The sequence below is a fragment of the Thermobia domestica genome, chromosome 3 (genome assembly GCF_964235325.1).
Source record: "Thermobia domestica chromosome 3, izTheDome1.hap1.1, whole genome shotgun sequence".
In the NCBI taxonomy this organism is placed as follows: Eukaryota; Metazoa; Arthropoda; class Insecta; order Zygentoma; family Lepismatidae; genus Thermobia; species Thermobia domestica.
This window is the reverse complement of record NC_137456.1, coordinates 2,506,854-2,651,032: the sequence shown is the minus strand read 5'-3', so window position 1 is coordinate 2,651,032 and position 144,179 is coordinate 2,506,854. Positions and strand designations below refer to the sequence as shown.

At 35.7% G+C, this 144,179-nt stretch overlaps 1 protein-coding gene across 1 annotated transcript; it reads right to left on the bottom strand.

Annotated features, from left to right (window-relative positions):
- Positions 1-56,690: 56,690 nt before the first annotated feature.
- LOC145682376 (serine/threonine-protein kinase meng-po) lies at positions 56,691-138,744 on the bottom strand. The gene is made up of 3 exons (XM_081753966.1): positions 138,358-138,744; positions 131,908-132,001; positions 56,691-60,997 (listed from the first exon to the last, which is right to left on the bottom strand). Exons 2-3 carry the CDS (start codon positions 131,974-131,976, stop codon positions 59,822-59,824), a joined length of 1,245 nt encoding a protein of 414 aa, XP_081610092.1. The 5' UTR covers positions 131,977-132,001; positions 138,358-138,744; the 3' UTR covers positions 56,691-59,821.
- Positions 138,745-144,179: the final 5,435 nt, after the last annotated feature.

Below are 144,179 nucleotides of genomic sequence, written 5' to 3'. Positions count from 1 at the left end.
GAGGAAGAAATGACGCATTTTTTGCGTTTCCGGCTAAGTTTGTTCTACATCTTTCCTAATACAGTGCATAGCTATTTCTATTCAACATGACAACGTGTCGGCGGCTCTTGGCATTTACAACATGGAAAGGAATACAATGAGGTATTTCTTCTCTAATAAGAATATAAATTTAATTATACAAAAAGAAAAAACTTTGCTAATTTCTAATTCACAACAGAATAGTTTCTTAATTCCAATGCTTAAATGCTTTTTATTTTGCTTTAATGCATATTTCTCGTTTATAACCATAAAACGAAAAAGGTAACAGATAGCAACAAGTTTTTTTTTTTTTTTTTTTTTTTTTGCAAATGATTCAGTGTCACAAGTCAACATACCACGACTATCATGAACACTCTACCAAAACCAAAAGTGGTTCAAATTTAATATAACTTCCGGTTTCAATACGGTATGGGAATAACGGTAAAAGATATCGAGACGCGTTTTTTTGCAATCGATTCAGCGTTGCAAGGGTAGGTACAATCTTCTTCATTATGTCTGTATTTAAAAACTGCAAGTGGTTGAAATTAGCCATTTTCGATTTCAGCGTTGATTCCATACAGTACCTATATTCAAACCGGAAACGGTAGAAATCAACCATTTCCGGTTTCAACATTGATCCAAATAGAACATAAACGGTAATATTTATCGACTCTTGTAATCGATTTAGTGCCTCAACAGAGCATACTATCACCATCCACAACACTACGGAAACCGGAAGTGGTTGAAATTAATCATTCTCCCTTTCAACATAAGACTATATAAGATAACGACAAGTGGTTTCTTGCAGTTGATTCAGCGTTCCAAAGGAAAGTTTCCATCTCCTCCGTTAAATATCTATCCAGACCGAAACTGGTGGAAATCAATCATTTCCGGTGTCCACGTTTATTGACAAAGAACACGAATGATAATAAAAACGAGAAGCAGTTTCTAACAATCGATGGAATGTCTTAAAGGAACATACCATCACCACCAGGAATGATTTGCCACAACCGGAAGTAGTTTAAATTTACTAGTATTTCTGGATTTTATTACTTATTTCCATAGAGCGAAACGAGTAAGAGATTTAGAAAAACAAGCGTTTATTGTTTTACACGGATTCAGTATCCCTCGAATGAGTTTTGTCTCGACTGTTGAAACCACAAGTTGTGAAAATTACCATTTTTCGAGTAGAACATTGATTCCGTAATGGACCAAACAGAAGTAGATAAGGACAACCAGTTTTTATATGGATTCAATATGGCAAAAATATGTTTCACCTCTAATTTTATTCTTCTATGGCAACAGAAAGTGATAAAAATCGATTAACACTTCCGAACGAATAATGGCTTTTTAATGTGGATTCAGCGTTCGAAGAATGGGTTCTTTCTTTGATCTTATTGTTCTATTGCATCTATTGTATGGGTGTTTTACTTGTAGTTCGGATATTGAATTCACATAGTTATGTAGTGTAAATCTACCATAGTTTCACACTGTGAGACGAAACTCAATTGTTTCTTTATAAAGTATTATGACTCTATGTTTGAATTAGTGATAGTAATAAGTTCCTTATTAATTATGCTCTACTTCGCTTTCCTCTCTAGTTTATTGGCTAACGCGCACGCCTTTTGTCCACATGGTCCCAAGTTTAATTCCTGGTGAGATCTCCCTCGTGGCTATAGGAATAGCGTACACGTCTCTGACGTGGGAGATGCAGATTCGATTCCAGCGGGAACTCATGTGATTTGCATCTCTCTTGAAAATATAGGTCTTATATAGCCTCTCTGCTGAAAAGGACGCTAAACTCAAATCAAAAATCTATTGTTGGTGAGAAAACATTGAAATTTCTACGCATAACAATGGTTCGAATTTCATCTTTAACTACAGGTAATCAATGATGACATCGCAAATGGTCTAAATATTCATCAACCTCGGTTATGTGAAACTCATGTTACTTGGTTGATTAATTTTTTACCATATTTTCAGTAAAGTATTTTCCTAGAATGTTAAAAGAATTACTTTTTCGAATAATTAATTCATATTAATTTTTAAATATTTTATTCATAAGAATTCTGCTGAGAGCTATATTGAAATATGATAACTAGTTTTTGATATAGTCGCAGATATGCCTGCATATAAACATACATACATACAGATTAAACTTAGAAGCACCTTTCTTTGAAGTTAGTTAAAAATAAGTGCACGTGAAAAATTTCACAACTTGATCAGCATTAATTTAGCAGAAAAATATATTTAAAACTTCCTCCCTTTACAAGTTCTTTTTCTGATAAAATTGTGCGTGTTTACTTAGACGATTATAAGTCAAACCCTAATTAGGATTTCTCATATGCATTCTACTTGGAGTACAGGTACGACCTATCTCGTTTAAATTGTACTTAAGTAGTTTTTATTTTGTTATAAGTACAACTAAGAGAAATACCAAAAACAAGGAAATAACAGAGGTGCGTTGAAGGAAATAATAGGAAGAGGAAGGAACAGTGAAAATTGGGAAATGCTTGTTTTCCAACGAAGATATTCGTTTTCTGATTTTATTCGCTTATAACTTGAGTTCTATTTAATACGTGTACTAACTGAATCTGCACTGTATCCATTGCACATCATTCTAATAGGTGCAAGAATATCCTTCCCTCTTCCACACTATACTTGTCCTTTTACAGGACGACTGAAGGACACGAGGACTCTATTGCTATAGGCAAACATATAAACGTGCATTTTAATATATAGATGTTAGGGCCAGTTTATGACAAAATTGTAGAACTGATAAGTGGTGTCAAATGGACATATTTTTTTCTTGTAAATCCATTTTCCACATTACGGATCTACAGTTTCATGTTTCCACTATGAGTTTGCAATTAAGATCAAAGTAAAGCGCCTGCAATATCTGTCAACCAGCAACCAGAAGGTGTTCTCCTGGTTGCCTAATGCAAGGAGTTTCAGTTTTTGAGAAAGAGCTAGGATGTGAGAACGATTTACTTCATACACTAATGCATGAATCGAAAATAGTGTTATTGTTTCATGTGCCTCCAAAATGCCGAAGAGAATGTATATTCTCACTGAGAGCCTAAGGACTAAATAGCCTTTTATTATACTACATAATGGTTATGAAAAAGTATTCTGTATTATTCAAATCGAAAATGTTCCACATATATCAAATAGACAAAACCTATCTGTGCTTTGGTTGAACCATTCTTCCTTTTGATGGTTGAACACGTGCTCTATGTGTTTTCTTCAGCCCATTGTTTATACTAAGAAGTCATCTTCTTTCTTCGAAATCAACATTGGTTTTAATTCTTTAATTTGGAAGACTAGGGTTCGTTTTCCCGTAAGACCCTGGAGCTCATGTGGTTCAGATTCCACATTAACGTGTAGGTCAACGTCTCATATAGCCTCGCGTCTAAAAGGGACGCTAAACTCAAAATCAAATCAAATCAAATTCTTTAATTTTACTAATGTCGCTTGAAGTCGTTTTAAATGCCCTTTACTTCGTGAACATGTATAGCCGTATTAAACAGTTAATAATATTTAAATTAAATTTGATTTATTACAAGTGGAAGAGGTCCGCGGTGGCTCAGTGGTAGAGCGTTCATCTTTGGTGCTTGGGGTTCCGGGTTCGATCCCAGCCTCCACCAAGTGAACTTTGTGGTGGACAAACACCGTGTGCGTGGGTTTTCTCCCGTTTCCTCTCACTTTCTTCATTCCACTATTCTACTTATTTCTCATCATCACCGTCTCCTTTAGCCTAGCAGGCATAAGCGTGGGACGTAAAACTCAAAGATTTCATTTCATTTTTTTTACAAGCAATTGCAATTTTTTCTCAATTAATGTTGAAACTAAGAGAGGTAGTTGATTTCTATTATTTCTGATTTTAGTAGAAATTTATGGATGGACGTGAAATGTATTTTAAGGCATTTAATCAACTGCAGGAAACCCTTTCTCGCTATCTATTGCCGTTTTCTTTTTTCTTTTTTTTATCGTGATCCAAGTTATTATGGCCAAAATTGATTGAGAAAAATCCGTTTTCCGGACAGCGGTAGATTATATAAATATATGGAATCCTTATATTTACTACAGAAATCTGTACACAACATATATTATGCGTGTGGTACATACGTACTTCCTTTTTTCCAGTTACATCGTATCGCTGCTGGATACCTGACACCTAACAGTCTTCCATATATTACGTTCCTATGTATACATATTTTACATACGTTAACTATATGTTATATACTACGTCCATCTGTTTGTGATATCCTGATCGCCAATATAGTTCTTTCTTTCATATGGGAAGTACATGTAGATGGAACAGTTATACGGGAAGTATTAGAAAACATACCTTTTCAGTTATACGATTTGCTCAAGGACGTTACATATAGTGATACGTTAAGTCTAAAAACTACAGGATTCACGCATGTAACATACGTTTTTACATACGCCACACACGTTTTTTTTTTCTCTCTGCAGTCTCCGGGACGAACAGACAAAGTAAATATATAAAGTAGGTTTCGTAAAACAAAATACCTTAAAACAAGAAGAAGAAGAATACTTTTCTGTATAAACTAATCAACTGAGAAACTAAGATGGCGCAGGTATTCGACAGGCTTAAATAATTGACAGAAGGATACCTAGAGTAGAAGTATGTAACTTTTGATGGCTACTATATATGAGATCAAGCAGTTAGAAAGTCGACATCTTCAGTTTGCAACAGCCCTGACATCTGTTGGGAGCGATTTGTATTACGAATGCTTTGTCGTGATCAAACCGGCCACCGGATAGTGTTGATATCTCGATACGATGTGTGTTGTTTGTTATTTGGCGTTACTTTAAAAAAACTAAAATGTTATTTAGTTTGTGTTAAAAAGAAAGAAAGCAAAACAAACGTACTGAGAAGCTTTATAATGTAGTTCATTTGCGATGTGAAGCTCCAACAGTTTCCGTTGACGTTTAGTAAAACAGGTGTTGCACGAAAGAAAAAGAAAGAAAAAACAGTAGTGCGATACGGTATTTCCAATAGGTTGAAACCCCAAACAAGTGAAATTCCTTTCACATTTTGAAACTATAATAGACTTCAAAACTATATGATTTCAATATTGAAACTTGAAGCATTAGATCTGAAAAATTCTGTTGCAATTAAAATTCAACCATTTCCGGTTACAAACAGAGAAAGAATTGGAGGTAGAATCTATTCTTGCGGAACCGAAAACTACTTGTCGCTATGTATTACAGTTTCGTTGGAATTGAAAGTCATAGTTTCTTACCACTTCCGATTTTAATAGACAGGAAAGGGTCACGATATTACTTACTATTAGGAATCAGCAACCAAAGTTGACGATTGACTATATTTATTTTCGAATAGTTTTCGAAACTTTCAAAAATATTAGGCATTTTAATAATCCTAATTTTAAATATGTTCTCTTTACCTAAAAGTGAACAGATGTTGAAAGTTCATTACTACTTTTGAATACATATTTTTTTCTTATTAAGTTAACAATTAAGGTAAGCTCATTAATATTGAGGGAAGTTATTTATTTCATTCCAAATACTGCTTAGTTGCTCATAATGCAAAGAATACCTGCCTATTCTCTTTAAAATAGAAGTAACTTTAAATTAATACGAACCAAAGAAGACACAAAATCTCAATGTGATGTCAGATTACGAGATTTGTGGAGTTCAAAGCACAAAGGAATAAAGTTCAATTCCCAAAGTTCTGACGCAAGGAGGCATAAAATTTGTACGGCCTCAGTTATTTTTACATGAGAATTATTTACAATATCTTGATATTTTAAACTGTAAATAGACTTTAAGACAGAGATCTTAAAGATGAATTGCGGAGAAAATCACCAAAACTGCACTGAGGAAAAAAATGTATGTAGTATACGTAAACATGTAGGTTACATATGTAAATCCTGTAGTTTTTGCACTTAACGTACAGCAAACGTATAACTAAAGAAATTTATTTTATACACGTATGTTCCGTATAAGTGTTTCGAATAATTGCACTTTCCGTAAGAACGAAAGAACTGTATATAGGCGATCAGCATCTCACGTATGAACGTACGTAACATATAGCTGACGTATGTGACATTCGTATATGTATGTAATGTACGGAAGACTGTTAGGTGTCAGACATTTTGCAACGGCATGATGTAATATCTAAGAGCAGTGCATATGTTGGATATGGATAGCGTATGCTCCTTACTCATCCAATCACCGTTGACAACTTCTATTATGATTGGCTGAGTCCGTTCTGACCAGCCAATCAGTGTTTAGAACTAGTTTCTATTATCTTTTTATATTTATGCGCAATTCCCTCTTGTTGTTACAGTGTCTGAGAAAGCCAATATGTTCAGTTAGTTAGCGAAACTGTTACACAGTTATTATTTTAAAATAAAAATAAATGTTGCTTTGTTCTGTGATTTCTATTTCTAGTTTAAGTTAAAAGATGGGTCGATCTCCTTAGGAAAATGACAGTATGCAATTTCCAAGATTTAAAACAGGTTAGAAAAATAAACACACTGCTCAACAAGACTGCACTTATTTAATATAAAAACACATTTACACGTGACGTTTCGATCTTCTAGCCAAGATCCTCATCAGACGTACACTCTTGTTCAGCAGTGTGTTTATTTTTCTGATTTTATGCGCAAGACGTTGACTATGAGTGTGTGTCAGTTTAAAACAGGTTAATTAAACAATCTTATTGGATTAAAATATTATTGCGGTACTATCATTTTTAATACTTTGATTTATTGGCGAAAATACACTAGAAATGTATTCGGGATACACGTACTTTGTAATAAAAAATTTTACCATTAAAATTATTTTTTTTATTGCAATAACCCCCAAAATAAACTAAATTGGTGAAAAAATAAAAATCAAAAAGTGTTAACGTAACAAAGGGAGGAGAGGTTCGGCCTTGAGTTACGAAGTGTCACAAGGGAAGGGAGAGGTAAAAATTGGTCAAAAATAGTGTTTCGTAATATGTGGACAGCCCCTTAGCAGAATTAAACTCGCAATTAATATAGGTAACGAACAACATTCCTTTTAGGACCATGAAAATTATTTCTCCTTGATTTTGTCGAAAACTACGCATGGGAATTCAACCTGAAATATATCATTTTGTTCAGGTTGGTGTTGTTATCGGCTGATATATTTATGAAGTTTATTGAAAGAAAAATTAATGTTTGAGAACTAATGATAATCTTGAGCTACTCCCATTAACCATTCTCATATACTGTTATCTTCCAACCACCTAATGAACAGAGTCTTTATCATCACCTGATATGGTTCTGGTACAGTATTATTTTTTTAGGTTTACAAACAAATTCGTTTTTCTTCAATTCAATTCAAAAAATACACATCAGATTTCTCATCCATAATATTCTGTTCAGATCAATCAAATCTATAAATTGTTGTGTGTCATCTTTAGACATTTTTTGTTAAACTAATAATACTTTCTGTAGGTTTAAATGTCTAAATAAGAAGCTACGGTTGTAGTTTAAAAAAATACAATGCATAAGAATGTGTACTTAAATTTGCATTAAGTGAGAAGAAATTACGAATAGTCTAAGACAGGGTTTCTCAACCTTTTTTCCTTTGAGACACACCAAAATACGTTTCAAACTTTTGTGACACCCTGCATGTGATTTTCTTCCTAGATGCAAAAGAGCAAACACATAAAATTACATACAACACATTTTTTTAAATTATGGAACGACTATGAGATACAAATCTCACAAGCAAATTACTTAAGACTCTTGAATAGAAACATATTAACATAAAAGAAACTTATGACTCTTAAGCAGGAATATGAGAAAGAAATATTACCTTCACAAATATATAAGAAGACATCAAACTTGAAACTAGTGAGGTACTTGTCCCTAGCGATTTTTGCAAAGCATATCAATGCGTGGACGAACTTTTGACAGATGCCCAGTGTTTCTTTCCAAATAAAAATGAACGCATTAATAGCAAACTTTCCAGTTTTAAACTTGCAAGACAAGTGTGAAATCAAATCGATTGGCGATAAATGTTTATTTTCTTTTAAAGAAAATTTGTTTGCTTAGAAGATATTAAAAATCTCGTGTCGCAACACAGCGGCTGAGAAACGCTGGCCTAAGAGATCATTTTCTTCTTACGAGAACCACTATTCCCATAAGAGAGCCACCATTCCCTGCGCAGTATTTGGTATATTAATTAATCCAGCTACTAAGGACATAATGTATGCATTTAATTGAGTGTGCAACTATCTTGTATGACATATGCATTAAGTCAATTAATCCATTGCTATACACTATTGTATCCTATGCCTATTGTACGAAGAAGAGGAAATTGCATTATGTTGACTTTGTGCTGTATCAATAATGGTCTTCCAATTGTAAATAATATGAACATATCAAGAATACGCATTAATTATACATTGGAGAATTACAATTAAAAATCCAGTACTTCGAGGGTAACTGAAACTAGGGTCACCATAATTTTAACAGCACAGAAGGGATACTTTATGAATAAAAGTTACAGTAAAAGCCTATTTTAGACAAGATATCAAAAGAGTACCACAAAATGAAAATGCGAAACAAAACAGTCGTTATCGTGTAGTTAAAGGCATAATAAATCAGTGTTAGACCTACATAAGGAACACACGATCATGTTTTAATGCAATTCAATTATGTTGTTTATTTATTTTATTTATTTATTTACTTATTTATTTATTTAACAATCACCAGAAGGTGCATTTCGCCAGCCCCCCACCTTGGAGTTTCGAAAAAAAAACCTATGCCAATCGTTTGTGCTACGTTTGTGCCGGAATGTACCGCAAAAATTTTCGTTTGTACCACTTCCGGTACGAAGTTATAATAGTTTTAAAGTGGGGGGGCTGGGGAAACGGCAGCCCCCCCACCTAGGAATTTCGAAACAAAACCTATGGCAATCGTTTGTGCTACGTTTGTGCCGGAATGTACCGAAAAAAAATTCCGTTTGTACCACTTCCGGTACGAAGTTATAAGGGTTTTAAAGTGGGGGGGCTGGAGAAACGGCAGTCTCCAAACTTGGAATTTCGAAACAAAACCTATGACAATCGTTTGTACTACGTTTGTGCCGGAATGTACCGAAAAAATTTTCGTTTGTACTACTTCCGGTACGAAGTTATAAGGGTTTTAAAGTGGGGGGCTGGAGAAACGGCAGCCTCCAAACTTGGAATTTCGAAACAAAACCTATGGTAATCGTTTGTGCTACGTTTGTGCCGGAATGTACCGCAAAAATTTTCGTTTGTATCACTTCCGGTACGAAGTTATAAGGGTTTTAAAGTGGAGGGGCTGGGGAAACGGTAGCCCCCACCTAGGAATTTCGAAACGAAACCTGTGCCAATTGTTTGTGCTACGTTTGTGCCGGAATGTACCGCAAAAATTTTCGTTTGTACCACTTCCGGTACGAAGTTATAAGGGTTTTAAAGTGGGGGCTGGGGAAACGGCAGCCCCCCACCTAGGAATTTCGAAACAAAACCTATGGCAATCGTTTGTGCTACGTTTGTGCCGGAATGTACCGAAAAAATTTCCGTTTGTACCACTTCCGATACGAAGTTATAAGGGTTTTAAAGTGGAGGGGCTGGGGAAACGGTAGCCCCCACCTAGGAATTTCGAAACGAAACCTGTGCCAATCGTTTGTGCTACGTTTGTGCCGGAATGTACCGCAAAAATTTTCTTTTGTACCACTTCCGGTACGAAGTTATAAGGGATTTGAAGTGGGGGGCTGGGGAAACGGCAGCCCCCAACAAAAATTGTAAAACAAAACATATGCCAATCGTTTGTACTACGTTTGTGTCGGAATGTACCGCAAAAATTTTCGTTTGTACCACTTCCGGTACGAAGTTATAAGGGTTTTAAAGTGTGGGGGCTGGAGAAACGGCAGTCTCCAAACTTGGAATTTCGAAACAAAACCTATGACAATCGTTTGTACTACGTTTGTGCCGGAATGTACCGAAAAAATTTTCGTTTGTACTACTTCCGGTACGAAGTTATAAGGGTTTCAAAGTGGGGGGCAGGAGAAACGGCAGCCTCCAAACTTGGAATTTCGAAACAAAACCTATGGCAATCGTTTGTGCTACGTTTGTGCCGGAATGTACCAGAAAAATTTTCGTTTGTACCACTTCCGGTACGAAGTTATAAGGGTTTTATTGTGGGGGGCTGGAGAAACGGCAGTCTCCAAACTTGGAATTTCGAAACAAAACCTATGACAATCGTTTGTACTACGTTTGTGCCGGAATGTACCGGAAAAATTTTCGTTTGTACTACTTCCGATACGAAGTTATAAGGGTTTTAAAGTGGGGGGCTGGGGAAACGGCAGCCTCCAAACTTGGAATTTCGAAACAAAACCTATGGTAATCGTTTGTGCTACGTTTGTGCCGGAATGTACCGGAAAAATTTTCGTTTGTATCACTTCCGGTACGAAGTTATAAGGGTTTTAAAGTGGAGGGGCTGGGGAAACGGTAGCCCCCACCTAGGAATTTCGAAACGAAACCTGTGCCAATTGTTTGTGCTACGTTTGTGCCGGAATGTACCGCAAAAATTTTCGTTTGTACCACTTCCGGTACGAAGTTATAAGGGTTTTAAAGTGGGGGCTGGGGAAACGGCAGCCCCCCACCTAGGAATTTCGAAACAAAACCTATGGCAATCGTTTGTGCTACGTTTGTGCCGGAATGTACCGAAAAAATTTCCGTTTGTACCACTTCCGATACGAAGTTATAAGGGTTTTAAAGTGGAGGGGCTGGGGAAACGGTAGCCCCCACCTAGGAATTTCGAAACGAAACCTGTGCCAATCGTTTGTGCTACGTTTGTGCCGGAATGTACCGCAAAAATTTTCTTTTGTACCACTTCCGGTACGAAGTTATAAGGGATTTGAAGTGGGGGGCTGGGGAAACGGCAGCCCCCAACAAAAATTGTAAAACAAAACATATGCCAATCGTTTGTACTACGTTTGTGTCGGAATGTACCGCAAAAATTTTCCTTTGTACAACTCCGGTACGAAGTTAAAAGGGTTTTGAAGTGGAGGGCTGGGGAAACGGCAGCCCCCCCACTTAAAAATTTCAAAACAAAACCTATGCCAATCGTTTGTACTACGTTTGTGCCGGAATGTACCGGAAAAATTTTCGTTTGTACTACTTCCGGTACGAAGTTATAAGGGTTTTAAAGTGGGGGGCTGGAGAAACGGCAGCCTCCAAACTTGGAATTTCGAAACAAAACCTATGGTAATCGTTTGTGCTACGTTTGTGCCGGAATGTACCGGAAAAATTTTCGTTTGTATCACTTCCGGTACGAAGTTATAAGGGTTTTAAAGTGGAGGGGCTGGGGAAACGGTAGCCCCCACCTAGGAATTTCGAAACGAAACCTGTGCCAATTGTTTGTGCTACGTTTGTGCCGGAATGTACCGCAAAAATTTTCGTTTGTACCACTTCCGGTACGAAGTTATAAGGGTTTTAAAGTGGGGGCTGGGGAAACGGCAGCCCCCCACCTAGGAATTTCGAAACAAAACCTATGGCAATCGTTTGTGCTACGTTTGTGCCGGAATGTACCGAAAAAATTTCCGTTTGTACCACTTCCGATACGAAGTTATAAGGGTTTTAAAGTGGAGGGGCTGGGGAAACGGTAGCCCCCACCTAGGAATTTCGAAACGAAACCTGTGCCAATCGTTTGTGCTACGTTTGTGCCGGAATGTACCGCAAAAATTTTCTTTTGTACCACTTCCGGTACGAAGTTATAAGGGATTTGAAGTGGGGGGCTGGGGAAACGGCAGCCCCCAACAAAAATTGTAAAACAAAACATATGCCAATCGTTTGTACTACGTTTGTGTCGGAATGTACCGCAAAAATTTTCGTTTGTACCACTTCCGGTACGAAGTTATAAGGGTTTTAAAGTGTGGGGGCTGGAGAAACGGCAGTCTCCAAACTTGGAATTTCGAAACAAAACCTATGACAATCGTTTGTACTACGTTTGTGCCGGAATGTACCGAAAAAATTTTCGTTTGTACTACTTCCGGTACGAAGTTATAAGGGTTTCAAAGTGGGGGGCAGGAGAAACGGCAGCCTCCAAACTTGGAATTTCGAAACAAAACCTATGGCAATCGTTTGTGCTACGTTTGTGCCGGAATGTACCAGAAAAATTTTCGTTTGTACCACTTCCGGTACGAAGTTATAAGGGTTTTAAAGTGGGGGGCTGGGGAAACGGCAGCCTCCAAACTTGGAATTTCGAAACAAAACCTATGGCAATCGTTTGTGCTACGTTTGTGCCGGAATGTACCGGAAAAATTTTCGTTTGTACCACTTCCGGTACGAAGTTATAAGGGTTTTAAAGTGGGGGGCTGGGGAAACGGCAGGCCCCCACCTAGGAATTTCGAAACGAAACCTGTGCCAATCGTTTGTGCCGGAATGTACAGCAAAAATTTTCGTTTGTACCACTTCCGATACGAAGTTAAAAGGGTTTTAAAGTGGAGGGGCTGGGGAAACGGTAGCCCCCACCTAGGAATTTCGAAACGAAACCTGTGCCAATCGTTTGTGCTACGTTTGTGCCGGAATGTACCGCAAAAATTTTCTTTTGTACCACTTCCGGTACGAAGTTATAAGGGATTTGAAGTGGGGGCTGGGGAAACGGCAGCCCCCAACAAAAATTGTAAAACAAAACATATGCCAATCGTTTGTACTACGTTTGTGTCGGAATGTACCGCAAAAATTTTCGTTTCTACCACTTCCGGTACGAAGTTATAAGGGTTTTAAAGTGTGGGGGCTGGAGAAACGGCAGTCTCCAAACTTGGAATTTCGAAACAAAACCTATGACAATCGTTTGTACTACGTTTGTGCCGGAATGTACCGAAAAAATTTTCGTTTGTACTACTTCCGGTACGAAGTTATAAGGGTTTTAAAGTGGGGGGCTGGAGAAACGGCAGCCTCCAAACTTGGAATTTCGAAACAAAACCTATGGCAATCGTTTGTGCTACGTTTGTGCCGGAATGTACCAGAAAAATTTTCGTTTGTACCACTTCCGGTACGAAGTTAAAAGGGTTTTAAAGTGGGGGGCTGGGGAAACGGCAGCCCCCCACCTAGGAATTTCGAAACGAAACCTGTGCCAATCGTTTGTGCTACGTTTGTGCCGGAATGTACAGCAAAAATTTTCGTTTGTACCACTTCCGATACGAAGTTATAAGGGTTTTAAAGTGGAGGGGCTGGGGAAACGGTAGCCCCCACCTAGGAATTTCGAAACGAAACCTGTGCCAATTGTTTGTGCTACGTTTGTGCCGGAATGTACCGCAAAAATTTTCGTTTGTACCACTTCCGGTACGAAGTTATAAGGGTTTTAAAGTGGGGGGCTGGGGAAACGGCAGCCCCCCACCTAGGAATTTCGAAACAAAACCTATGGCAATCGTTTGTGCTACGTTTGTGCCGGAATGTACCGATAAAATTTCCGTTTGTACCACTTCCGGTACGAATTTATAAGGGTTTTATTGTGGGGGGCTGGAGAAACGGCAGTCTCCAAACTTGGAATTTCGAAACAAAACCTATGACAATCGTTTGTACTACGTTTGTGCCGGAATGTACCGAAAAAATTTTCGTTTGTACTACTTCCGGTACGAAGTTATAAGGGTTTTAAAGTGGGGGGCTGGAGAAACGGCAGCCTCCAAACTTGGAATTTCGAAACAAAACCTATGGCAATCGTTTGTGCTACGTTTGTGCCGGAATGTACCGGAAAAATTTTCGTTTGTACCACTTCCGGTACGAAGTTATAAGGGTTTTAAAGTGGGGGCTGGGGAAACGGCAGCCCCCCACCTAGGAATTTCGAAACGAAATCTGTGCCAATCGTTTGTGCTACGTTTGTGCCGGAATGTACAGCAAAAATTTTCGTTTGTACCACTTCCGATACGAAGTTATAAGGGTTTTAAAGTGGAGGGGCTGGGGAAACGGTAGCCCCCACCTAGGAATTTCGAAACAAAACCTGTGCCAATCGTTTGTGCTACGTTTGTGCCGGAATGTACCGCAACAATTTTCTTTTGTACCACTTCCGGTACGAAGTTATAAGGGATTTGAAGTGGGGGGTTGGAGAAACGGCAGCCTCCAAACTTGGAATTTCGAAACAAAACCTATGGTAATCGTTTGTGCTACGTTTGTGCCGGAATGTACCGCAACAATTTTCTTTTGTACCACTTCCGGTACGAAGTTATAAGGGTTTTAAAGTTGGGGGCTGGAGAAATGGCAGCCTCCAAACTTGGAATTTCGAAACAAAACCTATGGCAATCGTTTGTGCAACATTTGTGCCGGAATGTACCGCAAAAATTTTTGTACCACTTCCGGTACGAAGTTATAAGGGTTTTGATGTAGGAGCTGGGGAAACGGCAGCCCCCACCTAGGAATTTTAAAAAAAAAACCTATGCCAATCGTTTGTTCTACGTTTGTGCCGGAATGTACCGCAAAAATGTTCGTTTGTACCACTTCCGGTACGAAGTTAAAAGGGTTTTGAAGTGGGGAGCTGGGGAAACGGCAGCCCCCACCTAAAAATTTCAAAACAAAACCTATGCCAATCGCTTGTGCTACGTTTGTGCCGGAATGTTCCGCAAAAATTTTCGTTTGTACCACTTGCGGTACGAAGTTATAAGGGTTTTAAGGTGGGGGGCTGGAGAAACGGAAACCACCAAAAGTGAAATTTCGAAACAAAACCTATGCCAATCGTTTGTGCTACGTTTCTGCCGGAATGTACCGCAAAAATTTTCCTTTGTACAACTCCGGTACGAAGTTAAAAGGGTTTTGAAGTGGAGGGCTGGGGAAACGGCAGCCCCCCCACTTAAAAATTTCAAAACAAAACCTATGCCAATCGTTTGTGCTGCGTTTGTGCCGGAATGTACCGCAAAAATTTTCGTTTGTACCACTTCCGGTACGAAGTTATAAGGGTTTTAAAGTGGGGGCTGGAGAAACGGCAGCCTCCAACCTTGAAATTTCGAAACAAAACCTATGCCAATCGTTTGTGCTATGTTTGTGCCGGAATGTACCGCAAAAATTTTCGTTTGTACCACTTCCGGTACGAAGTTAAATAGTTTTAAAGTGGGGGCAAACTTCAGAAACACCAAATTCTATACAAATAGAGATAGAAACTTTGAGTTAACGGCAATCGTTAGTGCACTTAAAAGGACTAAGCACTAACGTTAGTGCTATCATATTTTGGGATTTATTCAAGATTTTTGGTGGGGGAGCCAACTTCAGAAATATCAAATTCTATACAAATAAAGGTAGAAACATAGTGTTAACGGCAATCATTAGTGCATCATTAGTGCACTTAAACGCACTAAGCACTAACGTTAGTGCTACTATATTTTGAGATTTATTCAAAAAATTGGTGGGGTGGTCAACTTCAGAAATATCAAATTCTATACAAATAGGGATGAAACATGGGGTTAATGGCAAACGTTAGTGCATCGTTAGATCACTTAAACGTACTAAGCACTATCGTTGGTGCTACCATATTTTGTAATTCATTCAAGATTTTCGGTGGGATGGGCAACTTCAGTAATTTCAAATTCTATACAAATAGAGATAGGAACATAGAGTTAACGGCAATCGTTAGTGCATCGTTAGTGCACTTAAAATACTAAACACTGACGTTAGTGCTACAATATTTTGGGATTTATTCAAGATTTTAGATGGGGGCCAACTTCAGAAATATCAAATTCTATAGGGGAACGTGGGGCATAATGGGGAAGCTAAGATATTTGCCTTTCTAAATTGGTAGCCAATATCTCAATTGCAGTAATTTTTCTGCGGTAGACACGTTGGACATTTATTGTGATATTTCAACCAGCAAATCCTTTCAAAAATATTGTTTTGGATCTTTTTGCTTAGCTTATTCCAAAAATGGCTTTTTTCCCCATTATGCCCCCTACGTGGGGCATAATGGAACATTGGATTTCAGTCAACCCCATTATGCCCCTACCCCATACTGCCCCGTACACTATTACATCTATAATATCCAGCTCTAATATAGACTTATCATAAATCAACAATATATGATAACTATTATATAACACAACTTGAATTTTATGAAATATTTATTAGACTCAATAATCAAATATAACAAAAGATGAGTACTCTTTTTTTTTTATGTTGATAATTACTTCAAAAGGTACATTCTGAATTAGTCATTATTAAGAAAAAGAAAGAATGTGATCATTGGGAATTGTACTACAAAGTTTATGCAGATTACATCGGATTATTGTCAGTTAAATCTTAATATTTCCTGACATCAAATCAACATAACCAAATATTGAAAATTCAGCATGAAAAACTTAAACAAAACTGCGCAAATGCAATCCCAGCATTAACAAGAAATGTTTCGAGCTGGATAGTAAACTACACAATCGATACTCTTACGGGGCATAATGGGGTAATGGGGCAATATGGGGTGATTGCAATACCGTTTTGCCCCACCCCGTTTTGCCCCAGATGAGTTGTAGTGTTAAATCAACGAGTATCTCTGTTATAACCTACAATCCGTAAACTTCAAAAAAACACACAACAAATACAGAAGAAATATTCTTTCAACATATCAATAGTTTAAAAGTGTGTAATAAATAACTTGCCTTAACTTGACTGAAGTAAAATCCCAATCGTTATATGCCATAGGACGAAAACAAAGAATTGACACACAGCACTGTTCCTTTTCAACTGATAAGAACGCTGCTCAAGCGCAACAGCCCTTCGTCCTTGAGAATCTTGTTTAGGTACTTATCGCTAGATTGCAGTTAATTACAGTTCAAAAAATACCGATACCCCGTTATGCCCCCCTTCCCCGTTATGCCCCACGTTCCCCTACAAATAGAGGTAGAAACATGCAGTTAAAGACAATCGTTATTGCATCTTTTATTCACTTAAATGCACTAAGCATTAAGGTTAGCATTACCATATTTTGGGATTTATTCAAGATTTTTGGTGGGGCCAACTTCAGAAATATCAAATTCCATACAAACATTTAGTGCTTTCTAGAAGCACTTACGATATACTAATGAATGGCTTTAATTTTTTGTTAGTGCTTGAAGTTGACGCAAGTTCACCGTGCCCTCCAAAGATATTGTACCTGTAGCACCTACACTAATGAAGTACTAACGTTAGGGGTTGGTGCACTAAGAACCACTAACAATTGCACTAGAAGATATCATTAGTGCTTTTCAATATGGCGGAAATTTGATGCAATTAAAAATTCCCAATAAATGTCTTATAGGAGTTTAGTGACATGTAATTGTCCATAACTACACTAATATTGAAGGACAAACAAAACTGTTAGTGTTTTCTAGAAGCACTAACGATGCACTAACGATTGCACTAGAATAGATCATTAGTGCTCTTGAATTTGACGGAAATTTGATGCAATGAAAAATTTCCCATAAATTTATTATGTGTTTCGTTACATGTAATTGGCCATAACTAAACTAATATAGAAGTTCTAACTAAATTGTTAGTGTTTTCCAGAAGCACTACCAATGCACTAACGAATGGCACTAAGTTTTTAGTTAGTGCTTGAAGTGGGGGCGCTATGTTCACTCTGGCCTCAAAAGGTATTTTAATTGTAGCACATTTACTAATGAAGCACTAACCTTAAGTGTAGATGCGCTAAGAAGCACTAACAATGCACTAACGATCGCTCTAGAAGAGATCATTAGTGATTTTGAATTTGGCGGAAATTTGATTCAATGAAAAATTTGCCTAAATTTCTTGTGAGTCTCGTGATATGTAATTGGCCATAACTACACTAATAGTGAAGCACTAACGAAATTATTAGAGCTTTATAGAAGCACTAACGAAATTATTAGTGCTTTATAGAAGCACTAACGAATTGGACTTTCTTTTCGTCAGTGCTTAAAGTGTCTGTGCGAAATTCACACTGACTTCCCCATAGTTTTTTTTCTACTTGTAACACCTACACTAATAAAGCACTAACGTTAGGTGTTTGTGCTCTAAGAAGCAATTACGATGCACTAACAATTGCACTAACAGAGGTAATTAGTGCTTTTGAATGCGATGGGAATTTGATACAATGAATAATTCCCCATGTGTTTCTTATGAGAGTTTTGAGACTTATAATTGGCCATTTCTACACTAATGGTGAAACACTAACGAAACTACTTGTATCTTCTAGAAGTATTAACAATGCACTAACGTATAAAACTAATTTTTTCGTTAGTGCTTGTAGTGGGGGCTAAGTTCACGATAATTTCGAAAGTTTTCTTTCCTTGTAACATTAGTGCTTCCTAGTGCACCAACACCTAAGTTTCGTGCTTCATTAGTGTAGGTGCTACACAAACGTAGCACAAACGATTACAATAGGTTTTGTTTTGAAATTCCTAGGTGGCGGGCTGAGGTTTCCCCAGCTCCCCACTTTAAAAACCCTTATAACTTCGTACCGGAAGTGGTACAAACGAAAATTTTTCCGGTATATTTCGGCACAAACGTAGCAAAAACAATTGGCATAGTTTTTGTTTCGAAATTCCAATGTTGGAGGCTTCCGTTTCTCCAGCTCCTCCACATTAAAACCCTTATAACTTCTACCGGAAGTGGTACAAACGAAAATTTTTGAGGTACATTCCGGCACAAACGTAGCACAAACAATTGGCATAGGTTTAGTTTTGAAATTCATAGGTGGCGGGCTGCGGTTTCTCCAGCCCCCCAACTTTAAAACCCTTATAACTTCGTACCCGAAGTGGTACAAACGAAAATTTTTGCGGTACATTCCGGCACAAAAGTAGCACAAACGATTCGCATAGGTTTTGTTTGAAATTCATAGGTGGGGGGGCTGCCGTTTCCCCAGCCCCCCTTTAAAATCCTTATAACTTCGTACCGGAAGTGGTACAAACGAACATTTTTGCGGTACATTCCGGCACAAACGTATCACAAACGATTCGCATAGGTTTTGCTTGAAATTCATAGGTGGGGGGGCTGCCGTTTCCCCAGCCCCCCACTTTAAAACCCTTATAATTTCGTACCGGAAGTGGTACAAACGAAAATTTTTCCGGTACATTCCGGCACAAACGATTGACATAGGTTTCGTTTCGAAATTCTTAGGTAGGGGGGCCTGCCGTTTTCGCAGCCCCTACTTTAAAACCATTATAACTGCGTACCGGAAGTGGTACAAACGAAAATTTTTGCGGTACATTCCGGCACAAACGTAGCACAAACGATTGGCATAGGTTTTGTTTTGAAATTTCTAGGTGGGGGGCTGCCATTTCCCTAGCCCCCACATCAAAACCCTTATAAATTCGTACCAGGAGTGGTACAAACGAAAATTTTTGCGGTACATTCCGGCACAAATGTAGCACAAACGATTGGCATAGGTTTTGTTTCGAAATTTCACTTTAGGGGGTTTCCGTTTCTCTAGCCCTCCACTTCAAAACCCTTATAACTTCGTACCGGAAGTGGTACAAACGAAAATTTTTGCGGTACATTCCGGCACAAACGTAGCACAAACGATTGGCATAGGGTTTTTTTCGAAACTCCAAGGTGGGGGGGCTGGCGAAATGCACCTATCACCAGATACAGCTCAGAGACCATTTTATGTTTTGTAAAGACAGAAATCTGTACCAAAACATGTGCTCCCGATTTGTCTGGTCAAATTCCGATTGATTTGTATTGCATTTCATATGGTCCCCTTAGCTGCATGGAAAAGGATCAAATTTCAAAATGAAGTTACGAGTGCAGATTTTGGTTTTAGGCATGTAAAAAAAAAACGAAACGAAATCTTTAAGTTTTACGCCTTACAGTTATACCGGCGAGGCTAAAGGAGATGGTGATTAATAATGAATGAAATGGTGGAATAAAAAAGTGGGAGGAAACGGGAGAACGCCTAGAAACCCCCACACACGGTGTTTGTCCATTACAAAGTCCATTCTGGAATCAAACCAAAGACTCCATGCATCAGAGGTGAAGGCTCTACCTCTGAGCCACCGTGGCTCTCGCATGTAAATGTATAACACATGCATAACGTGTATCATTACATATGTCTTTAGGAACTGAGTCATTGGTGTCACTTCAGATACGTCCGTTCAGGTATGAAAACGTTATTAGGCATAATATATACATACCACTCATTCATGTTGAAGATTTCAATCCATTGCAGTCACTTCCAGACATATTCGGACTACCATGTTCCGAGTACAAACACAGTTGGATTTAGGCATGAAAACGTTATCAGACATACATATCACGTTTTATTATAAAAATCCTTCTGTGTACAGTAATAATAATTACAGTCTCATATATTAACTCCTTTTAGATGTTTTGTTGGTGAACTTGTAGGACCTAGAAACCGAGCGTCCTAGGGTGATGGGATCGAAGGATCTTGTGGCCAAGGAGTGAATGCAGTGGCATATTTAAGGGGAGCTTCCGGGCTTAAGCCACTCGAGATTTTATTTACTATTTTAAAGTAAATGACATATCTTGCAGAATTTTCACATTTCCAGGAATAAAGTTAGCTAAACTTCCCCCGAAACAAAATACGCCACTGAGTGTATGTAAGATACTTCTCAGAGACCGAGCGTTCTAGAGACGAGGATAGAACTCAAAGAGTGGAAAGGTTATTGGCGTCCAATCGAAAGGAAGTTCTGAAAGAGATAGGTAGGGTGACGATAAACCGGTGAAAATTGATGCCTTCTGCGATGCTGTGGCTAGTTGTATCCTGAAATGTTGCTGACTTCATTGATCTTAGCTATCAGATGACTTTTGATGTCTTTTTAGCGTTTTTTTAAAATTTGTTTACAGCCAGTACATGGTGTTGGGAGCACGCGGTGTAAAACATTGTAATATATCTGTATCTATATTTATATATCCGGATTACGTACAGACTAGTGTTTAGGTACGAAAACGTTATCAAACATACATGATATATATACCATTGCATTTGTCTTGAAGATTTCAATCTATTGCAGTCCCGGATTAATGATACACGTGGATTTATGCATGAAAACGTTATGAGACTGTCTATAATATGGATGCATCCGAAAGCGAGTGCAATGAATTCAGCTCTTCAAGACGAATGCAGTGGTTTATATATCACGTATGTGAGATAACGTTTTCATGCCTCAATCCAATCTATCCAGTTCATATTCTCCGTGGTGGAAAAGGACTTTAAATTCCAAATGATCAACATAGCCACGAAGCACTTGAGAAGTCTTTTCCAACGGGTAATGATCTATAAAATATGTTTTCTTCTTCCTAAAGACCTCTGACGTCATTGCCTCTTTCTTTTGTTTCCCGTTCATATTTCAGGTCTTCGCTAAGTGTTGCTCAAGAAACAAGACGAAAAGTAAGGTTTTCTCATCTCCTCTTGTATATTTTGTAGAAAATTCGAGAACTGTTACTAGTGTCGTTTCGATTTTCGAATAATTATTCTAGTCTTATCTCTAATGTTTGGTCGTCTCATTTTGTATGTTTATGTACAAAATTCATGGCCTGAATTTTTTCTTCATTCCATGTAGAAGTTATCATAACTTTTCCGCGTCACGAGAAATTCACGAAGAATACTATATAGCAATAGCTATATTTATTGTTGGAGTGCTTTGTAATGAAACTTGTGTATTTTTTAAACGTCGATAAATGCTTTTCATTGATTTTCCTAGAATCGCTTTATTAATTTATTATGTCTGTACTATGAATCGTGTAACACTAAAAAATATTTGAGTTCTAAGACTTGCAAAATTCATGTCTTGCCTTGAAATCGGGAGAAAAATTGTCATCACTGATTGTCTCGTCTCGAATATCCAAAGGCACTTCTCGTCTCCAGAGCAACACTACCACAAATGTTACCTAGGTACTTAAAACTAGTAGAGTCGCGTACTAGAGAAACAAACGAATAGGTGTACGTACCTTTGAAGTTTTCAACATATCACTCCCCCCTCCCCTCCGAAAGAAAATTCATCAACTAGTAACAGTAAATCTTAAGCCTTCAATCAGCGCTATAGTCAGCAAGTTGTTTTAAGGGGCCCATAAATTTTTCAGACGACCGAGCTTTTAAATACTATAAGTATTCCAAAAAGCTAGAGGCATTAATAACTCTAATATATATTACACACACACACACACATGCATACATTATTATTATTATTATTATTATTATTATTATTATTATTATTATTATTATTATTATTATTATTATTATTATTATTATTATTATTATTACTATTATTATTATTATTATTACTACTATTATTATTATTATTATTATTATTACTATTATTATTATTACTATTATTATTATTATTATTATTATTATTACTATTATTATTATTATTATTATTATTATTATTATTATTATTATTATTATTATTATTATTATTATTATTATTATTACTATTATTATTATTACTATTATTATTATTATTATTATTATTACTATTATTATTATTATTATTATTATTATTATTATTATTACTATTATTATTATTATTATTATTATTACTATTATTATTATTATTATTATTATTACTATTATTATTATTACTATTACTATTATTATTATTATTATTATTATTATTATTATTATTATTATTATTATTATTATTATTATTGCTTCGGTATGTTACTTGTATTGTAACTCTAATATTGATCCGTGGCTTGGCAGGAAATGTAGTAATAAGTCATTCATAAGGAAACAAAAGCTGCGTATAAAAGTTCGTTTCTTTAATCGTACTTTCAAATAGGTATAAAGGTTAAAGAATGAACAAGTCTGAAGAAAAAAATAACATCAAGCTTAGACACTGTTAGTCAAATGTAGTAATAAATTGAGGACTGTGTGCATTCAGTTAGGCAAATCACAATTACAAACTGGATGATTAATTTGTTTTAATTGTCAAAGGTGCTGACGTAGCTGTTCGTTAAATTACATAAATATCAAGCAACCAATCAAGGTGTAGTAGAAGGAAGGAAGTTGGTTGGTTGGTGTAGTGTCCCCTCGAACACTGACTTAAAAGAATTGTAGGTGGCGTACTTAAAAAGATAGGTTACATGCGTAATTCCTGTAGTTTTTGGACTTAACGTACAGCAGACGTATAACTGAAAACGCATGTTTTATAATACTTTCTTTATAAGCCTTCCATCTATACGTACTTTCAGTATGAAACAATGTAGGCGGTCAGGATCTCACATACAAATGGACGTATATAATATATAGCTGACGAAGGTAACATAAGCATATGCATGTGATATACGGAAAACTGTTAGATGTCAGACATCTTGCAACGGCATGATGTAACATCTAAGGACAGTGTCTATGTGGCATACAATATACCGCTGTCCGGAGAACGGATTTTTCTCTATGTGGTAGATAAATACACAGGTTAACGGTGGCAGCGTTTGGACGTTAAAAGTGGGGGTCAAGACATGATCTGAATATTGGTATATCAATGTTAGTGTTTCTGGTTGTTTCTAACACTTTGCTTGACAAAAGCTTCTATAACTAATAGGATATTATCTTTTACAGTTAAAATACCGTATATCGTATTTCATATTTTATTAACTAAATTGACAAAAGCAATGTACGTAGGTACTAGCCCTTTATACTCTTAAACAACTTAAGTGTAAGAAGAGATTTGATTCCTTGGTCATGAACATCTTAAAATTCTGCTTGGAAAATTGTGTGATGAGATTATTAAATAATAAATTTGCAAAACAAATAAATAGAACGGATAATTTTAATCATAACAATGAATAATAAAGCTTGAAACTGGGGATTAATGAACAAGTATATTTATAATTCCACACGTGCCATTAAATGTATGTTGTTACTCTTAGAAAATGAAAGACTGTAAATACTACAAGCATATGCTACGGCATTTAAAGAAATATGCAATTGCAATATTAATTGCTTTGAATTGCAATTAAATCGCAATTCCTATACCTTTCTTAACTCCACGGGGAGACAAATGGTCAATACGTACTCACGTAACAGCAAATATTATATATGTGACACCATTGTTTTTTATGAACAAGTAATACACACAAAAACTACATTTCCACATGAATCTAACTCAAAAAAGTGGGGTCACCTGCCCCCTCTTGCCCTTAATCGCCGACCCTGCAGCTTAACGTGAGATCTGTACTATATGAACTCTCACTGGGAAACTAACCCGGGTCTTCCGCTCCAGGGAGAAAATAATCAGCACTTAATTAATGATATAGTGCAATTCTTAAGTTAAAACTAAAAGATGAGCGTAGTGCATGGAAGTCACGGACGTAATTCTTGATGGGAGGAGGAGGAGGAGGAAGAGGAGGAGGATACTTTCCGAAGTTTGTTTTCTTTCCTCCCCCTCCCTTAAGGATCTGGAAACATAATTTCTTGAATTTTAGCTTGGTTGCTGACTACAAAACACATACACATGGATCTAAAAGTAATAAAGAAATGGGTGCTACTGATTGAAGTTTCTACATTGAGACAAGTGATGAATCAATAATGGCTGAAATGATTTTGTTAATCCTGTTCATTTTGTCTTCTATGTCAATCCATCTTTTTGCTACAGCCGCGCCGCTGAAAATAACTTTGCGAAATCCTCGCTACACAAATATGACTATGTAATATTTACTTTCGAGGCCAGATGTCAGGACTATCGCTGTATTGATACTCTGCCATCTGTTGCACGTAGCTTGAACTATTTGCAGCTACCTACGAATATATTATAAGATTTAGGATTAAGATTTCTGGGCTTTCGGCATCTAAGGCCATTTAGCCCTTCACGTTTTGAGGGATGACGTCCCTCGGCGAGCACACAATCCAGGGAAAGGAAAGGAAGAAAGGATTGGAGAAGAAAGAAAGCGGCCTGGGACATATAAGTTAGGTACTACCCCGGCATTTGCCTAGTGTGAATGAGAAAAAACCAGGAAAATCTCATTCAGGGTGGCTGGCCTGAAAAAGCGTTTTATACTTTTTCGACCGAGTGTTCCCACCGGAAATCGAACCCGGGACCGCTCGCACCGAAGGCGAGAGCATTAGCGACTACGGTACGCGGGGCTACGAGTATATTAAAGACGATCCTGATTTAATGATTGGCTTTAATAAGCTACAGTCTAGTTCAAAACTGCTGGCCTCCCACCTCTCTTTGAAAAATTCCACTTTTAGCCACAGTTTTAAATTAAACCAAACAAATGTCGATTTTCTTTCTCTTTATTTAGACCCAAATAATTAGAAATCCCAGCGTACGGTAAGCTTTTATGAAATATCGCACCATTAGAATGACCGTTCATGGAATATAGTACAATTTGTGTACGAAGTAATGTAATTTCAACTGTCAAGTTAGTATGAATGCCGTTCAGTCTAGCTTTGCAAAAATCTGGCCAAACCGAATCATTTTTAATAAATAAGTCTTACAGTTTTGGGAATGCTGATGAAGGCAATAATACATTGCCAAAGCTGTGCCACTATTATTCATTAAAAATTATTTCCTTTCGTCATATTCTACTTTTAATTAATGTTAAGTCAGTCTTGCCGATTTGGGAGAAAAGTAGCTAAATTTAAGTTATTCGCCTGCCCATTTTTCCTATTGGCGACTTCTCGACACAGGAAGATCTAGAAGGTAATAACTGGGGGGTCAACCACAACCAAGACTATGATAGGTATATCATGAATTTACTATAAACTTTCAAAAACATATAAACAATAGCTGCAATTATTTTTTCACTCAAAAAATTGGGGAACCCAGGCTCCCGCCCTCTGGCCCCAGGATAGATCCGCCTCTGCTGCTTGGATGATTTTTAAATGATTTGGAGACTTATTTACAAAGGTAGAAACTTTTGTGATACGAACAACTTGGTCTTCTGTAATCAAACAATTAACTCAAAGCTGTTTTGATATATTTCATTTATTACTCCTAGTTTGTTATAATCAGCGCAAGCGATGACGAATTCGGCAAACACACAGCATGCCCTTTTTTATACAATCCCCGTTAAAAGCCACAGTGATTGTCTTATATAGCCTCGCCGCTGAAAGGGGACGTTAAACTAAAAATCAACTCAACTCAGTGGTAGAGCTCTTACTTCTGATGCCTGGGGTCCCTGATTCGATCCCCGGCTAAGTAAATTTGTGGTAAACAACATCGTGTCCGTGGGTTTTCAGGGTATTCCCGTTTCCACATTTTCATGAATCCTCAATTATTCCATAATCACTCGTCTTCCTTAGTCCAAACTTCATAATCATAGACAAGGAACTTAGAGATTTCATTTTATTTCATTTGTATACAATCCCTTGCACTCTAACGGAGATCAATTCCAAACTTCAATGTTCTTTAAGTTTGCTCTGCAGAACTTCCGTTAAGAGAAAAACATAAACATCTTCTGCTTTTCTTTTCGAAAGCTAAGTGAAGTCTTTCACCATTAAAAAGAAAACGTCCAGTTTTTGATCGGCTGCAAAGGCAAAAATCAAAATTTAAACGTGTGAAAGAAGTGCCTAACATCAATTGATCTTATTACCTTTTGAATGCATAGAATATACTCTTGTTTCAATCTTTCAAACAATTTAAACTGAAAACTTCATTTGCTAAATATAAATATAAATAAATCGTGATGATCATCCCACTAAACTTTCTCTCTCCAGCTCCAGTTATTACTGAAATATATATTTGTAAAACACGAACAAAATTATAAGGCTTTTCCAGAAAAGTTCGTTCCAAAAGCAAACAATTCTTGTAGATTATTCATGACAATGAGGAATGACGTACGCTATGTACTAGGACTCATAGTAAAATAATTACTTACAAAACATCAACAAAATAAAAATGAGTCGTATTTAAGGAAATTGTAGACAATAACATCATATGTAAACTTTTACTTCCGGGCATTCTAATGAGACTTCATTTATGCAATATTACAAGAGTATTAATGAAATAATTATTTATTAAATATGAGCAAAATAGCCTGTGCTGTTTCTGAAGAAACAATACTCAAGAAACTTACCTCCAAGAGAAAATTACTGATTGTGGATTTTTCATAAGAAATAACTTATGCCATATTTTAGGAAATAAAATGAAATATTTATTTATGAAATGTTAATAAAATCGATTGAATAGGTTTTGAGAAAATCGCCACTCCCAAGAATAAACTACCCCTTGTGGATTTCTTTTAGAAGTGAGTTATGCCATATTGTCAGGTTATTATGAATCATTTACTCATGAAATATTAGAAAATAGTCTGAGTTGTTCCTGAAAAAATCGTCCAATACGATCTCACCTCCAAGAGTAAACTATTTCCTGTGGATTTTCCCCCTAAGAAATGGCTTATACTACAATATAGCGTTGAGAATGATATATTGATACATAGAATATAAACAAAATCGTTAGAGTCGTTTTCAAGAAAATCTTATTTATTTTCACCCTCCAGTAAATTATCCTTATGATCTCCCTCGTGGCTAAACGGTTAGTGTACGCACCTTGAGTTCGACGTGAGAGACGTGAGTTCGATCCTGCGAGGGGGTTCAAATGGTTTGGATCCTACGTTAAACTGCAAGTCCAAGTCTCATGTCGCCTGGCTGCTGGAAGGGGCACTAAACTAAAAATAAAATTAATTAATCAAATAAACTACCGTTATTATTGTGGTAGGAAGAAAAGTGTGAATATAAAGCATATTTTATAAAAAGCTTAAATTTAAAATTTGGTATGGATACGTTGAAGGCTTTCAGGGGAGTTTGCATTCATCGGAACGAACGAACGGATGAATAAATATCCAAAAATTCCTTTCTTGGGAAAGGAAATCATTAAACATGTAAATATGTTGAAGTATCCATTTCGATTTCTTCACGATCGCCTTACTATGTTTACTCTTATCGTTACTCCAAGAAAATTAAATGTAATCTTTAAGTTTTACGTCTCACACTTACTCGGTGCAGGCTAAAGGAGACGATGGTGGTGAGAAATGAAGGAAATGGTGCAATGAAGAAAGTGGGAGGAAACGAGAAAACCCGAAGAAAACCCACGCACGCAGTTTATATAGCTCACTATAAAGCTCACTTGGAGCCAGCTGCAATCGAACCAAGGACCCCATGCACCAGAGTGAACGCTCTACCAATGTGCCACCGCAGCCCCACTGTTGCTTGAAGAAATCACGATTTTAAAAAAAATGAGCTTGCGTAGAAGCACCGAATACAACATTAAAGACAGCAAGCTGATTAGATGTGGAACCATGAGTTAAAATGAAGTGAGTATTAGATTTTTTCCTTTGTGGATATATAATTTCTGTGCATTTAAAAAATCATATAACATAAATTAGTGCTCGAAATGGAAATGTTCACTAGATTCGCATTACTAAATGTGGAATGCTTTACTAGATTCGCTAATATAGTATTATACAGCGAAACCTCCCTTAACGGACACCTCTACAATACGGACACATTTCTTTTTGTCCCCTGCAAAAATATATGTTAGCTTATGGAACAAAACCCTCCCTTTTACGGACACTCTCAGATACGGACGCGGACATTCCTTTTCTCCCCTAGACGTTTCAATAACCTCTTCATAACGGACAGGAATTATTCTCGGTTCTGCGATATATTATTCCTCACAAGCGTATCTATCATGAGTCTAGACCTGGTGAACCATCAAACAAAACAGCTTCAAACTGAACTTGAAATTCTTTTTTTTTTTTTTTTTTTTTCTGCCCGCAATAAACTGCTTTCTGATGGAAATCCTAGAATACCTTCAATACGTGATAACACTCATGCAGGGTCAGTCGTAAGGTCAAGAATTCTGTGCGAAAGATCTTCACTTCCCTAACAAATTTTGTCCTTTTCCTTTGAGCCTTGCATCTTTCCCGACAATTGCATAGATAACAAGACAAACTTTGTTTTACAATAACATTTTCAATGAGCAATGTTTCCTCTCTTACTTTTTGGGGAAAAGCAACATTTTTCTTTTACTTATGACACTGGAACAAGTCTGGGTTAGAGTTTTCCAGGCTTCCTTTTTCACTTTCTCTAAGAGATATTATTTGGATTGGGGCTGGGTCAATAAACATATGCACTCCCATATGCCCTTCCATCCATTCCGCGAACGAAGATACCGCGCCAGTACACAAACACACATACACGTTTCTTCCACAACCGTACTGAGGATTCTCAGAGGACACTTGCTAATGAGTTTTATTACCCTTGCAGAAGAAAAAAATTGCCTTTTTCGCTAAACAAAAGAGTTTAGAAGATTAGTTGATTCCTAACACATCTTTTGAGAAGGTTCTGAGAATTTGAAATAAATGAGAAATGCTTACAGCGTAATGACATGTACTTAAGGAAATTAACATACACGCATTATCTTTTGCAGTACCGGTATACGAATATATTAACACATCCCTCAGCAATAATATTATTTAACAGAAATGAATTTCTCCTTCATCCCTTCCAGTAATTCAAATACATACTAAATAGAGTATTTTCATATTGAATTTTACGTACTTACGTTCATACACAAAGTATTTACTGTATATTACAGCACACAATTACTGTTGTGAGAAATTAAATTTCTGTGACTTCTCTGTAAAAGACACCTCTCAATAACGGACAAAAATTCATGCTCCATTCGTGTCCGTTATTCAGAGATTTCACTGTATTTCTTATGATGAGTACTACAGTGACGAGATTAATTAACGATTAGTAAAATTAGGGTTTATTTCAGAGGGTATTACCGTTCCTCCGGAGCTCCGAATTCCCCCCCCCCCAAATTTTCAAAAGCTAGTTTTCATATAGTAGTTCTACCATCTCACTACTGTCTCACTATAGGAGGCAAGGTGGCTCAGTGGTAGAGCGTTCACCTCCGGTGCTTAGGGTCCCTAGTTCGATTCCCGCTTGCGTCGTGTGAACTTTGTGGTGGACAAACACAATGCTCGTGGGTTTTCTCAGGGTTCTCCAGTTTCCTCCCACTTTCTTCATTCCACCATTTCACTCATCTCTCATCAGCACCGTCTCCTTTAGCCTAATCGGCATAACCGTTGGACGTAAAACTTAAAGATTTCATTTCATTTCTTTTTACTGTCAAATATCCCACAACTAACATTTTGAAAATATGCCGCTTCGAAAGACGAATTTCATATGTGAGAAACTCTGAGTCATTATATTAAATTTTAAAATGCCTAATATTAAAATCTTTAGAAAAATATCAAAACATATAAAATATTTACATCGGATAGTCTAGTTTATTTATTATTTATAACTAATACTTAAAGTTGTAAAACTGCCACTACACACACACCACAGCTGCATTCCGTAACAATGATGGTACTCCAAGCTCCTATAAGAGTTTCCATAGTTCTTTGTACGTATTTTCTTTTTTTTTTTCTCGCTTGAGGTGAATTGTGTCCTTTCGAGAGCCAAAACGTCGCATGCCGGTGTGGATTAAACTGTGTAAGAGGTGGACCAACACAATTATAAATATTAGTGCTATTACTATTTCCACACCTAGAGATGTACGAACTGGTGTCACTTAGGCGCTGAAATTTCACCGACCCACAATGGTAGAAATGGAAATGGTAGCTATTGTCTTAAGCGTTGGCAACTTTGTGGCTCTGATCCTACACCATCAATATTGGTGGTGGGTTTTCATCCACCTACACCAAGAAAACACCAACATCTGGTTCTGATTGGTTGGAGTTATCCGTTTCTGGCCACGTATCATATATATAGCACAAATCAAACGCCATATGGTGCTGCTTCTCGTAGCTAGCGAGCGGGCTTCTTATGAAACTCACTTTTGGCGTGGGTTGAAACCCCCCAAGGAAAGTTTCCTTTATTTTTTTTTTTAAATTTTCATGACGCTTTTATCATTAACCTAAGATAAAAAAAATAATGCTTATTTGCTCTTGTATGTATGTATGTATGCTTTGCCTAATATATAATGCATAAATTGTGCTTTTCTGCCGTTTAGCTGGAGATTTCTGATAGCCCCTATGTACAAATGACTTTATAAATCAATAGAAGAGTAAGAAGTGAGGCCCTCGCAAAGCGAAGGTTTCTAGTGGGTGGTTGGGAGTTAGAGAGACCATCCAGTTGTGACGTAATGTCACGTAGTAATTAGTCCACTTTTGCACACACAACTTTATTGATTAAAAAAATTGATTTACCTACGTCACGAAACAGCTGAGCGAGCGTCAGCAAGCGAAGGGGCTTAGAAACCTTGCAGGGCTCGTTTTATTCCACCTTTGCTCCCATGATAATACCACGTGACATTACTCGGGTGGTGTAACTTCGATTAGTATGTGTACTATGGGGACGGGCCAAAAGATAATTCAAACCAATCACAGACGTATATTTAGTTCCTATGGCTAGAGTGAAGCGCGAAAATAATATGCTTTCGTAACAAGTTATTTACATGACATTGTAGGGTTATTAATGAAATATGAGCAAAATCGCTTAAGTTGTTTCAGAGAAAATTGTCCGAAAAGAAACTCACCTTGAAACCCTTCTAGATTTTCTTATCACAAAAGAATTATATCATATTGTCAGGTTATTAATAAAACATTTATATATGAGACATGAACAAGATCACCGGAGTTTTTTTTTTTTTTTTTTTTTTTTTTAGAAAATCAGCCGAGAAGAACTCACTCCCAAAGTAAAGTACTATTTTGATTTTTTTTTTCCTTTTAAAACAAACATATCATATAGGGTTTTAAAAGAAATACTGATTTATAAAATATGAGAACAATGTTTTTAAAGCTCATTACGAGAAAATCGAAAATTTTGATTTTCACCTTTTAGTAAATACCCTATTTTTAGAAATAGAAAGAAATTTGATTGTTGTCCGTAGGGAATCTTATAAATATTTTTTGAGGTTTGAATTGAGGGACTACGGAGGCTCTTTTAGAACGGTTACCATTTGTGGTGGGCAACATTGTGTCCGTGCATTTTCTCGGGGTCTCCTGTTTCCTCCTTCTTTCTCATTCCGCCAATTCTCCTATCATCATTCATTTCCCTTAATCATTGTCCCTCTTAGCCTCAGAGACATAAGCGTGGGACGTTAAACTTAAACATTTTATTTCTTTTTTGATTTTGATATGTTGCACAGTATGACATCTAGGCGAGTGAAATGAAATGAAATAAATCTTTAAGTTTTACGTCCCAAGGTTATGCCGGCCAGGATAAAGGAGATGGTTATGACGAGAAATGAACGCAATGGTGGAATTAATAAAGTGGGAGAAAACGGAAGAACCCCGAGAAAACTCACGCACACAGTGTTTGTCTACAATAAATCCACTCGACGCAAGCGATCGAACCAGAGACCTCACTCAATTCTAGGTGAGTATACAGACATCAAGAACTAACGGACAAACAGGTGAACACACATCGAAAATTCATTGTCGTTACGCAGGGGGTCATGAAACGTGTAAATATATCGATTTCAAATTCCTTTTCGCGATCACCGTAGTTTCTTCTCTTCTGTCTTCACTCTAAAGTAAAACTATTGAATGTCTTGAAGTGAATCAAGCAGTAATAACAAGAATATAGATGAAGAAAGTAAACCCAAATTTCCGTTTAATGTTCCAGCCAGGATGTTTTGTAACGCTTAATTGCAAAGAATGGGTCGAAATTGAGCTAAAATAAATATTTCAGTTTTACAGTTCCATCATTATCTACAATTCTTCACGTTTACAACAATTTATAGGTGAAATTTCCGGGTTACAAATAGTTAAGGACTATTTCTATGGACTGGAAATGGAATGCAAAGAGTGAAAATGTTCGATTACTTTCCGAATAGATTCCGTGTTTTCTTTTCGCTGTGGTCAAGAACGGAGAATAAAGTTCTATAAATCTCTGTTTTCGTCACTAGATGGCAAAGCTATATAATAACTTCTGCCATCTGGAGACATTACGACGAAACATTCAAAACGTTCTGTTTCTACGTATCTCCGCCAACAATTCCATCGTAGGAGAAACGCCAGTTGTGAGGCTGTATCTTCGCACATAAACTTTACCTGAGTAGCATTTGCCAAATTGGAACGGGGACCATGAACAGAGCAATGCGTTTCTAATTCATCCTCTCGGGCCAAACGGCTTTTACAGTTTCTCCCAGCGAAATGACAAGATGGGATCTTTTCAGAATGGAATGTCTCACTATTCTTTTTCACTTTAAACGATATTTTATGTCCATATGTACAGGGTGTTTTCGTGATTATGCTACAAACTTCTAGTGACAAAGTAGTGTTTTGTCTAGACATGTTAGGGGAAAATTCCAGTGGTGGATCTAGAAGGTAAAAACTGGGGGGGGGGGCAACCAGAACCAGACTATGATAGGTATATCATGATTTTACTATAAACTTTCAAAAATATATAAATAATGTATTAAGTTATTTTCGTCACTCAAAAAACTGGAGGGTCCAGGTCCCTCGGCCCCAGGCTAGATCCGCCACTGGGAAATTCCCCTTCCTACGTTGTAGAATTCTTCATAGGTGTAATATGTTGGTGATAAATTCAGTCTCCCCCTTGAACTTTTGATCACCCTACAAAACCGAGAAAACTGGATAAAGCATTGTAATAGAAGGGCTCAAAAGAAACAATCTTATAAATCTGGCGGCATTCATAAACGTTCGGTCTAGCCATTAAATGTTCATTATCTGCAAAGTGTGTAACTGAAAGGGTTGTAAATCCTGTATCAAAGTCCCGCTTCATGAGTGACTATTGTCATGGGCCACGCGTGAAAACGAAATTATGATCCTAGATCAGCGCACACTCACAGAGGGAGTGCGAGGAGCTGAGCTCTGTGCGAAAAGAAATAACGAGACGGTATTTATTGCATTTCGGAGCTACCTTCGACTAATGCAGTTGGAGCGTAGCATTCTTTTAGTAGACAAAACAAATGAAACGCGTGCTAAAGTTCCAAATTCTACAGCCTTCTTTCATCAATTGCTGTCCTCCCAATACACATTCATTTCAATTTCTGCTTTTAACCTCCTGTGACCCTGCGTATTGAATACAATACATTTTTCGAACGCCCGTCGTGGCTACGAATATTTAGGAACATGCCCGAATCTCGGTTATTGTGTTCGGGAAATGTCGAAATTACTGTACACAAAAGACAGCTGGTTTTTGTTTTTACCTATAGGTTTCTCTACTGTCTGCTGAAGGCGGGAAGAAGACAATTCGTGTTATAAACACATCTGATCCAGGTACATTGATTAAATAATTTCTCAGAAAATAAAACATAGTGAAGTAAATTTCAAGTTTAATGATTTACATATTTTATGCTTATATTACGAAAGGAAATATACAATTTTCCTTGTGTATTGTATGCAATACATATCTATTTGAGACCCAAAGTACTGCATAAAGTACGACCCATTACCGACCAACAGGAAAGCAGTATAGGAAAGGGGGGCAAGAGTACGCAAATTTTAATTAAACTTATATATTTCGGTAAAAAATAGTTACAAAGGAAAACTTTTACATGGAACACAAAACTTGAACTCTCCTTTACGAAATGCGATGTCAACTTTTATATACCTCTATTCTTAGAGGAACTAGAACTCATAAAATGAAAACATCCAAATTCGTAGAGTACGAAATCTAAGGGGCAAGAGTACGCACCCAAAAGAGCATTAACAGTTATCACAGATGAAGGTGCTACTCCTTTATATGATGTGCATTGTTCATGCCACCATTCATGGCATCTTGCGCACTTGATCCAGTCTTCTATTGGTGGATCACTGTAAATAATATTGCATAATGGACACTCGTACACTACTTCCTCACTGACCTGAGGAGTTGTAGCTACAACTTCGGTTGTAGCTTTCATGGTGCAAGATGATGTTTGCCTTTGCTCTTTGGAGGGCGCCGTTTCGAAAGCAAGTTCTGCTTAAAAGGAGAGGATGTCAGAATCTCTGATTGACTTCGAGAAGATCAAGATCTACTGGTTGAGTGCTTGGTAGCAGGTGGACTGACAACCACCAAAGGAGTGCATGGTGTAAATGGTCCACATGGGCCCCTGCTTACCTCCAGTTAAGATCTAGTTTACTGGTTGAAAGTTTGGTAACCGATGAACGAGCAATCAGCAGACAAGTGTTTGATGTGGATAATCCGCATGAGCTCCTGCTTGCTTCTAGTGAGAATCCAGTGTTACTGGTTGAAGGTTAGGTAACAGATGAATGAGAACGAGCAACCGGCAGAAGAGTATTTGAAGTGGACAGTCCGCATGAGCTCTTGCTTGTTTCTAGTGAGGATCTAGTGTTACTGGTTGAAGGTTTGGTAACAGACGAATGACAACGAGCAACCGGCAGAAGAGTGTTTGAAGTGGACAGTCAGCATGAGGTCTTGCTTGCTTCTAGTGAGGATCTAGCGTTACTGTTTAAAGGTTCGGTAACAGATGGAGGAGGGCGAGCAACTGGCAAAGGAGTGTTTGATCTGGATGCACCGCATGGGTCCCTTTTTACTTCCAGTCAATCATCCGATGAACGATTTTGGACTCTATTCAGGTCTGATGCTTGATTTTTTGCTTCAGGAATGCTTTTGTCTTCAGACCTGTCTTCTACATTTAAGTCTATCACATCCACAATAGAAGGAAGAAAATCTTCTTCAGTGAACACATCTGGATTCAGTAGGACAACTCCTGATTCTTGAAGGCTGGATACCAATGGTTGCAGCGTTGTAGTCATCATCATCATAGGTATTCTGCCTTTATTGGCAGGTCAGTTGTCGCAGCTGAGAAGCTTCCATGCTCCACGGTCCTCCGCTAACTTCTTCGTCTTTGCGTATGATCTTTCTGTTTTTATATCATCCATTAATTGTAGTCTCCTTCGCCCCCTCCCTCTCTTTCCCGCCACCATACCCTCTAGGACATCCCTCATGATACAATATCTTCTTAGGCAATGTCCCAACCAGTTCCTCTTCCTAATAATATCTAAAAGTGTTCTTTTCTCACCCACCATTTCTAACACTCTCTCATTCGTTTTCCGCTCGACCCAACTAATTCTTTCCATTCTTCTCCACACCCGCATTTGGAAGGCTTCCAGTCGATTTTCATCACCTTTACGTAATGTCCACGTTTCCTCCCCATACAGTACAACACTCCACACGAAGCATTTTATGAGTCTTTTTTGTAGTAAGCAGGGGTGCCCACAAGGGGGGGGGGCTATGACGCAAAGTGCGTCATTGAAATATTTGGGGGGGGTTAAAAATCTGTTTAAATATGTTTGAGGGAGTGTAAAAATTAATCGAAAAGAAGATTTTTTCATGGAAGAACACCTACGGGTAGACAATTGGGGGGGGGGTGCGTCATGAACATAAGTGGGGGGGGCACCACTGTAGTAAGCCTCAGTAAACAAACTCGCAACTTGGAATTATGTGGGATGGATGATTCCTCATCCATTTATCACACACAGTTGAATACCAGGATTTCATCGGGTCAAAAAAGGAGCGATCTAATAGTTTCAAATTATGACTGGGATTTGGTGGTAAACTCAACATCACTATCCTATTTTGCCTGCAGAAGTCAATCGCTTTGATTGAAATGTGAAAGGTCTGATTGTCAACAAGTAAAAATATCTTTTTCGTAACCGAATTTGATCGCACATGTTGGTGTAAATAATATAACCATTCTACGAAAAGTTGTGAGTTGATGAACCAGAATTAGATATTCCCACAGAACCTGGTGGCGAGCCATCGAATAATTCTTGTTTCATTTGTTTTGTGGGAAATATCTGGGGAATAAAGGAACCAGATGCACTCACCATGAAACAGCTGTTATGTTAACTGCAAAATCACTAGATACAGTTTTATTCACAACTGATTTTGGAACTTTTATGGGGCACATAGTTACGTTCAGCAAAATTGTATGCCATTCTTCTTAGATCTTTTAAAGTTAATTCATAGAAGAATTGATCCAGTAATGTGATATATTACACTAATTCCTTCTCCATTTCTTCGGTAAATAGGCTTACTGGCTTTATTGTACCTAAAGACGTTGCAGATTCTCATTCAAAAAAAAAAGAAAAGAAAAATCCTTAATTCTCCTTATATCAGTAATGGGAATGCATAGGATACAAAAAAAAAATCAGATAATATTTAGACCCTTTATAAAAATATATTTCCAGCTTATTACATCAGTTACAGAATGCTTGTCACTTACAAGGGTAACTTGAAAACTTTTCGACCTATCCTTGATGAAGCTACATATTGTAAATTTTAGGTTAGGTTAGCTTCATATATCTTTATAAAATCCCATACCAATTATTGGACTGATACCGCCTTATGCAGAGTCGTTTTAACGTATGATTACTAAAGGACTGACCACTACAGGAAACATACGGTAGTCGAACTTTTTAGTATGGCTCTAATCACGCGTCAGATCGACTCTGCATAAGGCCTATTGAAATTTATTACTGAAGACTACTGACATTTAAGATAAAAGAGGACGTAGTGTAGTATTTCTGAAACCTGAATAAAATAAGCAAGCGAAACGTTATTCAATAACTGCAGATGTCACTATCTCACACGTTTATCTGTTTCGAAAACTCAAACAACACCTTAGATACTGTTATGTAAAAAATGGTATTTAGAATAAAAATTTATCCCTTGTACATAAGAAAATATCAGGATTCTTCAGAATTCTTAAGATTAGAGGCTACATATGGGAACCAGTATTCGTAAAGTTTGCCGTCACTCTCTATTACAACGGAATCTACATTCTTTTTTGATTGTTAGTTCTAAATCAAATTGGATTCTTTTTCATAGAACAGAAGGGGCAAGAGTACGCACGCGTACCCTTGCCCCGTAGGTATCTGCGTACCCTTGCCCCCTCACTACACAATTGACTTTCCCGTGATGTTGTACAGCCAACTGTTGGAAGAAACTCAATTTACTCCATCCTGTCAAACAATGGATATGTTAGAAACTAACGCTTTATAGTACTTTGAAATCGTTATAAAATTGTGTAAGTTATTCATTAACTACTTATGTCCCAATATTATATCAAACTATTAGAAAAACATAAATAATTACCTAGATAGCTTGTAGTTTACCGCAGCACACTCAAACTTGTTTAGGTTCTAGACGCCGTTAACATCAAACTCCACGTGACGCATTATTGTCATACGCGAATATATTCACCTGATTTTAGGGAATCGTATCCTTACCCCCCACGTACTCTTGCCCCCCTCTACTCTACGTCAAAATGGGGGTTAAGTTCCAAAGTTGGGCATCCATTTGCAGCATTTTTTTATAAAAATTTATAGGAAAGATATGGATAATTTGATCGTTTGTGCGCTTGATAATATATGAGAGTCTCGAAAAATATGTTTATTTGTTATATATAAGCGGCTATAAACATTGGACTATACGGCGAGCGGAGGGAACTACTTGGCGCAAGGTAACCGAACAGTTGCATTGTGGGAAAGAAACGAGCATTTATGTTATCAACATGGCGAATGTACAAGGGCAATGAACTAACAGTTTTAACATTTATGAAGCAATACGTTGATAACGAGCAAAATCTTTTAAAAGTTTGTAAAGAGTACGGATTAATGAACCTAATAACAAATTGCAGAAAGTGTGCAAAGGAGATAACAGCGAAAAAAACGTGGCGAAAGCGGACGGCCAACTTCGGAATAAATGGCCAAAATGGTTTCCAAATATGTACTATTTTGTTTATTGTTACCCAATATACAAAATTTCATCAGAAGGTTAATCCTTTAGATCTCACTGTGCATGAAGGTTGATACTTTAGCTTTATTTTGTCTACTGAAAGAAATTTACGTTCCAAAATCATGACCCACAAATAAATCCGAGATGCAATAAATTCCCTCTCGATGTTTCTTTCTTATTTTGTATTCTGTCAGGTTATAACTAGCCTCACTCTCGTTAGTTGAGGATGATATTAGTTTCGTTGTCTCGTATGGGTTATAATGACAGTCACTACACTCTTAAAAATGTCCTTGCTCAGAAATGAGAAAAATGCAAGTTCAAAACAAAATAAGTAATGTTTACTCATATTTGAGGGAAAATGTCTCATTATTTCCAAATGTGTTTTCATTTGTAAGCTCAAGGCAAATTTTCAGGTTCCCATTTATGAGATTTTCTCACTTCTTAAAAATGAGAATGGAATAGTGCGTGATTTTCAACATCATAGATGATTAAAAAATAACGGTAACAATCTTACCGGAATAATATTACAATGTTTTACTAGGGAGTAATATTGCTAGGGCTCAATTACTATTCAGGAAACGAGATAAAGGATTTCAGCTGTAGCAGAGTAGAATGGATATGAGTACGCAGTAGGTGATGCAGCTGAGGTGGCGTATGGATACATGTCATGTGACAGCGGCGAGGAGCAGCATACATATCAACATTCGAACGTAAGTTGGATGAATTGTAAACATACTACCATAGACTAAAAGTTACTGTAGTACATTCGTTGGAGTGTAGAACGCTGACCCCTTCATACAGGTTATATAGGGTATAGCAGTCAGGTTGGCTCCTTTATGTATCATTATGTTGGCTCCTCAGTACTCAGTTCACATAATAACGAGTGCAGCAATAACAAGTGAAGGCGGGTTAGAGCCCCGTAGGGCACGTTGTTTTCTATATTACAATAGAACGGGGAGGCATGTCAATGTTTTACACCCTTCGCCATTCGTTATAATGTGCAAAATAGCTTATGAACGGAAACAAAGAATACATAAGTCATCTGTATAGTTAGAAACAGTATTATAAAATAGCATACGATTTATTATTATGGAATTGTAATACAAAGGTACTTTGTACTTATCACCGAGTATAGATTGGCGCCTCCTTTTTTTCACCACCAGTAATCGTTTTAATGACACACGTTTGCAAGTTATTTGTGGCATCGTACTGCACGCATTTGCTCTTAATTTAACATAGAGGCTGCGGTAGCTCAGTGGTAGAGCGTTCACCTCTGGTGCGATGAGGCCCTTGCTTTGATCCCAGGATTCTCATCTCGCTGCAAGTGGGCTTTCTGGTGGGTAAACACAGTGTGCATAGGTTTTCTCGGGGTTCTCCTATTTCTTCTCACTTTCTTCATTCCACTCTTTTTCATTCTCATCATCATCGTCTCCTTTAGCCTACCTAACACAACTGTGGGATGTAAAACTCAAAGATTTCATTTATTTTTTAATCCAACGTCCCACGATTGTGCTCCAAGGCTAAGAGAGACAGTGATGGAGATGAATAATAATGGTGTAATGAAAATGTGGACGTACGTTTCTTGGCAGTTTTTGCATGGCTTTGTGACCTTGTTTCCAATCTGAATTGAATCCTTAGCAGTGGAGTTTCAGTGCATTTATAAGGAACAGAAACTGTCGCATGCCCCTGCCGTAATGAAGAAGGTGGAAGGTAGGGGCTAAGTCCTGGAACTCCGGACCTTCCCCGAAATCGCTACTTTTATGTAAATTTCATCTAACATTAGGGACAATTTTACATGTTTTAATCCAATTTGTCCTCATTGAACTTAGAACCCCTCCGAAATAAATTTATTGTAGGAGGAAACTGAAGAATCCTGGAAAAGCCCACAAACACGGTGTTTTCTCATGTAGGCAACTTTTTTTTAATGGTAGAGAACTAGGCATATTGGACTGCGATGACTCAGTGGTAGAACTAGCCTCCGATTACAGCATTTTCGCTCATTATCATCATAACGTCTCCCTGAGCTTCGTAGCATAAGTGTGGGACGTTTCTCCAGCAGAAATTGTTGCCGTTATTCTGAAGTAGACGGATAATTCTTGAATCTGAATTATCAAGAAGCTGGTACCGTATAATGTTGGAGGAAACGGGAGAATCTTGAGTAAACCACGTCGATGAAAAAGAAAAGTCTTGAGAAAGTGGGCAGTGATAAAAAGGAAAATGTTCAACTGTCTGATGCAGTAGGAATAATTAACGCACCTAAAGTACAAGTCTTCGTGGTATTCGTGGAATTTTCTTGAGTTGAAGTGAAGATTTAAATGTGCTATGTTTTAAACAATATCTATAACTATAGGTGTTTATTTAATATAAATTCTGGGTGTATTAATAGTTTGAATTTTTTTGCATGTTTATATTTTGTTTATATCCTTTTCCGTCTTCTCGTATTTGAGAACCCCGTTTCGTGCACCGTTTCTCGCTTTTGAGGAAGATATTTCTCAAATCTTTTTCAGAAACGTGTTTCTCGAAATTGGAGTTATACGTCTCATTTCCTCAAATGTTATTTTCTCAATTTTAAGAAAAAAATACATTTTTTCTCAAATTTGAGAAAGCATTAGCACCCTCAAAAATGAGACATAATTCCTTGCATTTGAGTCATTATTTCTGAAAATGTTTTGAGAAAATCGAAATCTCACTTTTAAGAATGTATTACTCGGTGTACAGGTAAGAAACGGATGTTCTCAAATACGAGGATTTTTTTCTCGAATTTAAGAAACCACTTTTAACAGTGTACGAAATCAGGTTTTGATATACGAAAACATGTTTATGAACAGTAAAAATGGTTAATTCAACAGAATGGGTCTGTGTTACCGAAGTTGGCTTAAATTTTGGCAGGTGACAGATGCTACTTAAACCCATCCTATTTTGGAGTAGATTGTTAAAATGGCAGTGATTAGAAATCAAGTACTTGATATAGTTACTTGGAATGTGAAATAACTTTAGAAGCATGTTATTTGGTGTTATTTCGTGTACAGTTGTGAAAACAAATACGTTCCCAACATTTTCTTTCTTAAGAAATGGAAATTACTATTATAAGGGACAACAAAGTATGTTGCATGAACATTTATAAGTGGTTAAGAGGAACGAAATACATTTGCTGAGGAAGAGGAACACCGGGGACTTAATGCTGCAATTTGGCAACCACTTTTCGTGGATAAAAGAACATCGTGAAATGACCAGCAAAGTAATCAAACTTGGTCTGAAATATTCTTGGCTTAGCATCATTTTGAAGAGGCTTTATCGCTTAAAATTAGCAGTGTTTAACTTATTAAGTATAAAATATAGGCCTTTTCCTTATTATATATCAGAACATTATTTACTGTGTATTGTGTTAAAGCTCTCAGTGTTCTTACTACAATATTACTATCCATTAAATTAGTTTATAAAAAGTAATTACATACAATGCAGCCAACTATAATCTGGTTACATGTAGTATGTGCGTCACTGTTAGGAGATACAATCTGATGCTAAGTTTTCATATTTTTCTTATTCAGTACGTAATTTAATATTTTGAAAAAGTGAGTTTCATTTTAATAGATTAATATCAAAGATAGAATTTGTCATTCTGACACTGAATCCATATCTAAAAGCCATTACCTGCTATGCCTTACTGCTTTTTTTAAATTTTATTTTATTGGCGATAAAGATTGAAAATGGAAATATGTTCAAATTAACCATTTTTGGTTTGAATAAATTCTTAAGGGAGCAAATGTAACCTACTCTTAAGAAGGTGAATCGATTGCGAAAGAAACTACATTTCGATATCTCTTAAAGTTTCTGTTTTATTGAAATGAGCTTTGAAACCGGACGTATAGTAGTAAATTTCATCCACTTCTGGTTAGGGTAGAGTATTGTGGGTTGTGGTGGTATGTTCCCTTGATATATCGAATCGATTGCAGAAAACAGCTTGTCACTATACTTTACCATTTTTGTTTAATGGTGATAAAACATTGAAACTGGAAATGACTAATTTGAATATAGTTAACGGAGGAAGCAAAACCTATCCTTGGGACACTGAAACGATTGCAAAAACACACATCTCGATATCTCTTGCCGTTCTTGCTCTTTAGAAATCATCGTTGAAACCGGAAGTAGTAGTAAATTTCATCTACTTCCGATTTTCGTAGAGTGCTGTGGGTTATAATGGTATGAAACAATAAATCGATTGTACAAAACCACTTGTCGCTATAGAAACTAGAAAAGGCTAATTGGAACTTCTTATGGTTTGCATAGAGAGTAAGGGGATAAAATAAAATATATCCTTGAGATGCTGAATCATTTGCAAAAAAACGGCTTCTCCCTATCTGTTACCGTTTTCGTTCTATGGTGAACGAAAATGGTTAAATTGAACCACTTCCGGTTGGAATACATGGTTAGTGGATGAGTTGGAACGTATACTTTTCAAGCTTAATCGATAGCCGAAAACCGCATCTTGATATTTGCTAGCTTTCTTTTCTGATACTTGTCAACAGACGGACGAACGGATGGACAAACCCGTTCTAAGACTTGCTACACATATGCATTGCATAGTTAGAAAGTGTGAAAACTATTCAACCAGATTAAAAACTATCAGCACCATCAGATCGGAAATTAAGATACATTTTAGCGCTATAAAGCACCATTTCTCTCGATTCTGATTGAAAATACAGATAATAATAATCCATTCCAAGGAGGTTATTTGTTCAACTCGAAATGGTCTAGGAGCCGCGGTGGCTTAGTAGTAGACCGTTCACCTCTGGTGCATGGGGTCTTGGGTACAAACCGTGCTCCGGTCAAGTGAACTTGGTGATTGGACAAACACCGTGTGCGTGGGTTTCCTCGGGGTTCTCCCGTTTCCTCCCACTTTCCTCATTCCACCATTTCATTTATTTCCCATCATCACCACCTCCTTTAGCTTAGCCGGCAGACTCGTGGGACGTAAAGCTCAAAATTTTCATTTCAATTTTTTAGAAATATGTTCTATTGATTAGTATGTCTTATCTTTGAACAATTATTATAGTGTAAGAGTTGATTATAATTTTCGGTTAATTCTCATTAATCATCTTGTTATTGTCGTAATGAAAAGCTTCATTAGTGCATTCTTCAGGATCAATTTCGTCTTAATAGATGGTGCTTTATGGTGATCAAAATCAGTGGCGGATCTAGATGGTAAAAGCTGAAGCGGAGTAGACAGAACCCAGACTATGATAAGTATATCATGAATTTACTATAAACTTTCAAAAATATATAAATAATAGCTTAAATTATTTTGTCACTTAAAAAACTGGAAGCTTAGCTTCCCCGACACCGGGCTAGATTCGCCACTGATCAACATAAGACAGCATATATATACGAGGGTCCTTTCTCAAGTAATGTCTCCTATTTTTTCACGAAAACTAATGGAGATACATAAATAACAACAGCACAGCTAAACAAAGCAATATTCCAGCTACTGACTGTCATTTTTCCATATAGTTCCCACCATTCGTTATGCACTTTTGCCAACGATGAACCAGAGCCAGCGTGCCGCACTTGTAAAAATCAGAACCAGCTGAGGCTAACCATTTCCTTACAGCTTTGACAACAGCTTCCGAGTTTTGAAAATGTTCGCCAGATTCAGCTTTGTACACAATTCTCTGATCGTTATCCGGCGATCAGCACGGATGAGTTGATCAAGACGCTCTTCATTGTGAGGGATGACAGCTGTGCATTGTTGACCGGGCCGTGACTTGTCATGAACACCCTTTTCACCACCTTGAAAATGCCGTACCCATCGCCTCACATTGCTCACATCTATTGTATCGTCTCCATAAACCAGTACCAAGCGTTGATGGATTTCAATCGGTGCAATTCCTTCATCAGTGAGGAATTCAATCACACATCGTTGTTTTATACGCACGTCCATATCAGGCTCCATTTTGGAACACTCCTATGCTGGTGCCATCTACCACAGAACAACGGGACCAGCTGCAAATAAAAGAGGAAGGTTCAAGCATTAGCATTACACCAACGACATATGGCAAGGACATACAAAGTCAACACAAAAAGTAGGAGGCATTAATATCGGAACGACCCTCGTATTTAGACTTACGAAAAAGAAACTTATATCTATTGATTTTCTCATTATCCGTGAGAATTTCCAGCCACAAAGCTTTATCGATTGTTACATCTTTCATTCTTTCTTTTCCTTAAACGGTAATAATATTGTTGAATATCCGGTATAGATTAAGAACAGTCCGTCACAAAAATGGTCATACGCGGTTAAAATAAGTGAGTGCATACGAAAGAGGATTGTGTAGGATTTTAAATTCTAGCCTCCGAGGAGTTTTTCACAATCTAGGAAATCACTATTTTATGTTTACAACTGTAATGTTACAAGTATGAAACCATTACATACCAGTTTAATTGAATTGGTACATACCAAAAACGACTGTATAGCATATTAATTTCCACTGGCGGAGTATTTCTGTATGATGTTAGAAACCTGTATATTACGTTTTAAGTATAGAGTTACAAGTTTGAAACAAGTGTTCTAACATACATGATTTTAATCAATATCAAGCTTTTTTTGGGTTATCCACTATCGCTGAAGCACCTGCTTCCTGTGGACGCACCTCCCTGTTGCGCTCCTGCCCTGACGTCTAGCATAGTAGCCACCTAGCATAAGTTGGTTTGTGTTTCTTCTTTTATTATACAGACGTTCGGAAGCATGAGAACTTCTCGTAAAGTAAATTTGTACCCATGAATTCAACTCCTGCCCTAAGAAACAATACGAGTTACGAGTTACGAGTTACGAGTGAACTTCGTGATGAAATAATTGTATATAGTAGGGGAGCTGGTAATAGATTAGCACGTAATTATTTCCAGGGCACATTAGTTTGCACGTTTATTATCAATCTGTAGACAATTAGTGGGCATGCGTAAGGGTAACAACAATTCAAAACTCTTTGGGAATTATTAGAAGTAAGAAAAGGGAAATAAAAATGCTATTTAATTTGATGGACTACTTTTAATTTGCACCAAATTCCAGTACTTACTGTGTGGTTATTTCATGAATACGGGATTTTACTTTCCTTTTAAACAAAGCAGTTAGGAGTTCCATTTTGTTATTTCCACGAGGTACATCAGCTTCAGCTTTTAGATTTAAAAAAATAATTTGTATTTCTCAGTTTTCTGGCATGAAATTTTATACCAATACACATTTTCATTCACTCAGTGAGACCTATCGACCGGTAGATGTTTAATCTCTGTAGAAATTTCGTCTATTAATCGCTAATAATATTTGTAGAACCAGGCACGTAGCCAGGATTTCGTAATAGGGGAGTCCGTGACGAAGTGGTTATCACACCAGGGGCTCAATCATTCTAAACTATTTTACTGGCAACATATATTGGTTCGTTTAGCTAGGATTTCGTATTGGGGACGGGGCGAACTATGAAGAAATCTGGAGTAAAAGAATATTTTAAAATGTATTGAAAAATATATAGTCTTCCGAGGTCATTCGAACTCGGTTCTTCTTGTCTTCTTTCTTCTTCTTTTTCTTATCTTCGTTTAATGCCGTCAAGAATAGAACAAGATCTATTTCGTCAGTAAAGACATCCTATAAAATGGATTATTGTAACTGGAATCCATGTTGCCATGCTCATATTATTGGTAATTGGGACATTTTTTTTTGGTTCTACCTGAGAGTCTATGCGATCGAACCGGTTTATCGATCGTCATTTATAGTCCATAGGATTAGCATGAAGCTAGCTAGAATTCTGAATATTCTGTTACAATAATATCCACTATCCACTTTTAACTTGATCCTTCTCCCGTTTCCTCCACACAAGATATCCTCATACGAAAGAGTAATCAAGTGCTTTCTGTGGCTTTTTATTTTTAGCACTGATTCTTCTTTTTCCTGTTTCTTTTTGTTTCATCCTTCCTTATTTTTTTCTTTTATGGTCTCGAAGGGAGAGGGTCCGGACTCCCCGAACCCACCCCTTGGCTACGTGTCTAGTAGAACTCAGAAATATATCAGGTACTCTAAAAAGTAGTGTGCCTTTTGCACACGAGATGACGCTCGTTTTAATATATCTACCGTATCAGATTGTTTTGGTCTCTGCAGAACTTCCTGAGTGGTGTTAAGTTAATTTCAAAAGAACTGTGAAAAACACGGTCATAATTTTTTGATTAGAAATCACACAAGTTCTATAGTGATAGAATTATGGTGTTGACGGGGAAAAAAGTCACAATGTCATCAAACAAAATGTTTCATATGTGTTTCATAGTGTTATTTTCAAATCAAATCTATTCGATCAAATTGACATTCAAAATCTCAAAACATTTTAGAGAACCTAATAATGTTGTGAAGTTATACTCATTTTTATTTGTCTTTCCAAAATGGTTGCACTTTCACTATATACTCCTCTTTCCAATCAAGTACGCCTTTCAAGATTAGTTTTCGAAAGCTGCGTAACTGTTAATAGTATATTTTGATTGTCTTGTAACTTATATTTAAAAAAGCTGACTAAAATAATCCGCTCCCTAAAAGTCCTATTGAGTGAGCAATACATAGTTTTCAATTTCCAAGAAGATTTTCTTTTAGAAGAGATATTAAAATTTTCGAGAATAGTACTAGGTTGTACACAATGATCACATATTCAAGTTTGAATGTTTCTTGTAGTTTAACTTCTCATGATTATGGGCCGAAGTTAAGGCAGACGGTGATGGTGAAATGAATGGTAATGGTCGACTGACGAGGAAAGAGGAAACGGGAGAACCCGTAGAAAAACCACGCACATGGTATTTGTCCACCACAAATTTACTTGGACCTGACTGGGATCGAACCAGGAGCACAAGAGGTGAACTCTCTACCACTGAGCCATAGTGAGAACCCATGTTTAAGTTTGAGGTGAACATATGTTTTATACAATGTTTGAGGCAACCCAAGATAAGCTGTCTCGTAGCAATCCCCGTTAAACAGTTCAAGATCATAAAAGTATGACAATTTATCGGAAATAATTTTTATGAGTTCATAAGTAACATTTAAAAATATGAAGATGAGAAAGGAAAGGGAAGAAAAAGAGAATTAATTAAGAAACTATATTAAATACTGCAATTCTTACGTGAAAACAAAGATGCATGGAAGTTATTCATTTGCAAACGTACCAGTAATGTAGAACAATTATGATAGTGATAATGATGGATCAATCTTTGCAGATAAAACCATGCAAGTACCTGTTCATTGTACAACCTGAGTTTCGAAATCGAGTAGGAAGTTTCTTAGAACGCATGTTAAAAATAAAAAGATAAGTGTATTTTGAAAGTATTTTTATTCTTGTTGCTTATAAAACACCATGCATATGATATTTATACAAAAAAAAGTGTACAAACAACTCAGTCTATTTTATTATTTCAATTTACAGGGAGCTCACTGATACAACAGTTGCTTAAAATAATAATAATAAAATACTGCACCGTTTATTTCGTACATTTACCATTTTACATGATTTACAAAACCGTAAACTGAATTATGTTAAATATAAGGGATATTTTTCTCCATATATTATTATAAATGAAGTTTGAATGGAAAGTTGTTTCTTTCAGTAATTAGATTTCGAGAATCTTATTTTGATCCACCAACTGACCAATAGATAGACATGTCTGCTTGACACTGTTGTCACTTTTTTTTTGTTTCTAAAGAAAAAAAGATTACTTTAAATGACCTTCACATGAATATTAAATAAAAATTGAGGACTGCAACTGTGATCTGAGTTGATCAACTGGCCAGCAGCAATCAGCAGAATCACGTGTTGCAGCAGAATCTACACAGTAGACCAATCACGTACTGTATCAAGAAGTGAATCAACTTAAGTCTCGTGAGCTATAGTTCATATGTTACTAGTTATAAATTTCAAATTTTGTAAAAATAATAATAATAATAATAATAAAAGCAAGCCCGGTTTCTTTACAGAATGTATTGTATACATAAATGGATATACCCAAAGGTGAGTTGATAAAATGGAAATTAACAATGGACCATAGAAGAAAAGTCAATTTTACTACCTACACAAAGAATAAAACATATTTCGTTGCAAAGGCGTGTCAGTGCAAAGATACCTCAAGGTGTAAGAAGCCATTTTTAGATCAAAAGATCCAATATATATTTCAATCAAAAATGTTCTTGTGTTCCTTATGTCTGGAGAACTACATATAGTGTAGCCAAACTAAAAACTATCACTTAACTCAGTATGATGTGATTATTCCATAGAAAATACGAAAACTCGATTTAGGTGCCGTTCAAAAATGTTGTGGCCCCTGGTCCAAATATTATTGGCCAAGATCGCAATCTATTGATCCATTTTTTTGGATCATTCCTAAAATTCTTGATAAGAAGCTTATTTAATTACAGGACTTACGATATACGACTTAAAGATGCTCATTTGTTTTTGTTTTTTTTTAATAGCTATTGAGATATCAAAGAATAACAGTATAATTTCCTTCTGTAATTGTATAATATATAACAAACATTACTAAGACATTTTTCATTCTCGCCTAGTACATCGCCTAAGGCTGCAACATCATAAATGTTTAAAGACGTACATTTTGACAATGGGAAACAACGACAAAAACAAAGTATTTCTATTAGGAATATTTTCAACTACCAAATATTTATGGAAAGATGTTTTATTATTATGATTTTTTTTACTTTCGCAACGTTTTCTACAAATGTGAAAAGCGAGGTAACGAAACCGATGAGCGCCTTGATTGACTTCTGACGTCATGCCAGCCTTTTGATTGATGAATTAGATCGACATTCAATTCACTAGAAATGGAAGACGCTTAAATTCCAATGCAACCAATGAAGGATCATTTATCGCCAAATATGAAGGTAAAACAATTCACTTTGATAATAATAGCAATTAATAAACCTTTAAATTAAATTCAATTATAGGTTTTAACTTGAGTAAATTCAAAATAATGATATACAAATGATACTTGTACCGTAGAAGACAAATATGTTAGAAATGGTTGGTTTGTACTTAAAAAAAAACTTTCGAAAAGCACTCGATTACTTAAATAAAATGATAATGGTGTATAAAAATTGTCACAGTGTAATGTTTCTTGAACTGTATCCAGTTTAAAGACTGGTTTCTTTTAACACTAAAACTGAGCTGCTTGGATTACAATAACTAACGATAATGCACCTTGGATAATCATTTTTTATATTTTGTCACATGTCATCCACATTTTAATTCATAGAATGAAAAAGAAACTCAAACCACTTATTACCTTACATATACACTAAACAAGTGAAAATATAATCCTTGAAATTAAGTATATTGATGCAAAGATACATACTTAAATTTTGAATAATACAGGATACCTCAAAAATACAACGAAAAACTAGTTTTTTTAAGGAATGGATATCTGATATGTACCTAATTCCCGAAGCTTTTATTTTCTGAGTCATAAGAGTTTTGTAAATTCTACACAATTGCTGTTCATTTCTTTGGGTTTGTTTGTTTGCTTCGATGCCTGTTTTACATGATTTTATACCTTCCTGACCTGCTTCATCGAAACAAGTGGCACTTCTGTTTAAAAGCTCCCAAACCATTGACTATTTTGTAATGTGTATTTCTTATAATTATTTGTATAACTCATTCTTTGTATTAATATGTATTTCGTTGTCAAAGACAACACAATAATTTGGCCTAGAGCCTGTTATGTTGTGCTTGAACTAAAATAAAATAAAAAAAATAAACCCATGTCCCCAGTGGCGGCGGTTGAACGTTAAAAATGGGGGGGGCAAGACATGATCTGAATATTTGCATATAAATGTTAGTTTTCCTGCTTGTTTCTAATATTTGGTTTGACGAAAGGTTGTATAACTAATAGGATACTATCTTCTTCAGTTAAAATACCGTATATAGTATTTCATATTTTATTAAGTAAATTGACAAGAGCAAGAGCAACGCCAGTAAGTAGTAGCCCATTGTACTCTTAAACAACAAAATTGTAAGAAGAGATTTGATTCCTTGCTCATGAACATCTTAAAATTCTGTCTGGAAAACTGTGTGATCAGATTATTGAATGAAAAATTTGCAAAACAAGTAATTGGAAAGGATAATATTAATCATAGTAATAAATAATGATGCTTGTTTTGCAAAAGTCATATTGAAACAGGGATTAATGAACAACTTAATTTTAAATTCCACACATAGTATTAAATGTATCTTATTACTCTTAGAAAATGAAAGACAGTAAATACTACAAGTATATGCTACTACATTTAAAGAAATATTTACTTTTGCAACTTCCCGAAACATGTTCGTTGCCATTAGGTGCAGTTTTCACTTTCTTGGAGCACATCAAAACACAACAATACTTAGAATCACTCCATACTCCAGTTATACAAAATAACACTAAAACCCAGAATTATGTTGAATTCACTAAATTTAATTGTATATACACTCGTACACCCCTAACACACCACGTCACTCATATATTGCACTACAAAACAATGGAAAAGATAGAAGTTGTTTCTTATTACGCTTTTTTCCCTTACTTTAGAAAAAAGAAAAGACATTTTAGGGGTATACGGACAAAATCTCGCGGCCGAAACATCGCCGCTCAAAATCTCGCCGGCCAAAACCTCGCGGGACAAAATCTCGCCGGGCCAAAACCTCGCGTGGCCAAAACCTCGCCGCCCAAAACCTCGCGGGACAAAATCTCGCCGGGCCAAAACCTCGCGTGGCCAAAACCTCGCGGGACAAAATCTCGCCGCGCCAAAACCTCGCGTGGCCAAAACCTCGCCGCCCAAAACCTCGCGTGGCCAAAACCTCGCCGCCCAAAACCTCGCGGGACAAAATCTCGCCGGGCCAAAACCTCGCCGCCCAAAATCTCGCCGGGACAAAACCTCGCCGCGAATGAAACTTTTATTTAAAATTTACCCAATGTGTTTCCTAATATGCAATTCCACATTACAAATAATAATAATAATAATAATAATAATAATAATAATAATAATAATAATAATAATAATAATAATAATAATAATAATAATAATAACATACAAAACATCGTGTGCGTGGGCTTTCTCGGGTTATTGCCGTTTCCTCCCACTTTCTTTATTCGACCATTTCCTTCATCCTGGTCATCTACGTCTCCTTTAACCTGTAGGACATAATCAAGGGACGTCGTAAAAACTCATATATTGTTTCATATTTTCATAAATATTATTAGATTTTTGTTAAAATTTTAAGTTTTTGGATGTTCCGAAGTTCACGAAACTAACCTCGTTAGTTGTCATTACTTTCCTTATGCAGACTTTCTTTCCCTATAACCAGTTTAAAAACATCCTGTCGCCCTACCTTCACATTGAAATCCTCTAATACAGAAATAGAATTTTCATATGGTATCGCGGGACTTCGTCAAATACCCGTGATACTTCTTCTGAAACAGCGTCTTTTATACCGTCATCCTTATCATCTGTTGGAACATTTACATTTTGGTCAGGCGAGATTTTGGGTATGGCGAGATTTTGGGGCGCGAGGTTTTGGCCCGGCGAGATTTTGGCCCGCAAGGTTTTGGGTGGCGAGGTTTTGGCCAGGCGAGGTTTTGGCCCCGCGAGATTTTGGCCCGCGACGTTTTGGGCCGCGAGGTTTTGGCCAGGCGGGGTTTTGGCCCGGCGAGATTTTGTCCCGCGAGGTTTTGGGCGGCGAGGTTTTGGCCAGGCGAGGTTTCGGCCTGGCGAGATTTTGGGCCGCGAGGTTTTGGGAGGCGAGGTTTTGGCCAGGCGAGGTTTTGGTCCGCGAGGTTGTCGCCGCGAGGTTCTGGCCGCGAGGTTTTGTACCCAAACCCATTTTAGGAACTGCCAATTTTTGTGCAATTAAAAAATAACTTCTGAAAGACTTCTTTTTTTCTTTCGCGAAATGCTCTCTGAATTAGTTTCAAAGCGGCTGACTAATATATCGAACCCTTGTAAGAAATGAAAGTATGCTGAAATTGTTGTGCTCCAATAGGTTAATTTTGGGGTTATTTTCTGTGGCAATTAAAACGCAATTCCTGTAGTTTTCTTTACTCCACGGGAAGACAACCAATACATACTCACGGAATGGGAAATATATGGCACCATTTATTTTATGAATCAGTAAATACATGCAAAAACTTTACTTTTCTAAATGAAACTATATACATTAATGGGTTACTTCAAAAAAGTGCGGGGGCAACAGTCCCCCTTTGCCCCCCCTAATCGCCGCCCATGCATGTCCCTACAAACGTTTAATTCAGGATACGTGTTATATCTATGTTGCTCATATTGCATATGTACAGTCAGAGACAAAAGTTCTTTCCATGTGGTAAAATTACTTTTGGAAATAACAGTGGAGTGGCAGGAACATACAGAAAATTAGGCTACATTCTTTTTAATTTACTGAAAACTGTACTCAACTTGTCCTTCCATTCTAAAGTTATTTACGAAACTAATTTTATCAAACGGAAAGAATTTTTGTCACTGACTGTACAAGAAAGAAATGGTAAAATCGAAAACAAAAATCAATTTATCTAAAAACAGGTTTTGTTACCTTCAAATGTTACCTTACACTCTCACCATAGACACACAACATAGGTAATAATAATAATAGTAAAAAAACAAATATTTACTTGATTCATTAAGATTTCAAATTTCATCTTCTTCCTACGTATTGAACATTAGAAACATTTGTAATTCATATTCTGAATCTCCTGGTCATAAATATTCAAACACAATTTCAGTACGATATTTGGTTATCAGAGTTGTGTCTGAAATTTTCAACAGTTTCGTTAATAACTGACTCAATATTGAAAAAAAGTTTTTTTTTAAAAAAAATTCTGTTGTATCTCAAACGTAAGCACTTCAAGACTCAAAATAACACAACTTGTTTTCCTCAACTTGCATATGAAGATTCCATCCCTGAAGTTTTCCCGTATATTTTTGAAAATCATCCAATGATGAAATGACTACAATATTACATACTCTTATGAAAATATAAAATTATATGGAATACTTTAACAAAATTGTGTGAATTAATTTTTATATTTATAATTTACCAAATTAAAACTAATGCGTTTAACCATAGTTGAGTGTACATTGATCTATCGAGTCTATAATAACATAAGGAAAATAACGTGAGTTGCAAACAAAACTTATAAATAACGATATCAAATGAAAACTCAACAAACACACACATATATTCATAATCTCACACAGAGGTAAAATTATATTTAAGTATACAAAAGAGCCTCACTCTCCCATACGTACAGAAACCATCAATATTCACTCAAAGTTTATATGGATTAATAAAACATACGAACTATTTTATGTGTTGACATTACATTACTAACTTCTAAAAATACTTTTGGTCTCCCGTGTGCATGTAGCAAAATTCTATAATATTTAGAAATGGTTGCAATTTAAAACGAATTGTTGATAAACCAGGGACTTTCTCAACTAAAATAGTAGTTTCTACAAAAACATCAGTCTCCTCAATAATGCAAACAAAAAACATGGAACGAGGAGGTTCGAAAGGGATTCTCCAATTTGTTTTCAACTAAAATAAGCTCTGTAAAATATTTTCTACAAATATCTTTGAGCAAACTAGCATATCTGATTTCTTGTAGGACAAGAAAAATCGTCTTAGCTCGTGTCGATAGATACATAAGTTACAAATGTGTTCTCTTTCATCCTGTATATTGTACTGTAGGGTTCACATTGATGACTCTTGTTTCCCCACTTGAATGACCATAGACTATGAAGTGACTATAATAGTAAATAAGGTTAATGGGTGTTAGCTCCGTTGTATGTTCATTTTCTAAAATAATATTGTGTTGCTGTTCTTAGTGAGACACGAAATAGGATATTTCAGAAGAACCTTCTTTTGCAGGATGTTTTTTTGCAGTTTAATTATTCATTCCGAAGTTTGTGTCAATACTATTGGACAATTTTTTTTCACATTCTTGAACCTCAACAAATTAAGGTCTGATGTTAGAAGGTCAGAAGCAGGTAAATGTTAAATAATAATATCCGATGAAGACACTGTTTTAAAGCCGACACAAAATCGGAATATATATATAAGCACAAATTAACATAATTTCTAATAGAAAAACGTAAATAAACATAAAGTATGAACTTATTACATAATATACAAGTTAAAATATAGAAAATGAACTGTCGTATGCCTCATGAGCATTGAAAACAGACGTGAGAATCTCATGAAATATAAACAGAACATAATAGAGACATCATAGAGACTACAGCCACATTCTAGATATAGATAATACTATAAGTTGTCCTGAAAACTCTATTTTGCTAATAACTTGTCCACGTTGTATCTTTTACATATTCATTCTGTGACATTCTCAAAATTATCTACAGATTTAATCACCAAAATTACAGATTTACCGAATTTTACTACAATCGCTTAAAGTACATTACCATTCTACTACAACAAGTAATAACCTCAAATTTTATGTGCTGCTTGTTGATTTTGTAACCAACTGTATTTACGTCTATCACAACTTTGTGTTCTATTTCTAATATAAAGTCTATTTCTAATTAGTGACTCATATCTAATTACAGCTTTGAGCAGTAGAACGATTATACATTGCTTACACATTTGAGCAAGTTACAAAATATACCAATTTCTTCTATTGACGTCCTTAACAAGAAGTTTTATTCAATAATTTTATTCGTCATGAACAGAATACTGTACATATTTCTGAGGGAGTTTAACATATGAGGGTGATCAAAAAATAAGGCAACAAAACCTATCATGGGTAGTATTGTCCATTAGGTAGGCAGTACATTTTCAAATTCTAGGCGAGACGAGAAACATGAAAATTCTAACCTCATTTTCCAGACAAGAATCGAGACGAGATCTGAAATTTCACGAGTCTCGGGAGTAACACAAGTTCATCGAAGTCTCAATTGATAAAGTGATTATACGAACACAATGAAAAGCATTTATCAACGTTTAAAGGCAGGAAAGTCATTACACAACACATTTAAATAATAAATATGGTTTTAATGTTGTTATATCACACCCTTCGCGGACCTTTCGTGGGGCGTTAGAATTACAATTACTTCCAGATGAAATTAAGAAAAAAAATAGGTCGTAAATTTCGAACAAAAGGAGATGTAATTTTACAAAACGAGACAAGAAAGAATTATTCGAGAGTTTCGACCAGGTGAGACTTCCTCAAGAATTTACGAGACAAGACGAGAAATAATTATTTCTCGTCTTGTGCTGTCACACGAAAAACACTAGTCACGAATATTATGGTTTCAAATTTCCCGCCAGAGTGCTGTAGGTGACCGTTGCTTCGTCACACAATTGTTAGATGGTACTATGTTGCGTCAGAACTGCAATATCAGTTGGAAAATGACTGTACTTATGGAAGCATAGTCAACAACGAGGTTCGATCAGATTTTTGCGTCTAAATGGTACCTTATCAGCAGGTCATTGCCGACTTAGGATTAGGATTAGGATTTAGATTTCTGGGCTTTCGACATCTAAAGCCATTTAGCCCGTCACGATTTGAGAGATGACTCCCTCGCCGAGCACGCAATCCGCGAAAAGGGAAGGAAGAAAGGATTGGGGAAGGAAGGAAGCGGCCTGGGGCCTATAAGTTAGGTACTACCCCGGCATTTGCCTGGTATGAATGAGGAAAACCCAGGAAAACCTCATTCAGGGTGGCTGGCCTGAAAAAGCGTGTCACACTTTTTCTACCGAGTGACCCCACCGGGAATCCAACCCGGGACCGGTCGCACCGAAGGCGACAACGTCAGCGATTACGCTACGCGGGGCCACTCATCGATGACTTGTTAAGGTGTAGGATGTTAATATCATCTAACGAAAATGGGTGTGCGGTTGTAAGTCCGATAACGAGATATGCAAGACAAGAAACAGTGTACCAAGTATGGTGCTGTTATCTTACATTTTGAATTACCCTCATATAATTTTAAAAATTGTCTTTTAAAAAAAAAAAAAGATAAAGAACTCAAATATAGCATAAATAAATAATGAATATTTTTACTTTCATGTAACTCCTGTCAAATATAAGCTAAACGCTCACACATTCCAGTAACTCATTAAAGGACGAACTCGTAATAAACTCAAAATTGAGTTGGCTTTGAGTCATTACTTTCAAGTTTCATTTTAGATTAAATACATTTTGTAAAATGGAAAACAAAATTTGAAGTGAAGTAAATTGAAACCAAGTGCACTAAATACACAGAAACATTACATCTCATATTTTGATGTTCCTTTAATGTAAATTGAAAGAGAAAATTAAACAATTTCAAGCACATTCTGTGCATACACCTGTATAATGGAAATTCTTATTGTTAAATATAAATATTTAGTATTTGAAGAATACAAAGGAAAAAGGGATACTAGTATATATTTGCAGAAGAGCAAAATATAGTCTCTTTACTCCTACTGCATCAAAAAAAAGCGAAAAATGTATTTTATAGTTATTATTATTTCAAAGCTTATTAACTCTTATTATTGCAGAGCCTTAACTTCGCCACGTAAAAGAAGTCATAAATAAATAAATAAATCGATAAATAAGTTTGAAATCCCGTTATTTTAAAACATTTTCACTGTTCTAACAGTCGGGATGGTCAGCTTAGCTAACCAAACGTGGATGACTACCATTTTCTCTCGAATCCTTTATTTAGCGAAGCTCAATATTGTTGAATAACTTTAAGATAGCTTCATCTTTTTAAATAAAATCGGGTAAATTAACATTTTAAAGATATTTTGCTTACAATAATAGGTTTAATATCATTATCAGTTTCTCGACTCATATGCGTACCATTGGTACTTTCGATCAAATGCAAATAAAAACCTCTGAATGCATTCTACTATGGCTACAATATTTTAGCATCTAGAGAAAGAACCAAAAATCCTATTTCCACCTTGTTTCTCAAATAATTGCTTGCCAGCAAAAACAACTTATAATAATTGTGTTCTGTGATTGCAGGTGTTGACATTGTGTTCAATTGGTTCACTCACTAACAAAGCAAATTGGAAATGTGTGACATCGCCAAATATATGCCAGTTAATATCAGTTAGCAACATTCTATTCGATTTCACTTTGAATTAAGAAAGCATCTCCCAGAAACAATGTTATGATTAAAGAAAAGCCTTGTTGACAACCCATCTCAACTATAAACACAGATTATATTGTTTGCATGTTTTAGAGTTTTCACCGAGACTGCAAGACATGAAGTCTTACGGGTTAACATGGGACATCACATTCATGAGCTCCTACTGAAAACCGAAGCCCAGATGCAAGGCATCGCTAAATATGGGCTCAGATTACAAATAAAATTTGTAACAAAGGAACTTCTATTGTAGCTTTTGCTTCAATCTACTGTACATCATGATCTAACGTCGTATCATAATGCATTTTGGAATTACATCAAAAGCAAAATGACTTAAATGTTTACGACACAAGTAAACCTTTGGATAATTTACACTTGCGTAGATAGATATACCTTTCAGATATAAAGCAAGTACTCTCAGTAAAATTCCAAGAGTTCAGAACACTCATAGCTCTAAGAAGATTGAAGATCCTTGATTGGAGATTGAAGATACTTCAGTTTTATTCTGTTTATAGCAAGCATCTTGGATGATTACTTCTCTAATCCATCGGGTATTCCTAATATATATGGAATATTTCGAAATAACTAATGCAATTTATTTGTTTGGAATATTTTTACAAATTTAGTGAAAGGTTATTTTGTGTTCTTGTAAGGCTGATTTTCTAAGGCAAGTAACATTGTTTGGTTTTTGTGGCTTTGTAAGCGAACTTAAGGTAAATCAATAAAAGACAAATTCTGACCAAAGCATATATTAAAACTAATAAAATAATAGCGTTACAGTTTCGACAAATTAACTTTGCCTTCTTCAGACACATTATTAACACATTTTAATGAGAACACATTATTAATGTGTCTGATGAAGGCAAAGATAATTTGTTGAAACTGTAATCCTATTATTTATTAGTTAATGTATGCTTTGATCAGAATTTGTCTTTTATTGTATGCAAGAAATTCCAAAGCTCAAATGAGTGGTATAAGGTAAAGTATCTTCGGTGCTATTTCACTTTTCATCCCTTGCCATGTATTTTTATGGACTTATTTGAAACAAATATTTATGATACGAAATCGCTCTTGCGTCATTACTTTTGTTATTTGATACCATTCATGGTCATGATTTTGCAAAAAACCATAGTTTCGATCGATCTATTCAATCCACTTTTCAGATATTGTAAACAGTTCGGAACCATTCCTTGTTAGAGAAACAGAGTCCATTTATGTCTGGATTTTGTTAAGTCAATGTGATTTACCAACAGCGATAACAAAAATCTCCCGTCCCCTCTGATGATAAAAACGGTAGACACAATAATACTTGAAGACTATTAATCTAATTAATAGTTGGTTTTACTATGTTTACCTTTAAAATAACATTTATATTTCATGATCACTTAATAGATCGCTTCATGATTAAATTGTTATTGAGAAGCATTGAATATTTATCAATAAAAACAAATTGTGTGGATAATAGAATTTTCGGTTCACTCTCTAGATGTACAGTGATAGGTAGAAAGGGGAATGGGTCATTGAAGCACCTGAAACCAATTTAATAGTAGGTAAACAAAGCAAATTTTACGAAGTTGACTGTTGATATATTAAGGCAAAGCGAAGAAGCTAAAGGTATGTGGTATTTGATGTTTTAAAACATTCTGACGCATAGGTAATATTAGTTTCTATGCACAAATGAACGTCATTCGATATTCATAAATGGTAGGAGTTAGCCCTTATTTAATTTTACTGTAAATGTTCGGGTATTTGGTAGAGTGCTCTCTTTATGAATAAACACTATGTTTGTTGTAGTAACAGAACTTTCTTTCGAACCTTGAAATATCCATCGAGAAGCTCATTGTCAGTCTAAATGAAGTGCCAAAGGCACAGTATTCGTTTAGTTTGGTTGAATCAACATCCATTCTGACTTTGTCAACCGTAGCGTGAATAGGCTTCAAGAGGTCAAATGCCTTTCATTGGTTCCTTTTGGAACGTCAACTTTTCCACCGAAATATCCTTTGAAGGTAGTCTATTTCCCTGTGTCACTACTGTATTCTAATAAATAGCTCGCGGAGGTTGTGCTCTCCTGTGGCACAGAAGGTTCTTTCGATTTTGATTTTGATTCCCAATCTCTTCTCTTCCTTTCCCCTTGTTCTGGTGTTTCCTCCTCTTCTTCTTCATCTAATTCTTCTTCGTCGTCTTCCTCTATTACACTGGACTGAATCCATTCTTTGATTCGGTCCTTTTTGGCGCTTTTGTCTACTGTAGTCTCTACACCATACTTCGTCAATGTAAACAGAAGTTTGTTCTTTTCTTCGAGGTTACTATGAAAGCTAAACATGGAAGGACAAAGCGATTCGGACTCTGTGTCCGGTCTCTCTGGTAGTTTTGATAGCCACCGGTCATCTAAAAATTTACTTATTTCTGATATTGCTAGTCGCTTGTCTCGCTTTGGGTCTAATATTTTCTTAAACATTCTTTGAGCCTTGGACGACAGTATTTTGAATAACTTTGGTCGCTTGACCATGATACTTCCATGCCATGTGACATAACGGACGTACCGGGGGTCATCGTTTTGAGCTTTCTGCCATGGCAAGCAACCCGTAAGACATACAAAAAGGACGATTCCGAATTGCCAAACATCGTGACTCGGATGGGCTTTATATGTTTCTTCATAACTTACAGCGAGAACTTCTGGAGGCGAGTAAGGCTGCCATTCGTTGCGTTTTCGTACCTGAGAATCTATTTTACTAGTTTCACCGAAATCACATAGTTTCACCCTGGAGAAGTCGCTTTTAAAAACAAGGATATTGTCTAATTTTACGTCCCGATGAACCAAACCTTTTGCATGAATAAAATCAAGAGCTGAAGCAATTTGCCTAGCCACTCGCTTACTGTACAATTCGCCGATTCCTATTTCGGATACATTTGAAGTTAGGTCTCCCAATGGAGCATATTCTTGCGTAAACACATAGAAGTCCCTGCTCTCAAATGCCACATTAAATGTTGTAAGTACGTTCTTATGAGGGCTGAGGAAGTAGCTGTAATGGAATTCCTTATAAAAGTCTGACAAAAAAGTAAACTCCTTTGGAAGACACTTCAAGACAACTTCATTTCCTGATTCCCTGTGCTCAGCCAGATAAATCTTCCCAAACCATCCTTCACCCACGATCTGCAGTATGTCGTAATCTTCTGTCAGGTCCACCTGAAAAGATAAAGAAATTACGTTGTCAATCTTAAAGAGAAAGCGTTAACATTAGAACAATCTTTAAAACATCAATACTCTTATATTGTGACAAATATTACATAATTACCTTCAATAAACAAACAACTATTGGTACTACAGAATGAAAATAATTAACTCTTTCACTGTTATAATAATATATTAACAAAAACAATCCCCAAACCTATTGACAAGTATCAACAACCTAAGATATAGACAACATGTAACATTTTATTGTTAACCATTTTTTCATAAAAGTCGAATTGAATTCATTGGAATTTATTTAGGTTACAAACATAAACTTGCTGCGTCCCTAATATCAAATAAACATAAAGCCCTCCCCCCTGGTGTAATGGTTAGCGAGTGCGCTTTTGGCGCATGGGATCACGGATTCGATTCCTGGTGGGAAAGCTTTTAAATTTGAACGTATTACAATGGTCCACATCTTATATAGCTTCAAGTGTAATCTGAGTTATTAGGTGAAGTAGTATTTCCAAGTTTGAGCTATTTTATTTATAGCGTTATGCGGACACGAGGTTATAGTTTCCAAAGTTGCGAGTTATCAGAATAAGGAAGTTTGGCCTACCACATATGACGACGACAGATTTCTCCCGCGGTGAAGGTGTTCATCATATTTGTTTCCATATAACTTCACCCTCTTGGAAAATTCGTTAAAAATAGTTTAAGTCACAGACTATCAATACCCTTCCAAAATATTCATGAAATGATAACATGTGGACTTGAATGGTCTTCCATAGCAGAGTGGAAAACGGTTGTGCTTTCATTTGACATAGTCCCTCTCAGGTTATTATCTCCGGACGCAAACTCGAATAATAGTTCGGAATCTACTTTAGACAGCATGCCAGTCTTACATTGCTCTGGTGCTGCAAATGAGACATTCAAGTCCCATAAGTTAACAGTGCTCTGGGTTATAACCTAACATACTTAGTCGGTTAGGCAATATACGAGAGATACTTTATCAAATGCAGAAGTTCCTTTTCTTTAACTTCATATTAATAATGAAGAAATCCCAATTTTTTTAAAAATTTAGATGCTTCAAAATGAGTATCTGTAATGTGCGAATTGCGCTAGCACAGGGGAGGAAACAGTTATTTCATCCCCAAACGAGACTCTGCTTATAGCATCCAGTGTTGTGTACTCGTAATTTCAGAGAATTTCAATCCCAGATCTCAGTGTACTTAGGTATAAGCAGGGGCCAAAGTGGGTCTGAAAAGGTGGTGGGACGGTAGGTAGCGGCATGAAGCCACGCCGTTCCCCCTGCCTATCTTTCGTCATAATAATTTTTGAGGAAATGGGAGGACGCCGTACATATATTTTCGAGTAGGGATGCGCACGAGACGAGACGAGACAGAATTTCCTGTCAAAATTCGAGTTGAGACATCACTTTTATAGCACAATTTCGAGACGAGACAGCCTCAAATCTAGTCTCGTGCGGATCCCTATTTTCGAAGTGGGGGATCGGCGCCCTCTTGCGTTCCCCCGCACTTTTACCCCTGGCTATAAGAAGTTCAGAGTGTATCAGGGGACTTTCCGTTTACTGTTCATTCATCAGAGAATTTACTCAGCTCTCTAAACAGAATGACCCTGCAATCTTTTAAAATTAGTCCAGAAGACTATCGAATATTAGTTTCAGTGTTTTTCACGAATAAGAGACCTATAACCTTATTCTCGTTTATTGTCCAAATCAGGTATTTGAATATTGAATCAATAAAAGGAAGTTTGGAAAGCAGGCTATTGGACTTTAGTTCCAGCGCAGATACGCCTAAGATAGAGAATTGGTTGTTAACGCTAAATTTATTATTCTCCCTTTTTATTTTCTATCTAATTTATTGGATAACAATGTTCTGGAAATACATTCTGTAGTATTTTATTCATTACTGCAATACTTTATTACATGTTATTATATTGGAAGTATCAACATAAACATATTTGTAGCATTATAAAATTTTCTTCGAGCAATAGTATCAGAAAAATGTCTTATAGAAAAATTGTTTAAAACCTTTGTTTCCCAAAGAATGAATTTATGAAGAGAAAGAAAACAAAAAACTTTCAACGTCAATTGGCTATACAGTTTCAGCGCGAATGAAAATCCTGGAAATAATTTAAACTCCTGTTCTTAGATGGCTTGCAAAGTTCATACTAAAAGATGGTTTCGTTCTAAATCCACTAGGCTGCACGGAGAAACGTGTTAAAACTGCGGTTTCACATTGAAACCACTGGGCCGGAAAGGGTTAATAGCTAATAAATTAATTTGCAGTAGTTAAAGTTACTAGAAACACTGAAGGAATATTATAGAGAGATAAATATACAGGGTACGCTCACAAAGTTACAAGACTGAGTGTTACCTGAGTAGGGGCGCGCGCACACATGCGTTCCACCGACAGAAAAAATGAAATGAAATCTTTGAGTTTTACGTCCCACGGTTATGCCGGTTAGGCTAAAGGAGACGGTGATAATGAGTAATGAATGAAATGGTGGAATGAAGAAAGTGGGAGGAAACGGGAGAACCCCGAGAAAACCCACGCACACGGTGTTTGTCCACCACAAAGTTCACTTGGCGGGGGCTGGGATCGAACCCGGGACCCCAAGCACCAGAGGTGAACGCTCTACCACTGAGCCACCGCGGCCCCCGTTCCACCGACAGAGTGCGGTAGTGGAGGGTGTCAGCCAACTGATCGCACGAGCGTCAGTTGCCTCAGAGACTTGCGACTGAGTAGACCACTAGTGGCGTGAGTGCGTATCAGTGAACCCCGTCGAAACCTGAGCGAGTGGAAAATGCAGCGGCGAAACTGAACAAAACAGCTGCAGAGACTTTTCGTATGATTCAATAGGCCTACAAAGAAGACGCCATGCCACGTGCAGGTTTTCACGAGACACATGAGGTTCAAAGAGGGCTGCGAAGACGTTGAACACGACGACTGTTCTGGGAGACCTGCAACAAACCGAACTGAGGAAAATCTGGTGAAGTGAAAGTCGTGAACTCTTAAACACTCATCGTCGTCTTAGTGTTAGATTAATTGCCAATGAACTGGGATTGGGTCCGACTATGGTGTTCAAGTTAGTGACAAAAGACGTCGTTCATCGCCGCCAAACTTTGGGCGCAGTTCTACGTGGCAACACTGCCGCATCCATCATACAGCTCCACCCTCGCTCCCAGCGACTCTCGTTCCCTCAAATCAAGAAAGATCTGAAAGGAAAGCGATTCGACACGATTCCAGCGGTCCAGGTGGCTTCAACGAGGACCCTTCTCAGACTTTCAGGGAGTCTATGAACATTTGAAAACATGCTGGCAGCGGTGTGTTGATGTTGATGATTTCGAAGACTTTTAGTTTGCTGTACAAAAATGTGTAATACATTTCTTATTCTGAGACCAGTCTTGAAATTTCGTGAACTCACCCTATATGTTGGTTTACTAGCAAGTGTTTTCATTTAGACGTGGATGTAACCACGAGCTAAACATAAAAGTATAATTAAATGCATTATTCAAATTCATTAACAAATTTGTAGACTTACTCAAGAAACAAAAGACTCACAATATTCCTGTCCTCATTTCAGTTCTAAAATTTTCCTTTTCCTTTTCCTTCTTGAATTCTGTAATTAAGAAAATGTCTTCCTAAGTGAAAACCTCCATTACAGAGTTGGTTAAATAAGCTCCATGTTTGGTTTACGAATAGATTCATCTATGGAGACTGTGTAGAGACTTTATTGAAAAGATTCCTAAATAACTGTCGATGGAAAGATGTCCGAATTTTTTTTATAGAAATCAAAGTTTTGTTAGATTGTCTCCTTAGGAACGATTCAGAAGTTCTGATTAAGGTTAGTGTAAAGGGACAAGTTTTGCCGATAGATGTCACTACAATCTTCGTATCTCTTCCATGTGTTTGTTACCTTTCACGAAAATTTACAATTTCTTTTACAAATTTCAACGTAGAGACTTCAAATTTTTAAAGAAGGAACTTCATAACCTATTAAAGGGAACAATCCGTGCCGAATTTTTATTTAGAATTTTCTTCATTGTTGAAACAGTTCCATTGTTAAACGTTTGGATATCCATTTCAACAATGAAGAAAGTTCTAAATAAAAAATTGGCCCGGATTGTTCCCTTTAATAGGTTATGAAGTTCCTTCTCTAAAAATTTGAAGTCTCTACGTTGAAATTTGTAAAATAAATTGTAAATTTTCGTGAAAGGTAAAAAACACATGGAAGAGATACGAAGATTGTACTGCTATCTATTGACAAAACTTGTTCCTTTAAACCAACCTTAAATAGAGTTGACTGCAGGAAAGAGAACAAAGTACAATGGTCTTTCGCAGATCGAACTATAGTTCCGGACGTAAAATTTCCAGTCATTCGGGCCTCCAAAAAGGACTGTTGGTGGGAGAGTAATAATGTGGGGAAGAACTAAAAAAAGAAGCAAGAGCCAACAAGTTAGGATAAGGACATGGAACGTACGCCAGTAAAATGTTAGAAAACTTGAGGAAGGGTTGCGACGAATACAAAGTCAAAGAACCCTTTTTGATTGGAACGAAGTTTTCGATAACAAATATAGAAGTAGCAGGGAATAAAATAGAACAGGTTACTAGTTTTTGATACCTGGTTAGTATTATTAATGCTTACAGAAAGTGTGAATGTGAAACGAAAGCAAGGATAGGAATGGCGAAAGAAACATTTAAGAGGTATAAGAATGTACTTTGTGGGTCCTTCAATAAAGAATTGATAAAAGACTCACAAAAATTGTTTCTATTGTACTCTATGGAGGAGAAGCATGAACAGTACGCAAACGCGATTAAAAAGACAGGAAGAACTTGAAATGTGGAATGAGGGTGTAGAGAAGAATTGAGAGCATTAATTGGGTCAAACGGAAAACAAATGACAATGTGTTAGAAGTAGTGGGGGAGAAAATAACAATTTTAGATGTAGTTAAAAAGAGGAAGAGAAACGGGTTGGAAAACTGGCTGAGAAACAATTGCATTATGAAGGTTGTGTTAGGGATATGGTGGAAGGAAAAAGAGGAAGAGCCAAAATAGGTTACAGTTAGAAGACGGTATTAAAGCAGAAAAATCGTACATGAAGACGAAGGTGTTAAATGAAGACCCTGGTGCATGGAAACCTCTCAGTTGCGACAACTAACACCCAATAATGGCAGAATACCTATGATGATGATGTTGAGTACAAGGGGCTACAATTAGGTAAAAAAAAGTCAAAAAATGTTTGGCAAGCCTTATCCAAACATTACATCGAGGCTCAAACTCCTTAATCCAAAGCAAAAACCAATGTCATCATCATAAAGCTAGTTCTTAGACGTTTGCAAGACAAGTATTGCATGGAGTAGGCCTACATTTGTTCGTATTGTGTTTGAGGTTTCATTTAATTCCACATTATTCTTCATTACATATTTTCTTCTTTTCTAAGTTTGTCTTTAGCAATGATGAATTGCATTTTATTTGCTCTCTAGGCCTAAATACTTATACCTTTGTTAGTTTTAATCCAAGCCAGTGGCGTATTTAGGATTTGTTTCGGAGAGGTTTGAAAACACAGTGAAGCAGGGAGCATTTGCTCAACTGAGTTCCAGAATTAAATATATTTTAATTGATTGTCTACTAATATACTAGGAAAAGCGTGAAACTTGTATGTCGGTGCAGAATCTTATCCCCCCGAGGCAATCTGAAATGACGCTCCTGCAAACACATGTTGAATATCTGTAATCTCATTTCAAATTAACTGATTTTATTTTAGAAAAAAATGGAAATCTTCAGTTTTATCTATGTATGTTTTTACCTGAAATAAAATGTTGAGACAAGTTGAAACTGAAATATACTGATTGCAGTTTTACTGGCAAGATTTCGAGACTGATGAATCTTATCTGATACAATAGACACAAAAATTTATCAGTGAATCTAAACTTTTATTCTATTCATAGAAGAAAAAGGATGCATACTTTTGGCCTATCTAATTCCCGGGCTACTTATTCCCCCTCCCCTCTTGATTTTCTTTATTTGTAAAATTACCTTTCTTTATAACTACACGATGTAAATACCCTTTGCTATAATAACTAAAGTCCCGTCATGTTGATATCCGTGCAAGTTGTTGTGGAATACCAGTTTCGCTTATCAGCTCCTCTTAGTTTTGGTGTTACTGACGACGACCGACTTGAATCACAACTAACAATGGTCGAAAGTATAATAGGAGAAACGAAAGAAAGTAACAACTAAAAAAGAAATAGAAGAGTAGAATGGACGAAAGAAATGAAATGAAATGAAATCTTTGAGTTTTACGTCCCACGGTTATGCCGGTTAGGCTAAAGGAGACGGTGATGATGAGTAATGAATGAAATGGTGGAATGAAGAAAGTGGGAGGAAACGGGAGAACCCCGAGAAAACCCACGCACAAGGTGTTTGTTCACCACAAAGTTCACTTGGCGGGGGCTGGGATCGAACCCGAACCCCAAGCACCAGAGGTGAACGCTCTACCACTGAGCCACCGCGGCCCCAGAATGGACGAAAGAAAGAAAAAAAACGCAATTCTTACATGGAACGAAATTTGACAAATACAATATTATTTGTGAACAAAGAGCATAAGAAAATGGAAAGTCAATGAAATTCTTAGAAATGGTAAGAAGGATTATACTTGTGCGTGGAATGCGAAAAACTAACAAATTTATTCCGTAGGGGAGCTTGAGCCCGATAGCCCACTCTAGATACACCACTGATCCAATCTATAAAAAAAAATTAGTTTTAATTCCCAATCATAAGTTACATTAAGTTGGTGTTCACCTTATAGGCAATATCATGTGGAAGTATCACTTTTAATACATTTATTTTTCAACAGAAATAGCCTTGAAGTTGCAACATATCATCAATCACCGATTATAAAACGCTTACATTTTTTATAGTTTATGACAGTACCTTGAAATTCCTTAAGACATGGTTGAGCAAAGGGAAGCTGTATGACACTATAAAATGGTGGATTATCTTTGGAATGATTTATGTTCATTTCTCTTGTTTTCGATTTATTTCCGTCGTCAGTGATATCAACAACACCGGAAACTAAGTAACGAAGGTATTTTCGTCTGTGTAAAAGGAAGTTGACAATTAACTACCACCTGGTGAGTTGATTTTAAAATACCTACGTGCTTCAAGTTGACACTGACATCTTTCAGAAAAAGAGACAGAAAGGAGAGTGGATGTTCCGTGTCCAATTTATTTTTGTTAAATCTGAATGGTGTAAAGACTATGTAATTGATCCAGTAATGGATTCAGTGGAATTATCTTTCATAGATATTAATGATAAGTGACTCTTTCTAGTGGAAAGAATCACAAAATTATCTGCTGTTGACACACTGCAGATTCAATGGAACAGCTGGAGTTGAGTGAAGCAAATCGTGAAGAGTCAACTGTTGCTAAGGAATCATTAGAGTCGATTTCCCGAAATGATGCCAAGTTATTGGATATTAATTATATTGTAAGCGGACACATATTTTAGAATAAGTTGTTGAAAATGTAAACAAAATAACTTATTAATGTGGAATTGAAAAGAAAATACTTTCAGAAATGAGACGAATTTCAGCTACTAAATATTTTAACCAACTATGTACTAACAAAAATCCGTTATTCGGACGGCGGTATATTGTACAAATATATCGAATACTTATATTTGTACAGAAGTCAGAATGAATCATATGTTATTCATATGCTACATACCTTTCCCGCTTAGATGTTACATCATGCCATTGCAGTATATGTGATATCTAACAGTCTTCCATATATTACATACGTATGGTACTTACGTTACATATGTCAGCTATATGTTAGATACGTCCATCTGTATGTGGGATCCCGACTACCTATATACACAGTTCTTTCATTCGTACGGAAAGTATGTTTATTCAGAAAACTTATATGGAAAGAATAAAACATATGAAATACGCTTTTTCAGTTAAATGTTTGCTGTACGTTAAGATCAAAAACTACATGATTTACACATATAACCTACGTTTTTTCGTACGCCACTTACGATATTTAAAAAGATTTCTCAGGGTGATAATTTTCTCTACAATATAATCGTTGTCTTGGCATTCTTAAACAAAAGCAGAAGAGAAAAACCACAGGTTAAGTTTACGGGCTCCAGAATTTGGAATATTGACAGACAAAAGTTAGCGCGTGGTATCAATAAAAAGTACAGATCATCGCACAAAACTTCCTCGTTCTCTCTTCTTAAAAATAATCATATTAAGCTCTAATTATTACGAAAATTTTTATTTCCGAAATAAAACAAAATGATAGTAGACAGGAATTACAGATAGATAGCATATATATTATTGCAATCAATTAAAATGTGATACCAAGAGTACTATTAAAAAAAAAATGACGGAAAAGATAGTTGGTGAACCGAACTCAGAAGCTCCTGCCATGCGAAGTTGTGAAATACAGACTTTGTTGTTCCTTATACCTGTTTAAACCTTAATTCCCAAAGAAAGTGTAAATAAAGTACAACAAACAAGATTTTGCAGACTTTAGCCACTAAATATAGCGATCGATCTTTATTCCTTAGACGATGAGCTACTTGCCTACCAAAGGGTATAACCAGATAAGCGAGTGAAAAGTGCCCTTACACCGATTGCTGTGATATTTATACCAAATGTACCTCATACCCAAAGGTAATTTTACATTACATTCTACTCATAACAAAACAACTCTGAGGCAGAACAGCCTATGAAAGACTAAGAGCCTGCCACGTGGCTTTTTCACCAAAGGCTGGTGGGTGAAATTGTAAGTAAGGCCTAGGCTATGAGTGCCAGAGTCGACTCAGCGTCTGAGAACCAGTACCGGGGTAACCTGGTTGGGAAGGTATTGAAAGTGGCAGGGAACAGCGGTGCCCTGACCACGTGCCCCTGCAAAATCCGTGTGGAAGACTCTAGTCCTTCATAGGTTGTTCCACCTCAACTATGAGTTGCTTTGTTATGAGTAGAATGTAAATAATTTATTCCTTTTGGTACCTAAAGCTCAGGCCGGGATAGCAGAAGAGCAAATATGTAGAAAAGCAACGGTTCCGGCGTTATAGAAGATGCTATTCTGGCATTCTCCTGGTAGAACTGAGGTTCATAGTAATACACATTGCTATCCATGTAAATTATTAGTGTCGCCAACGTAAATATTAAAATAAATGTTCGTGAGAGAAGCACATATTGATCATCATAGTTTGCAAAAACGTTAATAGCAATTTAATATTTATATGAATACATACAATAGAATACTATATACGAAATTCGCTTCGTAACAAGAATAGTTAATCTTGCAGGCGGATGTGTCGAATACTGTGTCCTGCATGCTCCTTGTAATGTTTTCTAATTCAGGAAAGACTTTCAAATAAACACATTTTGCATATTTTCGGATTATCATCATCTTATGCATTATAACATGTATTACATTGTGTATGGATTACATTATACTGTATATAGGGATAACCAAACACTTTGTTTTCTGTAAATCACAATTTAAAATATTGGTATCCTACCAAGGCAGACTGAAAATCAGTGGCATAAGCGTTCTCATGCGGAACCTGGAAGATGCACTATTATGAGAACCATATTTTCATTCGTGACATGTTAGAAACTCGAAATTGGCCATTTTTGACTTCTGACAGTATTTGTGTCGTACAAACCGTATATGACGTAACGTAGGTTTCCTATCTTGCAGGTGACATTTCAGCGTCCTGACTTTGGTTTCCCTCATTTTACACCAAGTTTCACGTATGGTATCATACCATGGTCAAAATATATTACGTGTGGGTTAATGCTGCTTGTATGGTGGAAAATAGAAAGTGGTCACTCAAACATAAAACAAAAAGATTTGAATTAAAATATTTTCGAATCGCTCACTAAAAATTTGAAGGGTGAAATACATTGTTTTGTGTTTCCTGTAAGGCCTTTCGAACAAAGTACATTCATATTTTTTTTCAACCTCAAGGCGTTTCCCAAATTTGAACATTGTTTTATTTTCAAATATTCAACAATAACTTGGAAATTCGAAGGAATTTAAAGCTAATTTTCTGGCCAAAATTATCTTTGGGTATGAGGTACATTTGATATAAATATCACAGCAATCGGTGTATAGGCACTTTTCACCCGCTTATCCGGCCATACCCTTTGTTTTAGATTCAGCCTGGAGTGAAATTGTATATATACGTACTTGAAGTGAAATTAAAACCTCCGGTATGTTTACGTCGAGAGCTAATAAATTGAATCTCTCAATAATACGATTTCATTTGAGTAGAAGATGCAGTGAACATTTTAACCAACCCACCTCTTAGCCCACACTAAAATGTGCAGAGTGTTCATCATTCCCGGGATAAGTGTAGAAGAAGTAAACTCTTCAATTTAAAATTTAGTGTCATGAAGCGTTCCCTTTAGAGCTGTGCACACATAGACAGGCATCCTAAAAAATATTTTTCAACATGTAAGAACAATAATATGTGTAAATTTGCTCAAATTTTGAATTCGATTTTGTTTACGATTCCCTTTTTTTCTTGCATCTATCTTTACTCGGAAGTAAACATGTTAGCGAAAGTATTCTCCTCTTCCTACTCCCTCCCCCCCAAAAAACTGTTCAATCGAAATAGTTGAGGCCATAGGCATATCACAAGGTACAGTGTTTTCAATTTTGCACGAAAAATTGGGTTTGAAAAAATGTTGGTAAGGTTGATACCACTTTTGCTCTCAATGGAGAATAAACACAATCAGAGGCTAAACTTCTAGTCATTGTACTGTACGGAATAGATCAATTCCTTTGCTCAAACATAAAACTATCATTCGTACTTTATTTTTATCGTTATTTTAAAAATTCATTTAAAAATGCAATCATAGGAAGTTGTAGCAGGCATGTTTGATTCTATTTCACAGGATGTACGTAGGCAACGAGAGATGGGAATTTCGTGAGCCTTCATAATGTTTGTGATGGCTGAACCCTGAATCTTTGTTTTCACATTACATAATATGAAACAATTGTTTTCAACCAAACTACGTAGTTTGATCTTTTATAGATAATTGGCTAATTTGGCCGCAACTACCTTTATACAATGGGCTGACTACTTCTAAGTTCCCCCTGTGTTCATCATAAGAACATAAAGAGATAGAATCATCTGAGAAGAAAGCAAAAGAGAAGTGAAATAACTCGCAGACAAACCGCAGCACGTGTTTCTGTAACTGAGAGTCTATTATAACCTCACCACCCTACATAACTGATGTGGCAAACATTCAATACTTTTTTTATTTCTGTCTCTGAAACACCTTCGGCCAAACAGACAGCCTTTTACTTTCATTTGGAAAAACACAGCTGAAAAGTTTTCAAACCGCCAGAGTTCGTTGGGCTGGAAGGATACTTTTTCTCCCTTTCTGCCTTCCTTTATAAACTTTTCCGTAACCTACATTTGTCTACATGAATAATCTTCTCTCTCGCCCAGCTATAAATAATTCAATAACACTAACAGTTATTGGAGAAAGAGAGGCCTTTTCACGTTGCCTCCTACAAAGATAGTTCCAATTCACTCCAAGACTAATTTCACAAAACTTGACTAAATCGTGTTAGTAGTATTTTTCATAGCGGTCTTGAGATCAAATCTTACCAACAAACCATAACATAATTAAATATGAGAGAAGCTACCAATTAAATCCCGTGCGACTAGATAAAAAAAGAGCTTAATAAAAATGAAAGTCCGAGATGGAAATTCACGACTCCATTAACCATTCTACGTGACTCGAATAGTATTGCCGCAGTAACTTTGAGAGTTGAGAGGCTTGATTTGCAGTTTAACGTCCCTTTCAGCAGCGAGGCTATATGAAACGGGATCTACTGATTAACATAGAATCCGAAGAACATGAGCTCCCGTCGGGAATCGAATCAAGGTCTCCCATGCGTATGCTAACCGCTTAGCCACAAAGAAGCTCACTTAGGACTTTTTTTTTTTTTAAGTTTTTGAATAAGAGCAAGATTATAACAGAATTAACTATTAATATAAAGATATGTTTCTCTCAATAAAATGGTTAAAATCCAGAGCCTTACTTCTTTTAATAAACTAAATTTGAAAGTATCTTTCATAAAAGATTCTAATTCGGTCTGCCAAGTTGTGTGGAAAATAAGCCATTTTCTTATATTACCAAAGGTGGATCTAGTTCCTTCTAGTTTCTAGTTTCTAGGTTCTTCGTAACTTCATCTGTGAATTTCCTTCCACTGATAGATTTCATATGCAAATTCTAGATTATTTACAGCTACAAGCTATCCAGGGTCACATATGTGTATGTTTATAGAGATATGTTTTATTTTAATCAGCATTCTGCTGAGTATATTAATTATGATTGAGATATTCCATTCTGCATTCTGTCAGAAACTATTTCTCACGAGAAGTTTGTAGTTTTATGGATATACAATTCTATTCAGTAACACTTGTTTCTAAATTTGTGTTCTACCAAATCACAAAATTTGAAAAATAATTGAGATTTTGTTATATTTTTGATAAGTATAGTGATCCTAGTAGCTGACCCACTGTTTGAAGTCTCAAGTATTTCGTTTAAAAAAATGTTAGAGATTTTGGCTTCAAGCGTCCTTGATCGACTTACTTTTCATGTTTTTACAACTCAAAGTTCTATCTCCTTCTAATAGGAGACCGACGCTAATTTTTGTTCAATTGTTAGATTCTAGCAGGAGTCATAGATAGGCGCCCTTGAAAGGCTTTTGCTATATGCGTTACCAGACATTCAGCCATCGTACAAAAACATATATTGGTAATGATTGAAATAAATGAGCTTTTATCACATTTATTAGAACACACAGTTTTCTAACAATAATAATCTGGATTTGATTCTTGTTGCAGGCACGTAGCCAAGGGGGGTCCAGGGGGTCCGGACACCCCCCTTCGAGACCAGAAATGAAAAAAAAAATAAGGAAGGATTGAACAAAATAAAATGAGAAAAAGAAGGATCAACGTGAAAAATAATTTTAAAAAACTAAAGGAAGCCTTTGGTTACTCTTTCTTATGAGGAAATTTGTATTATTTGCAATACATGGTGGCGAGCTAAGAGAGATATCCTGGAAGAGTCAGGGAATTTGAAATTTCTAGAAAAGTTACGGAATTCTCAGAATTTCTGCTACTATTCAGGGACATTTCAAGCTTCCGAAAGCATAGTGTTGTTGTGTAACAGCGTGGACATTTTTTATCATAATTTTTCGTCATCGCATCCTTGCAATATCAAACATGTTATTTCAAGAAAAATTTTCTACTGCTCCTTTAATCTGTCATTTGGAACCGAGAGTAGTTGGTGGAATAATAAAAACATTTTTTTGTGTGTGTGGAATGTTCTGTTAGCATTTGATTCAACAAAGAAAGGAACAGAGATATTGTAAAATAGTTTACAAGATATTATTGAGTATGTAGTTTTTATAATAGTGAATATGTACTTTTTATAATAGTTGAGGTCATAATGAAAGGAAAATTGTTATATTTGAATAAACTGAGGAAGAACGTAAATATTGTAAAATCTTCAATACGTTTACTTATTATTATTATTTTACTCTAGATTTCTTCATACTTTTTTATTAAAATACTTGCCAACATATCCCCATTTTATTGTCCTAACAAACCAATATATGTTGATAGTAAAGTAGTTTAGATTGATCAAGCTCCTGGGCCTTGAGAATTTTTTCAACCCCCCCCCCCCCCCGTGCCGTTACGAAATCCCGGCTAAACGAACCAATATATGTTTCAGTAAAATAGTTTAGAATGATCGAGCCCCTGGTGTGATAACCACAGTATTTCATGTCACGGACCCCCTTTTCACGAAATCCTGGCTACGTGCCTGCTTGGTGAGAAAGCAGAATTTCCGATCTGGCACGAACGTCACAAAACTAACATCATGATTTAACAGGGAATAAGAGGGAATACAGCTAGTATAGCTTGAGAGCTTCGTTTTAACATGGGCCCACCTGGTACAGTCCGCAGCAAAAAACCTGCAACATGAGCATGTAAGTTTAGTGTGAAACGACGAAGTCTTTCCAAAATAAGTGTGCAGTGGAGGACGCCGAGGTTTATCCTGGCGTAATTCGTGCCACTTAGATGTTATGTTGATTCCCAGGGCTGTTAGGCGTAATTTCACAATAAACTTGCATGCTCATGTTGCAGGTGTTTTGCTGCGGACTGTACAAGTTTATTAGTGTCTTTTTCGCTTTCTTTTATGGCACAAGCCATCACCTCTGAGGTTCAAAGAACAATTCATTGCGAGGTCGTGGAACGTAATTAATGCAACTTTCTACTATCAACAGCTATACAGACTTTAGGAATCATTGCGGTCTAAGTGACCAGATCTTGCCAATCGCGAAGGGTTATCATCTAACATGATAAGGTGCTAAGATGCTGCGATGACACCGTAGAAATTAATGGACTTCGGATTGGAAGTTTTACCTCACACGCCCTGTTTCCCTGACTTTGACCCTATAAACTCCTCCATTATTGCACTTTGCAAACCTCCTTTACTGAGAAGGCATTTTGTGATGTGGAGGACCTGAAAATTACCTTACGTGAGTTCAAATCTAAACTTGCGGAATTTTATCAGCATGAAATTGATCTTTTATCGGAAAGCTGGCAAGAATTGTTGATCATGCTGGCGATTATATGCAGTCCTAGGTGATTTAAATTTTGTGTTCTTCGCACTGCCATATGCACACCAAACACGGGTAGAGCTGTTTGCACGTATCCAACACAACAAGAATAGGGTAATGTAAAAAAATTGCCACTTAAAATTAGTTTTCCAACAACTCTATAACAAAGAACTGCTAAACTAATTAAAAACTAAACTTTTTCGTTTTCCGTATCATTTTCCAGTTTCTTTTAGGTCTTAGTAAAAACCGTATGTAGGGATGCGCACGAGACAAGATTTGTGGCTGTCTCGTCTCGAAAATGTGCTGTAAAAGTGATGTCTTGACTCGAAAAATTTGTATTTCTCTATTGGAAGAACGATGTCTCCACTCTAATTTTGTCAGGAAAATCCTGTCTCGACTCGTCTCGTGCGCATCCCTAACCGTATGAAACCGTTTTTAAAAAATATCAAGTTTATTTGAGACCCTTTACAACACTATTACTATTTAACAGTTGGCATAGTAAGAAAATCATTTAGGTGAGGTAAACAGTTCGTTGAGCCTTTCATGGTCAGACCATTAGCTCTGAAAACTAGAACTTGAACACATGAAGACAGTGAGTAATAACGAATCGGAAGTAAAAGAAATGTTTCAGCTTAACGTCCCACGATTATGTTCTTTAGGCTAAGGGAAATGATGATTGAAGTGGGAGGGAACTGGAGGGAGTACCCCGAGAAAACTCAAGAACACAATGTTGTTCACCACAAACTTACTTGGTCGGGGGTTGAACCAAGCACCCCGCACACCACAGATAAGCAGGTAACCACTCTATCACTGAATCACCGTTCCCCCCTTCGGAAGTAAAAGAATAGCAAATCCTATTTCAAAATTAAAAAAGAGCGCAAGAACAAAACTGACTCTATATTATTAAGTCAGCAAGTAAAACGATCTTGTTTAAGACAGTAAAAACTTTGGACAGACATTTTTGTTGGGAGAGGGTCCAGAGTTTGAGGGAATCCAATGCTCCAAGACACTATGTCTATGTAGTATATGAACTAGTGTCATTCTTCACCTGAAAAGACGTTAATGATTCTTAAATACTGACAGCTATATTTCCAAAAAAAGAAATTATAGATTTGTAATGCTTTTTGAGAAAAGAAACAGTTTAAGATCAAAACTTTATCTTACCTCAATCACTCTCTGCCAGAAAAATGAAATGAAATGAAACCTTTGAGTTTTACGTCCCACGGTTATGCCGGTTAGGCTAAAGGAGACGGTGATGATGAGAGATGAGTGAAATGGTGGAATGAAGAAAGTGGGAGAACGCTGAGAAAACCCACGAGCACGGTGTTTGTCCACCACAAAGTCCACACGGCACGAGCTGGGATCGAAGCAGGGACCCCAAGGACATGAGGTGAACGCTCTAACACTGAGTCACCGCGCCCCCTCAGCCAGAAAAGCATAGGATTATTAAGAAAGTGTACAAATATATGTTGAATTGAGTAGTTTTGGGGGATATGGATGCGCGGGCCACTGTCTTCAGTAAATAACACAGAATCTTATTCTTTCTCTCTCTCTCTCTCTCTGTCGGTCTCCACAGTACAGAAAAAGGTTTTCAATAGTTGTTCCAAAATTATTGACAGAGTTAAATGAAGTCTGTGCTTTCAGTATGTTCTACTTCTATATCCTGTAGATCAAACGAGATGTATTAAAAATTAAAAGCGAATGATTATAAAATAACTGGTGAAATGAAAGTGTGGGAGGAAAGAGAACGGGAGAATCATTGAAAACCTTTACTTCAATGTCCCTCCGAAGCTTATGCTCCTTTCAGAGTGAAAGAGACAAATGGTTAATGAAAGTGAATGACCATGAGAGAATTGGTGGAAAGACAATGTAGAAGGTTTTCTCAAAAATATTCTGTGGATACGCTATGATATACACTATAAACCCAAGGACTAGGATCAAACTAGAGAACCCTTTCAACAGAGAGGAACGCTGTTCCACTGAGCCAACGCGCCTTCACATTTCACAGTTAGAGACACAAAAGAGTTGAGTTGAGTTTGAGTTTAACGTCCCGTTCAGCATCGAGGCTATATGAGACGTGGACCTACTGATTAACGTGGAATCCGAACCACATGAGCTCCCGCCGGGAATCGAACCCGGCTCTCCTACGCCAAAGGCGCGTACGCTAACCGTTTAGCCACGAAGGAGCTCAAGAGACACAAAAGAATACTAAATACTTTCTCCATAAATATTTTTTTTCTTAAGGGAGAAGATATGCAATTTGGCTGCCTATTGCACATACAATTCAAAACAGGGAATTGGTGTTCATGGACGATAATTTGGATCTTCTGGCTGTATTTCATAATAAATAAACAAATGCCTTTATCTTTGATTGATTGATTGATTAATTTTGAGTTTAACGTCCCTTTCAGTGCGAGGGTATATGAAACATGGCCCTACAGCTTAACGTGGAATCTGAACCACACGAATCGAATCACCTGGAATCGAACCAGGGTATAATAAACCAAAGGCGCGCACGCTAACCGCTTAGAAACGAAGGAGCTCTGCTTTTATCTTAAAACAACCTCGGTTCAAAACAGACACCTAATTAATTTTTGCAATCTTCCTTATTTGCAAATTGGTAACTGTAATTGTATTAGGTTGGAAATATTGAAATTTATACAATTTTATAAACCCATTTTCCGTTTCCAAAGATATATGAACGCTCTTACGAACAACAAATTAAGTTTGGAAAGAATTATTCTTTGATAATTCTCCGTTCAATCAAATAAAAAGCTAAATGTAGCCCGAACAGAGGAAGTAAAAGACAACATGGCAGAGTGCCAAAAAGGCATTGAACCAAACTTTTAAAAAAATATTCCTTTTTGCACTGCTTTTCCAAAGCTTCTGAAAAACTATGTTTTTTTTGTTTGATATTTTTTGAAAGAAAACAGAACTAGAACGAAGTACGTAAATTATGTTACATAAGTATAAAAATTACCATGTTTGAAAAAAACTTGATGCGTAAATTTATGAAGATAAGTTGAAGTTTTAGATTGTCAGTAGAATGAGAGAAGAAATAAAAAAATATTTCAAATTTAAAATTGGAATAAAGAAAGAGTAGAACATTTCACCAACGCATCTGGAAACGTTTTAAAAAGTATATTTTTTCTTGAAATAAAAACCAACAAATTTTATTCACTGTTATGTAACGATCTTCCCCATCAGATACTGCTGTCACTTTATGAATTTCACTTTACGGGTGGAGAGAAATCGATACGGAATCAGATAAAGATTGTAGTGTGTATGTGTGGCTTTTCATTTTTTGTAGAACGTAAAAGTTAGCAGCACAGTAACTGATGGTATGCTATAGAGATGGGCAATGTTTCAATTTAAACAGCTAAACAAATTACGCTTTTGTGACGTAGTTGTTGAAGCCAATGCTTTGAAAAATGAAATGAAATATTTTCTTTAATATTCCATGGCTTTGTCGTTTGAGCTCAAGTAGAATGATAAAATGCAAGTTAATGTTTACGGAAGAATTATGACCAACCGTGCACCAAAAATTCAAATTGATCCAAAATTTTCATGAAGGAATATATATATTACACTCCTAGAAAAGCTTATATGTTTGTGGCCAATCCTTTCTACAATGAGATCTTGAAAACCACAAATGCTAGAAACGTGCCGTTTTCGCTGGTCTAGTCCAAATTATGTATAGATTTGCCAGTTCTGATTCAATTAAAAAAAAAACTTGTCTTTATTTTTCTATTCCACATTTTAGGCGTAGGTTAGACCCTATTCGTTTAATTTTGCCACTAAATGTAAAGGTTGATACTGTTGTGAAAGGCGACCAGTAGAGGAGTTACGTATAACGGGTTGATAAACATTTCAGGCGCTTTGCTTTACTCTGAATAACAAAACCTAGAACTCCGAGGAAACCCACGCACACGGTGTTTGTCCACCACAAAGTTCACTTGGCGGAGGCTGGGATCGAAGCCGGGATCCCAAGCACCAGAGGTGAACGCTCTACCACTGAGCCACCGCGGCCCCCCTGCAGCAGGAAGTGCTTGAAATTATTGTTACATCTTCAAGATAGGATATTTTCTCTTTGTTCAGAGTTTTCAGTATTAGATCTCTTACGGACTAAGTCGCTAACGAGGTAGTTATGAAGGCAAAGAATGAAGCATGAATACAGATTATTGTACGAGGATTATCCCAAAAATAAGAACTCTTGTTATTTCAGAAATACAAACAAACGTTTATTTTCAGTAATGTCTATATCATTTTAAAGCTTCCACATTTATCCATTTTTCTACATAATTGCCATTTCAGTCGATTCATTTTTGTAGGCACTGCGGTAGTTTTTGTATACCAATGTCAGAAAAACTCCCCGACATGTGTTTAAGGAAGGGTTGAATTTGGTCTTTCAACTCGTCGTCATTGCTTAAGCGCGTTCCTTTCACACGTTCTTTCAACTTACAAAACAAGTGCCAGTCAGTAGCTTTCTCAATATTTGCAACTGTTTCGTCGAAAATTCATGTATTTCCATTCCTTTTCCTTTCCTGGTCCGGAATTTCGATACGACCTACACCATTTGAAGTTTTTGACATCCATGAGCGACTCGCCATTCGTTTCCATCAATCGGCGATGACTTTCAATGGATTTTACGTCTTTAGAGTTCAAAAATAGAATAGTTGCCTGAACTTTGCACTTGGTGGTAACGCCAAGCGAGAACTCCATTACAAATGGCTGCCAAGCCAAGATTGAGCGTCTTAGCGAGGTACGTGCAGGCTTGTTCGGAAGTGAGTGGAGCAACAAACATAACAATGTTGCCAACAGCCGCACAAACAATTTCTCTGTGTCCCCAGCGCTTTGGAGACCTTACTTTAAGGATTACCCTCGTAACTTTAATCCCTAGTATCTGAGTCTACACTTTCTGTATTACGAAATATTTAAATTTATTTCTATAGAGAATGTAGAATGGAATGTGAAAGCCCCCGACAAAACCTATAGACTTGACATATAAAACAAGATTATACGGTGAGAGATCAAATCAGAGACTGTTACACCAGTGGCATTCGCTCTACCTGAACCTTTATATCATCCACTGTTTTCAAGTCCAGATAAAGGAACCAACAGAGGTCAAGAGAAAAATATATTTATGCTGCTAGGTCCTGCGGCTGGGTAGTCTTGATTCTATGACTGCAACTATACAGCCATGAAAGATAGGAATTAGGATTTAGATTTCTGAGTTTTCGGCATCTAAGGCTATTTAGCCCGTCACGTTTTGAGAGATGAGGTCCCTCTGCGAGCACACTATCCGGGGAAAGGGAAAGAAGAAAGGAATGGGGAAGGACGGAAGCGACCTGGGACCTCAAACTTATTTGGCTGGTATTTGCTTGGTGTGAATGAGGAAAACTTCATTCAGGGTGGCTAGCCTGAAATAGCGTTTTACACTTTTTCGACCGAGTGTCTCCACCGGGAATCGAACCCGAGACCGCTCGCACCTAAAGCGAGCCATGAAAGATAGATATATTTTTCCTTTTCCTTTTTCGGAAGACAGTAATCATTCAAAGCGTAAACACTAAAATATGTAACGTCATTTGTCTTTACACGCCTGGATTTCTACAGACTTAATTTTGCAGTAATGAGGTTGATAACTGGATGATTTTACTTTCTTAGTTTTGAATTACAACAGCAATCAATTGTAGTTGTAATTGTGAAGTTAGAAGGAAATTCATGCTACGTTCCATAAAAATAAAATTGCTTTTAGATGGAAATTAAGCAGAAAGAAATATAATTTTAAACTTTGGGATGAGTTCAGATTCTTGCATTTAACGTCCGCTCCAAGAAATATACTTAATTCAGAAGCTTAGTTTTAAAGGTAGCACGGAACGTTTCATGACAATCTTTTATAAGAGAAAACGAAACGTTGTCCAAGGTAATATGGGTTTTTGCTTAAGTCCAAAAAATATGTTTCATGAAAATCAAACTACTTTTACAAGCTTTACCGTTTAAGTTGTATTAAGATGAGGTAATTTACACAACTATTCTTGATCAATTTCATATCTAAATAGCTATGTATAATGCTAACTGAGTAACTAACTCTATGATCTATGGAACCCGGAGATTCAATGCCGCGTTCACTAAAGCTCTCCATTCACTTCTATCCTTAGCCAATTGGATCCAGTTTCTACTTTGTATTCCAATCCCTGCGAAATCCATCTTAATATTGTCCTCCCATCTGCGCCTAGGTCTTTATAATGATCGTTTTTCCATTGGACTTTCGGTTAAAACTTTGAAAGCGTTCCGATTTTCTTCCATCCTAACTACATGACCTGTCCACCTGAGCCTTCTAGACTTGATGACCCCTAACTATGTTTGGTAAAAAATCTAAATTATGTAGCTTCTCATTATAAAGTTTCCGTCATTCCCCATTCTCGATCCTCTTGGGTCCGAATATTCGTCTCAGGATCTTGTTCTCAAATACTTTCAGTCTACGTTCTTCCATCAGAGTTAGCGACCATGTTTCGCAACCATACGCAACAACAGGCATAATTTTATATATAATGCTAATAATTAAAATTAGGTTTGTACATTATAATTAGGTCATTTTAACTGACCTACTCACCAAAAATGTTTTATGTATTAGGGATACGCTTGGAATGTGACAGGGATAGGATTATTTAACCTTTTACTCCTTACACTTTGCAAATTTCAACTCCAAGCAACATCCTTAATTACTAAAACTAGAAAAAAGCATATGTCCAATTTCATTAAAATAACATATGTTTTAAGTCCTGTGAGAAATGATGTCCCTCGGCAAAAACACTATCCGCGAAAAGGTGAAATAAAGAAAGGAAGGTAGTGGCCTGAGACCTGTGTAGTAGATATCATTCCGACATTTGCTCGGCGTGAATGAGGAAACCCTTACACAAGATGGCTGGTTTAAAAAGGCTGTTATATGTTCACGACCGAGTATCCCCAGCGGCAATCGAACCAGGAATCACTTGCACCAAAGGGGAGAGCGTTAGGGACTACATCTACAGAAAGAAGGAATTGGATGGAGATATTGACTAAATTTTGTTAGTAATTGTTGTTTCCTTTATATTTGGTTTATGTAATGCCATGAGTTGCGCTTCCTCGTTTCTGGATCGAAATTGTGCCACTAAGCTGAATTGTATGCATAAGCTGTCAATCCACTTTTAAAATAAATTATTGTCTCACCAGATACAAACATCGGGGAAGTCCCGGATTACAATCTATCTTTCAAAAGTCATGTCTATCCAAAAGTTCTATCCTGTCCAAAAGTCTTATCTACCTTCAGTCTTGTTATAGGTGACAAATAAATAAAACGCAAAACATAAAATAACAGAAAATATGAGGTAAAACATAGATAAACAAAGGAGTTAGACAGAGTAGTCAGAAAGAAAAGTTGAGAAAAGTGATTACAGGAAAACGTGAATGTTGTAAAGTGCCTTTCTTATGATATTTCATCCTGAAAGGTCAATTTTCCATCCAGAAAAAGGAGTTATACCAGATATCACACAGCTCTCCCAAGGAAGAGAAAACTTTTTAAATTTCCATGTTATTCACTAACCTATGGTTGAGGTGAGAAAAAAAAGATGACTAGATTAATTCCAAACTCAAATTCCTACAGCAATAAAAGACGAATTAAGTTATCGAAATATGGAAAGTTATTTTAAAATGTTATGTTGTTCTGTGTTTGATGTTTGTTATTGTTTCCCCTTTTCACGAACGCAGAACGAAGAGAAGCATTAATTTCATTTTAAGGAAATTCCTTTGAAATATCGCTGATAGACTCTTTCAATAAATAACTACATAAATAAAATGTTGGTTACTGATAAACTTGAAAATATAATGGACACAGCGCCAGAGCTCTCATTCAGATGAAGACATCCCAGTTTATATAAGTTTCGTCGTAGACAACATCAACTCCATCACTTTCCATGGGATTTTTCCATTTTCTTCAACGTTCTCATTCCAATAATTTTTCTATAATTATTTTCGTTATTGACCCTTCCTCTTTAGTTTTAAGGGAAATATCATAATATATTAACTTAAAAATGTCGTTTTTTACTGGCAAATTAGGGTTTCTTTGGTACTGCTATTCCCTATGTTAATTATACCTTTATCTCCAGTGACAATAATTTTAAACTTTCTCTCCTTCCCGCACGCTCTGAGACGAATGTCCAAAATTCGTGCAGTTACTGAGATATTCGTGTTCCATGTGCTATGTATTAAAAATCTCGTATATCAAAATTTCGTGTCTCAACGTGTAGTGGTTTAAGAAAAACACTTTAATTCCCATTATGAGTCCAATTCAAGAAAACTCTCTTATGCTCAATGTAGGATTCAAAGAGAATCTTTAAGCACAATTTTATGCTACTGGAGTCAATGGGTTCAGATCTCATGAAGGACAAAGAAACTTCTCTCTTCTCCATTTTATGGATCGAATTTCTTAAAAGTGATTTAAAGAGAGCAAATATACACAATTTCAAGTTCCCTTGAAGGTGAAATTTCTTTGTACATTTTGTTAGCAGCTCACTGCTAAAGCAGAGTGATATGAGATTGCAGCTTTCCTCGTCTGAGCATAATCTTTAACTATGTGAAAACTGATTTCCTTCCTGAGCTCCTCCGTGGCTAAGCGGTTAGCGTACGCGCCTTTGGCGTGGGAGACCCGGGTTCGATTCCCGGTGGAAGCTCATGTGATTCGGATTCCACGTTAATCAGTAGGTCCACGTCTCATATAGCCTCGCTGCTGAACGGGACGTTAAACTCAAAATCAACTCAACTCAACTGATTTCCTTCCATTGGTGTTCGTTAAGTGGCTGACAGCTTGTTCACTTATGGCCCCTACTCTCATGCAACCCACACGACATTGTTGATAGGTTGGTTGCAGAAACACCAATTAAATCGGCATTTTAAGAACGCTTATTACGCAATTTTAAAAAGACATTATTTTGACTTCATAATAAATTTAATAAACAGCTAATTCTTACATAGTAGTATAAAACAAATTGTTGATCGTATAAATGTCTCATTGCCAACTAAATTATCATTTAAATCCGTGAATTCATTGATACTTATAGCTTCTCTAGCTTTTGTTCACTTGCTTTGCTTCTTCAAAATTTTTGTTCACTTGCTTTGCTTCTTCAAAATAAAAATATTTAGGGATTTATTGTTATCTTACGCAATAGTTTAGTTTACAGAATAGCTTTTGCATTAACGCAGCAGTTAATAAGAACTGACATACTAAAGGAATGTTTCAGATATGTGTTTAGCTTCAATTGATTTTCAGCATAAAATGTATAATTTTCACCATATTGTTTCGTAAAAAGCCTGCAAAAAATTGACATAGAATAAATATTGAAATGTTGGCTTTGTCAATAGTTATGTTGAATTCTTAGTGCTTCCTCCTAGTGTTTAATTCTTAGTGCTTTCTCCTAGTATTTAATTCTTAGTGCTTTCTCCTAGTGTTTAATTCTTTGTGCTTTCTCCTAGTATTTAATTCTTAGTGCTTTCTCCTAGTGTTTAATTCTTTGTGCTTTCTCCTAGTGTTTAATTCTTAGTGCTTTCTCCTAGCGTTTAATTCTTAGTGCTTTCTCCTAGTGTTTAATTCTTAGTGCTTTCTCCTAGTGTTTAATTCTTAGTGCTTTCTCCTAGTGTTTAATTCTTAGTGCTTTCTCCTAGTGTTTAATTCTTAGTGCTTTAGCTATTGGTCGTGTGTTGAAGATGTACCTGAAGGTAACAAAACCTGAACTGAAGTTGAGAAAGAAAGAAAAGATGTTATATTAGTTCGTAATGAGTGAAAGATGTTATGACAGATACCAATTACAATCTTATAATTCTCATTTGAATGGTCCTTACAATGAAAGTTATTAATAAATCAATAGTCGTAGACATACAGCATCAATTCTGCTTGCTTTTCACAATCACTGATTAGACTCTTCCTTATCTTTTTATAAGACTAACGATAATGTTCTAATGTAATATCCTTGATAGAAATTATCTCGAAAATATGGCAAAATATGATTCTTTTAAATCCATGAAATCACACTGTTATCCAGTAAGCAACACAGACTGGGGGTGACCTTTGTCATGAAGCTGAGGCGAATTCTAAAGCAATATTTCATTCTCGTGATTTATCTTAGTCTGTGGTCTGCTGAACGCTTAACTGCATCTTTGTTACATAACGATTGCAGAACACAAACAGAAACAACAAAAGTGAAACAAAGAAGAATTCTTTGGACGACAAATAAAGAAAAATAAAATAAATGAAATACAAAGATCATCTCAAATGGAAAAAAAATAAAAACAAAGAAAAAATCTCTTGCGTCACTGATTTCCGATTATGACGGCAACCGTGGTTCTCCCTCTCTCAGTCAGGCGGTGTTTGTACTCTGGGCAGCCATCCCTGTCCCCCGTTATCCAACCGTATTCGTTGTCGCAGACGCACGAGGGGAGAGAAATGGCTGTTTATTGCCAACAGTCCTTTTGGCAGCAGCCAAGGCAAGATTTCTCAGAATCTTTTATGCGTGTGCTGTATCATTTTAGGAGATATATACATGACACACACTTGACGAAGAGAGGGAACTTAGTTACCGTGTGTATGTTCAGCATCATGATATAATCTCAAGCGTCATATGCAGGCGCTAATGCCTAAACATCAAATAAAAACACTTCTGAAACCCACACTTTCAAACCGTCCTTTCGTAATTGTAAGCAGAACACTTCTTCAACACATCTCACAGATAAGTTCGTGTTTTAAAAAATCGGATAATTATATAGTACTTTGGTAAACATGTACCATTACTTATTTAATGTATTTTACAAATATTTTTTCAATATTTCGAATGAACTCTTGGACAATGTGTCCAAAGGTTCATCACAGTTGGGATAGGGAAAATCAAATTCTCTTCGCCTCTGGAACTCAAAATATTTCGTCTATGATATGTATATACAGAATAAACGGATATTCATTATTTATAGCGTCTGCAAAAGCAGAAAGCAAATTAGTATTACTTATTCTCCCCAAATAAGAAAGGAAATTGTTTACATTTTCAGTGAATTACTTTCAAACTTGTTATAATCCGAATAGTTCTAATAAGTAGATTTCAACTTACGAAGTTGCTGCTTCTACCAAAATCCACTTTCATTCATCGTTCGAACCTTATTTTCTTTAGGATGGATCAGGATTTGAATGACACCATATGCATGTGTTATGATCCATAAATTTGTGTAAAAAAATTCTCGGAGGTTTCCCGAAAAAAATAAATTTAGGCTCCATTATTGGGACTTCCGATTCAAGTACTTGAACAGAAGATACCTAGGAGTTACTTTTGACTCAAAACTTACTTCCAACAACGTAAAGTTCCTTGCGTGAAATAATCTATGAGTACATTGGAATTTCCATATAGATTAATAGAAAGTTGAAATATCTGTGTTTTATCTATACAAAAATTGAATGTTGTTCACCTATTGTTTCTATTGAATATTGTACCAATTTCTTCTTGACTGAATTTACTTTTAAACTTCTTTCCTGTAACAGTATGCCTCAGAGTACCTTACGCTCGCAGCATGAGAGAACAAAGTCTTCTGCAACACTAAATAATCAACCATCTAAACACTCGTTTGAAAAATATTGATTGAAGTCTATTTGTTTCAATTAGAACATGGTACATTCAGATCTGAAATAGTATTCCGAGATGGGTAACATTTATTTCCTTCTAGACCAACACGTAGCAGCAATCTCTTCTATGGGATGCTTTAAAACAACACTGACAACAGTTGGGAGATGATTTTTGACACCATGATAAGATTAAAGTTTATAGTTCACGTCATCTGAATTGGCGTGTGACATCAGCCAATAAGCTCACAGTGCGCTGTTACTAAACCCTCAGGAAGGAATCTAATCATTCATAATTGATTTTGTTCGCATCTATGGACAATTATGAATGATTAGACTCCTTCCTGAAGGTTTAGTAACAGGGCACTGCGAGCTTATTGGCTGATGTCACACGGCAATTCGGATAACGCGGGGCGTAGAATAATCTAGGTATAGAGATGCTTTCTTTCGGCGCTATGACTGGCCGAAAATTTGTTGGAAAATACAAAAACAGCCATAACTCGAGAACAAAATATCGGATCAAAGTCGGATAAAAGGGGATGTCCATTATTTTTAATCGTAGATTCCATTAATGCACAATTGAACGTGGTACAGTAGGGACGCAAGGTGACTCCCGAGAAAACAGAAGGATGACTTGGGTATTTTATCAAACGTTGAACAAGGAAAAGAAACAATATTTGAACGAACAAAAAGCATAGTACCTCATTCAAGTTAGACGAACACTAATATTATTCGAAAGAAGCATAGAGACACGTGTCCAACTTATCTACTTTGTCTCAGCATAAAATAATCTCTTGGAGGAAGAACTCTCCCTCTGATGGATACATCCTTAAAGTATATGACCTACTATTTACGAAAAATATTGAAATATGTATGACGCGCGGGAGTTCGCAGTTTTTGTAAATATAATTATTAAAAATACCTTGCACTTTACGAACATTCCACCCTTTTAATTTCTTTCTGCTCATTTCTTTAAAATCAGAATCTGTCTTTGGTGTTTTTACATTCCGGAACTAATGTATTATTAAACTTCCTATTATATGACATTTTTATCTTCACTATTGCCTGACTGCCTTTCTCCATCTTACCCTTAAAGTTACTCCTGTTGAAGTTTTATAGTCACGTTTTCTCCGCGGTGTCCTTCTACATCTTATACACTAATACATCTACGGTGACCTGAGCTACGAAAAAGTTAAGAATCAGTAACAATAGCACAGGGGTACAGGAGATTGACTGTCTATGCCCGGTGATGACACCTCCCCCCCCCCCAGACATGTTGTATTTTAATGTAGGTAAAATGATATATTACTTTTCTCTTTTCGGTACACAAAAATGTGCTGCCTCTCCGCTTGCTTTCTCCAATAAATTACGTTAAAAATCCTTTAGTGAGTTCCTGTATCAATTTCTGTCTAATTTAAAATAGTTTTCACCGAATATTTTAAAGGTTAAGAAATATTGTGATTCAGTGAAACTATCTCTACAAGTTAGTTCAGTATTGTTGACTACATAGTTTTTGGAGAATTGATCTTAAAACACCTGTCAAATGTTGCACATCGTAATATAAAATACGCTAACACGAAATACGCCTAGTAAATTTCCTCACTTATACTATAGTACGAAAGGTATAACGTCGTTGTTTTCCCGCGAAAAGTTATAGTGACGTTTATGGGGAGTGACAACTTGATTACTCGTGGCTTGCTGAGCGTAGTAAACGGTTGGTGGTGATTGGTTACCCTCTTACCACACCCCCAGTGATGAGCAGGTCCAAGCGCGGGAAGTAAACGACGTTATACCTTCTGAACTATAAAACTTATCGATACGAATTAAAGTTATCTGTACTATTTGCGAACCCAGTTCCCTTTTATTGTAACATGTTTTCGCCATTTGGCTATGAGCTTCTTTACTTGGACATCGTGGAATTCTATTCCCAGTCCCTCCACTATTAGAAAACTGCCTGAACCACTTTGTTGTCCATGATACCACTAATAATGTTTAAGACTTCTCGTAAATCGAATCCTCTTAATGTCTTTATACCGCTGTTCATTCAACTATAATATTCTTACATATAAACTAGAACTAGAAGAACAGTTCTCTACCTTTTGAATACTAAGACCCAATTTTTCCTAGCTCCATAGGTCACTTCTTCCCTACAAGCAAGAAAATAATTTTAGAAAATATTAAAAACCCTTTAACGGGGCATATCAACAATCTATCTGCGAAGTGGAAGGGACGCTCTCCCACTTGCGAATAAATGACTTTAAAATGTACCATTTTTGGACGAAGAAAACTATACGGTTTTAACACTTTTCATTTCAAATAATTAGAGAGGTGTTTTAGTGTTGTTGTTTTTTTCTTACTTGGGTCTAGAGGCCGGAAAAGAGTTGAAGAAGAAAATAGTATCGGGGTTGCAATTGCTATAAAAATGACCATATCTGAGAATGCCTTAAATTTAGAGAAATGAAATTTTCGTTTAAAATAATTTTTGATATTTCATATAGAAAAAGATACAAAGGGGTAAAAAGGCAAGCCGAGTTTGCGCTGCGCCACCACCTTCAATCGCTCAACCGGCAGAAGTTTGTCACGAATACCTATAGTCTATACGTCAGGGTATTAATGTAGAATTCATTAAAACTTACTCTCTTTTTGCGAAGAAGGGGCTCATTACTAGTCAAAATCCATTAGTTACAAGGGCGCACGGTGATTCAGCGATAGAGCGCTTATCTATGATGGGTGGGGTAACTAATTCAATCCCTGGGCAAGTAAGCTTGTGGTGGACAATATCGTGTTTGTGGGTTTTCTCGGGATACTCCCGTTTCCTCCCACAATTTCATTGTACCAATTCTTCTATCATCATTCATTTGCCTTAATCGTCCGTCTCCCTTAGCCTAAAGGACATAATTGTGGGACGTTAAGCTGTAAGATTTAATTTCATTTTTCATTTGTATAGTAAAGCGTTATGCTAAGTAAAGCTAGAGAGAAAAGTATATGAACTTATTCATTTATCATGGGGTTTACGTATCTCTACGTAGTTATCATGGGTTTTACGTATCTCTACGTAGTTATCATGGGGTTTACGTATCTCTACGTAGTTATCATGGGGTTTACGTATCTCTACGTAGTTATCATGGGGTTTATGTATCTCCACGTAGTTATCATGGGGTTTATGTATCTCCACGTAGTTATCATGGGGTTTACGTATCTCTACGTAGTTATCATGGGGTTTACGTATCTCCACGTAGTTATCATGGGGTTTACGTATCTCTACGTGTCTCTACGTAGTTATCACGGGGTTTACGTATCTCTACGTAGTTATCATGGGGTTTACGTATCTCTACGTAGTTATCATGGGGTTTACGTATCTCTACGTAGTTATCATGGGGTTTACGTATCTCTACGTGTCTCTACGTAGTTATCATGGGGTTTACGTATCTCTACGTAGTTATCATGGGGTTTACGTATCTCTACGTAGTTATCATGGGGTTTACGTATCTCTACGTGTCTCTACGTAGTTATCATGGGGTTTACGTATCTCCACGTAGTTATCATGGGGTTTACGTATCTCTACGTGTCTCTACGTAGTTATCACGGGGTTTACGTATCTCTACGTGTCTCTACGTAGTTATCACGGGGTTTACGTATCTCTACGTAGTTATCATGATGTTTACGCATCATTTAATTACCAGAAGTTTAAGTGGCAATATTTGACTCTACCGATCGGAAAAGTAACTTAATAAAACATAGTAAAAAATAAATGTTGTTTCTCCCTTTTTGTTGATGTCTTAGTTTAGTGAACAAAAAAGCAAAGAGGAGTGAAAATGCAATGCAACTGCTTTCGAGATCAGACAATTTGCTGTGTCTTTGTGTCTCGTACGGCGCCGATTCTTTTTATTTAATTTAGTTAACTCTGAGTCTCCTCCTCTTCTTCCCTTGATACGTTGGTCATCATTTCTTGTTCCTCTTCCAAAAGAGTTGGTTTTTGCTCCGGGTTATTTCGGTTTCCACCAAGTAGCCACCTTAAGCACACCCAAGGACGCCATAAAACACAACCTACGGAGTCTGCTTTACAAATCACAACTTTCAACTGAGTTAAACAGTATTAATAATTTATTAAATTTTAATAAATAAAAATGTCTGTTCGTATTAGCAAATTTTTCAACTAAGAAACTTGAGAGGCTGCTGAATGTTATAGAAATAATTTCAAATTAATATTTAAATGGGGGTTATTCAAAATGATTGTTTATGAGTACAGTATGCCTAGAAAATCTCCTCTGATCCTCTTCTCTAAGAACATTTTTATAACTCGAGAAAGAATTGCGATCGTTCCTTATGATCAAAAAGATTCTCAGGTTCAAAAAAAATTCATGTGCATATTTACTAAACTAACGGCAACCAAGTTGTAGATAATGGCAAATGTTGTGTTCTGTGTACTAAAGTGTCCAATGCGCATGGTCTCCGATTCTTTGGGCTGTTTCCCTCAGATATAAACATGACTACTGCTCCGATCTCACTTTCAGCTATGCATAACACACCACACTACAGTGATGCCAACCTATGTAAAAAAAAAAAAAGATCACATTTTGTGGGTTTTTTAACATTAATTTCTTTACTCGAGACAAAGGCGAATTTTCTTCGAGATTGGCAGCATTTGTGGAACTTTTTTCTTATATTTATTTCATTAACTCCAACCAAATTCTCTATAGGCCGGAAGTAGATTCATGACGCTTTAATTCCTCGGACCCCGTGTCGCCAATAGGCGACATGTGTATTATACATGATGTTTGAACTGAGACCCCATGTTGCCTATAGGCGACATGCACTCAGCGGACAACTGACAAAGATACCTAACTGAATAACTGAAAATTGGCTAACAAGGTATACAACCGAAGGTAATTATATTATTGGAACATAAAATTTCTACCCAAAAAAATTGCTGGGACCGAGGAGGTTAATAAAAATGAAATGAGTGCTAATTTTTAAATTTTGTTACTGGAAAGTGCATTCTAGTGTGAAAAACTTTACATACTAACTTGTGAATCTCAAACAAGAAGCGACAGCACACATAAATTGTGCTTTTAAATTAATAAAATTAACTTATATGTGAAGTTTTTTCTAGTTTCGTTATGTTTAGTGGAAAATTATGGCACAAAAATGTGGTGCAAATAGTAAATTCTGACAACAAAATGTACTTATTTTCGTCAACTTTTTTAAAACTTTTAATAAAGGAAAATATTTATTCATTAATTATGTGATAAACTTACAAGATCGGAATTTACGAATAATTCACTCAAATATTGAAGTAAAGCAGTGGCATGCCGTAGTTTAAAGTTTCATATTTTATAAATTTCCGAAAATTTTGTAATTAGTAAAGCGCGTGGGAAATTTACGAACAAAATGGAAATTTGTGCCTCTCAAGATGGAATTTTATAAAGTTTCAGGTTGGTATCACTGACCATACACTATGTCTTCTCCTGAATCGACGCCATCTTGAAATCACATGGTTACTCGTAAGATCTGTCTGTTGTGGGGTAGAATATTAATTAGGAAATAGGGGTTATGCACTCTCCTTTTATTATTGATTTCTTGTCGATTTCTTTAGACTAAAGAGCGTGAAAGTTAATATAAAATAAAATAAAATAGATACAAAAGTACTTGTATACGAATACCTGACTGCATGTACCCATGCTACAGCATAGTTCCAAATGGATTAAAACAAGTCTACGTCCGAGTGCTCTGTCGGAAGGAAGACCTAACCCACTTATCGTACCGAATTTGGATGGAGCTACTAATTCAGTAAAGCATGGGGTACGGTGAGTATTTCTTCTCCCTGTGATCTCCAGGGTTTATAGCAAATTGGATATTAAGAGTATAAATAGAGGAATACATTGGGAATTAAGGTTATGAATATCATGTATACAACATAGATGGAACAGGTCAGTTCGTGACCCCTGTTAACCCGACAGATCCTTGGCTCGGTTACTTACACAGACTAATGACCCAGACTGACCCGATCTGACCCGGTTACTCAGAGTGAACCAGACAAACCCATGTTTAGTAGACGACGAAACATCGTCATTTACATCGGGATTAGTGTGAGGCTGTTAATACAATTGTAATAAACACGATTCTCAGTAAATATATCATTTTCTTTCTCCCTTGTTTCTGTTCCTGTGTGCCAAAGCATTGCACTGAAAGTTAACTACGAGGTCTATCCAACTATACATGTGTGAGAATCATAAGAAAGGAAAGCTACGTCTTTTTACATACGAAGAGCTTCTAAATTAAATAGGACACCTGGAAAATTTGTCCTACAGTTACAAGAGGCAGCGTATTACTGAGCTCAAACGTTGTTTTGCAAAAACACTTTGTCGTACAGTCTGTGTTGAAAAGCACTGCATTATTTTCAATATGAACTAATAAATATGAAATTATATTTGAAATAATGCAGTCATGGTCCTGATTAAGAAGTGTCAAATCTAACACGTAAATATTCGAGTTGTAGAGAAGTCATCGACTGCTCCAGACCATCGGGTCAGACAAAGACTTAGAAACGAGAGATAAGTGATCCGGTGACCCAAGTGACCCAGTGTCTCGTTCCATCACTTCTACACAAGAACTGTGGCTCTTCATTACACAGCTAGTCATCGTAAAAATTTTTCGATAGAACTTCCTGTAGTGTGAAGGAACCACAACCTTGACACTCAATTTGAGCTATTAACATCTGTGAAGAAAACGAAATTAATGATGAGAAAAGAAAAATTAAAGTCACAAATTATATTTGGATAAAGCTGAAGCTTCAACATGAGGATAAGAATCAAGTGACTCTTATATTAGTGCCGCCCAAAGGCAAAAGACCGCACTTACAGATTTGTCCGAAATGCAGTTATTGACAGAAGACAAATCATACGATCATGGAGCATTAACTGACAAAAACACAATCGCTTATCTTTATTACTGATGAAGTTTATCAAGACAAGCCTCTCCATTAATTATTTTCTTTCAGTTTAACGTCGTACGATTGTGTCCTTTAGGCTAAGAGAGACGGATGATTAAGCAAATGAATCATGATGCAAGAATCGGTGGAATGAAACTGTGGAAGGAAAACAAAAAAGTATCCCAAGAAAACGCACCAACACGATGTTGTCCGCCACAACCCTCATCATTAAAAGTAAGGTAAATGAACAGATTACGGACTCCAGTAAACAAAGTCTCCAAAGAATATATTAGATCTTTCTAAAAACAATTGGAAACAAAAATCATGATGTTGGACAAAACAGGTTTCGAGTTGCTCATGAAATAAAGTACAAAGGGAATATCTCGAATCCATTTTCATTAAAACTAAAAGAAGTCAATAATTATGTCCCCAGGTGACCGAGTGGCTAAAGCATGTACTTTCTGTAGGTAGTCCCGTCATACATAGCTCCAGTGATGGATATTAACATTGAAACCCAAGAAAGTAAATCTTCTTGAAATGAAATGAAAGCTTTTAGTTTAACGTCCCACGATTATGACCTTTAGGCTAACGGAGACGATGATGAAAGCAAGTGAATGATGATGGAAGAATTGTTGGAATGAGAAAGTGGGAGGAAACGGGAGTACCCTGAGAAAAGCCACGACCACAATGTTGTTCACCACAGAGTTACTTGCCCCGGGATCGAACCAGGGGCCTCACGCACCAGAGGTAAGCGCTCTATCACTGAGCCACCGTACTCGCTCCTTCAAGAAAGCAATAAACAAAAAAATATACTCCAACCAAGGAAAGTTAGGAAAGAAAGAGACGCATCTGCTCGATAACTACAATCTATATAATAAAATATCCACAATATTTGAAAATACTAACTAGGGAATATCGCCAGGTGTTAGTCTGACTTCTTATCGATACTATGCTCAATTGATTCCTATTTACATATAAAACAATTAGGTAATTGGAGAAATCCTCGATCTCAAGCGTGTTCGAATTACGAGCGCTAAAATTTCGGAATTGAACAGATTTTGCGGAAAGTTTGAACTAACCAGTTTTTAAGATAGACTCTTCATTTTTCGTATCAGGAGGTTTTCTTGGGTGCCCAACGAAGTGGTGAGATCAAAACACACACATTTTGCAAAATAACGGGATTTATTGGGAACGAGGTGAAAGGTAATGCCGTTCTACAACTTGCCAATTGCCTCCTGTTTCGGATACCGGGTCGTTAGGCTGATAAAATTGTGTTTGCCACCCCTATTCGACTGCATTTTCATTCAAATATTACTTTCCTGTGTGGCCACCTTCAAATTGAACAATGGCATTTGTCTACGAAAGACTTTGTCAAGCGTGCTAAATTCAATGAAAAACGCCTTGTTATTCATTAATAGCTAACAAACTGGTAACATAAAAAGTAATTACTGAAAAAACGCATTGAACAATCGGCACATTCTCACTATGTTACTGTATAGAAATTGTATATTGTAAACAGCCGATTGTTATTACAAGCAATTTCATAAAATATACAATATAATTAAAGAAACGTCGTATTGAATAATTACTACTATATTAGTCTTGATTTTTTTTTTAAATACATACTGCAAATAGTTACGTTTCAGTAAAAAAAAAGTCAGAAGTATTAAACATTTAGTTCTCCAGTCATGACTCCAAAGAAATATTATAAGAACATTTACGTTAGAAGTATTACACTACTTGTAAATACAGTTATGGTACGATGTCATGCTTTAAAAAAGGAAACTATCTAAAAAAATGTGATATTTGATAGACAGTAGAGTGAAATAGAGTGGCCAATACGTTTTATCAGCCTCAGGACAAAGTGTGTCAAACAGGAGACAATTTGCAAGTTGTAAGATTGCATTACTCTTTACTCCCTCCCCACTAAGTGCCATTATCTTGCAAAATGTGTACGTTCTGACCTCACCACTGTGTTGGGCGCCCACGAAAACCCCTATCTAAAAAAATGCTTAGTTCAAACTTTGAGCAAAATCTGTTGAATTCCGAAATTTTAAAACTCGTAATTAGAACACGATTGCAATCGAGGATTCCTCCGATTGCCTAATTGTTTCATATGTAAAAAGGAATCGATTGAAAATAGTATCGATATGAAGTCAAAGTAACACCCCGTGACATTGCCTAGTAAGTACCTAACCGCCTATTTCATAAAATACATCTCATTTGTTTACTACGACAATTTGTATAGAGAAGGTTTAAAAATCTTCTCTACCGATTTCTTTCCATAAAATCTTTAAACTCATCTCCTTCTATCCTCACGTTCAAGAATATATTCTTGTTTTCAATAGAAATATTGGAGAAATTACGTACATTTACGGAGATTCAGAAAACAAAGAGGCAAAATTCTTTTATTGCTTTCTACATCTTTAGTGTGCATAAGCAATGGAGAGATATTTTTTTTTCTAACGTTTCAGTTTACAATTGCTGGGTAAAGATGATCGGAAAATACTTAAATGACTGGTTAAAGAAAAGAACTTAATAGAGCGTTATTTATTTTTTTTAAAAAAAAAACTTTATTGTAAGTTCCAAATGGTTCGTTTCACATGAAAAGCAAACGTTTATGAGGAATTGGTCATAATGTTTGGTAAGCGGAATACCATCAATATTTGTAACAGAAATTTATACAATCGATAAAATGAGAATTCCTTCCTGCCTGAATGTTTGCATCGTTTAGCAAACAGTGCTTTTAATTCATGAATAAAACTTGTCCACAGCTGCTGAACTTGCAAAAGTTGTTGATTTTCAAAAGAAAGTTGTTCATAGATTTAGGCTGGGTCTTTCAATTGATGGATACTCCTTTATCGTCATTAGTTATAAATACAGCTGTGAAGAAGGTTAGCAGTGGAAGTAGTTAATGATAGTAATAATATTTCAACTATATATATAAGTGGTTGAAGTAGTAACTTGTTAGGCTTAACTTGTTCTAATGAACAATTACTAAATTGTATGGAGCAGACTACTAAATATTTTTGAAAAGCTAACAATTTTTGTTTTGCCCGTTTCTCGTAAGTGAAAAGCGGTAATGAACTGTAACTTACCACAGTAATAGATAATGTTATTCTACACCCGAAAATATGAATTGGAAGAATTATCAGTGTTGCCATCCATAGAAATTAGAGTGTATCCTGAATTTGAATTACCCAAAAATCTAGGCTAAGGCAGTGACTAGAAAAATGAACTCCACGGTAGTTGATGATTTATCATGTTGTCTTGGTTCCTTGTTAACTACTTTTTAAATAATATTTGTATTTATTTTGTGATAACTTATTTATTTTGCAATAACTTATGTAAGTTATTACAAAATAAGGTAATAGTATACATGAGAACCCCCTGTCTTCCGTGCGCGAGGATACTTCATATTATATATTTATACGTTACCAAATTAAATCACTGCGTTGTTTTCATTATATGTGCTTAACATTCTATTTTTACTTTCTAGAATAAATTTTGTTGATTTCGATTCGAAAAATGTTAAATATTTTTAAATTTATATCATGATGCAGACCAAAATCCTTGTTGCATATAATGTAATGCGCTATAGCATATAAAGTACAAGGGCAAATAGGTACGTTCTTTTTTATTTTCGTATCAGTGGATAAGTAAATGAAAGTGGGTTTGTTACCCCATTTCTAAGTTCGTAGATACTCAATGAATAATCCCTAAAAGTATGAGCGTCCAGCTTCTTCTGGAACTCAGACGGTCTTACGTATACTATATCCCAAAATAAATACAAATATTATTTAGAAAGTAGTTAACAAGGAACCAAGACAATATGATAAATCATCAACTACCGTGGAGTTCATTTTTCTACTCGCTGCCTTAACCTAGATTTTTGGGTAATTCAAATTCAGGACACACTGTAATTTCTACGGATAGCAACACTAAAAATTCTTCCGATTCGTATTTTCGGGTGTAGAATAACACTATTATTGTGGTAAGTTACGTTTCATTATCTCTATTCACTTACGAAAAACGGGCAAAAGAAAATTTGTTAGCTTTTCAAAAATATTTTACTGCCACATATCACTACAATCATCGAACTATTTCTATATCGAGCCACTATTATTCCGTCTTCTTATCATAGATATCGTCTACTCCTAACTTCATAACTTATTAGTCACTACAATATCATTTATCTATAAACAACATGCTAACATAGATTTTCTTCTTTTTTTAAAGATTACATACTTGGCGTTAAACTTAAGTTTCTCGTTGCCAACCATTTCATTTCTAAACAGTTAAAACTGGTAACAGAGAAAAAAAGGAAGCGAGGACATATCAAAAATACCATTCCAAGAATTCACCTTAGGAGAGTGAGAGAAAACCTCTGAGCTATAGGTTGGTTCTAAATTCGAACCCAGGACTTTCAGATTATGAAAGAAATAGGTAACTTTTGGGTTTTCATCCTCAAAATGAATTTAAAATCAACTGAAAACAAGAAACTGAGTTTATTTCCTCTCCGTTATTCTGTATTTTAAAAATGTTATACGATAACTTTAGTAAAACAAATCGATTTTGGCACAGTGCTGAATATGTTCATTATGAACGGCACACGATTCTTAATGGTTGAAGTTGAAATTCGTCAAAGATGAGGATGCATTCTATCTCCTTCTCCTCGTGATTTCAAGTATATGTTCGAGGATAATTTCGTTAAAAAAATCGATTTTGGTGTACTATGTCGTATATTTTTCTCAGGCTTCCCACTCATTTCACAAAATTAGCAGAATTGTATGGAACATGATATGTATTTTGTTTGGAGTCACAGATATACTGATAATGTTTAGAATTAAAATTACTCAGAGTGAAGAAAGAAATTAATTCCATCTTATGACATCATTCAATAATAACTTTCATGATGCATTTCGTAAATTTTCTTTTAATGCTGCCTTCTGTAGCCTATTGCTTGAATGAAAAGGATAAAATTTTCTTCAGCTTTAAAATATTGTTTCAGATTACCTTCCGTTAAAAGAAAGTCTGATTTAAAGAAACTCTGAGGCAGTTAAAAGGAAGCAAGAGAAAATAATGAGTCAGTCACTTATACTCTTTTACATAATAACTAGCCTTTGGCTAGCTGAGACTCCGTTCCCCAAATCCCTGCGTTTGCTCGGCCTATGACCTTGAATCCCTTATGTATCAGCCTTTGCATCAATAGTGAATTTCGTGCATTTGCTCTTCGTATTTCCTGAATTTGCCCAACTGGGGGTTTCGCCTCCCCACTCACGCTTTTGCTTGGCACAGAGCCTCGCACCTCTTAAACCCACAATTCTACCGAATTTCAAGTTTCTCTTCCTACTTCAACTATCTAAAAGATAAGATTTTGTATCCCAAGAAAACACCCATTTAAAAACATGGGAATTTCTTCATCTCCCTTTAGATCCCTTAAAAGTTAAAAAATATTCACTTCTGGCAATTTTTCTGTGGGTTACTCCCGGAAGGCAACAATCATGCCAAATGTCATCATTCTAATCCTGCGGGAAGTGCCTAAACATTTTGGGGTGTAGAATACGTCCCATATCAATTATATGGATTCGATTTTTTTCTTTTTACTGATTTGATAAGGTAGCGCTAACAAAAACGTACAAGCAAACCGAATTTCAAGTTGTTATTCCAATTCCATGTACCTAAAATATGAGATCACAAATAAAAAAAAACGATCCATGTAAATAACATGAAGAATTTCTTCATCTTCCTTTTAGATCCCCTAAAATTTAAAAATATTCACTTTTGGCAATTTTCCTGTCGGTTAGTCCCGGAAAGCTATAATCATGCCCAATTTCAACTTTCCACATCAACTAGGGTTGCCAACTGGACGGTTTTTCACCGGCCTGACCTGAAATATTGCTGTTTTTGTGATTAAAGCCGGTGACCGGTACAAAATTCTTACCAGTCCCTTTACGACCGGTTTTTCCAAATTTGAATCTAGTTTCAAGTAATTTCATCTAGATCGAAGTGTAGATTTAAAAAGTAACTTTCATTCTGTAAATCCAAAACTGTCATCCTTTACCATCTATCAACGATTAATATATTTTGTTCATCTGTTTAGATAATTTTAAAGAGATGACATGGACTATACCAGGGAAAATTTGAAATTTACTTGTAAGGAATTTTGTACATTTATTGAGAATGAAAAAGGATTTCATAAAGTAATTTCCTGTAGTTGAAGCATAAGTTTAAAGAATAAATTTCATTTTCCAAATCCAAAATTGTCATGTAAAGATTATACTTTTTTTTTTTTTTTGTTCATCCATTTCGATAATTTTAAAAAAGTGGCAGTTACTGGTAAATACAATAAAATAATCAATGCCGATTTCAGTTTCTCATTTATAGCACAATGTATTGTATCTATTAAGCTTACTCAATGTGCTACGAATATGCAGAATACAGGTGCTAATGCACTTTTGTTCACGATATTACATTTCTTTTCCATGGATGGGTCCGAACAGAGATACTTCACACTTAGACCTATATCATAGTGAATTTTGAGAGGGTGCCGTATTTTATATTTTCCAGAGTTGGCAACCCTATCGTCAACTGGAAAAAATACTTTAATTTATGTCAGTTCATGTAGTTTTATAAATAGTTAGAATTAGGATAGAAAGTTAGACATTATTTCTTTCCTAACTTTGAAAACATTAAAAACGACAGCTGTGTCAATATGTATGTTTAGTCTCCAAAAAATAATGAAAGATCTTAGACATATGATAGACGAAACATCAAACGATAAACATATATTGCAAACACATGGAAACCCACTTGTTAATCAACGTAAAGAACTCTTGTATGTAGAATCGTAGTGTCGCTTGAGTTGTATGTTGTAACGGTAATCCTTGTACAGGGGATCTCAAGTAGCTTCTATCTATTTATATAAACATGGATGAATACTTAGGCTGGGAATCTGGACTCTTGCCATGGGAGCAATTCTCTTGTGCTGACCTCCAACCGTTTGCCATTGAACTATCAATGCATTGCATTGTCCTCCTACTCACTGATTCTTAAGTCACACAATCAATGGTCGATCGTAACCAGTCTAGTCACACAATCAATGTACACGTGTCATCATTTTCTTATTAACAAATCACTGCTGACCACATGAATTTTTAAACAATGATCGATTCTAGCTTGTGCACAAATCATTATTTATTAATCAATAAATCGCTGTTCGAAACATGTTATTAATAAGTGATGAATTCTAACATCACACGTATAATTGATTTATCAACAAATCATAGCTCTAAATAAGTTTTTGATTTTCCTATGATTCTTTTAAAGTATAAATATGACCTTTGTTAAGTATTGAAAGTTGTTCTGTGACTTTAGGTTACCTGTATTCAAGAGTCATTACGAACATTGTCATTTTATATACGCAGTGAGCGAAACGAATTATTAACGATAGCTCCTTTTTACAAGAAATAAAGTTTGAAGGGGATTTTTCCATTTTTTTATCGTGTTTCAGGGCAAGCGTCCTCATGGGATATTTGTGACGCAATGAGTGTCAATGAAGTTTGAGAGGGTTTCAGAAAAAACAGTTGAAACAATTTTACTATTAGCAACTAAAATGCTGTAAACAAAATAGTGTAACTTATCTAAGAGCATCGTAATCAAGTCCGTCTCTACCCAGAATGGATTGGAGGTCAGAACTATCACAGGAGTTTAAAGGTAGGAACTGCTTTACAGGATGACGTGTCAGGAATATTTAGCAAACTATGTCGAAACGGAAGCGCATGTATTCAAGAGAACTACATCCAGTGTTGTTATGAAGGTCGCACTGACAGTTTCGGGAAAAGGATATAACACAAGAACAGCAAAGTACAGCAATATTTTATTGCTTGTCAAAGTTCTCCTCCTGTGCAGTAATGTATTGTTTCATGCGATAGAACACAACTTGAAACAGTTATGCCACTCCAAAGTTGAAACATGCAGTTTGTATGCCTCGATGGCTTCTGAGTGCGAAAGCACTTCCTATGCAACTTGTTCTTGATTGTTGGGAACAAACATAAATCACTAGGGGCTAAATCAGGGGAATAAGCTGGATGTGTCATGACTTCAACGATGTAACCTCCATAACTCGAAGATATAGCTCTAAGGTTTTACGTAATTGTCATTGTTGCTAATCCAGTCATTTTTACTAATGTATATATTGTGTTATATTCATGTCAGTATTTTATTTTTACTAGTCATCTTATTTAATTTAAGGAATTTCTACAACTGCGAGTTATAGAGATGAATGAATAAAACTTCGAGTTATAGAGGTTATATAGTCACTTTTCATAATGAACGTAAAAACTTGATATCTCGAATTTTTGATGTGGTCATATTGATACTTCGAACCTTGATTACTCGAATAACTCGAATTTTTATCTATTCCCTTCAGCTTCGGATTATTGATGTCCTACTGTATTTATTGTTAGCGTTCCTTACAATATTTCATTCAGTAAAAAATACGTGTTGTGCTTTCCAAAATTGTGCAAACAATAGATATCATCCTTAGTGAGTAGTTATCATACGTTTAATATCCCGTTCCAAGCATCGTCTCCTTCAACGTAAAGAACATAAATTATATTTCATTTCCTTTTTCGGTAATTTCTGGCTTTATTGTAGTGAATTTGTTATAATTAGCACCTCAGGACATGATTCCTTACTGATATTTTTAGATTACCTGAGAGAACTTAACACTTCTTACGCAGCTCATTAATAATTGAAATGTATGTTGAAAAGCTGTACGCAAAAGCATTTCTTATCCCTGATACAACTTAAACAAATCACTACCCATTGGAATGACAAGTAGTCGATACAGTTAATGGAAATGTCATCAAAATATTTTATTCCCCGGCACCGGTGTTCTATTGTACACAGTGGTTATGTATATTTATTAGGGAATTAAAAAAACGTCGGAAAATACCTGATCAGATGTCATAAACACCAATAGTGACATGAATAATCAAGATGACCGCCATGTCGAGAAAATAGGCCCGTTTAAATTATCATATCTTACTACCAATTATTAAAAATATGCGCGTAGCCTATTAGCTAACGCTTTCGCCTTCGGTGCGAGCGGTCTCGGGTTCGATTCCCGGTGGGGACACACGGTCGAGAAAAGGTAAAAAGCTTTTTCAGGTCAGCCATCCTGAATGAGGTTTTCCTCATTTACAACAGGCAATTGCCAGGGTGGTACCCAACCTCTAGGTCCCAGGTTGCTTCCTTCCTTCCTTTTCCCCGAATAGTGTGCTTGCCGAGGACGTCATCCCTCATGTGCGTGACGGGTTAAATGGACATAGATGCCGAAAGCCCACAAATCTAAATCCAATCCAATCCAATCCAACCAATCCATTACCAATCATAATATTGTTATATTTCTATGCATCATTTGAAAGATCTTGAATTAAGCTGCAAAACAAGGTTCAGCAACTTTTTTGTAACATGAACGGCTGAAAAATTATAACGGCAAAAAATTGGATGTTGCTGGTATACTGTTGAACATTTCAGAAAAACACTCTAAAAGCATTATAACAGCATTTTTTGGAATGTTTGAACAACTAGTAATTTTAGAGGTAATGAGACCCTGTTGAATATGAATTTGAATGTTTTCGAATCAAATTTTGCTTCCTTATAGCCGAAATTCAAGATGACAGCCAAAATGACTGCTGCATAAATTTATTTTTGAAAATTGCTACAAATCTTGCCATGTGGTATATCATTTCCTAGGTTTTCAGGATTAAGAAATCTATTTCTGATCTAGAAATCGCAATCTGACCACCGGAAACGATTCAAACAACCATGAAAGCCAAATTGGACGAGAAATAAAAATGTTGCATATTGGAGTGTGGAGCATCGTTTCCCATGTATTCAAAGTCAACGATCTCATTGGTGTTTTGCTTAACTTCTGATTCTGACATCTGAAGTGACCAAAACTTAATATGCCTCCCAAAAAAGACACTATTTATGGGGAAATTTCTAATTAAAAGCAATAATAGCACAGCTTTCGTCTGGAAATGAGCTGACTACATCATTGGTAATGCACATCATTCTACCCTGACTCCTCTTTCCTTACACAAGGGTGAATATACCCCAGTTCAAATTTCCAAAATATTCCCTTAAACCACGGGCAGGATATTGTAATTATTTGATATACGGTTTAAAAGATCTTGAATTAAGCTACAAAAAGTATATTATTATTATGAAACCACTGACCATTTATATAATTTAATTTATTCTGTATTTAACGAGCATGTATCTAAGAAGTCAATTGGTTGTAAACAAAAATATAAGGATCCATGGATGACGCGAGAACTGAAAGCACTAATAAACAAAAAAACTAAATATTTTGTTAAAGCCAAAAGAACAAATGATGACGTATGGTATCAGAGATATTCAGACCTAAGGAAACTTGTAAAAAAGAAATACATTGAAGCAAGAAAATCTTATTATTCAGATTTAGAAAATAGTATTTTTAAGAACAGCTCATATTTTTGGAACGTTTTTAAAAAGTCTGACTGTAAACAAGTACCTAAGCAAATAAATTGTAATGGTATGCTAATTCAAGACACTATCGAAATTGCTGAAGTATTTAAGAGTGTATTTTATGAAGCTTTTAACTTAGAAGTAGGTCAAGAGGTATTGCCTGAGAATATCGTTAGTAATAGTGCTCTAATCGGAATTCCTACCGTTACTGATTTAGATGTAATGGAAGCAATTAAACTAATTAAACCGAACACTACTCCAGGTCCAGATAATATTCCTTATTATGTAATAAAAGCTTGTGCAACTGCACTTTCAACTAATTTAGCAAAAATATTTAACGTTTCATTACGTACAGGTGTGTATCCTTCAATGTGGAAGCAAGTATATGTTGTTCCGGTATATAAATCAGGTGATAGACAGATTGCAAGTAACTACAGGCCAATAACTCTTGTCAATGCATTCTCGAAGATATTTGAACTAATTGTCCATAAACACATATATTTTAATGTAAGAAATATCTTAAATGAGTCTCAACATGGTTTTTATAAGGGCAAGTCAATTGTAACGAATCTAATTCATTTTGCAGACTTTACCTATAACGCACTGAAAAATAAATTGCAAGTCGATGTAATATACATAGATATATCAAAAGCTTTTGACTCTGTCAGTCATAAGTATCTCATTAGCAAGTTATCAAATATTGGTTTATCACCTTTGTACACTCGTTGGTTTGAAAGCTATCTGTCAAACAGAACTTACGAAGTTAAAATCGGACCTGTACATTCTAGTGTAGGTTATGTAAAAAACGGAATACCACAAGGGTCGCCCTTGGGCCCTCTCTTATTTTCTTTATTTTTAAATGACCTGACAGAAAAAATAAAATACTCTAAAATTCTCCTATATGCTGACGATATGAAGTTGTTCAGACTAGTCAACAATGAGTTCGATAATTATTTACTGCAACAAGACTTAAATGCAGTAAACACGTGGTGTAGACATAATTTTCTAAAAATTAATGATAAGAAAACAAAATTTATGACATACACCAATAAAACTCAATATTATGTCAGTAAATATGAGGTCAACGGTGTACAAATTGAGAAAATAAGCATTATTAAAGACCTAGGTATTACATTTGACAGTCAGTTAAAGTTTTCTAATCATATAAATTGTATTGTACAAGGTGCCAGAAGGATAATAGGTTTTATTTTTAAACAGTGGCCTGTATTTGAAAGAGATAAAACGTATGTATTTCTATATAAATTACTTGTAAGACCAAAATTAGAATTTGGTTCGGTAATTTGGAACAGCATTTCTAAAACTTTGACAAACAAGATTGAATCTGTGCAAAAATGTTTTATTCGACTGCTATGTTTTAAAATGAAAATGAGCTATTACTCACATAGTTATGAATATTGGATTGATTATTGGGGTATAGAAAGCCTTATGAATAGACGAAAAAATTTCGACAGAGCATGCATGCAAAAAATACTAGATAACATTTATATCAGTGAATATTGTTTACAAAACATAGGTTTTAAGGTGCCAAATCATAACATAAGAAATACCATGATTTTAGTTCCTCTGAATTGGAAATGTGAAATTTTAAAAAGATTGACACATTCTTTAAGCTCATTTTAGACTTATTGTATTAAGCAATGTGAAAGTTTTATGTGATCTGACTAATAGTTTTTAATCAATGACGTTTAGAAACATTAAGCCAAATGTAATTTTATGACTGCTGTTCTTAGCTTCTTGTTGTTTTAGATGGATGGAAAACTTGATAACTTTTACTGCGTTGACAAGGAATTATTCTGCTTAGCTGACTTTTATCTACATTGTGTTTTATAGTAGTACCCTTCTTTTTATTGTTTTATTTCTTATTATTTATTTTTAGTAGTATCATCATTCCATTGCATACTCTGATACCAAGTGCTGTATTTTTGCCAAAAGCTGTTCGCGGCACTAAAATAAAGATTATTATTATTATTATTATTATTATTATTATTATTATTATTATTATTATTATTATTATTATTATTATTATTATTATTATTATTGTTGTTGGTGGTGGTGGTTAACGAATAGTTTAGAAGTTATTGTACCGACAATGATTGCACTTCTCTTTGATTTGCAATATATTAGGTCTTTTAGCTTGTTCATAGTAATTTCGGGTTAGCTGATCGGAGGGGCTTGTAGTCAACTCCAGATTTTTTTCATCCCTATTCACATAGATCCAGAGGCTGGAAATTTCTTGGGAAACAATTCATCCTGAAACAGCGCTGAGGGATAGGTCTCTCCAGGTGATGCAGCAGAACATTACATGTGAGTGGAATATTTTCAATTGTACTGTGTTGGAGCGTAAAAAGAACCCGCACTGGCTTTATTCAGGGCCTCCACTGACTTTAAAGAATGGTATATTGTAACGACAGAATAATTTATCAAATCTTCAAAGATGTCCGTAACTTTGGAACAGCGCGAGAAAGCATTGTCTACGTCTCGATCACGTTTTCCATGAAGTATCTTTACCAATACTTGCAGGACTAGAAACCATGTCAACTCTTGTAAAGGTATGGAAAGAAGGCAGAAGATCTGAAACTTGTAAAACTTTGTAATGCAACAAGTGTATTGGAATGTATTGGTTGTGTTTGGTGGGGATGGAAAATATATGAGCCCGTCTTATCACTATGGACAAGCTAGAATGCCTAATATTACGCAAATCAAAAAGAGAGGCAATCGTTGTGTATGCGTAAAATCTTTACTTAAATTATACTCTGCTTAAGCTGTAAGGCTTAAAGTAAAGATTAAAACACAACCATAGAAGCCACGTTTCTTGTTTTTCACTCGCTTTCAAACTGCTGCTATAATAACTCCTAAAGTGTTCGTCTAACAAACAAAAAAATGTTAGTTAAATTACCTCTTTGCAGCTGAATTCAAGATCTTTCAAATGGTATGTGAAATCATTACAATATCCTGCGCACAACTTAAGAGATTTTGGGAATTTGGGCGGTGGTGAATTCGCCCATCCATAAAGGAAAAGGAGTCAGGTGAGAATGATATGAACCATCAGTGACGTACTCGTATTCAGCTCACTCCTAGAAGGAAGCTGTGTTATTATTGGTTTTGATTGCGGATTTTTCCATAAATTGAATCTTTTTGGGAGCTCTGTAGTTTTTGATCTATTCCGGTGTTAGTCAGAATTTAGCAACAGCAAATGAGACTCTTGATCCCGAAAACATGGGAAACGATACTTTCACTCTAATATACAACATTTTTTTTTTAATTTTCCATCGAATTTGGCCACTACCTTGGCTTTCATGGTGGTTTGCAGGGGGAAGTGTATGGGATCGAGAACCCTCCCGATGAAATCCCAACTTTTCTGTAAATTTAAACTAATTTTAGTGGTAATTTTATACATTTTAATATAATGTATCTTTATATTGAATTTAGAAGCACCACCAAAAGCTATGGACCACTACTAAAATAAACCCTGTGTATGTGCCTGGTGGTTTGAACCAATTTTAGTGGTCGGATTGTAATTAAGAGGTTACAAAAGGATTTCTTGACTCCTAAAACCTAGGAAATAATACTGTATATTAGAGGGCAATATTTATAGGTATGTTCGAAAATTAGGGATGCGCTCGAGTCGAGACACACTTTGTAAAATTCGAGACGAGTCGAGACAAACGTATTTCTCGACTCGAATTTTCGAGTCGAGACACGAGTCGAGTCTAGACGGCTCTTAAAAATCTCGACTCGACTCGAATGTCTCGAAAATTTTTCTATAATTTTTAATATTATTTTGAAGAAAGTATTCACTCAGAAACAGCCTTGAAACCAATTCCAGCTTTTATTCCTTCAGAAAGGTACAGAACGCATAAAATTAATAATTAATCTTTAAAGATCAAGATTTAATTTTCAGCTCAATTCAGTTAATTAGAACTAATAGTTAATGTTGTTGTATTTGGTTGTACTGCAAATATAATGATAATAATAATAATTGATTATCTAGTTTGTATAAAACTATTATCCGTAGTTTAAATCTAGTTTGTATAAAACTATTGCGATAAAGTGGACTTCATAAATTCTCTGAATGAGCAGTTGATAGTCTATAGTAATTTAGCATAGTTATAATTATTGTTTTTGTTCCCATGAACGCAATAGGGTTACGTAACTTCTGGATTATTCGCTTGCCCAACTATTTTGAGGCTTTAATATGTTGCAGCATATCAAGAGCTACGGATAATATATAATGAAACATTTGTTGTACATCACATATTGTGATACGAGACTATTTTACATAGTATATCTTATCTAATATAAATAAAATAAAGAGTTTGTTTGTGAGTTTGTCTGTCTGTTTGTGTGCGACCTGGGGACCAGACGAGTGGACCGAGAGTTCCCAAAATTTGGTCACGGGTACCTTGGTCCAGGCCCCAGATCAAGACGAAGCGTTTATTTTTAAATTTCGAACCAGGGGGGTCTCGGAGGGGACGTTTACTGGGACCGACCTGAGGACCAGACAAGTTGACCGAGAGTTACCAAATTTTGGTCACGGATACCTTGGTCCAGGTCCCAGTCTAAGGCAAAGCGTTTTTGTCAAAATTGTAACCAGGGGGGTCTCAGGGGCGCGTTTACCGAGACATGTAGTAAAAGTAATCCAAATTGATCGACATTAGTGTCAAATCCATAGTTTTCACGGTCGCTGAGATCAATGGTGACACTTCCATCAGCGATGACTTGCAAATTCAGCTACCACTGTACGCGGGCCGGGTGTCAGCGGGTGAGGAATACCGAGACATGTATAAATAGCCCATATTGATTGATACTAGTGTCAAATCCATAGTTTTCGCGGTCGCTGAAATGAATGGTGATACTTCCACAGGTGTTGACTTCCAAATATAGCCCCCATGCTAAGAATGGGTATATTAAGCTAGTATTACAGTAAATGGACTGCTTGGATGCCAAGAACTAGTACAGATAAGTACCTTTCACTTCTGTGAATAGGTATTTTTTTAAAGGATTTTTGTAAACACTAAATTATAAAACAATGAACTACATACAGTAGTTATGGTTTTGGTTCCCAACATAAAAGAAATATGAATTGTTCGTGAGATATTGAACTTCCACTCCTAGAAAATTTCAATTTTGGAGTTAGGCCACTTGGCATCGAAGCAGTTCACTGTAAGATAAATACATTCCGCACATTAGTAACATAGGTGTTCAGGAGCCTTCGATTTCCATCCTCTCAAATGAAAGCTGAACGATTGCTTAGTGCATGCTGACTATATAGGAGAAATAGTGTATTAAGTTTTCGAGCTTTGGTGCGTATCCGTATTTACACTCTGATATAACTTTAAGTTCACACTCAAATCGAGCTAATTGTTTAATACATTTCGAAAGCTTTTGTTTATATGCAGCTCATTAAGGAAAATCTATTTCATAATCGTAACATTTATGTACTAAGAAACTATGAACGTAAAGTGGACTCGACCTAGCCTCGTGGCTGCTGTGACTCAGTGGCACAGCTTTCACCCTTGGTGTGTGAGGACTCTGATTCTGTGTGTGTGTGTGTGAACTCCGTGGCTAGTGTACGCGTCTTTGTCGTGGAAGACTCGGGTTCAATTCCCGGCGCGAGCTCATGTAGTTCGGATTCCACGTTAATCAGTAGGTCTACACTTCATATATCCTCGCTGCTGAAAGAGACGGTAAAGTCAAAATCAACTCAACAATATATATGTGTGTGTGCTTATGTGAATTTCCTCGTGGCTGTATGGTTAACACATACACCTTGATCGCGGGAGACTCTGGTTCGATTTACGGTGGAAGCTCATGAAGTTGTTACCGGTATTCCACTTTAAACTGTAGATCCATGCCTCATATAACCATACATATAATATATATGCCTTTGATACACTTATTTTCCGACTTGGAAGCCATCTAAAATTTCCGGACACAGAGTCCCGTAGACCGAAAATGAGAAACATGGCTACAGAGTAAAACTGCCATAAAAATTTAAGCTTTTTAGGCTAACTTAATCCTTATATATAATGCAACTAGCTTGGCCAAGCTATAATGAAGGAAATGCTATCATTTGCAACACTCTGAGAATAGAAAATGTTCGCCAGGTATTACTATCCTCCCCTCTCCTGCAGAATGAAAACCCTGACTAAAACTCAATATTATATATATATATATATATATATATATATATATATATATATATATATATATATACAGTGGCGGATCTAAGGGGGGGCTATAGGGGCTATAGCCCCCCCCCCCTTGACGCTCGGGTATACACTGGATAAAATGGACTTCAATCCTGCTTTACACTGGATAAAACGGAAAAATATGGTTTAGCCCCTCCCTTGATCATATCCTGGATCCGCCCCTGTATATATATAACTATTTTGTGTAATGTAACAAACAGTGGCGGATAGTATTCATGTTTTCTTGCAGAGGTCCTTACGAGGGTTCGCTTCCATCTTCCTCTCCCCAAGAACTAATAAATTAAAAAATTGCGATTACTTGTTAATCTTGTAAAATTGCGATTACTTGTCAATCTTGTACAAAGGACGCAATTAAAGTCCCAGTGTAACACCCCTTCACATTTAGATTTTTGCCCTGGAAGAAAACCAGTTATTATTGTTTCTTGATTTCTCAGTCTCACCTACATAAACATACGAATAGAATTAAAGGATAGGACATGTTTAGAGTGCTTGCACGTGACATCTAACTATATTTCTCATCAAATGTGTCACAGATGAAAATGTCCGTTTGTACTGCCTCTATTTTCTGGTACACATGTTTCATTTATGTTATGTTGCTAAAATTCGTTAGGAAACAAGTACAGACTGCGCCTGTGTGCCTGACAAAACGTAAATGTACTGGATAATTATTTCTTCACTTTCTTAAAAAAAAAGTAACACATCTCATGTCGGCTAACAAAAGGAGGTAGCGGACCAAAGATAGCCGTTGTTTACCTAAGGTCGTTACACAGCAGGGGTTTCACTCAGTCAGAGAGAAAAAATAATAATTTAAAGTTTCTACATTTGTTTTGAACTGCAATATACTTCTTCCTTTTATTTTAAGAACCATTTCCTTGTCATTTGTCTGCATCAGAAAAAAATGCAAAAAAATCACTAGAATGTGCCTATTTACCCAAAGTACGTACTAGATCACTAGTTCAATAGTAAAATCACTAAATCTAGTATTATACGAAATCATAAATGTGGCATCCCTGGGTTGGAGCGAAAGTAATGGTTGAAGTAAAAATTAGTCCGTATTTCTACTGCGTTCTGTTGTTGAATTCACAGAAATGTTCAAAAATAAATTCAAGAAGTAAAACACGATCCTACAAAAGACTGTTTACTTGCTCACTGGTTTTAGTATTGTGAACTGAAACTCAAATCGCAGTCATGTTGAATACTTCTGTCCCTTTCTAGTAGTTTCTACTTTACAACTTGAGGTAGGATGAGGGTCGAGTCGGAAGCGGTATGTATTGTTTATACTACTTACAATGTTACCCCCCCTCATAAAATATAAATTCACCCTTTCTCCCTTCCCTTTTTCGAATACAATGAACCGACTCTTTTGCTGAAGAAAGATGCTAAGAGAAAATTGAAACATCTGTGTCTAAACTTTCTTTGAAGCGCATTCTTTTGTATTTGTAGGGTTTTGCGAGTGTTTTCACGTCAATATGAAGAGATAGTTAGCCAAATCTTTTACCATGGACTCCTGCTGCGAACTGACCGTGAGTAAACATAAACACCCGATCTCGCTGTGCTCAATTTCTCTCGCACACGTGAAATGGGTGTTGTTGTTTCCAAAACAAATAGGAAGTTATCTTGTGCTTTTGCATTTCTGCACGCACACAGGTACCATTGCTATATTTTAATGATCAGAAGAAATATCAAAACCATCCAATATATATGATACGAAACAGCTAACAGAGGGAGGCAAAGATTATAGTATACCAAGTTTTCCGCGTGGTACCATTATGGAGAATAAATATTTGATAAAGTCACGTAGATGCGCTTAAACCTATTCCATCTGTCCTTATAATTTTTCTGGTCTCATCAATTTCTCAGGAAAATACGTACAACATATGTCCAAATTCCATATATACTATTTCTAAACTAATGAGTAAACTCATTAAGAACACCAACTGATATCAATAAACAGGAAAGAAAACAATACTTTATACTTCTATCATTTGGTACACATCTCTATGAAGCACAGCTTGTTTCTTTTCGAAATAGCTCCTTCGTGTCACAGCTGTTGTTAGTTTTGTTTTGTGTTAGGATGAAAGAGAGAAATGCAACATTTGCTTCGCGGTGAAGTTATATATATATTATTAAGATGAGCGGTGATAAGCGAGGTTTAACAAAGAGTGCCTTTCGGATGCACAATTTAACGGCTAGTTGCAGTCCGTGTTGAGAATTGAACCAAAGCTATGTAAGACATGTCAATATTGAGCTCTTTTGTGGTAAAAGTGAACTTCAGAAACACACAAAAGACTTGAAAAATCAAACTAATGTAAAGCAATTGAAAAATAGCCTACCTATCGCTGCATCTTTTCTGTGGCTAGGAACATGCAGTGTGTAGCAACAAGAATCGTGTTAAGGACTTTTTTTTTCGAACATAACATTCCCTTCCACACCATAAAAGACAATATAATGTTTGTTAAAAGAAAGTGCACATAATATTTTTAAATTTTGTTTGTGATCCTATCATGCATAATTATAAATAATGCCTTTCATACTACGAGAATGAGTTCAACTATACGTCATGGCCCCTCTAAAGCGGGGCCGCGGTGGCTCAGTGGTAGATCGTTCACCTCTGGTGCTTGGGGACCCTGGTTCGATCCCAGCTCGCACCAAGTGAACTTTGTGGTGGACAAACACCGTGTGCATGGGTTTCCTCGGGGTTCTTCCGTTCCTCCCACTTTCTCCATTCCACGATTTCACTAATTTCTCATCATCACCCCTCTCCTTTAGCCTAACCGGCATAATCGTGGGACGTAAAACTCAAAGATTTCACTTCATTTTTTCCCTCGAAAGCGATATCTTTCAAAATTATTTATTGTTAGATATTGTAAATTTACGGTATCTATTTTACTGGACGAGAAATTTTGCATCTAATCGGATAATTTCATGGCTTCTAACAGGAATTCGCAGTTACGAAATTTGCATCACTGTCTTTTGAAAGGATGCCTAGAAAAAATACTACTAGAAAATAACTGAAAACACAAAATGGATTTGATAGCCAAATTCACTTCATCTTGGTTCGTCATCATTTTTCTTTAAATATTTGTATTTAGTATTAGATTAGAGTTTAGTGTCCCTTTCAGCATCAAGGCTATATGAGACGTGAACTTACAAATTAACGTGGGTTCAGAACCATAGGAGTTCCCATCGGAAATCGAACCTAGGTCTCCCGCACCAAAGACGCGTACGCTAATCATATGGACAAGGGTGTTCGATATTTAGTAATGTGTACATAAAGTTGTGAAATTGCGCTTGTATAATGGAATGCAATTCCTTCTACTGACATAAACCTTCACAATACTTAGCTGGACAAAGTATCTTTAAAAAGAAAATGTCACTCTTTATGTTTCAGTTCCTGGTTCGACTGAAGGATGGAACAAATTGCAATGAGCGTTTTTGGATCCTACGTTGTGTAGTTGATTCATCATAAACTTGGTATTTGATACGGATATGAACTATTACACTTATTTGGTGTTTATTTCTAAATAAGTCCTAATACAATTTCATAAAGTTGTAATTCTTCTTTAGTTTGTATCACTTTACACAATGACAAATCCAAAAGGTGTGTTGTATCGGTGCAGTACCAGTTTTTCACGTTTTTCAAAATGTTCCAAAACCCAAAGAATAATCTTTAATTTCTGATATTTTAGTCGTCACAAATTACAATTTTATAATGTAGTCAATGTAACGTCCCGTTCAGCAGCGAGGCTATGTGAGACGTGGACCTACTGATTAACGTGGAATCCGAACCACATGAACTCCCACCGGGAATCAAGCCCAGGTTTCCCACGCCAAAGGCAAGTATACTAACCGTTAGCCACGAAGGAGCTCCACCATAATTTTAGTGGGCGATAAGAAATATTTCGCCAGTGCTTTTACAATAAATAAAATTTTATAAGTATTAAAGAATAGTGGTAAGAGATTTTATAATAGCTCTTTTATTTATGAGATATGAGTATTTAAAAAAAAACAACTAAAGAATAGGTTGGCGGAACCACAAAAGACTCGTAAAATAAACTTTCTTATAAATACATACGCACCTTACTCACCTTTTATAATTGCTATGCTTACGTTCTCCATAAAAACAGAAATTCTCTTTTAATGATACTTTACACAAGATCATGAAGTGGGTTCAAATTTAATTAAAGGCAAAATACAATACAATAATCCACAAATATTGCCTCAAGTGAGTTTAAAGATTTGTAAACACTAGTGCGAAACCGGGCTCTGCCGTTGCGATCAATTTACAGGTCTTGAGACGAAAGTAAGATGGGACTTACGCACACAGTAAGTAAAAACAATTAATACGCCTGTAACTTTCCCCCAAATGGGTGTATCTTAAAACTAACCTCACAATTATTTTTCTAATTAAATTCTAGCCCGAAATTATGTATCATATTACCCTATTCCCATTTTGAAAACTTGACCTTAATTCAAAATGGCGGATTTCAAGATGGCTGCCATCAAGGTCATATCTACCATACGACTTCCCCCAGGACTTATATGTATCCACATGGTTTTTCTTCACTTTTCTTCATTAACGCTCCGTTTACAAAGGGTAGTAAGGGACTTCTGTAGTAATCTCTAATAACCACATCACAACTCTTAAAAGTTATTTAAAAAAATAGAAAACATGCACCATGGCAAAAATTTGTCATCACAAGTAATGATGCATACATGCCTTCTATCAGCAAAAAAAGTTTCATTGAAATTGGAGCCGTACATTTGAGTGATGTCCCTTGTGGGATGTGATTGAACGTGACGTCAGAACACATCGCCCCCCTTCCCGGAATTTACGGGAATTAGGTGACCTGAGTGAGCACATGTGGTGCCAGCTCTCTCCAGCGACCTATCAAGGATCATTGCGTGTATGCCAAGACGTGTCGCCGTTTTTATCCATGCCAAAAGTCGACATACTGACAATTAGGTAGGTAGTCATGATGGTCTGGCTGATGTGTGCGTATATTTTAACTCGTACATTTTGTCTCGACTCGAATTTCGAGACGTCTCGACTCGAATTCGAGTCGAGTCGAGACAGAGACTGTCGAGTCGAGACACGAGTCGAGACAGAAACATATTTTCGAGTCGAGACAACATTTTCTCGAGACGAGTCGAGAAAGGCTTAAATCTCGACTCGACTCGACTCGAATGCATCCCTATCGAAAATAAATTTATGCGGTAGCCATTTTGTCCTTCATCATGGACCTCGGCCATAAAGAGGCCAAACTTGACTTGGAAATAATCATATTTATATTCAGTAAGGTTTAACTATTCCTCTTAATACATATTACTCAAATATGGCAAAAAAAAATCCCGTGAAAATCGTTTTAGAGAGCGCTTTTCTGAAAAGTTCAGTATATCATCCACTTCCAAATTTTTATTGTTATAATTTCTTAGTTGCTCGTGTAAAAAGAGTTATTGAGTCGTTTTTGAAGCTTAATTCAAGATCTTTCAAACAGCTTATTATGTCATCACAATATTACGGTTGGTAATGGAGGTGGACATTAAACGAACCTATATCTCTCACCATTTTGATGACGTCATAACAGGGGTTCGTAATCGCTGATCAAGTGTCTCCTGACATTTTCAAAGAACTTAAAAAGTACGTTACTGAATTCTCTATGTCTGTGTGTGTGTGTGTGTGTGTGTGTGTGTGTTTGTCTGTCCTTCTGTCTGCTATTTGCGATTTTTTTTTTAATTTTGAGCCCTCCATTCGATAGGGTATCAAAAACTATTCGAGAAAGTGATGGAATTTTTCGCGTCACTCTTACCGTTCCCCAGATATTGGCCAAAAAATTCGAATTTCGAGAGAATTAAGGAGACATATCTCGGGAACTGTAAGTCATAGAGAGACGATATTTTGCATTTTTTTTCGAGAAGGAGAAGGTTCGGATAAAAAGATTTACTTTTGCATGTAGGAACAATCACAGTTATCTTTCCCCCTCCATCTCTCCATTCTTTTTAAGTTCGTTCTGGCAATCCTCTTGGAGCATTCTCAACTGGTTTCATTTTGTGATATGTGCATAAGTACTGGAAAATATTATACCAGTGTCCGGAAGTGAAATATTATTACCCTAAGACCTGCCACATACGTTCTGGTATACCGGTAAGGTTTACCTGTACAGGTAAACTGGAGCGTGTGTGCAAGCCGCTGCAGACTAAACAGCACAGGCGTAGCGACCTGTGCAGGCGACCGAAGAAGAATCGAAATTCAATTTTTACTATCTGCGCAGGCGTGTAGACCTACGTATGTGTGAGTCACTCCGGCACACCTGTGCAGTTCTTAGATGAGTTGTGATTAGTTCCTTGACGACGGTCGCGACGGTCGTCGTCTTCTTGTTTGCTCGCCATCTTTTGACTGAGTTAAAATCTTCGGGTTTACCGTTGCGCGTGTGTGCTGTAGGTATACCTTTCTGGTATACTGGTGAGGTTTACCTGACAGGTATATCGTAATGTGTTTGCCGGGCCTGCTCCACTGACTAAAAGCGATTGTTGTGAACTATCAAATCCGATCAACTGAGTATCTCAAGGACAACTTAGAAATTAGGGTCACCCTCTTTGGTAACGGAATTTGAATCAACAAGTAGTTTTTGACAACTGCAGGAGCGATTGCAAAGACTTGGTTTCAGAAAGAACAGTGTTGCCGCACATTCCAGATTACACAGGATTCAGCCAGACTTCTAACTGAAAATATCAGAGTGTCACGGGACCTGTAAAAATACTTTGAGAATTCCGCTAGTGCTAAGAAAGTTGATATAACCTTTATACTTAGTTACAATTTATAGTTTCAGTAGATGAAAAAAATCAAGTCATTAATATATAATAGGTTAAATCACCAACCGGGTAGTTGCCTTAATTTGTGAAGTCAACTTTTCATGGTAACAGCAGTTCGCAATACGGCATGCAGGAAAACCAAAATTACGGTAGCTTTTTATTCTTATTATTAGTGTGAACTCTGCAAGGTAGCAAGAATAGAGTGAGCTATGTATTTCATCATCTTATTATAGGGGGCGATCAACTGAAACCCGTTCGTTCCATGTATTATTGGTATTGTGTGCAAGAGGATGTTGTTTGTTTAAAAGTTGTAATGGCTAATGTCCCTGTGTGTTGGGTGTAGGAATGTTGTTGATACGTATTTTCGTTTCGCAGGTATAACGAGCGAAAGATGGCGTTCAAGATCACCAATCCGTCCAAGCAATACCAGCGTGTCGTCATCCAATTTCTGAGTGCCGAAGGTTGTCAACCAGCTGAAGTATTCCAGCGTATGAAAGACGTGTATGGTGATGCATGCGTCTCCAGAACAACACTGGTGGACTGGGCCAGAAAGTTTCGGAAAAGGCGTGAACAAACCACTGATTATTCTTGTCCTGGTCAAGCCCATGTTATTGCCATAGAAGACACGCGTGAAAAGGTGAATGCGGCCATAGCCGCGGATAGACGCATCCATAGCTTGCGACTTTTACACCTTTGGGCCTCTAAAGAAGGCATTGAAAGGTCATAGATTTCAGTCTGACGCTGAGGTTCAGGACGCTGTGCGTGATTGGTTTGATAGTCAGCCGTCCAAATTTTACATGGACGGCATTTGTAAGTTAGTGACACAGTGGGACAAGTGTCACAACGCTCATGGTGACTTCTTCTGAACAATATTTTTACTGCACGCTAACCATAGACGCCTCTAGATATTGTACAAGTTTCCGCTCGAAATAAAATTTATTTCATGAATTATGACCACTGAACGGGTTTCAGTTGATCGCCCCTTATACAATGATTTCTTGTCGCTAGACTTAGCTGACTAAAAATTTAAAGTAATATCTGATCTTTTGTTAGTTAGAGTTAGGAATCCTTGTTGAGTTAGGAAGTTTTTTGGGGGGTCCCGACCCGGTGGATCACCCCCCCCCCCTTCCTCGTGGGTGAGGTCTTGGAGGTTACAAGTCTTAACAACGATGGTACAAAAAACTAACCTAATGCTTTTTGAAATCTCTGTTGCTGACAAGACATTTTCACAGATAGATACGATTACAAAAAAAATCGTTATATTTAAAGAAAAAGTGATGACTTTGGCAACACTAAGCAAGAACATCCTCACCGAAGAAAGGCGTTTGGAGTGTCAAAGATTGGGAAATTGGACTGCCTTCCTCACTGTTGGCAAACAACACTGAGTAACCTTGAAAGAACTTGGAAAATATAAATCCAGTGGCTGTTTGTATTTGTGCATGTTGTTGTGTGTTGTTTTGGCAGGAAACTTAGAACATACGGAACACTTCCACATGAAGCAGACTTTCATAATTGGGAGGTTCTTTAGGGAATGTAAACTTAATTGAAATGCCTTATTTGCATAATATTTTAGTTAAGTTGCATGAGTACAATTCATGGCCGTCTTAACTATGGCCGATGATCACTTGGTCCAGGTCCTTAAAGCAGTGTCGTTTCAAATTATGATTGAAGAGACGAGATTCTCTTGTATACGTAGATTTTCGCGTTATTTTTTAGATATTATTATACTATCGTTAAAATACATTGATCTCAAATTTTAAATCCGAAATGGAGTGCCTGAAGCTCCTTGAGCAAATTTATACAATGTGTATATCGTGTCATGTATACGTGTAATACGTGTCATGCATACACAGCAATTACGTGTGACACATGTCATGTATATAAATGACATGTAATACACGTAAAATTTGGTTATTAGGTCTCATAACGCTGTGAAGACGGCACTGCTGCAATTCCGCCAATTTCATTCGTTAGTCAGCTGTACAATTCCTTAGTTGCTCATACGAAAGAAGAGAAAGCTCTCTTCGACACAGCAAGACATTCAACAACTCACGCAGAAATGAAATGTCAAGTCCACAGAAACCTACATTAGAACTCCTATTCCACTTCATTAGAAGTAAAAGAAAACTCTTCTATAGTTAATTTGTTTTAAGTTTCCAAATAAACTCTGTTGGAGAGAGTAATGTGGATCTCGCGAAACATGCATGCAAGGGCGTCGATTTCTCTGTAAATTGGGGGCGGGGAGGCATTCAGATGCAGAAGGTATGAAGATTTTGAGACAAATTGCACTCAAATTATGCCAAATATTGTATATTCATAAATACAATAGGGGGGCCCACATGAGCTTTGGGGGGTCCAGGGTTCCCTCAGCCACCCCAGGATCGGCGCCCTTGCATGCGTGTATGAGACATGGAATATAGATAGCAACAATTAAAGTCATAGGTATCCATTGAGATAGTAACTGATTGACTCTATTAACGAAGTAGCATTATTATAATAATAAATTGAAAAAATACTGAAGAAATTAGCAGTTAATGGTGAATTCCTCTATTTCCCGAGGGGGTGGAAGAGCTACATATCCTTTCTCTACCTCAAAAGGAAGACATTGGCTAAGATTGTAACAAATGGAAGCGTCTGAATTTATGGCAAATAATTTTCAGTAATGACAGAATACTTATAAATGATGAAGATCAGACATGTTCACAAGAGAATCATGATGAAAAGTATTTCGTTGAAATATTTTTAGGGGAAGAAAAGTGAAACATTTAAAGCTTTACCAACTACAAAGATATATTAAAATGAATAATTTATGCTAGAAATACAATCAAGGCCTTTGTATTAGATAGACCTTGGATATGGAAACCATTGGGAAAGCTTAAAAATGGATGTATTTCCTAGATATACGTACAGTCGGCGACAAAAGTTCTTTTCTTTTGGTAAAATTTATTTTGTGAATAACGGTGGTAATGCTGGAACGTACAGAAAATTACTTTTTTTAATTTATTGAAAACTGTACTCAAATTGTCCTTCCATTCTGAAGTTGTTTACGAAATGAATTTCATCAAACGGAAAGAACTTTTGTCGCTGACAGTACAAAGTGAATTTAGAAGGATTCGACATGTACCTGTAGAAAGGAAAGATGAACACCTTTAGTGGCAATGAATTGGTCACAGCACCCCGATATCACATGACCTGTTCTCATGATTACCAAGAACTCCAAACTGTGCCATAGAAGAAAATTCTTTTTAGTAGTTTTTGAAGGGACAAACATGTACGAGGTTTTCAACTTCCGTTAAGCCACCAAGGAAGAACTACATCAGATGGTGAAACGGGGATAAGATAAATTGGACATCGCCCATTTCCTGTACAGATGGATACACTGTGTTGTTCAATCGGGGTAGAGTAGCGAGCATGAAAACATATAGATTAGAATTGAAGCACCTACCAAGTGATTGTACCATTTTACAAAGAAACATAATAATGTTCTTAAAGGAAAACATGAAATCGATGTTGTAATGACGATGAAAGTATTTATGGAGAATTTGAGAGAGAATTTAAAGAAATGAAATTATGATACTTATAACTGTGAATATCGCCTGAAATTACAATTTTTTAGAAATTATTTTGAAATATTCAATTTACATATTATCTTGAAGAGATTAGTTTTGTGTTTTTTCATGTATGTATGTTTTTGCTTTGTTTCGCTTTACCATGCTATTTCATTCTTTATTTTAATTCATGTTTCTCCTTATTTTTCTCATTGTATATGGACACATTGTTTTAATTCTTCTTCATAGTTTCCTATGGCTATACATATTGTATTGTGGTTGCGTATTACAGTATGATGTGATTACGAATATTTATATTAAATATTAGTACAATGTCATTGATAACCTATGTGTATTGTGATGTATTGAATGTTTGTAAGCCTGTATATTACTATACATATTCATAACGCCGATTGTAATTCGACCTTAAGCTTTGTTATAGATGATAGATAATAAGTAAATAAATAAACATTTTAATACAGTTTCTAACATTATGTGTGTCAACTAAACTTACCTAATCAAACCCACTTTTTGAATTATGTTACGATTGAAACCGTAAGAAAGGAAATTGCATTAAATCCCTTCCCACGTTCATTCGTACCTAAGCTTACGTAGTTATATCAATTCCATTTCACAGGTGCAAACCCTTGTTCCAACATGCATACGAATACCCATTTGCTTAAAGTCATGTGTTTTCGCTTCCTCGTTTCATCGTGAATCCATGCCTTTTAGCCAAAAAGAAACGCTTGGTGTTTGATTTACTGTCGTATTTCACATTCCATAATGCCAAGGAAGTTGTATGAATGCGTGAACTCCATGTGCTAATAGTAGTCTTTAAATACAAGTAACAACTGATCAGTCTGAGCTTTTAGCCTTCCCATGGCTTCAAATGCTCTACCATTATCCCTCGTCGCCTGCTATTTTCAGCATTTTTCTCTCTCCCCGTCTCTGCCTCCTCAAGTGTTTTCGGCTGTCTATCACATTGTAAAACGAGATTCCGCAAAGAACGAACGTAAAGAATTTTTCGCTTGCAGCTGCCAAAGGAAACAACGGAAAACAATTTTTTGTCATAACCTTTTCTTTGCATGTCTTGTCTCTGCAGAAGGCATTTTAATCTACGACATCGTAGCATGTTATTACGCTCAGAGCAGCGACAGAGAGAAACAGATAGAGCAATGTGAGTAGTGTATGAGTAGTAATGGATTTATCAATGACATCAGCGCCTCGTTTCTCATGTGCTCTTTCTGCCTATTCCTGCCTGTTTAGAGTAGCAGAAGCAAAGTGGTAGAGGTGAATACGTGAGACATGGCTTTCTTTTTCAATCTAGACTTACTCGGGCTCTTGTGGGATCAGCTTTACAACCCTCAACGTGAGTTATGCTCACTAATCTGAACTAGGTTCACGCTATCTCGGGCTCCAACTTGTTTAGGATCGTGCTTGCTATGCTCAATGACGCCTGTGCTCACTGGATCTTGCACTCATAAACCTCAATATGATGCACTCATTTAGGGCCCAGGCTCACACACTTTCTTGCAGATGCTTACTAATTTTATTGGGGTTTGCAGTCGCTCGGGTTTAGCATTGCTATTCAATATAGGTCTCGTCCTACGAAGAGCACGAGCTTAATTCTCAAACTCGAGGCAGATTGAGAGCGTGAGCCGGCCTTGGGAGTTTGGACATCTCTGGTACAGGTTGGTATAAAGTCCCTACAACCATTGCCCAACATTAGAATACTTCCTATCCACATCCGGTTACCACACTCAAGATACTTTACCGAATATTTTTTCGAATTCTCCTGGAACGTTTCTTCGAAAATTTAAAGCAACCTTACCTTGTTCAACCTTTGGTGTTCGAGAGCATAAATTCTAGATTTTCAGGGTGCACCCTAGATTTTATGAAACTGCAAAGTCTACTGAGTTGAATTCAGGCAGTTGTAACGCCCATTATGCAGTTTCTGTCGTTATGAATAGCGTTGCCCACAAGTTTTTCGTCTCGTCTCGTAAATTTTGTGAAATCTCGTTTCGATTCTTGAAAACATGTTTTTGTAAATTTATTGACAAAATGTATGTCCTGATTTTTTCCCCTTAATTTCAAGTATAAGTTATCAGAATCCTTTGATGTCATGAGAGATCCATAAAGGATTTGGTATAATAACATTAAATCTCACTTATTATTGAAGTATATGTATTATGTAACGACTTGTGTATCTTTAAACATTGATGCTCCACTATGTTCGTCCAATCACTTTACCAATTTATAGTGTTACACTATGTAACACTAAAATACTGTTTGAGAACTAAGACTTGGGTGAACTAGTGTTGTCTACGAGACTCAAGAAGTCTCTCGTCTCGTCTCAATTCTCAGAAAAAACGAGACAAGCCTTGTTATGTTTCTCGTCTCCTCTCAAATTAAAAAAAAAAAGTTGTTCTTGTCTCATGTTAACGTTCAGGAAACATTACCCAACCACTGGTGTACGAATTTATCATAATGAATTCAAGCCATTCTTTAAAAAAATAAATCATTCAGCTTGACCATTGACAGAGGCGCACCTACAACCGGATCTGTATCCTCCCTCACAACTTCGTAACTTAACATATATTTGTACATTTTTTCAATAAAACTATTTTTGTTTAACAGGGAAATGATTGATGTAGCATGAAACATTGATCTTACACTTCATCTGTACTCTTTCTCTTATAAAAACAATCTAGTTCTATCATTATTTCCTAAAAATATAGATGGAAGTATAACCTATACTATAATACTATAATAAAAGTATATTTGTTTAACAGAGAAATGATTGATGTAGCATGAAAATTTGATCTTACACTTTATCTGTACTCTTTCTCTTATAAAAACAATCTAATTCTATCATTATTTCCTAAAAATATAGATGGAAGTATAACCTATACTATAATACTATAATAAAGCTATACTTGTTTAACAGGGAAATGATAGATGTAGCATGAACATTTGATCTTACACTTTATCTGTACTCTTTCTCTTATAAAAACAATCTAATTCTATCATTATTTCCTAAAAATATAGATGGAAGTATAACCTATACTATAATACTATAATAAAGCTATACTTGTTTAACAGGGAAATGATTGATGTAGCATGAACATTTGATCTTACACTTTATCTGTACTCTTTCTCTTATAAAAACAATCTAATTCTATCATTATTTCCTAAAAATATAGATGGAAGTATAACCTATACTATAATACTATAATAAAGCTATACTTGTTTAACAGGGAAATGATAGATGTAGCATGAACATTTGATCTTACACTTCATCTGTACTCTTTCTCTTATAAAAACAATCTAATTCTATCATTATTTCCTAAAAATATAGATGGAAGTATAACCTATACTATAATACTATAATAAAGCTATACTTGTTTAACAGGGAAATGATTGATGTAGCATGAAGAATTGATCTTACACTTCATCTGTACTCTTTCTCTTATAAAAACAATCTAGTTCTATCATTATTTCCTAAAAATATAGATGGAAGTATAACCTATACTATAATACTATAATAAAGCTATACTTGTTTAACAGGGAAATGATTGATGTAGTATAAACATTTGATCTTACACTTCAGCTATACTCTTTCGCTTATAAATACAAAAATGTGTATAAGTTCTATAATTTTATATATTTTTCTGTAACTGTAGGTGGAAATATTTTACAATTACTTATCGTCTTAGTGGAGAATATCAAGTGGAGAATAATACATGTTCAATACTATATAGGCGTAGTGGCCAGTGGTGGATCTATCCTGGGGCTAGGGTGGCCTAGGTCTCCCAGTTTTTTGAATGACAAAAATAATTTAAGCTATTATTTATATATTTTTGAAAGTTAATTCTAAATTCATGATATGCCTATTATAATCTGTGTACGGCTGCCCCCTAGCTTTTACGTTCTAGATCCGCCACTGGTAATAGTTTGTAATATTGGACCCCTCCTAACATAAAATTCTGAGTGAGCGCCTGGCCTCGATAAGATTAATTCCTAGTATCCTTTAACCTCCCAGCGTTTGGAAATAATTTTCTAAGTGGACTGTCGATTGGAATGAAATTGGAACAATATACACGTATCATAATCACTCCACGCCATCGAATTTTAGAAAGAGTTGCAGGAACTTCCTTTTCACCAGTACCAAACTTTATTTCGCTTTTACCAAAGTACAAAAAAAAAAAAATCTACCTATCGCAGATCACCGCGCTTTGTATGGAAGATGATGTCATCAAATTTGGAGGAAGGATCATTCACGCCTTTGAACATACACTTTCAATCGTTCTCTTTACATGCTATTGATTCTAACTTATAAACATACAAGTTTCCACTCCTCGAAATTTTCTAATTCTGATACTGTTTCATTTGATTGAATTTTAATTAATTGACTGGAATTTCAAGTTTCTCTCAGCATTAAGGTTATATGAGACGCAAAAGTTGCTTTCGAACCATTGCCCATGTTTGTATCGGAGGCAGGCAATCTCATTAATATAATTCGAACTCGGAACCAAGTGCATAGACGAGACGCGCATTAGCCATTTGTTTCGTTGGATGTGTAAAGACTATTATAAACATTTGCAAGCAGTGTGTGGAATCGTTCTTTGTCACCGACGAGACTATTAGGATGAGACCCTACAATTTAAAGTAGGATCTTAACGATTGAAATGCATTCGATGCTTCTATACTGGGAATCGCACCAGGGACCTCATGCACGAAAGACACATGTAGTGGTCTTTAAATCAGTGAGGAGGGCTGCCATCACTATAGCTCTGGTTGTTGCAGCTATTGGTGCTCTGCTACAATGATAATCATTATGAATTGAACCTGTTCTGTTGTTATTAGCAAGACAAACTAGGTTACTGTCTTTCTTGGACATCTCATTTGCCTCCATCACTGTCCTCTACAAAACATAACTAACAAAACTCAATTTTCTTTTGTCTTCGCTGCTATAAGAAAACAATGCTGGAAGAGAACTTTATATCCAACTGTTTCATAGTAATATGAATATTAGTTTACGTATTTGTATTTAGTTTATTAGGATTAGGATTAGTAATTAGATTTCTGGGCTCCTCAGCCCCGTCACATATGAGTTATGATATCCCTCGGCGATCACACTATTCGAGAAAAGGGAAGGAAGAAAGGATTGGGGAAGGAAGGAACCAACCTAGGATCTTTATGTTAGGTAGCCATCCCCACATTTGCCTGGGGTGAATGAAGTAAAAATCACTCAGGATGGCTTTTACACTTTTTCGACCGAATGTCCCTGCCGGAAATCGAACACAGCTTCGCTCTGTGTTTAGTTTGTGTACCAATTTAGTTATTGTATTTAGACAAAACACGAGAGAAAGATGTGTCCCAGAAATGAATCCCTTCAGGAAGAAGACAGAAACCACACAAAAACAAATAAAAGAATAATGTAATACAGTATTAAACTCTGATATAACAACTATAGTAAAGATGTAACATTTCTTCCTGTATTAATTTTATCTGCACCTCGATTCGTATTGAAGATGCGAATTTCAGTGTTGCTCCATCATCATGAGACAAGTGGCGAGCTACTTGAGTTCACAGAGACTAAGTTCCGGTCTAGAAAGTTAGGAATATCTCAATCGGACTGACCACATGTTCTCATCTAAATTCATCTCGTTGAATGTAGCCCTTCCAAGTAGTGACGATTTCAGGAATATCGCAGGAAGAAAATCTCCCTACCTTGCAAAACTTCCCTAAGGGATATCATGGTCAACGTGGATAACCAGTATTTTCGCTGTACTGTTTTCACCCCTTATGTAATGAAAATACCTCCCCGGAAATTTTGAGATCATTACTGCTTCCAAGGCTATAAAACTAGGAAGCTTTGTTTCCTAAGCCTTCAGTCAGTGGTTTTTCTTATTTCTGTATAAATTTTGCGGGAGATAGTATCTATATTTTTTGTTAGTTATCCTAATATCGGCGCCAGTGGCTCCACTAAAATTTGTGTTTCAAGGGTAGAAACAAAGTTCTTAATAAAATTATTATTGAGCGAGATAGTTGTTTATTGTTACCTCAAAACAGTCACGTACGCAGACGTTCGTCAAGGGGGAGTTCAGGCTTCCAAGAGCAAATAATTTCAGGTGTTTGTACTGTATACATATCTTAATGCGATAAATGCTTATTTTTGCATATCTTGCTCAAGGGTGATTATAAACCATCCGATCTTCACCTTGCGAACGCCACTAGCTCAAAAGAGGGTGACTATGTGGATTGCGTACGCACCTTTGTCGTGGGAGACCCGAGTTTGATTCTCGGCGAGAGCTCCTGTGGTTCAAATTCCACACTAAATTGTAGTCCTTGTCTTAATAGCCTCGCTGCTGAAAGGGACGCTAATCTTAACACTTAGTCACTCAATCTTAAAAAAATGGAAGCCTTCTTGCTGATTGCGAGGGTGATTTGGTTTCTTCAGTTATACGAGATAGTCTAAGGTAGGAAAATCGTACTGATCTTTTTCCTGAAGAGTAGACAATCTTATAAACACTTGTGAAGTGGGGTTGCGTACAGATGAGGATATCTCGCACGGATCGGATTCGAACAAACTGTTATTTTAGTAAGATTGTGAAAACATTGAAAATTTGTCTAGGTAGTGTTCTTGTGATCGTACTTGTTGTTAACTGTAACAATTAAAACAAACACTACATCTATTATTACTCATCAGATGAAGAATAACATCCCTCGTAACTATCAGTGTTAGTCTTACGGTGTAAAAAATAAAGCATCATTTAAACACTTTAAGAATAGTTTTTGAGGAGAAAATTGATAATAATAGTGTTTAAAAAGTGTGCTTCGCGTATCCAAAAAGCGTTAATTTTTAAAAACAGTATCTAGTGTGACATATTTAAAACACTTCTTTTCGGCAAACACTTTGAAAACAAAAGTATGTTACATTCTGCAAACACATTTGGGACAGGGTAATGTTCATAAGTCCTAAATGGCATAAGACCTAAAAAGTAAAGGCACTAGACCTAAATTTTAGGTCTTGTGCTGTATAGGATCAGTGCCGCGAAATGATTTTTAGGACTTGTGCCGTTTAGGACTAGTGGTGCGAAATGGTTTTTATTACTTGTGCCGTTTAGGTCGTGTGCCTTTTTCACTCACTTGCCTTAGTTCTGAAAGCCGTCACCACCACACGAAATTGCCACGATGCAGTGACTAGTTGACAATAATGTTACGAAAATAGCTAATTCCAACGGTAACAGCTATATTTGTACTACAAAATTATTATTATTATCATTAGTGATGCGCACAAGACAAGATTTGTGGCTGTCTCGTCTCAAAAATGTGCTGTAAAACAGATGTCTCGACTCGTCTCGTACGCATCCCTAATTATCATTATCTGTTTTGCAGTTATACATGAATTACATAATATATTTCATTCTAAGAATTAATTATATAATTGGTTAAGAAATTCGTTTCTTTCAAATGGAGATACGAGAATTCCATGACAAATTCCTAAAACATAATCAAATAAAAATGTTTAAAAACCATATTTTACCAGACTTTTCTAAAACCAAGCAAGCATTCAGAATTGCAAAATATATTCTGTGGACTATATTTTGTTAAGAGTAGGACTAAAGCCCACTCTAACTTTCCAAAGGTAAGCCAAGAGCCCAGCAAATTTTACTTAATTAGGACAAAAGCCCACTAAATATTTCACAAGTGAACATTCAATATCGACTGCATATATTAAGAACGCAGTAAATTTAAAACAGAACAAAGAACATTTATTATACAATACGGTTACTATATTGCACAGTGTGTTTTGATAGAGTGTGTATAAGCAAGAAAATATCAACAAATAACGCTAAATTATTAATGTAAAATGCAACACAATACGTTTGCAGAAACCAATACATACTCATTTAGGGGTGTATTAAAATTTCCCACTCCTTATGAGATTTGAGCAGAAAACTCTTTTTCCTTTAGATCTCGGTTCGTCCAGCTAAGCAAATGGGAGTACAAGGTGGATGATTAATTAGGTTCTTTTAATTATTTTAACTTGTTGACGTAGTTTAATTTTTTAAATAGTGTATTCTTTCACATTCTATTATAAACATTCTTAATATGTTGTAATTATTAAACACGTTTAATAAACATAAAACAGACTAACCCCTTTGGGGGGGGGGACACGAGTTTATTTTGGGTGTTAATCCATCATTTGCCGTCCGTGACATAACCTTTGATCTTAACTTCACGTACAGTTAAGGCTCAAGTCTCAAATATGTAGCCTATCTGAAATATATTATTATTATTATTATTATTATTATTATTATTATTATTATTATTATTAATAATAATAATAATAATAATAATAATAATAATAATAATAATAGTAGTAGTAGTAAATTCCAACGGTAACAGCTATGTTACTAATATTAAAACTGTTATTAATAATGGTAACGAATAAAGAGTAGTTAATTACGATAGCTATTTGCTACAGAAAGAGTTCAATACAATAAATATAAGAGTAAAAATAATTTACTTCAAATCAGCACAAAAAAAGTAAAATTTATGACGTATATAACTCAAACACCATATTATGTTAGTAAATACGAAGTTAATCGTGTGGAAATAGAAAAAACAGACATCATGAAAGATCTGGGAATTACATTTGATAGGCAGTTAAAATTTTGTTATCATGCAAATGCTACCATGCAAAGAGCAAGAAAGAACAATAGGCTTTATTTATTTATTTATTTATTTCAGAACGATAGAATATGTACTTATACAAATTACTTGTAAGAACTAAGCTAGAATCTGGTTCTATAATATGAAACAGTATATCTAAAACTTTGGCTAACAGATTGATAGTGTTCTTGGCACGGACGCGATGGTAGCGCCAAAAGAGATTTTTAGGTCTAGTGCCCGTTAGGTCTTGTGCAGTTTAGGTCTAGTGCCCTTTAAGACTTGTGCCACGAAATGATTTTTAGGTCTTGTGCTGTTTAGATCTTAAGCCGTTTAGGACTTGTGCCGCGAAATGATTTTTAGGTCTTGTGCCGATTAGGTCTTATGCCATTTAAGACTTGTGATGCGAAATGATTTTTAGGCCTTGTGGCATTTAGGACTTGCGCCACGTTCCCTTGGGACATGTTTTTAAAAAGCAGTATCTAAAAGGGAATGAACATGTGTCATCCGGGGAAAGGGGGGGTTCAAAGAGAGTCGATAATATGTAAAGTGCCCTAACTATGTCTAAAAGTCGTTTCCAAATACTGTATTTTGTAGTGTAATAAAATACGTTGGGGACGAATTTATCCGTTACAAAAATTTTGTATTCAGCTAGCAGTGGGTAAAATATCAGTCCCTATAAAGAATGTATTATTGGATGTTCTAAACCTTTATTTAAGAATCTTCTCATTATTTTCTTTTCAATTTTAAGGAATAACCTCTCCAATATGTCTAAGATAATTCTACTCGTTCAATATAATCAGCGTGTAATGAAAATAATTATCGGAATTAGACATGCATCAATTAATAGATCTCATCAATCTGCACAAAGATATATGCTTGAAGGTGAATCCTTATGCGTAGTTTTTAAGAAAATCGATAAAAACTATTTCTTCGTTTGTTTATTTTAAGTTTAGCTCCCCTTTTCAGCACGAAGCTTATATGATATATAGATCTACAGTTTAAAGTGGAACCGGCATCATAGTAACATGTACAAAAATCTCCTGTCAGGAATGGAACTGAGGATCCCGTGTAACAAAGGTGTTCGTGCTAACCATACCTGTGCTAAACGAAACTCACAGCACCTGTTACGGTGAATCTGAAACATACAACTCAATCCTTACATTATAAAGCTAGCAAAAGAGTCTGTTTGTTTGTTGAATATATTGAAGTTTTTTCGACCCTTTCAGCACCGAAGCTATATGAGACGTGGATGTACAGCTTAACGTGGGATCAAAATCACGAGTCCCCACCACCAACAAAAGGATACTAGACGCTATTGCTAATTTGGTATAATAAAGAAAACAAAGCGTAGCAGTTCGAGGTCAGATCCTTGTGGTACACCAGAATAAACACATTACAGAACTTGAAACTTGAGAACATGCAAGCAGAATAGAGAATTAATAAATAGAATTATGATCATAGAATGCACCTAAATATTGTAAAGAATACCAGAAATTTAGACGGTATTCCATGAATTATATTTAAAATGCAATTCAATAAACTATTAAATATTTTAGGTGTTCTTTTATAGGCGAAAATGTTAGTACGCAGTTCTTGACATCAAAATTTTCTGCCACTCACACTTCTGCCACTATCAATTGTATTGGACATAGTAGTCTGTGGATACGGTCTCTGCATCGAAACCAACTCATGCCAAGTAGCTTTTGTGATGGACAAACACCATGTGTGTTTTCTTGAGGCTCTCCTGTTTCGTCCCTCTCTCTTCATTTCACAGCCGTCTCCCTTAGCCACGGTGCATAATTGTAAGACATTAAACTAAATAAAAATTATAGTAGAACGTGAATAGACAAAACGATATTATATACTTACGAATTCTAATTCAAACTCTCGTATTGTGTGGATGCTTCCAATGCTCTCCTTCCTCTCTAAGCTCCCCATTCTTCCTCTAGACACACTTTAACACCTGCAACAAAACAAAAGTCATTTTTCGCTTAGCTATCGCTCGATTGGTAGATACTTAATAAATGTATTCTATCCACAAAATTCGTTATCGATAGAAAGATATTTATATTAAATGGCAAATAAACCTCAAAAGGTGAAGAGTAAAACATTATGTTAGCAAATAATAATAACAAATTAACTTATTGATTTCTTGAACATAAACAGCCAATGGCTACAAATGTATCCAGAGTAAGACAAAAAGTGTAACAAAATGGATTACAACTGCAAAAATAATACAAGTAAAATTATCACAAATAACAGGATCAAGTGCCGTAAAAATTATATGAACACACAATATTAACTGCAAAATAATGGGCAATAAAAATAAATAAAAAGTACTATAAAAAAAAACATGCAAACGAAACATGCTCATAACAAAACATAGTGTATGAGTAATATAGTACACACATTACAAGTGCCCCATCAAAAAAAATAAATATGTTAGAAATACAAACTTTGGAATTGCATCAAAGAGAATATAAATTGTGATAATAACATATTTGGAAGACAAAAAAACTAATGTTTCAGTAATTATATAATGAAAATATGTTACACAGAAGCATTTAAAGAAATACGAGAAGTTTTTGATTATAACAAATTGAGAAATTAGAGCTTTCTTAAGTAATTAATATGCTATTGACGTACAACAGAAAATTGAATTTCGAAGAGGTTCAGAATAGTATATATTTATTATTTACCGTAGCTGTACAGTTATAAAAAGATATTTCTGAAAAATAATTAGAACCGAGAAAAAGAGAGACATTCTTCTTCCGATTGTAAGGGGTTTTCATAAACATTAAGCAATGTAAAAACCACCGTGGAGAACATTATGGAAGAACTTGAGATCACAAAGATTGCGCCTATCTCTTAAGGGTAACAAATCCAAGTCGCGACAAATATCTGATTATAATGTCATGATATTGAAGTTCTTAAATATTCATCGCAGCCATGGAAGACAATTATTCTGCATTGATTCCGTACAATTAACAAAACATAGGTTCACAATTCCAAATAATAGTATTATGTTCTAACTGTGGTCATACATTACATATATAAAGAACTTTGCAGGTGTTAACATCTATGCATAACCATTTCATTACTGCTTTAATTGAAATGACCTGCAGATATTTCTTGGAATAAACATTTATTGTCCAAAAGAATTTCGAGATCATTCACATTTTTGAGGAATTTATTTTCCTGAGAAAATATTCCATAGTCAAATAAAGAATGATCAGTTTTCCTAAAAAAATGTTATCCTCTGTGTCTTTACAAAATTTATAGAGAAAAAAAAATCATCCCGGACTAGCATACATTTGTATTAATATTATTCTTCAAATGTTCATGATTAGAAAAAAGATTATGAAAAATGTGTATATCATTAGTATGCAACAAGTATATGACAGTTATTTTCTCTGATATATCATTTATGTATAATAGAAAGAATAAAGGTCCCAAATTGAAGCCCTAGAAGAAAAATTGTCTTTATATTTTACCACAAATTTCGTGTCAGTCAAAAATCATATATATTGGTTAATAATACAATGATTAGACCATATTTAAGTAATTACTTCAGCAATAAATGAAGAGACAGCTTATCAAAAGTTTTAGCAAAGTCAAGATAAACTGTATCTATTTGACCACCAATCTAAAATAATAATATTGTGGATTAGGTTTGAAAAGTTTGTAACTGTAGATTTGGCAGTCACAAAGCCATGTTAGTTAATGGTAATTTTCACATGCATCTGATTATACAAATAATTATAAATAATTTTTTGAAAGAACTTTGAAATGACGTTTGTAACAGATATTGGTCTAAAATCATTAATAGAATTACTCTTAGTTCTACAAGTCGAAGTAACGGCAACAGTCTTCCAGATGTTCAGATAATTATTGACATGAATACTCCAATTGAACAAGGAAGCCAATACAGGGGCAGCAGTAGACCCTATAAGGTATTTCATTTATCATAAAAATCGGAATACCATCAATGCCACAAGCTGATATAACCTTTAATGTTTCACTTGCTTCTAATACTTGTTGTAACGTGATCTCACAGTAGAAAAATCATTAGATAATGGAAGAGATTCAAAGTCCATATTAAGGAATACCTGGAAAACTGATGCGAAATAATAAGCTTATAATTTATTGTCAGTTATTATTGAGTTATCTTTGATTATCCTCGATAACTTGAAATTAATAGAATTAAGATATCTTCAAAATTTGTCAGAAGTGGTTGATCAAGTAATTTTCAACTTTGCTATAATGAATACGTTTGTTTTCTTTCAATTGTGTTTTGGAAGTTCTACGACAACATGAAAAAAACAATATATTGATGAGAAGATAAAGTAAATTTATATTTCTTATGACCAAAATACTTCAATTTTAAGAAGAAATATTTTATAAAGAATACCATAAGGGATATTTAGATTTTCTAGGCCTTCACACTCGGATACAATTCTTCATAGTTACTATAAGATGTTACTTTTAAGAGATGTTATAGAAGATACAAATGAAACAGAGAGCAATGGCTAAAACTAGAAGAGAAGAAGAAATTATAATTGGAAAAAGTTCAACGGGTGAGTTGCCATTGTCCAAACTTATTCAGAAATAAGGTTAAAAAGATTTTTGTGTAATGCAGTATGTCGTTTATATATGCGTATGTAAAACGTATGCTCAATTTACTTTAATTAAAGATATAGTTGAATATGATTATTTACGTTTTTAATATTAACGAAGATTTCGTGTAATGTCAGGTCGGTAGGATACAGGGCAAGAACGTTCGTGTGCTCAATCCTTGTCGAACTACATTACTTCGCAGTGGACAATCATCGTGAGATTAATTCCTTAAATCTGCAAAATAAAGTTAATCATTCAGAGTAACAGGAACTCGTATTTTGAATTCTTTTTTACCAGAATGTATAGCTCATTCAAGCCTAAAATAAATCTTCAATTACTCAAACAAATAAAAAAATAAGTTCAGGTTGACATTCAAAAATCCGGTAAGTACCAGACTTGAGGAGTTCCGGATTTTATATTGTTGTATTTGCTGTAGCCTATATATTAAACATAAAATTAGTGTCTTTCTAGTCCCTTAAAAAGGAAAATCCATGAAATAAACGATAAAATCAGAATGATTGAATAGGAATGCTTGTTATCAGGTGTAAGCAAACACTGATTATCGACTATAGTGGCATCAAAACATAAACGGCGGCTCCAGAAAACAGTGGTTTGCCAACGCGGCAAATTTCAAATTGCGCTCGGAAATCTGACGGAACTGGATTATCGATGGCCGGATTTTTGAATGTCAACTCGTGATAGATTATATCCGTTGTTTTTCTGCTGCTAACATTGACACACGTTCTACTGGTAGAATAATTAGTATGGCCTATCTAAACTGATAAAAAAATATATCTGTGTAAGTATGTAAGACAGTGTTTGCATGTATGTTCACCCTAGTGTACGTATAGGGCATATCTACTTTGTTCATTATCTTATTCCATTCCACTAGTTTGTGTTGCATTGTACGTAAAGATTTGTTTTACGTTGTATTTAAAGATACATTTATAAAGCTAATTATGCGAAAATAAGACTTTGATCTTAAGCTATAAAAAATATTAGGATTTAAGGGGGAAAAATTGTTAAAAGATATAGTGATACAATGTAAGAGGTAAAAAAAACAAAAACATTTAAACACTTTTAGAACGGATTTTGAGGGAAAGTTGATCAAATATTGTTTAAAACGTGAGATTTATGTGTCCAAAAAGCGTTAATTCTGAAAAACAGTGTTTAGTGTGACATATTTAAAACAGTTCTTCTCGACAAACTCTTCGATAACAAAGCTGTGACATATTTTGCAAACACATCTGGAAAACACAGTATCTAAGAGTAGTGAATATATGTAATACGGAAGGGGTGTTCAAAGAGTGTCAGTAAGGTGTAAAGCCTCCTAACTGTATCTAAAAGTCATCTCAACAATTTGGACACATTTTGAACACTTTTAAGGCCTTTTCTGTTAAACACTATTATGATATATTCCAGACATTTCTGTTCACTAACAGAAAACTTAACACTTTTTGACACGTTAAACACTGTTCAAAAGTTGTTTCGAAAAAATATCTAAAATGTGTTCAAACTTTGTTTTATTTTTTACAGTGTAAAAATATAGCGATAAGTGATAGGTTTTATTTATTGTTGTTTGCCCACTCCTAACACTCACCCTCTACTACTTGCAATATTACATTCTTGGGAAATCTTCTTTCTCTTATTGCTACGTATAACGAATAGTCCCTCTCCATGTTTTAAAAAATGTATTAATTTCTTCTATACTTATCTTCAAAATTTTAATAATAAAAACGTGCAGTCATGTTCAAAAAATTGTGGTCAAAAGTGACATATTCATAAGTGGAGTAATAGGAATTCCGTTTCTAACTAATAAAGTCTTTATTTTAACCCAAAATACTGAATTACCCCATATACAGTTATGAGGCTTCGATTTTTTTTTTTAAAAAAAAAAGAGAGAAGTGGGTGTCCGCAATTTTTTGAACAAGGCAGTACTAATTGCAAAATCTCATTGATAAAACGTGATCAGGAAAGGGGTTCATATAAGTTCACGAGTGGCTAAATGGTTACTGTAGAGCAGTGGTTCTCAACCTAATGCCTATCACGAACTCCATTTTATCACATCCTCTTGCGAGTGACCCCCATATAATTTCTGGTTTGTAATAAGCTTGTGTAGGATTTTTAATATTCCAATTGAGGAAATCTCATGATATCCATCTATTTTTCTAATAGTAGAATCAATTTCTTGTATATATACCTATACTAACTTTCCTAAAAGTGAATGGATTAAAACCAGATTTGGTCAGTTCGTTTATATTACAAATATCGAATCCGATCCACCATACTGTTTCAAAATGGAAGTCGTTTGAAAATTTTGAAACTTCATAACTCTCTTAATTTTGGGTAATATGATAAAAAAATAAAGTGATTTCTAATTTTGGTTTAACCCTTACCGCATGTCGTGCCATATATGGCACATACCCTTTTTTCACTTTAGCTTTTTTGTGATTTATCAAAGGCAACAAATGACTGTTTTGTCTGCTGTGTGAGATATTGACGTGCATGAATAAGAGATTTTGGTGTCATCTGGCATGTTCTTTGTGAGTTGTAAGTGTGTCATATATGACACTTACTTATTTCACGTCGAAATTAAGTGAAAAATCTAAAATTCAAGTTTTAATTCATTTTTCAAGTTCTCATATGAGGATTTCCAATACTGATTTTTTTTTCGCTAAATGAAAAAAAAATCATGCAGAATGGGGTTTTAAAAAACTTGGATAGTTGTTCTTTTTAAAAGTTATTGATTATTTTAAATGATTTGATAATATGTGTTACAAAGATTGAACCGGACATTGCAGCACTAGTGAAATCACACCATGCTCAGATATGTCATTGGCTTTCAATTTTAATTGAGGGGGTGAGTGTAACAGTGGTCTAACCTACATTTCTTTTATATATATATATATATATATATGAAGAAAAATCAAGTTAAAGTTAAACACGTGTTTCTTGTACAATATACCAAACGCAACCACAAGTGGTTGAATTTGTCATACATTGTACATATGGTATATATTGTACAATAAACCACCTGTGTTTAAGTTTAACTTGATTTTTCTCCATTTTTAAAAATGTGGGTTAGATCACTGTTGCGCTCATCCCCTCAATTGTATTTCAATATGCAGGTTTTGTTGCATTTGAATTTTTCTGGTATTTCAATATGCAGTTGTCATTAGTTTCATACAGTACCGTACCTCTTTAATTTAAATTGATTTTTAAACAACTCTGCACCTGTTGAAAATGTTTAGTAGACAGTATGTATAAAAATAAAACTATGTCTATCAGAACAAAATTCAAAATAATATTTAACTCCCGCCCCATGAAACCCTCTCGCGACCTTCCTATGTATCGCGACCTCCAGTCTGAGAAACTGCTCTAGAGTAATAGACTCGAGTTCAGTTTCCTGTGGGCGTTCAGTGCTTAGGATCTCATTTAGGTTCATGTCTTATCCTCGTTGCTGGAAAGGAACATTGAACTCAAATGAAAGCCAGAAACAAAGAAGTTCATAATAAAATCATTGTAAAGACCGTTTTCCACTCCTCGTTATATTGAATTAGAAAACTAATTAACAGAGACGAATATTTTTGCTTTATAACATTTCAAAGGTAGAAACAAAATAATAATAGCTTAATGTGCACCGCATGCATAGACACACCTATGATCATATTAGTACAAGTAAAAATACATATTTTAGTTTACCTCGCGAAGAAATGATCGCTGTTTTTCCACTGTGCACTGGGGATTTAATTGTCACTAGTCTTCACACTAACATCGCTATTATCACGTCACTGTATCACACAATCACTGGCTTCGTATCTTTCTCCGGGATGTTGACTCCGTTTGTTGGCCGTGAACACAAATGAAAAAACAACTGAAGAAAATCCGTGGCCTATAACTCTCCCTGGGAGAACTTCCGACGAAGCCAACTCCCGCAGCTATTCTGAGGGGATTCCAACAGACGTCGTCTACAGACTCCCCTCCAGCCCCTCGCAGCGACGGCGCCAAACAAAAAGTTTAAACGTAGTTCAGAAACAAAAAAATACACGCATGTAAAAGTGCTTACTTAATAAACAAATTTTAACTTTTTTTCCCTCCTTGTTCAATGCGTTGTTTCAGCAAGTAACAAGAAGGTAAACAGGCTGCGATGATCCGGTAGATTCTTTCTGCGCATGCCGCATATTGACTGTGGCCGAGCGACCTCCAAAACCTCCACAAAAACTTATTTTAACCGAATGATTGATTTTCTATATCGAAATATTCGTTACAACGCGCATTTAAAAAAGGAGTATTATAAAATGTAGGCCTATTTAGTTTACTTTATACACAGATAAATTATGTTGTGTATTTGATGAGATAAATTATATTATGTATTTGATTTAAAAAATAAATAGCTTCCTCACAGCTAAGTGAATACTATTCCTGGTTTCTGTGCGGGAGACGCAGATTCGATTCTCGGTGCGAATAGATATGACTCAGTTTCTACAGTAAAATGTACTTCCAAGTTGCGTACACCGTTGTTGCTAAAAAGGATAATTAAACACTAACTAAACAGCAGAATAACTAAATACGAGGAGAAGTCAAAAAGTAAAGGTACATTTATTCTAATGATAAAAAACTGAAACATACATTATTTTTCTCGTACATAATCTCCCTGCAGTTCAACCACTTGAGAAAAGGTACATTTATTCTAATGATAAAAACTGAAACATTATTTTTCTACATAATCTCCCTGCAGTTCAACGTACTTGAGAAAAGGTACATTTATTCTAATGATAAAAAACTGAAACATACATTATTTTTCTACATAATCTCCCTGCAGTTCAACGCACTTGAGAAAAGGTACATTTATTCTAATGATAGAAAACTGAAACATTATTTTTCTACATAATCTCCCTGCAGTTCAACCACTTGAGAAAAGGTACATTTATTCTAATGATAAAAACTGAAACATTATTTTTCTACATAATCTCCCTGCAGTTCAACGCACTTGAGAAAAGGTACATTTATTCTAATGATAAAAACTGAAACATTATTTTTCTACATAATCTCCCTGCAGTTCAACCACTTGAGAAAAGGTACATTTATTCTAATGATAAAAACTGAAACATTATTTTTCTACATAATCTCCCTGCAGTTCAACGCACTTGAGAAAAGGTACATATATTCTAATGATAAAAAACTGAAACATACATTATTTTTCTCGTACATTCTCCCTGCAGTTCAACGCACTTGAGAAAAGGTACATTTATTCTAATGATAGAAAACTGAAACATTATTTTTCTACATAATCTCCCTGCAGTTCAACCACTTGAGAAAAGGTACATTTATTCTAATGATAAAAACTGAAACATTATTTTTCTACATAATCTCCCTGCAGTTCAACGCACTTGAGAAAAGGTACATTTATTCTAATGATAAAAAACTGAAACATACAGTATTTTTCTACATAATCTCCCTGCAGTTCAACGCACTTGAGAAAAGGTACATTTATTCTAATGATAGAAAACTGAAACATTATTTTTCTACATAATCTCCCTGCAGTTCAACCACTTGAGAAAAGGTACATTTATTCTAATGAAAGAAAACTGAAATATTATTTTTCTACATAATCTCCCTGCAGTTCAACCACTTGAGAAAAGGTACATTTATTCTAATGATAAAAACTGAAACATTATTTTTCTACATAATCTCCCTGCAGTTCAACGCACTTGAGAAAAGGTACATTTATTCTAATGATAAAAAACTGAAACATACATTATTTTTCTCGTACATAATCTCCCTGCAGTTCAACCACTTGAGAAAAGGTACATTTATTCTAATGATAAAAACTGAAACATTATTTTTCTACATAATCTCCCTGCAGTTCAACCACTTGAGAAAAGGTACATTTATTCTAATGATAAAAACTGAAACATTATTTTTCTACATAATCTCCCTGCAGTTCAACGCACTTGAGAAAAGGTACATTTATTCTAATGATAGAAAACTGAAACATTATTTTTCTACATAATCTCCCTGCAGTTCAACCACTTGAGAAAAGGTACATTTATTCTAATGATAAAAAACTGAAACATACATTATTTTTCTACATAATCTCCCTGCAGTTCAACGCATTTGAGAAAAGGTACATTTATTCTAATGATAGAAAACTGAAACATTATTTTTCTACATAATCTCCCTGCAGTTCAACCACTTGAGAAAAGGTACATTTATTCTAATGATAAAAACTGAAACATTATTTTTCTACATAATCTCCCTGCAGTTCAACGCACTTGAGAAAAGGTACATTTATTCTAATGATAAAAACTGAAACATTATTTTTCTACATAATCTCCCTGCAGTTCAACCACTTGAGAAAAGGTACATTTATTCTAATGATAGAAAACTGAAACATTATTTTTCTACATAATCTCCCTGCAGTTCAACGCACTTGAGAAAAGGTACATTTATTCTAATGATAAAAACAAAAAACATTATTTTTCTACATAATCTCCCTGCAGTTCAACCACTTGAGAGAAGGTACACTTATTCTAATGATAAAAACTGAAACATTATTTTTCTACATAATCTCCCTGCAGTTCAACCACTTGAGAAAAGGTACATTTATTCTAATGATAGAAAACTGAAACATTATTTTTCTACATAATCTCCCTGCAGTTCAACGCACTTGAGAAAAGGTACATTTATTCTAGTGATAAAAAATTGAAACATACATTATTTTTCTCGTACATAATCTCCCTGCAGTTCAACCACTTGAGAAAAGGTACATTTATTCTAATGATAAAAACAAAAAACATTATTTTTCTACATAATCTCCCTGCAGTTCAACCACTTGAGAGAAGGTACACTTATTCTAATGATAAAAACTGAAACATTATTTTTCTACATAATCTCCCTGCAGTTCAACCACTTGAGAAAAGGTACATTTATTCTAATGATAGAAAACTGAAACATACATTATTTTTCTACATAATCTCCCTGCAGTTCAACGCACTTGAGAAAAGGTACATTTATTCTAATGATAAAAAACTGAAACATACATTATTTTTCTACATAATCTCCCTGCAGTTCAACGCACTTGAGAAAAGGTACATTTATTCTAATGATAGAAAACTGAAACATTATTTTTCTACATAATCTCCCTGCAGTTCAACGCACTTGAGAAAAGGTACATTTATTCTAATGATAAAAACTGAAACATTATTTTTCTACATAATCTCCCTGCAGTTCAACCACTTGAGAAAAGGTACATTTATTCTAATGATAAAAACTGAAACATTATTTTTCTACATAATCTCCCTGCAGTTCAACGCACTTGAGAAAAGGTACATTTATTCTAATGATAGAAAACTGAAACATTATTTTTCTACATAATCTCCCTGCAGTTCAACCACTTGAGAAAAGGTACATTTATTCTAATGATAAAAAACTGAAACATACATTATTTTTCTACGTAATCTCCCTGCAGTTCAACGCACTTGAGAAAAGGTACATTTATTCTAATGATAGAAAACTGAAACATTATTTTTCTACATAATCTCCCTCCAGTTCAACCACTTGAGAAAAGGTACATTTATTCTAATGATAAAAACTGAAACATTATTTTTCTACATAATCTCCCTGCAGTTCAACCACTTGAGAAAAGGTACATTTATTCTAATGATAAAAACTGAAACATTATTTTTCTACATAATCTCCCTGCAGTTCAACCACTTGAGAAAAGGTACATTTATTCTAATGATAAAAACTGAAACATACATTATTTTTCTACATAATCTCCCTGCAGTTCAACGCACTTGAGAAAAGGTACATTTATTCTAATGATAAAAAACTGAAACATACATTATTTTTCTCGTACATAATCTCCCTGCAGTTCAACCACTTGAGAAAAGGTACATTTATTCTAATGATAAAAACTGAAACATTATTTTTCTACATAATCTCCCTGCAGTTCAACCACTTGAGAAAAGGTACATTTATTCTAATGATAAAAACTGAAACATTATTTTTCTACATAATCTCCCTGCAGTTCAACGCACTTGAGAAAAGGTACATTTATTCTAATGATAAAAAACTGAAACATACATTATTTTTCTACATAATCTCCCTGCAGTTCAACCACTTGAGAAAAGGTACATCTATTCTAATGATAAAAAACTGAAACATACATTATTTTTCTACATAATCTCCATGCAGTTCAACGCACTTGAGAAAAGGTACATTTATTCTAATGATAGAAAACTGAAACATTATTTTTCTACATAATCTCCCTGCAGTTCAACCACTTGAGAAAAGGTACATTTATTCTAATGATAAAAACTGAAACATTATTTTTCTACATAATCTCCCTGCAGTTCAACGCACTTGAGAAAAGGTACATTTATTCTAATGATAAAAACTGAAACATTATTTTTCTACATAATCTCCCTGCAGTTCAACCACTTGAGAAAAGGTACATTTATTCTAATGATAAAAACTGAAACATTATTTTTCTACATAATCTCCCTGCAGTTCAACGCACTTGAGAAAAGGTACATTTATTCTAATGATAAAAAACTGAAACATACATTATTTTTCTCGTACATAATCTCCCTGCAGTTCAACCACTTGAGAAAAGGTACATTTATTCTAATGATAAAAACTGAAACATTATTTTTCTACATAATCTCCCTGCAGTTCAACCACTTGAGAAAAGGTACATTTATTATAATGATAAAAACTGAAACATTATTTTTCTACATAATCTCCCTGCAGTTCAACGCACTTGAGAAAAGGTACATTTATTCTAATGATAAAAAACTGAAACATACATTATTTTTCTCGTACATAATCTCCCTGCAGTTCAACCACTTGAGAAAAGGTACATTTATTCTAATGATAAAAACTGAAACATTATTTTTCTACATAATCTCCCTGCAGTTCAACGCACTTGAGAAAAGGTACATTTATTCTAATGATAAAAAACTGAAACATACATTATTTTTCTCGTACATAATCTCCCTGCAGTTCAACCACTTGAGAAAAGGTACATTTATTCTAATGATAAAAAACTGAAACATTATTTTTCTACATAATCTCCCTGCAGTTCAACCACTTGAGAAAAGGTACATTTATTCTAATGATAAAAACTGAAACATTATTTTTCTACATAATCTCCCTGCAGTTCAACCACTTGAGAAAAGGTACATTTATTCTAATGATAAAAACTGAAACATTATTTTTCTACATAATCTCCCTGCAGTTCAACGCACTTGAGAAAAGGTACATTTATTCTAATGATAAAAACTGAAACATTATTTTTCTACATAATCTCCCTGCAGTTCAACCACTTGAGAAAAGGTACATTTATTCTAATGATAAAAACTGAAACATTATTTTTCTACATAATCTCCCTGCAATTCAACCACTTGAGAAAAGGTACATTTATTCTAATGATAAAAACTGAAACATTATTTTTCTACATAATCTCCCTGCAGTTCAACGCACTTGAGAAAAGGTACATTTATTCTAATGATAAAAAC

Excerpts from the sequence above, each read along its gene's own strand:
- LOC145682376 (XM_081753966.1), bottom strand. The coding sequence starts at position 131,976 with ATGGGGAGCTTAGAGAGGAAGGAGAGCATTGGAAGCATCCACACAATA. Across the intron at positions 60,998-131,907 it reads GAGAGTTTGAATTAGAATTC|GTGGACCTGACAGAAGATTA; the intron begins GTAAGTATATAA and ends TTATCTTTTCAG.